The following is a 128,431-nucleotide window of genomic DNA, read 5'->3' on the forward strand; positions in this document are numbered from 1 at the left end:
AAAAGCATTTATTGCTTTTAGCACACTTAGGAGTTTAAATAAAAACAAATATATCTATATTGACTGTAGTTATTATGCTTGGTTTCATACAGCGTAAGTGGTTCAAATAAAAATAGATTGGTTGGAGTGAACGTGCATCAGTTCCAATAATAACACAGGCAGCTTCAAGAAGCATAGAAGTTTCATTTAATGTGCACTGGGCTTACAAAGAAGAGAGAAGAAACATCAGTTTAGAGCAGCTTTTAGTCTACATTTTCTGTCTAAAGGCTTCTGTATTTACCAGATTTCTGGAACTGAATGGAGTCCATAAACAAGTGGCGAGAGAGGTTTATTAGGAAGCCCAGAGGGGTATTACAAAGGGAGAAAGTGATCTACAGTAAAACATGGCTCTGAGGTAAAAATTCCCAACTACATTACCTCTCAACAGTTAGTCCCCTATCTGTGGTATTATCTCCCCACTGGAAGGCTGGGCTTCAAGCTGGAGCAAACAACTCAGCACCACAAAGGATTGCAGTTTTTGAGAAAACCACACTAGCCGAGGGCTACTGTTCAAAGGGAGAATGAAGAACAAATAGGAACAGGGAACGTAACAGTCTTGTTGGGTCTAGGCCATATACTTCAAGAAAAGGCTACAGGAAACTAGCGTAGAGGAGGAGAGGGGGTGCCTTGGGTAGGATGCAGCCAGAAACTTTCTGTCCTAGCTGTTAGGAATCCAGCAGCTACTATGATCATAATAGCTCCAGAAACAGAAAAGACATCTCTTTGAGATATCAGATGTTCTATGGAAGGCATCTAGGAGACCATCTCAGAGGCAGTGATTCATTTCCAGGAATGTGTGCTGATGGTGAAAGAATCAGTTCAACCCTGCACCTCTGTTCCCCAAGATGATAAGAGAGCAAAGCTGGGACTGTAACTTAAGGGCAAATATTGAAAAGAAGCTTGTTCAGATCAGAGTTGACTCACAACAGTCTCTTCAAGCCATGGATTTACACCCCAGTCTCCAGTCATGATGGAGATCTGCAATGGTCTTATCCTGGGTAGTGCAGGAGGCATATTTGGGGGCAAGAAACAGTTTGGGAGGTACCAAAGGAAAAAGCCCTCATTTCATGGTCTTCGAGTCTTTGTATTTTACCTATTTCCCTCTTCACTCTTCAGATTTCTTGTATGTCCAGCAGAAAGGAGGACACTGCCTGTATGTTGGACCCCCCTACTTCAGCATGGGCTATGGCGGTGACCTACGCGCTCACACCTGATAGCAATGAAGAGGGATTTTTCATGCAGTTAGAAATGTACTAGAGGAGAATGCTCTCACTGTGCCTTTAGGATGGGCCTTTGAGGTAAAGGATGGGATCCCATCTCCCTCCAAAAGCCCTTGGAAGTTCCCAACTCTGGGGCCATCTGTCCTCCATGGGACCATCTGTTCCCAGTGAGCAACACCCCAGAAGAGCGTGTTTATTAAGAGTAGCAGATTGAAGCTTGGCAGGGTCTGCAAGAAAGCAATAGGAGGCCTTTAAGTGCAGACTTTCTATTTGCAGTATGTGAAGCGTGCATGTGTGTGTTTCCTTCAACCACCCATATTCCACAGGGGAAAGCATTCAAAAACAGGACCCAAAAATAGAAGAAACTGTGTGACTCACAGCCCTGCCACCCTGAGTTGTACACTCACCAGAAATCCCAAGCAAAGCAGTGTTAGGTGTTACACATCCTCCACGCTCATAGCTGCAAGTGACCCCAAAGGAAAACCTACACTATATACATATAACGAGTCATCATGTGCTAAAGCATCTTGCCTCCAAAGGGGCGCTGCTCCAACACCACACCAAGAAGGTTTGGTTTCGGCTGGCTTCACAGGTCTGGTAAGAAATTGCTGAGAGAACCAGCCCCCCCTGTGCAAAGCGCAGGCCTGGCTGCCTCCAAGGATTAAGGCACGACACATAAATATAGAAATATTAATACCACTGTCCTTGGCCACATTTCTATTTCCCTGGGATTTTCAACTAAGAAAGTTATTCTTTGCTTCTTTTTTTAAAACATGTTGTGTTCAATAGTCACCATAGCCCTTCCACAGATGTTCACATTTCAGAGGTAACTGAAGTGGGTTTTTGTCTAGAGACAAAAAGGTACATGAGAACTACCAGGTTTTGCCTGGGTTATATCCACTTCCCCATGAGATTAACAGCAGCCAGCTGAAAATTTTCTCTAGAAATATATTACTAATAAAAATATTTTTTTTTAAGTTCCTTGATTTTTTTGGTAAGACTGTCCAAAATTCGAATATATTTTGGCTTCTACTGAAAGAACTATAAACAATAGAACAATATTTTTTTAAAGCAAGAATGAGAAAAATGAGGATTTTTCTTTGTCAAAACAAGAAAGTCTTGAAGACAAGCATCCGTCTGAAAAGAGAAGTAAAAATTTTAGTATGGGGAAAAAGCTCATCTCATGGTCAGCTCCAGCCATTCCCTTTTGCACCATGTTGGCCAGGTGGGCTGTGTGGTACAAATAGCAAACAGGTTCTCTGTGTGTACTCATGTCTCTCTCTAGTGGAAAGCCCTCATCACTACACAAATACAGATAAGAGACACGGGATCTTCGGTTCAAGCGTGGGAGACCTGCTCCCCACCGATGCCCTGCATCTCGGGGGCTGATCCTGCCCTGTGGCTGGGGCAGAGCTTTCCTGCCCTGCACAGCAACCCATTGCCCCCAGGCAGGGCTATGCTAAGGTTTAACATAACCACAGTATTTTGGAGAAGGGGAGATTTTAGCATTGCACCCGGAGCTAAATTAGTACCCAAAAAGTGTTGGCATTTAGGGATTTAAGCCATATCCATTTGCACTGTGAAGAAGGACAATAATTAAGAAATCTTCAAATGCCTCATTAAATGCATTTCCAGGTAGGAGCTACCCCACAGAAAGAGAGAGGCATCATCCAGATTTTCGTGGCATGCCCTTGGAAATATAGCCAAACACCCTGCCAGCTACCAGCCCACTCTGCCCAACTCCTCCTAATCCCTAGGGACAGGGAGGAGACATGTCCCAGGAGGGCCCACTGGCCTCAGTTTGCCAGTCCCTACTCACATTCCTCCACAGCCACCTGGAGGCTTTGCTCTAGGCTTGGTTGCAGCAGTTCGGAGCCCACTGGTGGGAGGCACATGCACCCCTGACTCTTATTGCACTGCAGCCAGCGCTGCAGCAGAGCACTCAGGGCAAGTGGTGCAGGGTCCAGCAAACAGCGTTGTGCTATATGCTGGCAAGTGCCAAGCAGAGGCAGCCCGCTGAGCAGATGTCACACTTGGACATGGCTGGGTTTTCCTTTCCGTGGTGACAAATAAGCACCATTAGACTGGTGGAGATGAGAGCTGTACAGCATGGAGAAGGTGGATCCAACTTTGCTTCCTCCCTCCGCAGAGCTGGGGTAAGCCAGGTGCTCTCTTCTTGCCAGGGAATTGCTCCCTGCATTGCTGCCCTCAGCTCAAACATGCTGCCCCCGTTTATTCACAAAGGGGCCAGCAGCTGCATTTGCACAGGATGATTGTAGAGCACTATTGATCTGGAAGCCATAGAGCCAGCAGAAGGCATCCAGGGGCCCTATGGGCAGCCTGCATTTGGACTGGCCACAGATTGCTTTTTGACACCTAAGGATTTTCTCGACGGCAGCCCTGGGGTCCATCCCTGTGTTGTGCTGGGATGGAGAGCACTGTTCCAGAGAAACCAGGGGGTGGCCAGAGGCTGCAGGAAGCAGCAAGGGCTTAGCCACACAGCTGGGGTGAGCAGATGTCCTGATGACCCAGGTTTCCTTAGGAGTACCAAGTCACCCAAGGTTTCCCTGCTGCCACGTAGTGCAAACAGGCTATTCTGTCCTGGAGGCTTCCAAAAAGCTGTACATCTCCTGCAGCATTGCCTTTGTTTCACAGAGGTGGAAGCTGAGAGGTGCTGAATGCAGAAAACCTCCATTATAACTGCGAGATGCCTAACTCAAGCTGACTTGATGAGCAGTTGTGCAGAGCCTTGCTAGATCCTGCTGAGGGAGGGACATTTGCAGGTACTCCACACTTGGGTTGTCACTAATGAGGCACTCCAAATGGCTGGGCAGTTTTGAAAAATCTGGCCTAAATGATGTGCCTGGGGTGGCAAGGCATGTGCGAGGTATAGCTGGGAGCAGCAGCAGCCTTCAGGCAGTTTCCCAGGTCTAACCCCTTTTCCTTTAGCCTTCTTTTCCTGTGAATCCACCTTTGACTGAAGACCCTGTTATCAGTGGTTTCCATGCTTACACTAATCTCCATTTTAATTCTATATAAATATATTAACACAGATTTCACGATAGAGATCAGTATTATGTTCCCAAGTAACTGTACGGATTTCTAAGTATTTGATATATGTTGGGAAGAGGGCAGTGGGTGCAAATGGGTAGTACAGGCACCAAGGCCCTTGAACAAAGCAGCACCCATAACGCCCTCTGCTTACACCCAGCAAAGCTGAAGACTGATATGTTTTACATGGAAGAGATGGCTGTCACAAATCAAACATGAGCTTTGCATCAGGGAGTAACAGGCATAAAGCTATTTTACTTATTTCATTTGAGATATAACATCAAGGGGCTACTCAAAACAAAAATATTTCAGAGAAGTCTTGAAACTCCTCTTGCCTCATCTGTCAAAAATTGGCAGAAAATCTAAGCAGTGCCTTTGATTGCTTAATTTGTAATATGCCCCTAACATAGGATGACAGCAGTGACTATCAAGGTAAGTGCCTCTTTTTTTTTGAATGCAATATTTGTCTTTTACTAATAAGCTAATTGAGCTTGGCTGTTGGAAGCCCTGAGTTTTGTCCACAAGGAACCCTGTATGTATTCAATACCTGTCAGCTAGAGGTCAAAAATGAAAGGTATTTTGTCTCCTCTTTTCCTTCCCAGTCAGAACAATTTTGAAGTGATGGGTTTAAAGGCCCACATCAATTTTATTCGCTAAACAATGTTTTCCCCACATTCTTTCAGTTACACTTTCCTATCTCCAGCAGGATCTAAGAGCCTGACTTTAAATCTCACCCAGCCCTAGCTTTCCCTGTGGCCACAGAAGGAAATCTTTTGTGCCAGCCGCTCTGCTGCTCCACCTCCTGACACAATATTGTTTCATCATAACCTGTCCACCGAGCAAATTGCCTCTTTGGCCCCCTCGCCGTCTCTGCACGGGGCTGGGCTATTGATTGTGACAGTGTGCCGGTGTGCACGGGGCGATTCCTGGAGAGGAGGGGTCGATGGCAGCATAATTGCTACCTCACCGGCAGTGATCAGGACAGGGGGCTGAAGCACAGCTCAGCGGCAGAAAAAAGCTGACGCTGCTGCTGGAGCATCTTCCTTCTGGCTGTGGGGTGTTGGAGTACCTGCCACGGGGCAGGAGACACAGCTACGCTGCTGCCAAGGGAACAGGCAGCGGTTATTCCCACAGCAGTGGTTTTGCAGCCACTTATTGAGAAGCAGAGAACGGCAGGCAAGGGGAGAGAATGGATGAGGGCTTTGCATCCAGAAAGAAGGGAAAGGGTTGGTGGAGAATGACGTGAAGCTGCAGGTTGGTTATTCCCCTAAGGTGCATTGCACTGTCACTACAGAAATTAGGTCTGGAAGGGAGACTTCAAGCATTATCCATCCCCCTGCCCCAAGGCATGACTGACTATACTTACACCATTGCAAGGTGGCAATCCTGGCTTAGGACAGCACAGAATATAAAATGGACCAGAAACCAGCACTCTCACTTTTAAGAAAAGACCGTAAGCTTCAAAGACTGTAGCATACAGTGACCAAAATCATGACAACATACTACATGTTGGAGCAATTCATTTTATAGGCAGCACCTCTGCATTAAAGAACACACAGGAATCTTCATATCTAATGGGTCCATTGGTTCATGTTATTCATACCTTCTATGTTTGTAAATATCAGATGCTTCAGAGGAAACTTCATCAAGTAAAGAATAACTGTTTAACAAGGTGCCTATCAAGAAATTCTTAACACTAAACAACAGCTAACCAATGAATATTTTTAATATACTGTGACTGCAAATATTTCCATTATCCAGATAGGCGACTAGCACCTTTCAGTATTCTGCTAAAATCTTGCTCAGACCTTTCAGAGCAAAGCAGCTGAATGTCACCAACACAAAACTGGCCTGGAGTATAAAATAAGGAATAATTTTCTGATGACTTGGAAGATGAGGAATCCATAGTGCTGATCAGAGCAGTGACAGTGACTCAGTGGGTAATGCCAGGGGCCTCATTTCTCCACTCTGTGCCTCAGTTTCTCCACCAAGTAAAGAGGAAAACCAGCACTTATCAGTTAAAAGGAAATACCCCGAATGGTTAAGTTCTAATAAACACAAAAGGCTCATACTTTCTGATTTTACTATCCAAATTAATATAGATGACCATAGATTTTTCTAGAACGGCCTGACATGTGACATCAGCCAAAGAAGGAGCTGATTTAATCCTGGATATGGCTGTATTACAACACACCAGAAAGAAATTCTACTCAAGGGGAAGCGAGCAGCCTTTGGAAAAGACTACTTTTCCTTGTGTAGTAGGTATCACAAGCTAGTTAAGAGAAAATGTTGGCTGGGTTTTAATTTTTCTCATATCTTGTCATATCTATCCTCTTAATTTTCATTCCTGCCTATCAACAGAAGACTCTCACTCAATAAATAACAATAACATTAAACATTTACTATAGAACTGTCAAAGTCCATCATATTAATAGACAGTGTCTTATTCTCGCCATCGGCCAAATAGGGAAACTAAGACATGTACAGAGGGGAAATATCCATTTGACGGCAGGGGCAAGCATGGAGTTCAACAATGCAGGGAGATTTATTTGAACAATACTTCTGAACTGGTATGAAGATGAAAAGTCCTAGATGCTATCTTTTTTTGTTTGATGCTTGGATCACTGGCTTCAGTTTCAAAGGCTTTTGAGAAGGCAGGCTTGCAAGCACTGGTTCCTGCACTCTGCACCACCGCCACCTCTGCTGAGCTTTCCAAACACAGACACAAACTCAGACCTGCCAAACACATCAAACTCTGGACAAACTTAGCTACAGCCAACTCCAGCATATCCCCTACCTCAGAGACACTGGCTGTGGCAGCCACGACTGATAGCTTCTCCTCCCCATTTAACATCTTTCCACATGTTGGCTTGGACGTTACTAAAGCTTAAGAAGAAAATCTGACATGGTGCTCTCATTGTATCCATATTTGTGGGTGACTCTCCATCACTGACAGAGCCTGCTGTTCCAATTCCAGCTTTACAGACTCATCCAGGGAGTAAATGCAGGTGATTTATTGTCTGAACACCTGGTGACAGCTGGGTGCCCTCATGCACTAACGCAGCCAGGGATGGAGTATTTTGCCTCACCTCCAATCAATCAACAAAAATCTCTGCTGCAGGCTTGCACCAGTGATGCCCAGACAGGAGCAATGGTGGTGCAGAACAGGGCAGCCAGGTACGAGTAGGATTATGAAAATCACCTCTCGCTCAGTGTAGTCCTGCAGCAAGGAGTGATTGAGGCACAGTGTGGACTCAAAGGCATCCTGAAAATTAGGTTTCCTGAGACCAAAATAAAGCTAAATTCAAACTTCTTCAGCATACAGTGTTAGATTTGGGAATCCAAACTTGGCCTGTTTTTGTCAGCGCTTACAGTCATTAGATTTTTGATTGCAAACACCAGGGCATTTCCACATCAGGAAGTCCCCTCTCAAGCTGCTGCTATTTTCAGAGCCTGAGTGGAATACCTTAAAGACTTTGCCTCAGAGATAGGTGTAAGCCCAGGAGAGCTTCCACTGGAAGCAGAGCCTTGCAGAATCGAAGCCTGTTTTCAGAACTTGGGCACATTGGGCTAGTCCACTTCCTTTGTTTTCAATTCCATTGCAACGTCACAAATTCATTTCTGCCACACTGATGATGTAAAATCGTGGTATTAGTGGCACAATGCCAAAACTCTGAGGCCAGACCATTGTAGCAGCTCTCAAATCTGTGTGGAAAACCATGTCTTCAAAACTCAACAGTGACCTCATGCCAGCAAGCAGACATCCAGCTGGCCAAGGGCCTGAGGTGACAGCCTCTTCCAGTTCACATTACTGCTTTTCTCACGAGTACTATCCCAACTTTTCAAAGCGCCACGTATTGCAAAAGCCAACATTTGCTCTAAGTGCTGCCTCTGTTTCCCTGGCAGGGACTGGGTGGGAAAGAGCCAACACACTGCTGGTACCTCCAGCTCCACCTGGAAGTGGCAGCACCAGCAGTCCTGCCATGGAGTGTCAGGCTTGGCAGAGAGCAGGAAAGCAGTGTTGGGCTCTAACCACCCATGGCAGGAGACACAGAAGAAGCTAAGCCAGGAAGGCCAGTACTGAAACAGCAGCAGGGGGCTGAAGGAAAGCACCAAAGCCCAGCTTTTTTCCAACATAATGTGCAGCAAGCACTGAAAAAAACAGGACCCAGCTGAACCTGAGCTCTGCCATTCCTCTGCTGGAGAGCCTGTCTGCAGTACAGCTCGCTCCACATACACTGGGAAAGAAAGACAGAAATTGCACATGGTCTCTTGTGTGAGGTTTAGAGATCTTTTGTCTCATCACTTGTCACGTGATGTATCCCCATACATGGAGATGCAAAGTCACTTGCTAAAAAAGAATTCTTAACTCCACAACTTCCCCAAGCTTCATCTACGTCTGGCAGCAGGGAGGGGAAGGAGGCAGGCATGCCAGTTCATGTTTTGATCAAAGATTTGAATTTGTTATTGCTTCATCCAAGCCCATTTACGTCCTCCTACCCCTGAACTCTTCCCAGCATCACTGACTGTCTCCAGTAGTTAAAACATCAAGCTAAAGAAATTCCTCCTCAAAACTCTGTGCTGTGAGAAAGCAAAAGCAATGTATCACTCTGAGAAGCTCCATCTTTTCCATCACACACTGGCCTTCTGCCTTCAGGCTCAGCTTGCAGCAGAGAACAACTTTGTCATCACTTGTAAACGAAGTGCTTTAATGTAGATATCACCGAGGGAGAATAAACACAAACCACAGTGCTGTTTCACAGTTACATCTCTGATGTTCCCAACAGAATGTAGCACTTACGTGGTGCTTTGTCTCCTAAGATCTCAAGGCAGCAGACTTGCTGTCAACTTGATGGTAAAAAGGGCTTCTCCCCGCACCTCAGTCCCAGAATGAGATTAACAGCTTAGAATGGGCTTCGGAAAAGAGCAATCAGTGATGATGGGACTAAAGCAGCTGATTTCTAAGTTGAAATAAAATGAGCTTGAAATAGCTATAAAGCTCATTTGGTGTACCCATGCTACAAGATATTTGTGATAGCAGTTAATAATATTACCATTAGCTAACCATACATTATAACCATATGATAGAAGAATGGAAAGACAATCTTCTTCAAATCTTGGCAGACTCTCTGAAGAGATAAGTTGTTATAAGAGGGTAAATCTAAATGGAAAATAACAAAAAGGTCATAAAATAAACCTAGGATGAATATTACCATATATTTATTAGAAATTAATCTAGTCCAGTAATCAGAACTGGAGCACTTATTTCCTTTATCTGCTACAAATTCTTGTAGTTTCTGAAGCTAAATCCAGAGGAAGATGCCCATGGTGAAACAACTGCCCATGCTGGAGGGGACTGTATGCTTCACCTATTAATGGGGTGACCAAGCTGCATCGGTCTTCTAGAGAAACCAAGCATAATTCTTCATGGACATTTGGAAGTGATCTCATACTCAATATCACATCAAGTTTAGAGAAAAAAATCCAAATTGATTGCTATTCATATATCAGATGGGCAAACAGACACCAGCTGCAGTGTCGCCCACTTACTCTGAATTAGCAACGACTGTATTGCAATTCAGCCTTTGAGCTTTTCTAAAATATAAGCAGGGAGAGACCATCATAATGTCTGTGATAATGACTGGGTGTGTGGATCATGGAGCTGAAAATTATTTCTCCTAAACTCCTTTCTTAGAAGAGGACATGTGTTCAGATTTGGCTGGTTGGTCTGAAACCGTGCGTGTGTTCATTCATCTCTGCTACATATCCAGTTTGTTCACTGGGACATATCACAATGCTGATTTCAGTTTGACAATATCGCATCAAAGAGATAAAAATCACACCATAACCTTAAACTAACCTTCCACTGCTACATTATTTAATAATTATTATAATCTTGAAGTTACAATTATACCACATAGAAGCCTGGATAAGAATGCCAATATGATTGCACACTCAAAATATCTCCGCTTTTCAGGAACAGAAGTTTCTACTATGGATTAACGTTATAGGCCAGATCCTCACCTAGCATAAACTGGCAGCACCACTGTGCTGCACCAGTTGATATCTGCTGCAGAAGTTGTAGCCCAGTGACTTTTAAATAATCAGATCAGCAATCCCATCCACAGTGCTTAGCAGAACCATACACAGGTATATATTACACATGCCCGCTCACTGTGGGTTATATATTTATAGAGCAAGCTAACTGAAAGGAGTTAAGACTGTGCACTGTGATGCATTCAGCCCTTTGATGTGAGCAACAGGGGTTATGGCATTGTTATATTGGAATTGAATACGAAGGCATGAACACGCAGACGTGGGTAAGCATGACAGCTGTGCTAATACTCTGTGATCTGCGTAGTGCAGGATGTATGAGAATTTGTAGGTTTCTTGCACTGAGAAGACTTTCATCAGTCTCAGCTGAAGGCTATAGGGGTCTGAGGGTAAGGTGGAACATATGCCTGTTCATATAACACCCTTCTTTGCAGACTGCACCTGGATTTAGTATAAAGGCTGGTATGTCCCCTATGGGCCAAAGCAGCAGTTTTAATGGATGCTGAGTCAGATGAAAAGGAGTACCCTGGTCTTCCACATTCAGGATCAACATCCTAGCCTCATGGGAAAAAGCTACAGACACAGCAGGAACTAGATTTTTCCTTGTGCAGTTAAACAAGCTGAACAAGAGAAGACCAAGCCTGCATCAGCAGACCACACATCGGCTCCAGCTCTTAGCCAGCCTCCCACTCTCCCTTCCCATCCCACACAAGCAGTCTAGCACCTACAAATAACTACACGAGGCAAAACCACAGCTTGTAGCATTTGTGCAAGCTGCCCAATCCAGTCAAACACTCAGCTGCTCCAAGAGTATGAGCAGGTACAATCGGGAGTGCTGAGCATTGAGAGTATAGCTTTGCCTTCACATCTGATTAGCAATGCAAAGTTGCACCCACAGCAGAGTCTGCCTAACATACAAAAAAAAAAAAAAAAAAAAAGTGGCTTATTTTTTAATGCTCTTATTAGCACTGAATGCCTTCCCTCCCTACCCAGACACATAGCTGGGAGAGCAAAAGACAAGGGCTCTAGCCTTTGTGCATAATCAGGCCGGGCAAGCTATCTGACCCACGTGTGCCTCTGCCCTTCCAGTTAGTGCTTTCGTCATGCTGAGCTCCTGTGCTGTGGTTTCCAGGCGAATTTCTACTCGGTGCTCAGAGAGCTGAAACCTTTAGATTAATCCCAGATCTGTCAGCCTCCATCATTTTCAAGCAGGGCTGTGAGCTCCAGGGCACTCTGTTACTTTCTCTAGCACTGAGGAGCCTTAAGCTTCTTGCTCTCACTCTCCTGGAGAGTGGGCAGCCCCATTCCTCTCCCTCACCAACCTGAGATGACCCTGAGTCTGTGCCCAGTCTGGTTGCAGCAGGATTCTCCGTGAATCAGGTGATTAGTTGGTTTCCTTTCCCTTAATGAATGTCAACTTGATCTGCAAAGTTCAAGCCAAGTAGGAGCCAGATGCTGCCAGCCATCCCCTTTCTCCCTTACACATGGCTGCCCCAGCCCCTGAGCTGCAGCCACTCTGGCTGGTACCGTAATCCTGCTTGTTTGCTGCAGGTGTGGAAATGAGCCCCAGTACCCCACACAGAAACTCTTCAGCCATTTCAGTGACAGCTCAGCACTACTCCTAGGCTAAACTTGAGATTTTGTTCAGCTCTGGCTTTGGTTAGACTGAACCTCTCTGATTTGTCTGCTGGTGATCAACTGCTGGGGAAATTTCTTTCCCCTGCTCTAGCAGACCATCATTGCCAGTTATCTGGCCCCCATCTCTAAAACAGTGTTCCCCAGTCATGCAGGGACTTTGCATCCTTCTCTCCTGCTTACCTGTCTTGTTCATTTTGCTCTGCTGCAGGCAGCAGCAGCGATTGCTGACCTGAGGCTGCAGTGTCCATGACTGATGCCTAAGACCATATAGCATTGTCCTCAAGATCTTTGTGCTCACAAATCATGTATGAACCATGGGGACCATGGAGAACACCTCCACCAAGCTCTTACCCTGCTGGAGATGCTGTATAGTTAATCCAGCACCAGCAGGACCCTTGTTAAGTGGCAGGCATGGCCATCTGGAGCAAGCAGAAAGGAAAGAAGATTTGTAAAATTACTCACTAATAACTACATTCTGGGCTTGTTGCTGTACAAAGCACAGGCCAGGAACTGGTCTTTACCCCACTGACCTATAATCTACCACATTTCTTTTCAGCCTGGCCCAGTCTATGGAAGTGGGCTATGCTTACTCAACCTGCAGCTGGCTCTGCTGGATTTCCTCCCTTACTCTCGAGTGCGGCATGGGGATGGAAACATTCTGCAAGAGGCCGAGCCCTGCAGAAGTCACCACTGGTAGAGTGAAACTGTCCTGGTCCTAGCTGCTAGGTGTTCGCTGTGACCCACCATCATTCTGGGAGCTGGGAGGCCAGTGTGAGGAGCTGACTTGAACCAGAGTACGTGCACCCCCATATGAGCTTCACAAAAGTGTCTCAGTCCCAAGGGCCAAGGCCTCCCATATCTGTGATACACCTGTGCTTTGACCCTGCAATGATAGGGAAGTGCTGGGCAAAGAGAAGAGCACGATGCTGAAGCCCATTGAGGAGGCAGGAAATGAAGCAGAAATAAAACACAGTGAAGAGCTGAAAAGTCTGTCCCTAAGAAAAATTCTTGCAGATGCTAAGAAAGCCAGATAGTGTGAGCAGAGCAGTGCTGGTAGCCACTGCCCAGGACTCCAGGACTTTTAGTGAACTCCTTCCCTCCACACAGGTGCTCTGAGATGGGCTAAGGAAAGCTGGGAGAGGCCCCATGTGCTGGACCAGGCCATGTCCCCGCCATCCAGCACCCCTAGGAAGAAGAGCAATCCCAGCCAAGGGCTTTGACAGGGAATATTTGAAGCTCCAGGTACAATGCAGGAAGCAAAGCCCCAGGTACAATGCAGGAAGCAAAGCCCCATGCATGCTATCTGGATGCTGCCAGTCTGCAGCCCCTACAAGCCAGCCATGGGCAGCTGTGATCCTGCCCTCCGCAGTACTGCCAAGCAGGGACAGGAGAGCTCCTTGAGGTACCAGGCTCACTGCTTAAGCAATTATCCTTCCTGTGAATACCTCTTTGTGTGTGGAAAGGGGAGATACTTGGTGCTGGGTGCTATGAAAAGAGTTTAACTCTTCACCACGTAACAAATAAATCCCATTGTTCCAGCTCCCTGGCTAGCACTCCCTCCAGGCTGTGCTCCCCGAATCCCTTTCAAGAGCAGCTGAATCAATGTTTGACTTGTACAAACAGCCGCCTGCCTGCAATTTGGAAGGGATTCAGATGGGGATTACGGCAAGGCAGTGGATAAAAATCTATTACATGGCAGTATTTATTCTAGATCCCTGTGGCACTCAGTGTGAACTCTGGCAGCATCTCCTGTTCCTTATTCAGTGGCACATGTGCAGGGGATTGAGAAGAACCACTATCAGGAGAGCGTGCTACAGAGCAGTCAGAGGAGAGGACCAGAATCTGGACTGAGTACACATTTTCAAGTCAGACTGACTTGGCTCTGTAGTGCAACCCCCCAGGGGGTGGGAACATCTTTAGTTTTGAGGAGAATTTGATATTGCTGAAATTGTATTGTTTTGATAGCCGTAAGGACCTGCTTCAGCTCCGGTTTACCAAAGACCAATGGTTCTGGCTCAGTGCAGCTGTACCTGAGATCAAAATCCAATCCTGCCTTCTCCCTTTGGGCACAGAAAAGCTCCAAGCCCTGAGCCAGCAGCAGGAGCTCCTTGGGTGCCGGGAGGCTGCCTGATGTCAAACCACAAGAGTGATGTTGCAGCAAGCCCCACACTGCTGCTCCCCACTAGTAGGCTAGCAATCAGGGGAGCAGTTCAGGCAAGGGTTGAGGGGGGGCTATAGGTGGCAGTCTCTGAGATGAGGGGACCCAGGAACAGGACTGCAAACAGCCTGCTCATTGCCCCCAGGGCTCACCACCAAACCACTGCTGCTGGCCCAGACTGGCCAAGCTAGACAGGGATAGTCTCCCAGGACGGGCATCTGGCCTGAGTACCCTCAGTCCTTTTCCAGCACACACACACACATATTCCGCCGGCATGAGGGAGCACGAGGAGCACCAGGGCATTACTGTGAGATGCTGCTGACTTAACAGGCTTTGACAGGGCTGTCCAGCAGCAAAGGGAGGCAGAGAAGCCACCACTCTCAAAAAAGAGAGCTAGGGGAAGGGTCCGAAGGGACTGAATTACCCATCCCCAGCTTCGCCTTTTCTTGTGTTGAAAGTACCAAATTTTCATCTGCCGGAAGCACATCACATGTCGAGGGAGACAGACCTCTCTACATCAGCGCAGCAATATTTTCTCTGCCAAGTGATAGCGCTAAGAGCAAAATAAGCGCTGGCCAAGGCCCCCTTGCCTTGCTGCCACCGACAAGACAGTGTGTGCAAGCACCCCACTCCCTGGCAGCAGCGTTTCTGGGCTGAGCAACGCGGAGATGACAGGAACAAATGGACTGGAGAAGGGCTGGAGGAGCCAGAGCCAGTTCGGGCAGCCCCAGCTATGAGGGACCAGCCCTAAGCACAGCCACAGACTTCAAAGCCCAAATTGGCCATGTCCTAAACACTTAACAGCTCCCTCTGGGGACTGCTCACGTGGCTGGATCTGCACTGGAGTCAGCCCCATGCCAGTGAATGAAGCTCTCCCACAAGGTGCTGACACAAATACAAGGTAGGGGCGCTTGCTAGCAGGGAGCACCACGAGCCTCCTCTTCCACAGCTCTTCCCTGGGCTCTGAACAAGTCACTGTCCCTCCTGTACAGCGGTACGGGTGACTACCTCGATGGACAGGCTTCAAGTTAACCAGCATTGCTGTGGCCTGAAATAACGGGTCATTTCCTCAGCTTCGCCATTTGCATTTTTAGTTGAAATTTTGCTATATGTAAACCAGAGATAAGCCTGACCTACAGAGGTGCTGGGAAATTTAATGAATGGAAAGCTTGCAATGTGCTTTAAGATCGCCAGGGAGAAGATACAAGAGACATGCAAAATGTTGCAGTACATGTAACATTTTATCAGATTAGAACAAATTTTAAGGTACTTCATGCACCAATCTCATATGAAGATGTGCTTTATCATACATAACTTCTTACAGGACCCACGCTGCATCCAAAAGATCTAAACTTCTGGAGGGAAACTAGGAAGAGGTCATAACTCGCAGATTTCTGTCCCCCTGACTTACCCTGTCCACATGGTCGTCTTTTTCCCCTCACTTCCTCTTTCACTACAATACACACTTTTGTTATCCCCCATTTCACCCTGTCTTCCTCTGTCTGCCGTTGTGAAGTTATTGCTCACTGGGTTTTGTTTTCATGCAGAAGACAAAAAGCATCAGAAGTAACATGGAGCCCCAGAGGCAAACACACCGGGGCCGCAGCATTCACATCTCCTCCTATGGCCGCCCCGCCTGCCCCCAGCAGTTGCACCAGGGCTGTGGATCTGAGACTCTCCCACCTTTGTGTGTTATTTCTGCGGCCACGTAGGTTTTCTGCAGGGACCAGGCTGAAGCCCCCCTCAAGAAGAGCTTCGCTTTCATGCCGCAGGAGAGCCTCCTTCCTCGTGAGTGTAATTTGGTTCATCCCACTCCCCAGAGACCCTGGCTTACCTGAACAAGCCCAGGTCATCTGCCCAAAGGGATACACGCAGGCATTATGTTATATATTACTGTTAATGAAGTTGCTTTGTTTGTTCTGTCGCTTAGGGGAGTAAGTTAATGTCTCAGAATGCCCTTTAACAGTATTTGGCTTTGTTTATCAAATATTTATTTTGCAAGATAAATGTGGATAAGCAGCTCCTATCAGGATTCCTTCTGGGAGGAGAGAGCGTCAAGAGTCTTAGAGGATAAAACGGTTATAAAGAACCAGGTTGGGTTCTTATTCAGAACAGCATACATACAGCACCCACCCTTTCTAACAGTATAGAAGATAAACTGTTTTGTCTTCCGAATTCTCAGAGTTTATCCCCAGCAGCCAAAAGAAAGTGGATCTGACATGCTTAGGGGTCTTGTGCTCTTCTCTGCCTGGGGCCTGACACTCCTTCCCGCCTACGGGTGTAAAATGACTACACTTCCCAAAACAGTGAGAGGGAATCCTACCGGTTGCCATATAGTTGCTGCTGCTACAGGAAGGGTTTGGCGGGACAGGAGGGGAAAGCAGGTATAGGAAGCCTTCAGCAGCAGTACAGGGAGAAGGGGAGAGGGGAAAATCGCACGGATGGAGCACAGCTAGGATTAGCCTGTTCACTGGTGAGCCTGTGGGCTGCATACACACCTGCTGAGCCTTTCTTTGAGTAAGCAAATGGCAGAGGAAATACAAATAAATGCAACATGTTAAGCAGTTATGACAAGAAGTGAGCACTGTGAGCTATCCTGAAACTTTGCAAGACAGCCTCAAAACTCTTCCCTAGCAATGCCAGCAGAGTTTGGCGGGTCCCTGTAGTCACAGTCTCACAGGATCTGACTGAAAGGGGTTTTAGAAGAGACCTCTCGATGCATCCCAATTCCCCCTTTCTGCCCCTAACACCCAGAGAAGAGTAGGCAGGTGGGAAGTGGTGCTGCTCTCTTGCACAGCCGTGAAGATGCCATCCTCCCTCTGCCCATGCACATGGCTGGCATTTGAATCTGGCCTTTCTGGTCAGATCCCACTGTGGCTGTTTGCAGAGAGATTCACCCCCGTGGCATCCTTCTGCTGGGAGAGTGACTCCCCTGGCTTCTCTCAGCTGGAAAAGAGGAATAGCCATCTCTTCCTGATGTGCACGGGAGTAGGGCTGAGAGGGAATGGTGTGGATTCAGCCTCCAGCCACCTGCTGTACAGAACGGGCAGATCATTACCCAGAGAGCTCTGTAATTTTGCTTTGCAAATGCTTGCCCGCTGGCGCAGAGCCTGAGGAGGCTGCTTGCAGCTCTGCATGCCAAAAAGGCACTTTACCACACATGAGGCCACCAACGCTTCTGCAGCCAGCGACCTTGCAGACTTAACCCTCTCTGCTGCTTCCCAAGCCAGCTTTTTGTGACAGGGGAAGGAGTGGCAAGAGGGGGTAGAGAGGGAAAGGGGCTATTGGAAGGAAAGAAATAAAGAGCAGTGCAGGGAAGGGAAGAAGCCATAATAGCTAGGGAAAGAGGGGTGTGGAGGCCATGGAGGTATGTTGAGACAGGAGTCCCTGTAAGAAGTGACAGCACAAAAGGGAGAAGACTCCATTCCCAAGGTCTCCCAAGCAGGCAAACTGCGAGTACCCTCTGGGAACCAACAGCGAGAGTGAGGAAGAGCCTGCTTGGGACTTTCTGCTAAGCACAGGAAAGCTTTGCAAAGCCTGCTGCCTGGGGAAGCCTGGCTCATGTGCATATACTGCTTGCAACTGCAGCAGCCTGCCATTCCTCCTGCTTCCCCCACCTCCCCACAGCTTTTAAATTTGTGGGCAAATTTCAGCTAAATCTTTGACACGGCTACATCTCCATCTGGTACTGTATTTTCACAAGTTTCATGAAAACAGGCAAATGGATAGCAGAGAGAAGCCAAGTTTCTAGGAAGGGCCATGTGAAATGTGAATTCAACAGTATTATCACTCAGCAGAGAACCAAAACAGGTCAGGGCTTCAATGAGTAAGTATCACAACAAAGTTCAAACTCCAACTCTCTAAGAACTATTTTTCAGCCAGCAACTGTGCAAAACCATCACGATTTGAGTAAGCTGAACGCCCAGGCTCTGTTCCACACTGAAACCTTCTCTTCTGATTTGGCTTGAGCCCATTCCCCAGTGACGTCCCCCCTGACATGCACATCAGAGATGGCAGCAAGCTGAACCCGCTGAGAACAAGCATGAACCCAAGTGCTCAGCGATCACCCCTTTGAAGAAGCTCTCCCTGCTCTGCAACCACTGAGCCCTCCCCCCCCCCCAGCCGCCCAGAACCAGAGGATGGCTGCATCCTGTGGAGGATCTCTGCAGAGATCTGTGCGGTTTCCCAGGCAGCAGGGCCTTTACTGCCTTGCATCGCACCAAGGATCTGCTGCAGCTTTGACAGAGGTGCAGCCCAAGAGGTCATGTGCGGTGCTGCACAGACAGGGACTCTACTGCTTCCCACATGCCCCAGTTAATCTTCTGTTTTCTGCTTCTAGGCCTATGCCCAACTGGGAAGAGGGTTTCAGTACAGAAGGGAAATAAGGCTCGATTGCTCACACGCGCATCCAGCTCCCACTTTCCTAGTGATCTGAGAAAGCCTGTCCTGCTAAAGCACCTCTAGATGTTCCTTCTACGTTCAGGTAGGTCCAAAAAGGGCAACCTTTGTGCTTTTCAAATGCCATTCCCCAGCCTTGCCTTAAAGGCTCTGCTAAACTAAGCAATGCACCAACATCAGAAACATCTAAGAAAAAAATTGTACGTCACAAACAAGCAGGCATTTGGAATCCATGGCCAGATGCTCTCCTTTTTATAGCAGAACACCTGTTCTCTACTTCAGAAATACTCTCATTTTCTAATAATACAAGCCACAAGAAAACTAGACCCGCTATGCCCACCTGATCTATTGTAGCAGCAAACACAAATCCCAGTTCTGCTGGCACTATTACATGCTCCAGTAGCACCCATGGCTTGCAGGATATTTACTTGGCTTAAAGTTACTTTAAGAAACAATAGGATAACATTTTTAATGTAATTTCATGACATTTTGATGACTCACACCATTTTATGACAACTTTGCATCAGCCCTTATTTTTCTAATTATTCCTAAAAGTGTGCTAGGAATTTTTCAAGCATCTAATTAGGGAATCATTGCCCTGAAAAGCTCCAATCTGACCCCTTGATCCTACACGTATACATGGAGGTTTGCCTTCAGCATCAGGGCTTCAGATGTGAAAATGGACAAGGGACAGGCAGGAAGAGGAAAAAAAGTGAGGATGACTAAAAGAGCATTCTACATGTTGGTCATTCTGATTTTTCTCTTTTCCTCCCTTTCTCCTGATTTTCCAGCCAGCTCTCACCCACTTTCAACATGGTGCAGTGACAGATGAGTCTTTTCTTGGCAGAACTGAGAAACTAAAAACCTGAACTTTAGAAAGAGTCCCTTCAGTCACACTAATGCTATCCTGTATGATGCTGGAATACAGCTGGGAATTAATGGGTCAGAACAAAAAATTTTCCCCAAACTGGACAAAATTATATATTGCTGTTGATTGCTTCATTTCTTTCCTAAGTACATGAGGCAGAGTTCTCGTCAATAAGATTTCAAGAAAAGAAAAGGATAAGAAAAACCCTGAGACTTTCTATATTTAGTAGCTTCTGCATTTTGGCAGATTTGCTTGCTAAAAATACTTAAATGCATTTATTGGTGGGGTGGGGGAATCAGTACTTTCTGCCTTTTACCATCCAATTATCCCAGCAACAAGAGAGGTAGACAACTGCAATTTGAGATTTCCTAACAGCTGCCTGCTGAATGTATAGCACTTAAATGCCCGCGTTTGCAGAAGACAGCGAGGAACCCAATCAAGCAGGCTGCCATTGGGGTTAGCATGTAGCTGAAGCGCTCAGCAGCACACCCAGGTGTGCCGATGCCCAGCCCAGAGAGCCAGCACTCTGGAAATAAGTACCACTCCTCACCTGAGGGAGAGGGATGGTGCCCACATCCCCCTCGGGCAAGGCAGAGTGGATGGGGCCATAGGCCACCAAAGCCAGCAGCAGGGATGCACAGGGCAGGAGGGCATGGCTGGAGCAATGTGCCTGCCCAAACCTCGGCCCAGGACACCCCTGAGCAACCAGGATGTACAACCTGATCCTCATTCCTGGATTAGGATGTAAGTTAATTCTTTGGGGAATGTGGGGCTATGCTTACTCTGTTTCTTTTAAGCACTGCCCCTACATGGTGTCTGTTTGGTAGCCCAGGGTCCGGCACAGTTGGCTGAAGAGCCAAGAACCCAAGCCGTGAGCCTTTTCAGCCTGAGGAGGTTTGGTTGTCACAACCAGACCCATTTGGTGGCTGCATGTCTGAAGAAAGCTACTGATGCTGCCGACATGCATTAGGGCTTGTAACCTGTCTCACTCAAGCTAGTTACATTTTTGAACCAGGACCTAAAGACAAGTTTCCTTAGGTCTGTTCTTAGGTTTTACCTTCTTTGTGTGTGACTGATCAGCAGGGTTTCCTTGGACTCAGTCTTCCCTTCAGTATAAATAAAATTATTAGTAAGTAACTACTTCCAAGCATGAAGTGGATTTTATGAGCAAACATGAAGCTGCTGAAAGCTATTGGTTTGAAGTCTTTTCAATGGGAGAGCCCTGAATCTAAAGTAGAAAATATTCTTAAAGAAAAACATAACAAACAATATGGATTTGCAGCTCTAGTCACAGTGATCTAGTTTCCTTTTCCAACAATTACTCCAACAGAGTAACAGGTCTTGGGAGGCAGCAGGTGCCATGTCTCGACTCTAGTGAAGCTTTTGACACTTTGACATGTGACTCACGATATTCAAGGAAAGATTGTCTAGGTGAACCTACTGTGGGATAATAATATTTGGTTAGAAAAACATTTCTTGAAAATAGTTATTATTATTTCATTGCCAGATGAAAGATGTATTGAGTGGTGTTCATTGGAGGGTCCAGCACTAGTCAATGTTTCCATTAATGATTTGGATAATGGAATAAAGAATATACTTATTAAATCTGCAGATGACATCAAGCTGGGAGGGACTGAATATGCTGGAGGACAGAAATAGAATACAAGACAATCAGAGCAAATTGGACAAATGATCTGAGAACACAAGGTGAAATTCAACCAGGACATATTCGTGTAATTAGACTTAAGCAGGAATAATCAACTTCATAAATACAGAAAAAGGAACAGCTGTCTAGGTGGCAATTCTACAAAAAGGACTCTGGAAGTTACTGTATAGCACAAGCTGAAAACCAGTAAAAACCACCACAGAACAAGCAACTATCAGACTGGGACACTGAGGTTAGTCTGAGAGACCTGTGATGGAGGTTTTTCCCTAGAAGATTGTGTCCAGTGTTGTGTCCCCCACTCTGAGACAGAGACCCATTGGGGAGAGCTGAGGAGACAAGAAGGGGAAGAGTCAAAGGTTTAGGATCCACGGCCCACAAGAGCAGACAGAACACACAGAGGATGTCTAGATAAAGAGAAGATGACTGGGGTAGGACACAGTAACAGTTTTCAAATATCTGAGCAGCTGCTACAAGGAAAAGAATAATCTGTTTTCCATGCCCATGGTGAATAAGAGGCAATAAATTCAACTTCAGCATGGAAGATTTGGGTTAATCTCTTAAGAATAGGGAAGCACTGGAAAAGATTGCCCACAACTCAGTCAAAATATTGTCAAGGGTAAGGGAGGTGCAGCTGAATATGCCTGGGGCAAGGCGATGGACTAGATGATTTCTCAAAGACCTTCCAATCCTATTTCCTATAGCTTTTTTGATCAGTAGTAGCAAGTTTAAACAGAAACTGTTCACAGAACTCTGCATTCCCCCTCCTTCTTATCAAAATATATTCCACAATGAAAGGGGAGAATTTTGAAGCTTTTACAGTACAGCAAAACACACCCACCCCAGTCCCCACCCGGCTTCAGCAAATCTATTTCCTAAATACGCCAGGCACATATTTAGGTGTTCTCAACCCTATGTGGAACAGAGCTTGACACATTAATCTTTCAGCAACAAAACCACAGTCCTTTTCTAACAAGCCTGTGTAACTATTCCTAGGGGTGACTACAGAACCTCAGAACCCTGCGGCTCACTGCACACGCCTTCGTCATCAGTAGCCACAGCTAAGAAAAGTGTTTACATCCCAGGCTTACTGGTCTGTGCAGTCACAAAAATAAAGGGTTTTCGGGATTTATTTTGATTTTTTAATATTTTCCTGTGGAAACTTCTCAGATGTTAAATCTTATGCACCCACTCAACAAACTGAGGTCAAGTCTAAAAAAGATTAGAAAACCCTAAAACCAGTGTCAGTCTCAGACTCTGAGCACAAGACCGATGGCAACTAATGTTTGCAGGACCTGTATTTGAAATCAGCCACCCTTCTCTTTACAGTAAGAGGAGAAGCCCTTCTGCCAAGAGCTAGAGCTGTTGTGGACCCGTTGCACAGGCAGCTGCCGCACTGTTGTGCTGAGGGCAGATGCAAATGGTCAGGGAGCGTGTGCAGGGAACGCTGCGTCCTGCGGCGCTCCTGCATGAACATGATGCGGGCTACAGACGTGTGTATTACCCAGAGGAGGAAAAGCGACTACAGGACTGTAACTAGCAGAATGAAGGCAGAAAAAGACGTATCGATTCCATCTTAAGTGATCGTAAAACTTTTCTGGTATGAAGACGACCGGGAGTGCATGAAACACTCCCTCACAACCCATAGATGTGCGTCTGTATGGACCCATGGCAACTCCAAATCGAGGTGGTCATGCTCCCTATTCAGTCTGCCAGCGATGAGGATAATTAATACCATTTCTCAGATCAACCATAAAGTTGCAGACCAGCAGCTAGCAAAGTCAACGAGTGACGTATTTTGACACTAAAGAGCTTCTGAGAGAAGCTGTTGGCTGGCCCCAGTTGTCCCAGCTCCTTCTGCGAGGCCTCAGCTGCTGCAGGGTTTCCCCCCCTGCACTGGCACTCTGACTGCCCAGCAAGGGGCTAGTGCTGCCACATGTCAGGTGCCCCCCACTCCCAGGGATTTACGGGAAACGAGAGCTTGGGGAGACCCCTTAGGGGCTGCCCAAACACAGCGTGGAGTAATTTTGATGCGAGACAAAACTCCTGCTGCACCTCATGTGGGGAGATGCTTTCCTTGTCGATGCACTCAGGCAGGGAACAGGGACCCGTGGGGCCGAGGATGATCTCCCAGGCTGGCCATCCTTCCTCTCCCATCTCTCGCCCCCAGCATCTCTGAGCGATGCTCCCAAGGCTGGCTGTGCCCCTGCTGCTCGAGTTAATTACAGTAATTATACCTGCACTCCTCAGCTCCAGCTCCCTTTTGTTGTCACTTGCCTGCCCATTCATTTGCAAATCTAATGGCTCAGTGGGGTTTTTTAAAGAAAAAAGGGATAGGGAGGGCAAAGATACAAATGAAGAAAGAAAGTATGATTCCTGCAACAACAACACGAGGGGGAACTGAGGACCCATTGAGCAGCACCAGGTGTTTTATGTAGTGCCCCTGCAAGGGTTGCGTGATGCTCCCGGCTGACAGGCCAGCCTTGCCTTGGCTACAGCACTAAACCAGAGTGAGGAAAAAAGAAAGCATTGCATCAGCCTCCCCCACTGCCTGCCAAATTACCTCAATCAAGGTTCATAGCAGAGCTCAAGATGCTGCCCGGTGGGTCAGAGCTCGCTGGCCCAAGGGCAGGAGAGCTTCCTGGGCACCCAGCATTCCCAGCACCGCACGATGCCCACGCAGCCACCGTCAACCTCCAGCAACTGCTCTTCTCAGCGCTTGGTCCTACCCATTTCTCCAGCAGGTTTCCCGTGGGCAAGGGGTGCTGCAGCATCAGCTGTGGAAATCCAAGTCTCTTTTCATGCCTGGGAGCAGGGGCTCTCCAGCGGTGACCCCACAAGAGCCATTGCGAGAGGTGAGTGCGCAGTTCAGGTCACCAGTCTGGTAAGGATAGATTTGAGGTGAATCCTTAGAACAACGAGGGGAAAACAGCATAACCAGGAAAAAAATGGGCAGAACTGGCTTCCTAACTGTTTTCAGGTGCTCTGAAGAGGAAGCCTGTGATGTCCTCTGCCAGCTAACACTGGGACCGGTGTTATATCACTGCCGCAGCAGCAAAGTAGAGCAGTGGGTTTTGTTCACCCAGTACTGTATACAGTTTCCAAGAGAAAAGTACAAAACTGGTTGGGGTTTTTTTTGTCTTTTACTGCCAGTAAGATAGAGGCAGTGAAAGAGAGCAAGGGGCAAAGAGATAGCCTGGTTCCTTTGCACTAAACGCAGCAGTTTAATTACACTGAACTGAAACACTTCCACACCAGCCATTAGACCAGTTCATCAGTGTAGCCACACACTTTTGAGCTCATTCCCAGTATCATCCCAGACACCAGGATTTCCCACTGTGTGATGTTGCACATAAGGCCGATTTCTCTCATTGCCCAAGCTGGAAAGGCAGCCCAGCTGGCTGCAGAAGTCCAGGAGTCTGAGAAGGTGAGGGTTAAACTAACTCCTCTGATAAAGTATTAGAAGAACAGACTTTTTTTTTTTTTTTTGTAAGGCAGCTGAAAATAAGTGATGTTTCTCATAATCGAAGTAGATGTTTCTTGCCATCGTATGCACTGTACAGAAAACATTTATAGTCTTGCATATCTGCATAGGCAAAAAAACCACTTCTAGAGAGCGGACAGGAGCAGGAGGTAGAGAGCCTTCTGAATCATGGGCAGGCAGAGAGGTAGTCAGGGAAACAGGTCAGAACTGCACAGCATTTGTATTTGCAGGTAATATCCAACTGGAAATTTTTAACTGAAGTGAAAGCAACAAATTCATTTTAGTATAACGGGAAAAAATGCAGACCCACTAAAGTAACGCCCTGTTTCCAGGCAAGAAAAATGAAACACAAGCACTGCACAGATCTGAGCAACATGTAACCGCAGCATGGCAAACCAGAGAGTCTCCAAGTCCTGCGGATGACATGCTCAAAAGGGTTTTCCATCTCCCAGGAGGCTGATTGCTGGGGGAGGAGAGAAAGGACCTGCAATTAGGTTGATTAAAATAGTGGTCCCAGTATGGTCTTTTCTTCACCGTTGCCAGGAGACTAGAAGGCTGGGATGAACTGTTCAAACTTTTTGTAACAAAAATAGGTGTTTACTTCCCCACCGTATGATCTTGGCCCTCTCCAAGGCTGCGCATTCTCCATTAGTTCTCCAGAAAAAAATCTCAACCCAACCTCACTTTCGTAGACTTGAGTTAAGATGGATTTACCACATCCAGACCCACATGGATTCTTCTCTGCCTCTGTCTTCCCGACCCAGTGCCCAACTCCAGGCTCTCTGCCAACCATTTGGTGGGTTTCTTTCACATTTTATAATACTAATCCTGTCTTTCCTTCTTGATCCAGAGCCTAGGCCCACACAGGCAGGTCAATGCCAGGTTACTCGCCCCCATCACAGGATATACATCTGGAGCAAAGGCTGCCTGCGCAGCTCAGCTGGCAGGAGAGGACACCAAGATGAGCAGACACTCACAGGTTATTAAGTGGACACGCACTACCCGCAGTCAGTGACCTACAGAGGATCTTGATACAGAAACCAAGCCAGGCTATCTTAACAACTCACTCCATTTTTTCCCCTCCCTCTTCCCAGCTGATATGGAAGTAAATGATGGTTATAGTCCAAAGTGAAACCCTACTTTTTCCTTCCAGTCCCTTTTGGGGACCATCAAAAGCATACTGAAAAACAAACCAAACCTAAAGTCAGCAGAAGTAGCTATTCTAAAGTTAAAAGCCTGAAGATCTCCATGCATTTGAAGTGCCTCTATAGCCTGATTTAGGCCATTTGCTTCAAGATAAGTTTCATCTTTCCTAAAGCCAAGTGTATTAATGAAACTGAGCCAATGTGCCTTTTCTGTGACTTTCTCTTGTATCTGCTGCTACAAAGACTGTGCGTGCCAAGCAGCGTGCTTTTTTTTTAATGCCCCAATGCCAACATCCTGAGCAGGAGACAAGGGGCTGCAATAGATGGATGGATAGCAGGCACGTTTTGGAAACGAAGGATAGAGATGACAGTGAAGATAGAAGATTGCAAAAATTGCAGCAAAATTAGCTCAAAGCTTAAGTCTCTGCTACAAATCTGGTAGCATGCATGTGGGGGAAGGGCGCTTGAATTCCAAGAGAGAGGATCCTTGCTCCTGTTAACACAGCAGTAATCAGGCAATAGCTGGAAAGAGCCATTTAAACCTCCCTGTGTCGCTGTGTTGTAACACACCACACAATTACTCATCTCGCTCCTTTCCACAGCCTGCGCAGGCTGCCTGCTGGAAAAGCCATACTGTGCATCCATCTCAGCACGGCTCGGCCGCATGACTCCTTGGGTACCCTCCGGATTAGGCAGAGGGGAATTCACATGAGTACCTGAAAGTTTCCCAGCTAAATCCCATAACATGCACGAGGCTTCCATAGTCACCACACCCAGCTCTCTGCCTCCTCGCATCTGGGTGGAGAAATGGCACCGTTCACGTGGAGAGGTACCTTGACCATAAGGGCAAAGCACAGGAGCGCTACCAGAAAGCCTGGTTCTGTCCTTAAGTCTTCAGAAACTTCCCCAGACTCAGGCTGGACACCAGCCCTGTTAGTAGTGGCCCTTCCCTGCATTTGCTCCAGCGCACGCATTGCTAACAAGGGTCTCTGAAGAGGGCAGCAGGCGCATCCAGAGATGGGGAACAGGCTCGGGTGGGAGCATGAAGGCACAGCTACATTAGCGGAGGATACAGGGAGCCTCAGGTTTCTCACCGGCATTTTAATAGAAGCATTTCTGCTTCAAAACCACCTTGACTGGATGTCAAGGACACATTATAAAGGCAGGTCAATCTAGGTGTGAAGCAATGTAGCATAGCCATAGCAGTTGGAAGACTGCCAGAAGCAAAAAAATTTAAGAACACACCCAAGAAGCCTAAACCCAGCAAGCTCACTGTGTAATTACTAAATGAATTGCTTCCTGCAACCTCAGATGCTAATTACTTGTGTGTTTTAATTTTTGTACTTAACATTCTTCTGTCCAAATTGAAGTAAATCTAATTTAATGCCCCAACACAAGCAGACTCCAAGTGTCTTTTCCCTTGAAGGCTTTTGCTGCTAGCCGGTACCTAGACACCATATCAGGAATAGCATTATTTTAACTTCTAAGTGGCTTTTGTCTTGGGTGTTGTGAACTGGGAAGACAGAAAAATTGTGCAAGAGGTAGAGAAGGTGCCTTCACTCCTGTCTGTCTACTAGCTGTAGCTATCCAGCCTTCAACAAAGGCTACTGGGAGGGTAACACAGCCCAGAGAGACACACAGCTGTATGTTCACAGCATCCAACAGACGCTTCCCAGGTTCATTTCCTGGTTCTGCTGGAAGGGAGAGCCAGCCACAGAGCCCAAGGCTGCTTTCCTAGCCTATCTTCCACAATTCCTTTCTATTTACAATCCTTCTTGGATAGCAGTCTCCTAGCCTTGCTTAAACTCCTTCCGTCTTGGATATCACCCCTCTGACATTGTTCGCTCCTCAAGCTTCTAGAGAGGGTCCTTGCCGCTAAGAGAAACACCCATCCCCTTTGTTGCAGCATCCCCAGCCCCAGCAGCCACACCAGCCGCACGGCGTCAGGCACGGAGGAACCCAGGGAGGGTGCAGAATGGGTTTTCTACAGAACCTGAAAAAAGTCAGAGACTGCTTTGAAAGGTCTGCACAAGCAAAAGCTGTTACTTAGCTTCTTGACAGCAAAGCAGGTGGTGAATTTACAGAACGCCATCTCCCTCCCAAACAGTTTTGCCACAAATTTCTGGCACTTCACGAAAGCTCTTCCCTTCCAACTTGATGATGACCTTTGCCGCTGATGGTAGGAGAGGAACCTGTTTGTCTCAGCAGAGAGCTGGCTTTGCAGCCCCAGAGGAATCAGTGAGGCTAGTGAGTAGCTGATGGGGTGGAGGGCGGATAGCTTAACAAGAGCATGGGTTATCTTCATAAAAAATACAGCCTGCCACAGATCTCCATATTTAAGAACATCCTCTCAGAGTCATTAGGCCTGGTAGCTTTGGTCACAACCTAGTATTAGCCCCAACAAAAGTGTCAATTCCTGCTTAATAAAACACGGTTTGTGTTTTGAGTCTCCCAGAGACTTTTCTACCTCAAGCTTCTCCGCACATGGCCAAAGCCTTTCAAAGCCCAGGGAGCAAAACAGAGGTGCTGGTGAGCCAACGGGCAGCAATGTTTTGAGCTTGTGTGTGCCACATGTTGGTGCACAAAGTCAAAATTCCCCTCAGTGACATGGGTTGAGGAGGAAAACAGGCAGATAGGGGCCTCCACAGAACACAGCAGCCCCCAAAAGCCTCAGCACTGCTTTGCTTTTCTCATACCTTCTCCCACCTGTCCTCAGCTGCCATCACACACCGTCCCAGGCCCACAACCTACATAAAAGACATGATGAAAGAGGACCTCTTACGTACTCATTGTCAGGCTTCCAAAGAAGTCTGAGGAGATAGACACTGTCATGCATTCAAAAGACACCACCATCTCCAGGAATGGGACTTTCCCCAGCCACCCTTCCCTCAACTTTTTCCGCAGACAGAGAAGCAGGGAAATACTTGCCTTCTCCAGATCACCAGGCAAAACAACCCTGCTCCCTGGGACAGCCTCACTGCTCCTGGCTCTGTCCCCTTCTCCCCTTCCTTCTCCACATCACCCACATGTCACACCCAATGAGCTACCAAAGCCTTCAGCAGGTGCACTCGTTACCTCCAGCAAGAGAAAAAAGTAGCCATGACCCAGAGTTGCAACCTCGTTAGAGTTTGTAATGAGCTAACGGGAAAACATTTCTCCCTGATTAGAATCCTTAACAAGCTCCTGATTATTATGAGTGGAAGTTGGCTGGCTTCCTGCTTTGTCCCATCTGTAATGGCAGGATGGCTTCTAGCATCCCCCATGGATGTCTTCCCCTCAGCCCAGCAGGAAGAAATACAGTCACTCTTTACCGATCTGTACCACACCCTGACAACAGCAAAAGAGAAATACTGCCAGTACTAACATGTCAGCCCTTGCTGTAAAACAAGGGTTAAGCTTTCTGCTGCTTGGGAAAAACCTTTAGTCACCAGTGATGTCACCGAAGAAGCCAGCCAAAGGCACTGAGTCATGTTGCACCCCAGAGAGTGCTGTGGTTGGGGGCTCTAAGACCCTTTAACAAGTGCTTGGAACCAGGATGCTCTTTATCCATTGCATTTTATCTATTTAAAAAATTTCCACACACACCCCCCCTCGAGCAATGAGTACTGCCAGGTGATCTGCTAGTGGCAGGAAAACTGCAAAAGATGTATTTCCAAAAGAGGATGCGGTCAGTACTGCACAGTGAGCGCAGGGCTGGGGTCTCCCAAGGCAGACGCGTACAGCAGGTGCTGCCACGCTTCCTCCAGACCTCCTCCCTGCTGGCAGCCTCAGGATGCCAGGACAGGGAATGTCCTGTCGGCCCAGGGGGATCCCTGCAGGGTGGGCTTGTGGTGCATCTGCAAGGCTGCTCTCTGAATCACATTGAGAGTTTTCTTGTCTTCTTTCTGCTTGGGACCATGGACATCCCCAGGAGACCCTGCCCCCTGGCAGCCTCCACGTTACCCCAGCCCTGCAGGCCCACCAGGCAGTGGTGATCAATACAAGGAGCCAGCCCCTCTCCACCCCACATACAAAGCCTGGTACATGATACTATGGGAAGATCCTCCACCTTCATATCCCATCCATTTGTCTCTGTCTCATGGCCCTCCCTGCTTGCCTCCTCCAAATTCTTCTGCCAAAACCCCTGCAGCCCTCATTCTTGACTCCTTCTCCAAAAGCCACGGCAGCCAGCAGGTCCATCAAGCTACTCCTTTTTCCACAGTGACAGCAATGTCCTTTCTGTAGCTTCCCAACAGTCCTTTCTGCAGCCCAAAAAGCAGGCCAACAAGTAGTAGGGGACAGGAGAGGTGCTCCAAGCCCAGCTTACTTTATAACACAACCGATACAATGGTCACAGGCAGCATCAGTTTGAGTGGAAGAAAACAAACCCAAACACTAATTGTTCTGATTAAATACAAAAGATGGAGTCTTTACTGTATTTTTTTAAGACTGTCTTTGGAGTTTACTGGAGCAACAGAACTGGGATGCCTCATGTGTTCTTGGTGATTCAACTCCAGCCCACATAAGTACCCAGGATGATCTGGTGATGTGATGGAGCCAGGGGATCCACGTGACTGGGAGGGCTTGCAGAGGACACTCCGGTGACCACTGTGACTCAGTCTTTGCCACTTGTGTCACAAAGAATGGTTGGGCTCAGATAGACATAGCCAACTGGCCAGCCACCGTGCCTTGCACTGGTTACAAAGGTTTCAAGGTCCTAATTACTGGAAACAGGCACAGCTGCATTATATGTAAATACATACATACATGTTTATAAATGTTAAGAGGTATAAACTTCCTTGTTAGAAGTTTAGACCTGCTATAAACAGAAGTACGGAGTAGGAAGAAACTTTTCCAGTTGGCAAGTCTTAAGTGTTGTCCCTTTGTGTGGCTTTTCCACCCCCCTCTGGGCCAGCCAGGATGAACTGCTCTTGGAGGCTGCAGACTGGGCTAGATGGAGCATTGGTCTAACGCGGCCTTTAAGGTTCCAGTTTCATGTTGGAAATGGTGGCTTTTAATTGTGACTAGTGTTAATATTTTAATGACTTCTTTCTATTCAGACATCACCGTTGCCCTTCAGCCTGTACAATGCTAGATGTTCGGATCTTTTTCCCTGATTCTCCTCCCCATCACACTGGGAGCAGGGGAGGAAGAGTGAGCGAGCGGTTGCGTGGTAATTAGTCGCTGGTTGGGGTTAAACCGTGACATGGGGCATGTGGTTTGCCCTTCCAGCAAAGCAGAACTAGAAGATTTGTGCCTGGGAATGTTCTACGTGTTTTCTTTCTACACGCAGCCCTAGAACAGAGATGGCGAAGAGCCTGCAAGGGCTCTCTTGGGGACCTCAGCCCAGGACTGGCATGGGTTTCCCCTTGAGCTGACATTAATAAAAGACCAAAGCAGAGGAGTGGTGCTTACAAGGCTCTCTCTTTAGGGCCCCTGGCTCTGCCCCAAACCTTGCAAAACCCCTGTGCCATACCACATCCAATTCCATGGCCAAGCATAAGAAAAACAACTTGAAAGACTGTGTGTGGTGGGAGCATCCATTGGCACATGCCTTAACGATATAAACATATCGTGTCTCCTGACACTGGCTATACATTTTTTAACTGGGGCATTAACACTCAGCACTTGTAACACTTTTAATCCATACATATCAAAGCCCTTCTGTGGCAAGAGAGATGCTGCACAGGCTGTTGGGAGCCTAGAGATAACCCATTAAGATTTGGTAATAGTGGCTAATATACTCATTGACCCAGTTGAAGATGTACAGAAAAGTAACAAAACCCTCCGCCCAACATGCAGCTGGTTTGGTGTGAAGCCCAGAATGGCTTCCCTGGAGTAATATAGTGCGGAGTTCAAAAACATCTTTATGTGAATCCTGTAGTAACACAGAGCTGCCTTTTTAAGCTAAATTCTCCCACTTCAAAGTATGGTCTCAAGCAGAATCTGTTGGTCGAATCCATAAGGCATAGAATACCTTGCCTGGGCACTTCCTATCCCCGGCCCAATACAGGCAATGGAGACAGAGATTAAAGGGCGCTCTCTCTGCTCTCCCCACTTCTCCCATTTGTAACCACGTGGCATGTGTTTCTGGGCAGAGCCTGCAGTGTCCCACTGTGGAGAGATCCTGGGCAGCTGTTTTCCATCAAACACATGAGAAACCAATGACAAAATGAGGGTGCTGCTGGAGGCTGAGTCCCACCCTGCTGCAACACAACTCAGTCCTCTTCTGTCCCTCCCAGCCAGGCGAGAGCCCTTGACTTTTTGCTCTATGCTGTTATTTTCCCTTTTGCTTCTTCTTCCCCTCCAAACCACGCTGTTTGCTCTTAGAGTTGCCCACCCTCTCCCTCTCCAACCACTGCCCATGCTCAAAGCAATTAACTCTGCCACTTTCTCTGCGTCTGCTCCTCTGAAGTTTACTGTCTCATGTTCGGAGGGGATAATCCATCGGCCACATGGCCAGGGGTCTGACGCAGTCCTTTGGCACTCGTGCTGGGAGGTCTCTCCGGATGTATGGTTGTGGAGCATGGAGACGGCGGTGCGCTGGGAGCAAAACCAGCATGGCCTGGAGTTTAGTGTTCCAGCCAGCATGTGCACACATAAGCATAACCACATGTAAGCACGCTCATATGAGCAGCTCCACAGCCTGAAATCTCAGGAAACAGCTGGAAAAAGAGCCTGAGAATCTATTAGCTGTCAGGAGACAACTCGCCTGCTCTCACACTGCAGAGGCCTCTCTTTAAATCAGAAAGGAGAACCCTCCTTGCCAAGAGCTGCGAAGGGTTTCCAGATGACTTATGGAACCTGCATAGCGTTATTATCTGAAGGAAACGTGAACGTGAACAGGAGCTGAACACCGTGCCCGTGCTGAGCCCACAGCCGGTGAGCACACAGGGTGCCTTGGGCCCAGGCTGAGCTGAGGTCTGAGTTGCACCACTAGGACCAAACCGCTGATCTTTGGAGCGATCTAAAACACACCCAACTTCCCCGCACAACAAGGGCCATTGATAAGCAACATCAGCATCTTCACAATATGGCCTACACCACAGCCAGGCCTCCTTCAGCCTGCCAAGACACCCTGGAGAGGCAAACCAAGAGTGAGAGAAACATCACTGCAGAGGGGGCTCAGAAGGCAGGGTCCAGCCAGCAAAGCGAGAGGAAAATGCCTCTGCACACGGGTGCACCACGCCGTCTGCTCTGGGCAGCTGGGCACGGCCCCAACAGCTTCATGCAGCTGAGATGGGGCAGCATCTGCCTTGCGGCTAAAGCACAGACCCCCAGGAAGCTGCGTGCCCCGTGCCAGCCGGCGGTCCCCCCCTGCGCCCCCTTCGCCGTGCCTGCAGCAGCAGCCAGCCGTGCTGCCGGGTGATGGCACGTGGGCTGTCAGCGCCGCAGAAACTGGGGAGGCACCAGGCTGAGAAAACCGGTCGCAAGTGGGACAAATACGCGAGAAGAGAGGCTGAACAGCTAGATGGAAGCTCCTTGCTGGGAGCGGGGCTAAGCTGGCCAGGCTGCTGGCAGAGTGAACGGACAGCTGGCTGGTGTGACAAGCCATTTAGGAAGTCCCGTTTCCTCTGCTTTTCACTATCTTTTCTTCCCCCTCTTTCCTTTATGTTTCTGATGTTGGTCATTTTTTTAAGGGCAGACGGCTCATCCCATCAAGCTGCCCTGAGAGGAGGGACCAGGCTGTCCGACCCTCTACCAGTTCCCTGCTGATCAAGCATTTATTCAAAACCTTCTCCAGTTCCAACCAAGAGAGAGGCACAGTGATCCCACAGATAATGAAAGTCTCTTAGATCTAATGAAAATAGGTAGGCGGATAGAGGAAAGAGGACTGCCTGACTGTCCCCGCTGTGGCAGAGATTGCAGTATGAGCTAAAATACCAAGCACCAGGAAACCTTCATGGGAGAAACCATGCAAATATCCCAGGCTGCACGAAACACATTTAATCCGCCTCTGTGCTCAGAAGGGCACTTGCAGCTGGGCACGGCGCAGGGAGTCAGCAGGCGATGGAGGCAGGCACAGCCTGTCACGGCTGGATCAGCAGCAGGTCTCCGTTCCGTGGCCTCTGCGCAGAGGGCACGGCTGTCTGGGAGCAGATGCATCCATGGCACCCCGTCTGCTATCGTGCGGGGTGTGGGTTCCCCTCCCAGCACCATTGGCCAGTGCTATGCATTAATGTCCGTGACTACCAAGAGTGTTTAAAAGTCCTCTCCATCTCTCACAAAGGGATGAGCATCCTTATCCCTCTTTACACCGGTCCCAAGGAGACTGTATCCTCTATGCTAACAATGCTGGGCCAGCTCTTTAATGAAGCCACATTGTGCCGCTAATGCTCCTGCATCCTCTAGGCAGAGCGAGGCCAACGAGCCTGCTCTCCGTGCAAGTCTTCCCACACCCTCTCCGCAAATAAGTTCATGCCAGGTCATAGCCTGACTCCACCGCTGACTCGGCTGGCATGTGAGTGCCCGCCAGTTCCTTCAGAAGCTGCTGAACAATGTGAACCAGGCTTAATGATGGATGTGACTCTTGCCTGCTCCCTGCAGATTTTCTGTACTCTGCTTGGGAGCTCCCATTTCCCTGCTGAAGGCACAAGGCAGCAAATGGAAGGGCATTATCCCTCCTATTTGCACTGAAACATTGGTGGTGCCAGCACATAAAAAGTGGAAGGAACCACACACCTTCCCCTTTCAAAAACCAAAGGGCCAGGATGCTTTCCAAGCCTAGAAACGAACTTAAGGCAAAGGCTGACATTTCAGGGATCATTGCCGATTAACTTAATGAATAAAATTCTCCTCTTCAGCCATGCTTTGTGCATGCAGGAGAGGAGCTGGATTGTTTTCCTGCCCCAGTTCTGGATAATAATTTTCGCTGCATTCACTCGGAGACATCTGTCTGTTTTCATGCCTGCAGTGTAAGCTGGTGTTGAAGTTGCATCTGCTAAGGAGCCTCTCTGCTCCCTATCCTGGGGGCTATTTCAGGGCAAAAATATCCATTAACCGCTCAGACTGAAGCACACACTCAACAAAAGCATGAGCAAATAACATAATGATGCATCAAGCTCCGTACATAACCCATCAGCTGTGGCCGTGCCTGGAGAGATGAGGGAGCGGTGGCCCCGAGCAGGGTGGCTGCCCAGGCCCCCCGGCACTCGCCGGAACCCAGCCCGGCTGCCACGGCTCGCTCCCGGGGCATCGTGGTGCGACTGAAGCCCCCAGCAGCTGCCGGGGTGGCTGGGCTGGCGAGGTGGCTCTCCCCGCCTGGGCCGGCGGCGGGCAGGGGGACACGCACCGCTGCCAGCCCCGTGGTCCCACTCCTTCCCAGCGGACCCGAAGCCACGTCACCTCCACGCTCCTCCCGCCACCGCCGAGGCCCTTCCCAGCCTCGCAAGCGGCTCCTTCACCCACCGCAGCTCAGAGACGCTGGGCAAACCAGCGGCGGCTTCCCAAACCCACCATGAAAAGCGAAAAGGAGCTAGACACGCGGCCGGGTGCGGTGTGTGTTTCAGGGTGTACGAGTGACTGGAAACCAACCCCAAATCCCTGAAAACTCAAGAGAAAACAGGAACAAAAGGTGGGAGAAAACCACACAAGCAAGGGGGAGGCGGTGAGGAGAGGGGTATTGATGTTTGAAACGGGCTCTTTAAAATGGGAGATAATGACACTGAAAATTATTCTGAGCTTTTCAAAGGCATAAATGACCAAACTGCCTCCTGACTCCTGACTTACATTATCCAGAAAGAACTTAATAGCATGTTATTATCGCTTCTCCTCGCTGACAGGATTTCGGCACTGAAAAGACAAACAAGCAGCGCATTCATAATTGCAGCCACGTTCACCCCTGCGATGCGCTGGCCGCAGCTCATTTCAGGTAAGTGTCTCAGCGGCCGGCCAGGGGAGCCTGGCGGGGCTCCGTCACCTCTGTCACTGCCCGAGGGGGACCGGCTGGGTGTCCCCAGGGATGGCCAGTGCCCAAAAGCTGCTGTCTAGGGGAGAAAGGCATGGCCTGAGCTGGCTGGTGGCAGCTGATGGGGACTGAACCCAGTGGGTCACGGTGCCCCCCTGTCCCCACAGGTGCCTGCGAGGGGTGGGGGGCTGTGCGGTGGGTCCCCATGTCTGCTGCCACCACGGCTCTGCGGGCCGGCTGGGGGCTTACAGGAATGGGAGCAAGACAGGAGGACACAGAGATGCACACAAGACAGGAGGACATGTGCGAGGGCTGGGGAGTGTGAGCAAACAACCCAGCCCGAGGTGTGCAGTGACAGCCCCAGCCTTTGGCAGTTGCCACGTACGATGACTTTTTGTGACCGGCAGCCCCAGAAGTAGCAGTGCCGCTGATCCCCACAGCTGGGCGGCCTGGCAAGCCCCTTCCCACTGCCCCTGCCACCCCGTCGCCACGTCCTGGTTCGGGGGTTGGAAGGCAGCTCAGCCACACTGTGCTCCTGCCCGAGCCCCGGCCATGCCCTGGGACAGGCACCGTCTCAGTGTAAGCTGGGCACAACCCTGGCGTCACGCAGCACCACTGTGCCACCGCGCCACCACCTGAGGGGCACCACAACGCAGCAGCTGGCTTTGCACCCATTCCTGAGGCACCTTTCTTTACATTTCCCTTGTGTTGTATCAACATGTGCCACTGCTGTCAAAACACCTCTCTCACAGCAGGTGCCCCATCTCCTCCTGAACCCCCCAGCGCTCCGAGACGGGGCCAGCTGCAGCCCCAGCAGGGTGGCACAGGAGCTCAGCCTGGAGGGAAAGGGACGGGGAAGGGAAAGATGCAGAGAGCCGTTTCGTGGGCTCTGCTTGGCTGCCACTGCCTCGGGATGCATCTGCACAGGCCCACCCGGGATGCAGAGCGTGACCCAGCCCCACGGGCTCCCCGGGCAGAAGACCATCACTACTACCATGCCGGCGTGATGAGGCTGAGCTAAACCCCAGGGGCAGCCTCGGCACAGCGCTCTGTGGCCTGCCCATGATTTACGACCCAGGTTTAACAACATTTCGTTTTAGCAGCCATGCGCTGATGTCCAACGTGTAGTCGTGATTTTTTTCCCCTGGTAGCACAATATGGCAAATAAATAATCCTTCTCCACTCCACTACAGAGGACAGGCTGTAGAGAGAGCTTAGGCAGCGTGCCCAGAGCCATCCACATCACCAGGGTGGGACCCCCCAGCCTCAGCCTGAGTGGGAGGCTCTGGGAGAGGGGCCATAGAGGAGCACCCACTCCCTTAGGAAAACTCAGGTGCTGCCAGGGAAGGGCACATGGCACAGGAGCACCCAAGCAGCTTTGCTGCCCTGTATCCTCCTGCAGAGGCTCCTCCAAGGTCTGTCTCTTGCCTGGACACTGCTTGGCAGAAAGCGCAAATGCAGCAACCAAAGAAAACCATGGGGAGAAGACCTGGGACAAAACTCCCGAGAGTGAGGTAAGACCATGGAGCAGTTTCCAAAATAAAGGAGTTGCAAGAACCGCGTAACCTGGGCAGGGTGAGGACTGAGGGACAGACTGCTGGGAACAGCCCCTTGGCCAGCGAGGGCTGCGAGGACAACCTTGCACAGCCTGCACAGCTCTCCGTCCTGCTCCCTGGCTTCAGTCTCCCATTCTCGGGGTGCACAATTGAACAGGCAAGTATAATCGCTCCAGGCCGAGACTCTTCTCCCATAAAACTGACTGCTCGGCCTGCCCTGCAAAGTCAGCAGCGGTACCATGATTTTAGCCGCCGGCCCACACCCCATCAATCTGCATTCTTCCCTCTGACATCCTCTGGGGCTCTGTCCAGCTCACGCCAACGGGATTTAGGTGCGCTGATACCCTAAAGTAAATCCCCAGCCCACATCACCTCATTGCTCAGGTCTCCACGCTGGCTGTTGCAGAACAGCTGTTTCCTCGCTGACCTCCCGCTCCCGGTGGCTACGCTGGTGGGGTCACCCTGCTCCGGTTTATCCGATAGTCCCACGACGCAGAGGAGCAGCCGCAGTCCCAGCGCAGACTGGGCGCAGCACAGGCGGCCGAGGGACTGGCTGCCCTGTGATATATGCATCTTATATTGCCGAGTTTTCCTTTCAGCCTTATCAGCATGATGGATAGTTTAGCCATGGTGAAGTACAAGACAGTAATAACAACGGCCACGATTACTATTTTTCACGGGTTTTTTTAAGAGCGATATGATATTCCCAGGTTTTGTGCATGTCTCTGTTTATTAGCTACCATTTGGTTATCTCTTCCATCTAAATCTTTGCTTTATTGAAGTTAGAGGCACCGTTGGGCTGAGGGGAGAGCAGGGGCTCCCGGGGCAGCCACCCTGGGGGGACGCTCGCTGACATCCCCACTGAGCCCAGAGCTGCAGCCTGCAAGCCACCAGCAGCCAACGGGCATTTCACATGCAGACACATCCTGCTGGGTCAGACCGAAGTCTTGTTCCTTTCTTTGCAGCGCTCCAGTTATAGGAAGAGGCTTTATGGGTGTTATTTATGCTTATACATATCAGAGCAAGGAAAAGTAGCCTCAGCAAAAAGAATCCGAATCAAATGAAAATAACAATGAAGTAAAATAAAATATAGTAGACTACCAGAGCTCCTCTCTACTCCACACTGCTTGTGTGGTCTGGGCGAGCAGTTTTTACCAGACCACAAGAAATCAAAGCACCTGGGCTGCAGCGAGCAGCTCACGAGAAGCTGTGCAAGGTGCAGCCAGTGAGCAGAGCCTGTGGCCCACCTGGACTGCCGCGGAGGATGGCAAGCACAGCGGTGCTCTCTGGGTCACACAAGCCATCCCAGAAAGGCCGTTACCCTTTGACAAGGTCACCCTGAGCTGCACAGGCTCTGCGGGATGCAGGCGGGTAAGTGTGTGAGGAGAGCAGGATTCTCAGGGGCAGCAGGTCTCCTGCAGCAATGGAACCTTCAGAGCTGGAACGGAAGCTGCAGAGATGGCTGCTGGATGCGGAGCAGAGCACAGCCCTTCTGCTGCTGTGCTGCTGACATTAAGAAGGTGAAGAGCAAACTCAGGCTCCGGTTGCTCCTTCCCTACACCCCCTGCTCCACCTTAGGCACCTCTATTCGAGTGGTCAGAGGATCAGCAGCCTCAAGCAGACCCAGATCTGCCCTGAGGGCTGGCATTCCGCCTCCCAGCACAGGGCAGGGCACCAGCCTGCACCCCCTTATCTCGGTGCCGCTGTTTGCTCCGTGCCATTTGAAAGCCGTCATGCAGACTTGTCACCATCGCCCAAGACAAGCACGTCCCCTGGCTGAGATGGGGATGGCCAGAGCTTGGGCTGCAGGGGCAGGAGCCAGCCACAGCCTCCTGCTTCTAGAGAGGAGCCAAGGAGGAAGAAATGTCTGTTCCCTGCTTCCTAGCCATCCAGGTGTCGCGGGATGAAGGGGGAAGGCACTGGCTACCCTGAGGGCTGCACCCCTCCAGGCACCCCCCTCTCTGCTCCTGCCTGCATCCCGGGTGTCCTGGCACAGCCCGCCGCGTGTGACAGCTCCTTGCACGCTCCAGGACCCCGCAGCCTGCCCACACGCCTTTGGACTCAGGGTACAGGGTGGGAGAACGGTGCCGGGGGCACAGAGATACGCAGGGGTGGGGGTGGGGGGAAGAGCCGGGCCAAGTGATGCATTGGAACGTAGCCCCAGTGACCCACCGGGAGTCGTTTGTGAGGGGAATGACTTTGGCGCTGGCCAGGCTGCGTGCCGGTCACGGTTCATTTGCTCTGGGAAGCAGGGAGTGATTCATTTGGAAAGCTTCTTTGCCGTGACTGCACGAGGTTCATCCGCCCCTGCGAGATGGCAGAGGGCACCATGCAGCCTTGATCTGCAAATCTATATGCCACCCACTTATCATCGTTAAAGTTCACTGGATGTGCTACGTAAAGGCTGTGATGTTTAGCCTGGACTCACGCTCTCTCTGGCTCTTTCTTCAGCTGGATGTAAATAAGCCTGTTTACTTCATACCCTGAATTCTCGCAGTTTTGCATGGCAACATCATTTACCCCAACTGCCCCATTTTCTACCTCCAGCCAACCTAAAGATGGCACATTTAGATGCTAGATGAGATGACTGCTGGCTCCCCAACACTTCCAAGAGCACTGAGAACCTTTAGGATGGGAGATGCTCCGAGGCCGCAATGTATTCATATTACAGGAGCTGAAAGTTGCCTACCGGTTTTGCACCCCTGGCCCCAGCTCTTATCCCCTACTTGTCAGCCCTGAGAAAGTCGGGGGGTTCAGCAGCCTGCTGGGCGGCCAGCGTTTACTGCCTGCGCCAAACTTCGGTTCACTCACAGCCAAAGCTGGGCAGACAGCAGCCCCGGTGCTGCCGGCAAGGAGAGCAGCAGAGGCTGTGTTTGCTGGTGATGAAAATACCAATAAATGCAGGTTGGAAGGAGAGGCCAAGTGCACAGAGCTGATCCAGGTTACCCATGTTTGACAACCACAAATTGGGATGAGAAAGTGTCTTTTCAAAACCCTTTTAACACATTCACCTTCGAGAGCTTTCAGCAAAAAGACAAGGCAGGAATGTTAAAGGGTCAAACTCCGGGTGTTTGCTCGTTCTTTCCTCAGGCAAACCCTCATCGATTGGCTGTGGGAAGGGTGAAAGCTGAGCACAGCTGACGGAGGAGTCCCACTGCTTTACACCGAAGCACGCAGCCTGCCAGCAGAGACTAATGACAACAGACAAAGCTCTTCTAAATACACCTCACTCTCTGCCTGCTGCACGCCGCCAAAAAATGACAGTCTGAGAGGCTGCTGGTTCCCTACCACTTCTGGAGCCAGAACCTTCCCCAGGCAGCGGGACTAGCAGTCACAGGGGGGGATTTTGGAGGGTGAAAGACCAGGCAAGGCTGAGAGTGGGCTGGGGGCTCACCAGTCAATGCAAACACCTGCTGCAGGGAGCCTCTCTGTAAGACAGAAGCCTCTGGAAATAAGGGATAGGTCCAGCGTCTCACTGCGGGATGAGCTTTCATGCACAGATGTTCGTGAGACCCAGGCAGTGCTCTGGCCAGTATATCCAGACATGAATGGGCAAAGGCATTTGCAGGGGCAGCTACAAGATGAGGGATGAGCAGCCAGGGACCATTACTAGAGGGTCTCCTGGACTTTACTGGGTACACCAGGCCAATTCCGTGAGTGAAGCTCTACTTGTGAGGCAACCAAGAGAAGCCCACCCACACTGGCCAGCCTACGAGCCGTGTCTCAAGACAGGCACTGATTCAGCCAGACTGCTCACGTGAGCAACGATTACTCATGCAGAGGCTGCAGGACAATACTCCAGGGCCCCTACAATTCCTTGCCAGCTCAGGAGTCTCGTCACTGCAATTACCATTATTCTGTTCTCTGACGCCACCACACAACCCAGAAGTCAGAGGAATCTCTCTGACGTGTCATTGCACAGGTTGGGGACAAGCTTTGCAAGGACAGTCAGTCTTACTGGGGTTGTTTTTTTTTTTGCTCTTAGCAAGTATGGGAGACCACAGGACTCCTGCGCTGCTGCCCCCATAGCAGGAAGGGCTCAGAGATCGAACACCAGGGTCAGGCGATTGACTGCACCAGAGACCAAACCCCACATTCAGTAACTCCCCACCTACAACTCTGTCGCTCACCACTTCTTGACAGCCCTGAGCCAGCCAGCCGTGCGCCTACACTCTTGCACGTGTACGCAGTCGCTGTTAAAAGCCACGCATCCGCAGTCACCAACCCATCACGCTCAAGCACACCTGCACTCCGGTACCTTTTCTGGATTACATCCCTTCCCTCTCCCACACAGCCAGCAGGAGGATCAGTTCCTCAGGGACTCACACACACTCACACTCTGCTCCCTGCTTCCCTTGCCATGCAAAGGGACTCACTGCGAGGTGGAGTCTCGCACTCGTACAAGCTGGGAAACTGCACACAAACTGAGAGAGCGCACGGTCTTCTTCTGGCTTACTCTCAGGCACAGGCTGGTGCCCGAGTAACGACCCTCAGCTTAGCAAGCTTGCTGGCAGTAGAGGGATGTTCCCATCCTGTCCTTCGTGTTCCCTTCCACCAAGACCGTTTATGAGAAAGCTGAAATGATCTTAGCAGTCACCTCCATCCATCCACCCTTCCCGGCTGCAGGAATCCTCACAAGCAAGCAGGGATGTCTCCCAGGATCCCAAAGACGTCTCACATAAAGGAGGCCTCTGGGTGAGGCTTCCTGGTAACTATCCCACAGCTGCAGAATCAGAGCCATCAGACCTGTCACTTGCACCACCGAGCAAGTGGCAGGTTTTCGTCTGAGGCAAGAGCAGCAAAACCCCACAGGCAGTGACAAGGTGAAACGCTCAGTGTGTGGCACGGGGATGGTGACATCTCACAGATGAGCTGCAGCGCGCAGCCACTGGCAGGGAGGAGGCAGGCTCAGCATGGATCTGGGTGGCAAGGAGTGGTGCGTCCTCCGAGCAGAACGACGCCCACTCCTCCATCCCACCCCAACACGCATCTGATGCAGCAGCACCAGAGGACTCAGATGTGGAACAAACCTCCTGGGAAGAGGAAAGACCAAACGGCCATTTCATTTGGCTTGCAAGGAGTTAACAGTGCTGCCTGGCATCACTCCGTGGAGAAATGGAAACAGGACTGAGGTTAGAGGCCCCAGCATCACCCTGAGCAACGCAGCCAGGCATCCCTCCCCTGAAGGTCTTTGATACAACACATTTATTTTGCTGTGTGGCAGTACTGTACAGTATACATACATTACCAGCAGTTTCAGAGCCCTGAGTTGTCATTCCGCCTGCCTTCCCTGAATTTCAGAAAAGAGACAGGACCATTGTCCCTTTCCCCTATTTCACTTGCAAGGGAACAGGCCAGGAAAAGTCCAAAAACAGAGGCACTTGCTGACAGGACTGGAGACAAACCTCAGAAAGCCACACTCCCAGTCCACCACTCTCACCGTTACGGTCCCCTCTCTGCACCAGGTGCCAGCTAGTTTATGAGCCAGCCCTAGTGCCAGCTCTCCACGAGATCCCACTCCTCTGAGAAACTCTCTACACACCTGAACAGAAATCAGACTAAGGAGACTGCAAAAACTAACATAAACCTCATTGGATTTTAAAGGGACTTTACCACCTCCCTCTGAGGGTCTGAGAAACGTTTTGGGCAGGGTTGGGATTCTCTTAAATTCTCTATGATTGTTTAAGAAAAAGCCAAGGAGAGGCTTTTGCTTCCAGTGCAGTCCCACTGGAATCTGAGTGGAATTTCCTCTGCTCAGATGGGGAAAGAAAGTACCCTGCCCTTCCAGACGCACGGTATCCCACACCTCCTTTTCCTCACCCCTGAAACGGCAGAGCTCCCGTGCAGACTCCACCTCTCCGTGCCACAGAGAAAGCTAATGCTGTAACAGGCAAGGACAGTGCAGCACGTAACGTGGAACAAGACCCAAAAATAGCCCACAGAATAGACAGAAATAGTCAGAAAGGCAAATGTGCCATGGAGAGTGGAAGGGAGGGAGCGACGGAGGGAGGGAGCACCCGGGCCTCTCCCACTAGTTCATGTCAGTACGTGGAATGGTGCGTCCGGCTCAGGAGAGCAATGACCCAGCTCCCCAGCTGCGACCCCTTCAGCCACAGGAAGAGTTCATACAAGTTGATCTGCCACAGGCTCAGGGCTTCTGTGAATGAGATCTGGACTTTCCTGTAAAACGAGTGACTCTTGCTCCTCTGGTACCTAGAATGAGAGAAACAGCTGCATTAGATCCAGCAGGATGCAGCCTGGTGGGAAGGAGCTCTGTCCTATGTCTTCAGTACAAGTGACCCTCCCCAGCAGAGGGGAACATCCCACATGTGGATAAACACCAGCAGTGCAGACCCCTGGGAGCAAAGTTCCTGAGGAGCTGGGAACTGCCTTCCTCGCATGAATCCAGACAGCCTGCTCCCCTGTGAGCCCTGTTCTCTCCCCACTGCATGTAGTAACCCTGGGCCACGGCATCCTCTGCTTCTATGCCCAGCTTCCCTTCAGCTAACAGGGACAGATGAATACCCCTATAGCCTTTCCTGGTAGCCCATTCGTAAGAGTCTAGCAATCCTGACGCACTGATTCCAGGAAAAGTAATTCTCTACCTTTCTTTAGAAGCAAAGGTTAACTGTGCTTCATAGGTCCCTCATCAGCCAGAGAAATAACTGTTATTTCTTCTGCAAGGAGAAGGAAAAGGAGTGCAGAAGAATGCAGACGTACATTGACTCATAAGACTCACAGATGGAAATCACTTGCGTGACTCCTGTTCCTGGCTTTTAAACATCAGCCCGATCTTCACAGTCAGCCCTAACCCCTCTATCAGGCTACAGAAACTGGCAACAGTGAACTTTCAGATCTTTCCTACCCACAAATACTTCCTAGAGGTGATGCCTATAATGGGCAGGAAGCCCCTTGCCCTCCTCTGGAGGGGCCAGACCCTAAACCCTTACCCTAAGGCTTCCAACTCCATCCCTGTCCCCACCCCCAGGGTGACAGACCTGTCCTCTGAAGAGGCTGATGGGCATGAGAACAGGACAGACAGTGGCTTAGACATGTAACTGAGCAGGGGTAGGACCACAGCAGATGTGCTAATCAGGGGGAGAGGTCCACAGCTAAGAGTAAGAGGTCAAGCTATGCCTTGTCAGGGCCCTGAGTGGGGGGCTCTAATAAGCTTTAATGGCCCTGACTAACCTGGGACTTCCCCCAGTGCTCTGCTCATAGGCCCAGGAGCTCTGGTTAATCTTAGGCCTGCACTTTGAGTCCCTGCCTGAGCTACGCTGGAGGAGTAATGGTCCCCAGCTCATGTCCTGCTGTGAAAGCCCTTGACCTGGACCTCAACTCATGTACTGACCTCTTGGCTTGACCTCAGCCCTGTCTTGTCACCATGGACCTGCTGACAACCACTGGACCTGATCTACAGATTGACTTTCTGGTTTGACCTTGGACCTGCCCTGCCACCACGATGTTACGTTATGATACAGACTTTTGACTGGGTCTGTCCTGCCCGCCTTGCTTAGCTACTGTGGGACTGGGTCCTGGCTGGCCAGTTGGCCCTGGGATTCCCACCTGCCCCTCTGCTGCTCCATGCCTGCCTCTGGTGCGTGGAGAAGAGACTCACGTGGAAACAGCTCTGATGCAGCAGCGAGACATGTTGAGAAAGGAGCTGGCACTGGCCCGTGTGTGCAGGGCTGACTCAATCCCCCTTAACAGGTCATTGGTCTTCAGCAGCAGCAGCATCTGGCGGGGGACATTGTTGAGGAGCTGGGTGATCTGGGGTAGGTAAGCAGCAGCGTTGGACCGGATCTCCACGTCCTGCGGCCAGCCGGGTCATGTCAGGGAGAAAAGAGAGAGAAGATGAGGGTGTGTGGGAAACCCAGGTGCAGATGCCGTTGAGCTTTGGCAGGAGGAGACAGTTCTTCCAGATCGTGACTCTAGCCCAGAAGCTAAAGAGCTCTTTGTCCTGCTTTCCTGAAGACCCCTGGCTGCCCCAAGCCCTCACAACCCAGTCACAGATCACTCTTGCCATATCCCACCTGCCCCTCCGTGGGATAAGGCCCTGTCCGCTCACTGGCAGGACCAGCAGCCTCTCAGGAGCGCAGGGCACCCGCTGCTATCTCAGTTCTTGGCCCCAGGCAGCCCACAGCAACCACGTCTCATTACTGCCCCTGCAGCCTTCCGAGCCTCACCTCAGCACCCCCAAGGCTGGCAGAGCTGCAGGGGGCACAGGGCTGCTCAGAAGGTGGAGGCATGCCGCAGGGACAACCGGGCTGCTCCTTGGTTTGCTGTCCCGTGCAACTGCTGGCTTTATGTTACACCGAAGAAGCTGTTTTCAAGGCCTGGTTTAGTCCTCTGTTCTCAACACAACCCAGCAGCGGAGGGAAAGCATTATGCAGTGAAGCATCATGATAACCCAAAAGATCAAAAACTGTCATCTGCCAGATTAAGGGACTGTTTAGACCCATATCCCGTCTGGCAACCGCCAGTAGCAAACACTTGAGGAACGAGTATAAGACCAAGGCAGGCTGTCGTGGTTTAACCCCAGCCAGTGGCCAAGCACCACGCAGCCGCTTGCTCACTGCCCCCAACCCAGAGGGGTAGGGAGGAGAATTGGAAAGGAATGTAAAACCCAAGGGCTGCGATAAGAATGATTTAATAATTTAAATAGAATTTAAAAAGATAAGAACAACAACAATAATAATAGTAATAATAATAGCAGTTACAATGAAAAGGTGGGGGAAAGGATAAAATCCAAAGGAAAATGGAGAAAGGAAACCAAGTGATGCACAGTACAACTGCTCACCACCCGCTGACCGATGCCCAGCCAGTCCCCGAGCAGTGATCCCACCCCGCCAGCTAACCCTCCAAGTTTATACACCAAGCATGACGTCCCGTGGTATGGAATACCTCTTTGGCTGGTTGAGGTCACCTGTCCTGGCTGTGTCCCTTCCCAGCCCCTTGTGCCCCTCCAGCATTCTGGCTGGCAAGGCCCAAGAAACCAAAAAATCCTTGACTTAGCATAAATATTACCCAGCAACAACTACAACCATCGGTGCGTTATCAACGTTGTTCTCACATCAGAGCCAAAACACAGCACTGTACTAGCTACTTTCTTCAAGTTAACTCCATCCCAGCCAAAACCAGGACACAGGCACAGGGTGATCCTTCATGTTCCTTGGTTCCCCAGCTTCCAACAAATACACAGGCCATGGTAAGATCCCAGTGACAACTGACGGGCTACAGCCTGAGCCACTTCAGATGGGCTCCCCTACAACATGAGCACCATGCAAGACAGCCAGCTCCCACTCTTCTGCCTCTTCTTAGACCTGAGTGTGGTGTGGAGCCGATTCCACATGCATACCGTGTCCCTACCTCTTCCTGCAGAGGACATGACACGAATCAGCCCCTGGAACATTTGAAATCTCCAGAATCCAGCGGAACAGATGCAGAGGGCAGCAAATGACTCCTGACAGGAAGGAGGCTCCTCTGTGGGAAAGGACAGTTCTAAAACCTCTCCTCTGGAATGAGGGCTGGCTGGCCTGTATTTCATGATCTCACACTCACTGTGAATTTCAGTCTTATTATAAAGGAACAGACCTGCACAAATCAAGTGTGCAGGCCATGATGGTCAGAGATGTAGACAGCTCACCCACCACCATGGTTGCTTTGCTGCTGACAAATAAATCTTTGTGTCCTGCCTCTGTCACTGACAAAATACACAAAGCTTCAGCAAGAAGACGCTTAGCTCTCCTAAATGTTAAATGTTTTGTTCCATTATTTGGTGGCAGAAAATTCCTCCCTGATTATCTCTTATCGCAGGCAGCATCACTGCACAGCCTACTTTATTTTCCACACATAGGTTTTCTTTTCTATTTCTTTTCTTTTTATTTTTAGCTCCAGCTGCTTGTCCACATCACAAAACAACCACATGATCTGTCATCAGAACTGTCATTTTCTGTCAAGGGCAAAGCCTGTGTGCAGGGAAAGAAATGAGCTATGCCACAGGACCTGAGAAAAGCCCCTTGGCTGCCGCTGCTGAGGCTGCTGCAGGATGCAGCAAAACACAGTCATAAAATCAGATGAGATGAGGCTAGCAGCCGCCCTGAGCGGTCAGCTGCCTGGCCCTTGGCTTAAGGCAGGAACAACTACACCTATGGCAATCCTCAAAATTTGCATAGCCTGCTCCTAAAACTCTACAGTGATGTGACTCAAAGTTTCCCCAGACCATCCACACCAGCGTTTTACTGGTCTTACCATTAGATCTGGCTTTCCTTGTTTAAGCCCAATCTCCTTAGCTGAATTTAAACCCGGTTACTTCTTGTCCTGTTGGCAGCACTTTAACAGATTCGAAAATCACTACCGTAAGACTTCTTGACCTGTGCTTTATTCTGGACTTTTTCTGCCCTAACTTGCTCAGACTTACCTCATGGGCTGCATCTGCTTGACCGCTAGTCCTTGTAGCTTCCTACTGGACTTGCCCCATCAAACCCCAGTCTTGAGATGCAGTGCCCCAGGCTGGACACAGCACTACAGGTAAGATTTTGGTCCAGGAGCGTGCTGCCTTGTCTCACAAGCCACCCTCACGTCAATACATCCTCAAGCACACTCTCTGGAGCTCTGTGCTGATGGTACCTGCCTACACAGCGCTTGGCTCTTGCTGCTGATACAATCTTTCAAATTCACCTCTAAACAAGGGCAGGCAGCAGCTCATTTCCTAATGCCATAGCAAATCTGCTCAGCTCCCCATTATCTGCAGCAGGATTATCCAGTTTCAGCATTAATTGTGTCATGTAGGCAAAGACAACAGAGCTAGTTCCACACACGCAATTCAACCCAATGACAAAGTTCATTAGCCCACACAAGGCACCATGCGGCTGCAGCTACACCTCTGGCATAACCTTTGCAAGCCAGCTGAGGATGAGCAGTGCTTATTAGCTCAGATTCAACACTGGTCTTGTAGTATTGGAGCCAGCTCTGTGTCGATTTGTCTCGGTGCCTCTGAATTCTTTTATGGAGCTATGAGCTCCAGAACTCACCAGATCAAGCCTCTCTCTGCTAGACAGCCACTATATGTTATTTCCAATATGCAGAAAATTAACTGACATAGGAAGCAATCAAATTACTGGGCAATGGGATCTGTTACCCAAGGTATCTGACCTGCTCATTGCCATGGGTGATGGCAATCCAGTGCAGCAAATTCTGCCACTTCCATCAAAATGAAACACCAACCCAAAAGAATTTCCAGAAGAGAATTTCACAGGACAATGCCATAACACTACCTAAATGAGTTTCATCCTCTCTACTACAAATGCGTGCAGAAAAAAACAAACCATAGGATACCACACGTTCCTACCTACAGGCACTAGTCCGTTGGCTGAAATCACATCACTATATGCTCACCTCTACAAACACGACAGTTGTAGGGGCTGCTGCTATTCTCAAGGTGGTGTGTGCACGTCAGGAGTGCAAGGAGGCACAAGAAGGATCCCAGCATGTGTGGACAGGAAAGGGTGGAAAACGTAAGTGACAATTTCCTAGATTTGCAGTGATTGAGTTGACAGGATCTGCAGTTAAGCAACCTTGACTCCAAGTTAATAGGGTTTCTGATTGGGAGGTAATTTCCAAGGGTTTTTAGGAGTTTGTATCAGTGCTGATAGTCATTTACATGCATAGTGATAATGCATTATCCTTCTCGTGTCTTCCCACCAAGCCTTTATGTCTCCTCTACCTTAACCTATCCTCCTTGATGGTTCCCTGCACAGCTGCATTCAACACTTTTTTAAGAAAAGGCTGATCTACAAATGTTTCCCCTGCCAGAACTGGTGAACACTTAGCCATTAAAATATTATACAAAATTTAAGCAGCCCATGACAAGTGAAACTGGGAAATTAAGTTCAGCCACTATAAAACGCGTTGCAGAAGGAGTCCTGGCTTTTTCTAGCTCAGCTGTTAATGCAGAATTTGCTACAGAGCTGCTAGGGGTTGCCCAGCATTGTTGCAGTATCAGTGGTGCAAGTGATTACGAAAAAAGAGAGGTGCCCCAGGAGAAGGAAGGGCCTGTGATAGGGAAGGGCACGCAGGACCTACCTCGCTGGCTGAGACTGGCGACCGGTCAATGCCCCTGTTGACAGACTCCCAGGATCTGGCCGTCAGCATGCAGGCAAAGAGGGGGTACAAATTCCCTGCCCCAAGCCGCTGGCTGTACTTCTGCACCCTTTTCATATCGGCCTTGATGAGGGCCTGCCAAAGGCGGCAGTAGTCCATGCGGAATGACTCGCTCAGCACCTGGGGAGGGAGACATGGTCCTCAGAAGTCCACAGAAGACAGGGAACCGGGGGAAAAGCTTTGTGCCCCCAAGCTGTGCCCTATCCCCCATTTCAGAGCCAGGAAACATCCTTGGAGAGTTATGGGAGTAATAGGAAAAATGTATCCATATGGGTTTAGGAGGGTGAAAGGCTGCAGCTGGCTGTACTCCTTCAGCCTGACGCCCACAGGCAGCCTCACAAGGCCCTGGAAGCCCCCCATAGCTACGTACCTGGTAGAGCCCGTGGTCCAGGAGGATAATGTGGGCCTTGCCAGAGGCTGGGCACTTCTTCACGAGCACGTTGCCCGGGTGCGGGTCACAGTGCACAAAGCCGTTCACAAAGATCATTTCGCTGTAGAGCTTCCCCAGGTTGCGAGAGATCTGTGAGAAGACAGGAGACGGTCACACACTGTGACCCACAGCAGGGCGCCTGCCAGGGAGGGGACACAGCCCCCGCACACCAGCACTGCAGGGAGCAAGGGCCTGGCACGTGCCCATGTCCCCGTGCAGAGCTCTTGCAGCTCCCCGCACTAACAAACGCACAGCGTGGCTGCTGGCATCTGCCATGGGGTGATCCGGGGCATTCCGGGAAGGATCCATACAGGAGGCACTATGAAGCTGTTTGAGGAGTCAGGGGTTATTTAATGACACTTCCCTGGCACAAAAAAGAGAAAAGACCTGTGGGTAGGAATGGGGTTTCTGGTAATGAGGATGAAAGCAAGGCAGCAGATAGGGGCAGGCAGGCATTCACAGGGAAGGCACGGGAAGAGCTGCTGGGGTGGGTGAGGGGCTGCTCAGAGGAAGACTCGGGTATTTCCATTCGTGGATGGCAGCAGAACCCAGTGAAGGAGGGGGGGAGGTGACTGAGCCTGTCCATCTGCTTACCAGAATGAACACGGGTTCCCTCTCCTCTCCAACACATTGTCCCCCACTCTCCCTCTTTCTTCCTTCAGACCCACTCTAATCTGATCTGTGATGTCTATGAAGATGAAGCAGAACAGAAAGGCTCTTTAAATCATCCCGTCACTGCTGTGTCCCTCCATGCCGCTGCTCCTTATCATCAAGAGATGTTATTAAAGTTAAAAACCTCCTAGGAGCAAGCACACATCTGCAGGGCCCGGGATCAATCCCTTGCCATGCACTAACACCGCACCCTCGCCCTGACATCCCACCGCCAGCCCTCCCCACCATCCGAGAGCAGCATGGTGCTCCACAGTTGACTGCTGAATAAGCAACTCCAAGACAACAGTTATGCATGATTCCAAGCATGTCCCCAGGACAGAGTGTAAGCAGCAAACAGGCAGCTGTTCCCATAAGCAGAGGTGGCAGAAGAGGTAACAGGAATACCAACAACAGCTCATCCTGCAGAAAACCCAACAGCCAGGGAAGGGTTTGCCTTACCCCCCTCTGAAATGCAGCCACCTCTGAGAACAGTCTTCATTACAAAAAGTGCCCAAGTAACTACAAATAAGGAGTTAGGATGGGAACTCTGCAGCACACCAACAGGCACAGCTTTAGGACCAGGTGGGACAACCCTCCATCCCTCAAGTGGGACTTGGAGCCACTCCTGAATCACAGAAAATGCTGCCCCCATGCCAAACCACCCACACAGGTGGCACAGCCCAGCCCTGTGGTCTCCTGTAGTGCAGTTCCCCTAATGCTACACTGATGCTACTGGAAGTACTGGCCGAGAGGAATGATGTTTCCCTTCTGAATCACCAGCAGACATCCCTGGAGCAATGAAGTGACTCTTACAGGTCTCCTAGATTAACAAGCTCTAGAATTGAATAGGACCAAAGTACCAGGTGCGGTGACCTAGAACAGCTGAGCAGCACTTGCTGACAGTCCAAGGACGTGCCAGCTAGTCCCTCATTCACACAGCCTTCCACGCACCTGCACACCAGGGGGAATGGACTTGGACATCATGACTGACCACAGCATCAACCACAACACCCATGCACACACACTGAGCGAACTGCATTTTGCCCTCTCTGCCCCTGCTGTTTGTCCTCCAGGGACCTGGAAGAGCACAGAATTGAAGGTGAGGACTTGGGGACAACCTGGGGTGGCAATATAATGCTTCACACCCGTTAAACACAAGTCCAGACAAAGAGCTGGCAGTTCTGTGAACCTGTTGGTTGGTCGTGGCTAAAGCCTGGAAAGCTGTTCATTTGGGGCACGGGAGTATGGGCTGCTTCAAAGAGCCCGGATTCTCCTTCTGTGCTACGGTAATAGCACAGGCTAGGAAAATCAGGCAGTGGAGCAAGTTGCCCAGAGAGGTTGTGCAACCTCCATCCTTGGAAGTTTTAAAGACCTGACTGGGTAACACCCTGAGTAAACTGGTCTGACCTCACAGCTGGCCCTGCCTTAGCAGGAGGTTTGATAGCAGACCTCCTAAAGCCCCTTCCGATTTCAATATATCCTAGGATCCTACAAAAACACCTCTCACCAAGTTATCCATGCCACCCTCATTACAGGTTCTTATGGTATGGCTGTAGGCTCCTCCAGGTATGGGGAAGGTCTCCCCTCTTGAGTCACCATCAGCAGACAGGTCACTGAACAGATCTGTGGTCATAGCCTTTCGCAGCCCACAATGCAACACAAAAAAACCAGCTCAGGATTCATCTTCCCATGAAAACAGAGGGCTTCACAGCCCTGTTCGGACCCACAGGCTGGGCCATGGGTATAAGATAATCCTCACTGCAAGATCCCCATCCTCTCTCCCTTCCCTGCTGTACTTACATTTACCTCTTCCTCAGAAGAAGAACCTTCACTCCTTAATTCACCGAGACTAGACTTTATCACTTTTTTAAGAAAGAGGAACACATTCTGTATAATTTAGTTAGCATACAGAAGACATGTTACAGGGATTTATGATATAAGCATATAAACAGTCTTTACTTTTGGGAAAAAAAATTACCCAGTGTTAAGAGATGGAGCTGTGCTGCACATTAAAGTAGTTTCGCATATTTTTGTCTGTTGACATGCCTCTAAAATAGGGTAAAAAGCACCAATATTGTTGAATTCTAAACAAAAAAGGAAGGTTATGTTTCTAGGGCTTGGAGTGTAATATGTGAATAGTGACCTAGCATTATAATTTAGACAAAAGGAGTTCATGTTTCTAGAGAAAAAGTTTAGGAAAAAACCATGAAACCTTTATATACATTAACTGTCCGGTACTGTGCCCCATCACTATGGTCCTTTATTCCACCCTTATTGAGAAGGCCACTGGATAAATAACATATACAGAAATCACTTTGGAAGAATGCAGTTAGGTGAAACGAGAAAACAAATGCGTGAAAACCTCCACCCAGGAGAAGGGAGGAATTCAGCGTGCATTTCAGCTGTGGAAGACCTCGGGGTGAAGGTGCACCACAAATTAGACAAAAGGTTGCAATTGTTTACGGAAGCAAAGACAAAAGTAAACACACAGGCATTTTGTCATGACACGGAGAGGTCATCATTCCTTTCCCTGTTTATCATCCAACACAACAAAGCCCTTATCATTACCAGGGTTCCCCAGCATCGTTCTGCGGCACACCATAAAAAAATAATAATCACCCTTGGAATCCTGCACTCACTTCCAGACATCTCATTAACCGACAGTAGCAGACTACACAGAGTGAGTCCAGAGAAAGCAAATAAATGAGCAGGATGCAGGAGGAATTTACTTGGGAAAAAGATAAAAAGAGCTGAAGATTCCAAAGTTGACTAGGGAATGGCAGAGGAGAGGCAGTCTGCCAATGTTAGGAGGTTTGAATATCAAGAATGCAGAAGCACCTTCTGCATTTCTGTCACATAATTCAGAGGATCCCAAGCTGCAGTATAGGTAGCACCAGTGATATTTTTCTTCTTGTATAAGTACACAGCTGCAAACTGTTGCTGCCATCAATTTTGAAAGCCTGGACAACCTGTTACCCTCGTATGATCTACTAGGAGCTACTTTTGATGAACCCGTATTATACCCCCTTGTACACAGTACCACAGCTGCAAACTCCTGGGCACACACCAGCCCTAGTACACAACTCTCCTCTTAACAAATCAGCACACCCAGCTGACAGAGCAACCCGACTGGGAAGTCCATCACAAATGAGTATCTTTACAAACACCAATACACAACAGTTAGCAAGAATCCTCTCAGAAAGGAAAGAATGCATGTAAATTTGAGCCTATGAATACTGCCACAGTAAAAGATGGCACGTATGTTCATGAATAGCTGCACTGTAACAAACCAGCCTGGGTTATCCAGGGAAAGTCCCTGATACTTTCCTGGCCTTGTGAGCAAGCTGGAGTAGTCCTGGCTCCGTGCCTCCAACTGCCATGAAGAAAAAAGGCAAAGAAAAAAAATCCTGTGACACGGTCCTGCAGAGCTGATCTCACAGCCTGCCCCTGATAAGTCCCAGATGAAACTGCCTGATAGGGCATCATCCCTTCCTGTCCCACCTCCATCTGTGACTGTCTCTTTAGATCAGGAGCAGATACGAGTCTCTGGCCTTAATTTGGCTGTAATATTTGCCAATTATTTTAAGAGATGGCGACACTAACTTCTATTGATCTTATTAAAAGTAAAGGTCGTTGTGCAGCTCATTTCTCAGGACTCAATATTACCTCCTCAGGCCAAAATAATAGCATTGATTTTGGAATCTTAATCGAAGGTTAATTGGATTGAAGAGTGCATTGGGTTTTTGCTTTCTTTCGTCGTTGTTATTACAGCCACCATCTAAGGGTTTGCTTAATCCTGCTAGGGCAATCCTGCCCAATTAAACTGGTGTCAAATTAGCAAAAGGTGCAGATGGAGAATAGCCACAATTTGGAGCCTGCTCTGTCTGTGCTCTGAAATGGCTCTTCTTCATAGCAGATTAGGATGGTCACGCCCAAGAGATGGGATTTCACGCTCTGTCCTCTGTGATACAGTTGTGAGGATCAAAACACAGAGCTCTGTAAAGCTGTACTATCACTATGCACTGATCTAGCATCACAGCAAGGTGATGTCTGGACACACATGGTGTCATTAAGATACAGGAATAGTTTTTAGGACTCCTGGAGTGTAGTCCTAGCATGCCCCATACTCTCTGTTGGGGACTGAGGAAATTATTTTCCTGCTCAATGCCCCATCTTCCACAGCATTTAAGTGGGGAGAAATATTCTGACTCATCCACCCAGGGAACTTGAGGGACTAACTTGATAAGTTTCTACAGATTCTCAAAAGGACACAGGTAGAGAATACCAGCCATTGTTTATTTAATTGTTTCTTGCATCTCTGTCAGACCCAAAATGGCCATGGGGATCATTTTCCCTCGGCTTTAAATGTAGTCATATTTCCTTGGATTTAATGTAAAGCATCTTGATGAGACTTAAGCAATTGATTGACACCGATGTTTAAGACTGACTTTCAGTAAGAAAGGGGTTAGTGTGTAATTTAACTCTTTTACCTGGTGTCTTTGCACAGTTCAGAAGCTGGAAATGCTGGAGGTCACTATTCTTGCTTACCAGTGCCTTGTGAATTTTCATCAAGCTTCAGACAAGAGGAAATGTATGGGAATCTGCAAGGAAACCTCTCCCCGGACCAAACTGGCAGGTGCAAAGAGCAAGAATAGCCTTTTTCCTCAGAAAGAGTGTTCTTCTCCATGCTCAATTTCATCGAGCACTTGAGTGTTATAAGCACAAATACTTGAGACGTGAAAGGTTTCCACACTTGTGCTGACAAAGGGATCCCATCCTGGGAAATCCCACTTAAATTTTAGCAGTTACAAGGCAGCAGCTACCAACCCTTGGCAGAAGGGTAAATCCCATACTGAAAGCATATTTCAAGTTGCAAAGCTGTCAACCATGAGAAGGTAGCCAGGTTCTTTATTGAGCTAAGAGATACCATTCCAGTGCAGAACCCATTTAGTAACAGAAGGAAGCAAAAAGCCACAGTAGGCTGGAGTGACAGATGGCAATAATTGCGCACAGTAGCTCATCTTAAGTACCTTAGCTGTTTGCTTTCACTTCTCAGCTGGACAAAACACTTTCCTGACTTCTGAATCATCCATGGCTCATGACCAGCCTTTTAGTGAGCTGAAGTACACGGCATCATTTTCTTTCCCTGACTCAAGTCCAAGTCAGGGCGATCATGGGGGACTCTCCACTTGGCTACCCGAGCTGGCTGGTTAGCTGGAGGTGATACAGCAAATGCCACAAGTGCATCTGTAAACTCCACAGCTCCCACAGCCTGCTGATCCAGCAGCCTCTGTGGAGACAGGCAGAGCATCCACAAGGAGGGACAGGGAGGACCCATGCAGCAGATCAGAGATAATGTTAGGATTTGTATACAGACACGGTCTCTCTAAATGAAACAGGTAAAATCAGGATGGGCGCAAAAGGAACACTTGTGCCATTTGAGATCTTCTTTTAAAAGTCCATGCTCTAGGTAGCCTTCCTATCCTTTCTTCCCTCCTGCATACAAACGTCTTGAGAACTCCTCAGTCTGTTTTTCCTCCCTTCCCTGCTCTACCCACCTCTTCCAAATGTATCTTCCCAATCAAGCTCTTGTGTCTGGAAACAGGCACAGCCCAGTTTCCAGGTGCTCCCCCCTTCTTAACCCTGCCATGGCCTGGTCTTCCCTCAGAATTCACGCCAGCTCATTTCTCGGTAACTCCCCTCTCCAGGCTTCCCTCCCACCATCAATATCCTAGCTGCATGCTCATCCTCAGCTACACTTGCACATGAATAAGTAACTGTTCCACAGCCAGATATTTCAGCGTTTGCACTTGTCTTTAGAAATCAAAGCCTTCTCTGATTAAATGCCATTACAATCCAGCACTTGGACGGATCCAGAGAGATTAATGTGCTTTTGGGCAGCTTTAATGATAATCCTGCTACAGACGGTATTAAGTAAATGTCAGTAACCTGGTTTGAAGGGAGCTTTCACCTCAGGGATCCTCTCCATTTAGAGAGGAGAGGCTCAGCTTGCTTTTCAAGGCTGCATTGTCACACAAGAGAAATCCTGCTTAGTGAAGACTCCTCTTCCTCCACCCAGTAAAACAAACTGGAATAAGATGATAGAGGGGTTGATAGATAAATAGATTGGGACGACTTATAGGGAGCTAATGCATCTCTTGAAAGCCAGAACTGGTGTATATAATAAGTCATGCCATGGCTTTGAAACCTGGCTGGCCACCCCCTCCTCGTGCTCCTTTCAGTATCCGCTGCCTTTTGCTCACCTCACCATCACAATACGCAGCTCTTTACCCAGGGCAGCAGCAGCAGCAGCTAATAAGGGACCTTGGTCATATCTGTCCCCATCTGCTGCACCTTGCCAGGGAGAAGTCTGCTCCTACCTCATCTTACTGTGGCCATAGTAACAGTCCTTATTCCCCATCACATGATTCTGACAGGCTCAGTATTCCTTCCGTTCTGTTGTTGCTTTATGGGCAACAAGTAAAAGTTAATAATTTCAGAAGGTGGGGAGAGAAAAGGAAGAAAGAATAGCTTATCACAGGCACTGAGAGAGTTTGCAGAAATTCAGTCCTACTATGGAGCTGACAGATTGCCAGAACCCTCTGAGACTTATATACAACTTTTTTAAAACTACGTCTTCGCCATCATTCAGAGACCAGCTCAGAATCAGCAAAATGCATGGTCGCATTGCTGCGTGGAACCTATTTTGCCAAGACGTCACAAAATGACCTTCCCAAAGGCATGCATGATCAAAAAAAGTGAGCTAAATTTTCATCCTAAATCTCTCCTATCACAAGCAAAAGCCTTTGCAAGTTAGGAAAATGGAAATTAGCTGCTTCCGTACTTTATTTTGGCACACACTGGCAGCAAAATATCCCACTGAAAGGCTAAAGTCATTGAATTTTCCACTCTGGAAAATTGCAAACAGTGTTTTTGCCTGGGCTTCTCCAGACAACTTTGCTATGTCCAGCCGTTTGAGAAAATTCAAAGCAGCAACCAAAGTCCCGGGTGAACTACACTATGCTAGCTACCTCAATCTCGGAATGGATCTGTTTTCCAAGAACTGCGAGGAAGCCCTGCTCCGCATCTGAATGTACATATTGCTCAAGAGTCCTCCTGCTAATGCATCCAAACAAGCCTTTCTGACTATTTCAAGACTTGAGGAATATTTACCGTTGTATCTGAGCACTGTGGGCTAGACTTGAACTTTGCCTTTATAGCAGAAAAGAAGGATAGAATAAACTCACTCAAAGAAACTACTCTTGCTTTTGACCAGCTGATTTGTCCAGGTGAATGGAGCTGTGTGTTCTGCCACAGACAAGGCTTTTAAAATCTCTCTTGATAGCAAAGTCCATGAGCTACCATGTTCTCAAGAGTCACACTGTGGTGCTCTTTGCAGACCAGATGCATCATTGAGGCACTTACCTTGGTAAACACAAAGAAAGATCATTGGCATAAAATAAACACAGAGAAGGAATTGTGTCTACCTCTGACAATGACCTCTGTGATGCCCTGATGAGAGGGAGGAGGAGGAGAAGTAGTATTCCCAAATGCTCCAAATTCTTCCTGATAGGAGACATGAAAGCAGAGAGTCTGCACTATCTGTGGGTGAGGTTGTATTCATTTAAGAAGTCACTTGAATGAAAATGGACCAGGCATCTTGCAGGGAAGAGAGAGCATTGTTCGCTGTTACCAATTGACTTTGGCTTGTTTGTCACAATTACAATAGAAAGACAGTCTCAAAATCTACTTCAACCTTAGACCTTCCTTTCCTGTATTTCAGTGGAGAAACATGAAAAGGTGCCCACCTTTCTGCCTGCAGGGGTTACTAGAAAATATCTCGTTGACTTCTGTGGGGTGCAAGAGCAGAGGAAGGGGCAAAGAGAAACAGGCGGAGAAACAGACAGGTTACTCAGTCCTCCTGTAATTTGGCTGAGCTCTTTAGGCAGAGCTGCATGCTGACGTAGGGAGGCAGCTGAGAAGATACACTTAACGTTCTCTCCTTGTGTGGCATACCAAACTCACATTTCCCCTCCCTTGAGAGGTCTTTGACATGTCTCTAATTGATGCCACACGAACTTTGCCATGGATAGAAAGGGAGCAGAGAGGAGGAAGAGCAGAGAGAGGACACGTTCAGATTTCAAAGGTAAGTGGATGGACAGATTAAGTACAATTGATTTTATGCCATAGCTCTCTGATAGCCAGTCAACCAAATGCAGCTTCCAGGCCCATCAACAGGGCATAAGGCGAAAGGCAAGCAGAGGTACCTCAGTCAGCACTCACTGTCTGGGAGGGCTAGCTTGACACACTGTCCAATGGCTCAAAACCCTTTCCCCAGCATCTTCTCAGCCCTTCCGGGAAGTAATACCTTCTTTCCCTCAAGAATCTCTTGGCCACCGAGAATCCAAATCTCCCAACTTCATGCCACGTATACAAACTGCTTCGCTCCTCAGGGAAATGTAGCCTCTCCGTAGGGATGAAATCTGGCAGCCGTTTAATGAAGGACTGCAAAACTACACAGTAATGTAGGGCCAGGAAGCAAAGAAGAAAACTGTTGCATCCAGAAGAAAAAGGGAGATTTTGGAAAGCAGAAGAAAACAACCCATGTCAGAATATTACACAGAGCACCATGGCTGAGGCTCCAGCACTCTAGTAACTGTGATCATATAAGATCTATGATTTATATCTCCTGGGTAAGGTGGTAGCTGTTGGGATATAAAAGCTACATCCAATGCATTTATCCAGGAGAAAGTCAATGCGGGAGAAAAAGAGGGAAAGAACAGAAACAGAAAGAGTCAGAAGCTGAAGTTGTTCATTTAGGGTAACAGGATTGCCTTCTTGGCACAAACCACGGGTGTATGTAATATAAAAGCATGGTCATCTTTCACTACCTGTCTGCGTGAAGATCCCTCCAGCTGTGCAGCCTACAGGAGTGTTCCTCACAAGGTGTTATGTACTTTTCCCAGAAGCACAAGAACTGAGATCTCTCAGACTGATTGCTCTGTTCACACCTGCATGTACTCCCTTTTCTGCCGCATCCTGTCCGTTTTGCATCAACATCAGTTGATGTCAACATCAGTTTTGCATTGCCCACCATGCCCAATTCAGAGACGACTGAGAAACTACCTCATTGACATTGATGCCATTCCTCTCCATGTAGGCCCTGTCGTTCACCTGTCCCCCTTCCATAAACTCCATGAGAAGGACACGCCTTGTTGAGAGCTCCCAGTAGATCCTGGGGACCTGAAACAGGAACAGATGGGTAGGGTCAAACAACAGGCTGGGAAAGCAAGGAGAATATATCACACACAACCCAGAAAAGGAGCAAAAATGGAAGAGGCTGAAGCAAGGGCTTGTTTTTTTCTGGAGCACAAGGGAGGCAAATCCATCTACCAGCCTCTTCCGCAGGACAGCAGTGATGTGTGCAAGGACAACACACCAATTCAACGGCAGCAGGATCTGTACTCATGCGGCATTTCTGGCCATGTTCTACACGACTTTGACCATCCCACTCCCACTGATGTCTGAGAGCTTTCTTATCTGCTCTGCAGCTCCTGTAGCTGGACTGTTTAACTAGCACCTATTGCAAGTTTCTGAATCACCTACTAAGCTCCTTTAGACAGGAACAGCACCTCGTTCGCTACGCACAGGGCCCACTTATGCAGCTCTAAAAATGATAAGCCATCATCATAAATTGTTTCTCCGCAGCACCCCTTGGAACACAAACACCTTTAGGCTGACAAAACCTGCGTACTTAGGCCATCTGCAATTGAACTGGGAGAAAAATCAAGTGTCACAAATAAGGGGCTTGTCACAGAAACTGTGGGAGACCCTAACTATCTTGTTTTCAATGTGACACAGTAACAAGCGTAAAATGTCAAAGCACTTTTCATTCAATCTGCAGTAAATCAAGCTGAGTGAGGTACCAGTAAGAGACCCTGTGTCACCCGGGGAGGCAGTGACGCAGGCATTGCTCAGGCTGGCTCCCGCTTTCCAGCCTCTCTCTCCAGCCAAATTCTTTTCATGATGAAGTCCCTACTGTCAAGAATCCTTCTGAAGTTCCCTTTGGATATTCCTCACATCACTGTGCTGACCAATCTCCCAAGCTGTCCAGATTTGCCTTTGCGCATGGGTGCAGCCACACAGGTACATTTTACCAAAGATACAAGGGAGCTCCACCATTCCCATTACTACGCCCCAGTACAGAGACACACATTTTGGACCCTGTAAAGAGAAAGCCGGTTGTGCAGCCTCCTCTCCTCACCTGCCTGACTCAGCTGCGGACTGCAAGGTTCCAGGACCTCGGGGCAGGCAGGAAGAGGTGGGAGGTGAAGTCCATCTAGTGCCACCAAAGCCAGGGGAAGCAGTCAGGACACCATAGCTCACCTGAACCACTGAACAAGCAGCATTTGTTTCATACTTTGCTTGTAACTACTGACAGTGTCTCAGTTCCACGCAAACTATCTGCTCCCCCCCACTCCTGTCCTAGAGAGACCATTTTCCCAATGTCACCCACTTCTACCTTACCGTGTGTGTGACTCCTTCGCTGAGCAATTCCAATGTCCCTCAGCCCCACCGTTCAACACTCCTGCCATACTTTGCATGTTAACCTTGCCCAGGCTTTGACACCGGAGACCCACTGTGGGCACAGGGGATTCAGTTACTCGCAGCCTTCCCTGCTTACCTGGACGTCCATTCTTTGCAGTTAGATTGGTGAGAAAGCCAACCACCTCCAAAACTACGGTTCCCCAGCTCAATTAGCTCACCGATCCCTGCTGCCTTAGATCATTTCAGATGACACTCACTCTTGTCTCAATATTTACAGAGGTAAGTCAGTGGGCTTTAAAGCACTATCCGTGTTGTCAGAGATGCCCCTCTCACTCACAGCCAAATTCTTCAGTGATTTTTTTTAAATACTCACAGATATTAGGCTGCAATGCTACTGCATGGAAACAATTTATCTCCGGCTTTAAAAGCTCAAACAAGTTCGCAGCACAAAATCTACTTCTCAGCTTTCTAGCTTGTTTAGGAAAATTAATGATACAGGAGCCCAATTCTTCCGTTGCCTCTGGGTGATGAACGTGTCTCTGAATTGGCAGGTCAGACAAGAGGATCCATTATTTAGCCATCTCAAGCCATTTGTTATTGTTACACATATTGATATCATGATAGCTCCTTAACCCAGCCAGGAGGTGATTGGCCGTCTCCATGGGGATTTACTTCACAGTATCCTAGTTACAGCTGCAACGGATACAGCTCTCCAAGGTGCATCACTTCTGATAAGCGCCCACTCAGCAAAATCATTGGCCTTTGGCCTTCTGTAGCCCTGGTTGCTTTTAGCTATCTGTGTCTGAGGAAAGGCCACTGCTGCCACGGGGCTCCAAAAGGACTTCCTCAAACCTGGAGTCGGGTGACAAGGAATTATAGCCCTTGCGTGGAGGAAGCAAGGAAAAAATGGATGCATCAGCCTGTAAAGCCTAACAAAACTCACCTCGTTTCAGACATCTGTCACTTTCATCTTGGGACTTCTGCATAAACGGGAAGTGAAAACCTCATTTTGATGTGTGTATGCAGGAGGGTTCAAAGGGTGCATTTTTTGCTGCCTTTGTGTACGTGCAAATGCAGTTATGTCAGTGACTGCGTCACAGCACCATGTGTGCTTGACCATGCTTGTGTATTTCCAGAACGCACACAGTGGAGGCTTGCACCTCTTGTATGTCAGCAAAAGATTTGTGGGTGTGCGAGTCTGAAGATGTGAGCTTATGTCTTTCCAAGAATGCGATGTGTACATGTCTGATCGTACTTAAGACATTTGTCAGTGACCTTAGTTGGTTTGTAGCAGTGGAGGTGGGGTAGGAGTGCTGGTGAGGAACAGCACAATATGGGTGCAGTTGAGCTTGTGTATGATGGTAACACAAATGCACTAGCCATGGATATGTATGAAGGATGTGTGCTCAACTCCAGAGTGAGAATGTGCTTTTTTGCAGGAGGAAGGATTCATACAAACATGCTTCCTCCTGAGATACAGTGTCCCCAGTCTACTTGACATCATCAGCTTCAGTCTAGCTTCTCTGGTTTATGTCCATTTCTTGGCCTCAGTTGTGAAAAAGCCCAGGAAAAGGTACCATCAGATGGCTCAGCAAAGAGTGGCAAATTCACAGGTCTCTGGACAAGTTCAGAAACAGTGTTCAGGAAAATGAGTAACAGGCTCCAGAGACTGCTGGCCCCAAGCCACCACTCCTCATCCACTATATGATGCCTACAGTAGGAAACGGACAAGGAGGAAGCATGTCTCAAAGCAGTTTCTGGTCCATATCATTAGAGCAGTCTATGATGAACAACACGGAGGGACCGAACTTCATTCTCCCTCTGTACGGGTTCCTCCAGGTGGTGAATGAGGTGCACAAAACACATAAAGTGAGACTATCGATGCACATACATACACAGAAACATGTGTTCCCTCACCTTCAGGAAGTCAAAGTTCTTGAGCATATGAGCAACCTTCTCAGCATTCCTGCCTTCATTGAGGAAATCCAGCTCCAAGGGCAGATTCTTCTTAGCTTCTTCCACCAGCCACATGAACTCAAAATCTGGAAAGATCTGCTTCACAACCAAGAGGAGGACCTGAGAACAAAGAATCAAAGAATCAGCTGTACCCTGGCTCCAAAGCCACACAGCTACACACAGTGCTGTATTGATAGGATTGTTCCAAGTAACTTACAGATAAAAAACCCCAACCTGCATCCCAAGCGCTCAAAGGGTTCCTGCAGTATCATAACACAACACATGGTGTTATGTCTTGGTTCTGCAACACAACTTTTGGCTTGCCCTTCCACACAAGCACATCTAGGAGTTACATGATGGCACAGAAACCAAAGGGAGACTATCTGCCTGCTGCCTAGAAGTAAGAGAACAAAGCCCTGGAAAAAGAGACCACATGGCCAGATCTCACCAAGGGCATGGCCCAGGACTCTCTTCTGAGTCCTATAATTGTACAAGTCACTGTTCGGCTTCACTCGAACAGCCCTCAGATAATGCAGAAGAAAAAGATCTAAAGACTTGTCACCTCTATGTTACTTCTTCCACTGCTGAGCAAGAATTTTGCTAGCACAGAAAATGGACTGAGCAGTTCAAAGAAGACAGTGGATTTTGGATACAGCGAGTAGGCTAGAGATCTTTAAAGGACACTTCTGGTGGGGCTCAGAGGACAAGGTGCTCCCCAATGTCAGTCACAGCTTCCTCGCCAATGCTGAGGTGGTGTTTTCTAAATATCATCTATCCACCACCTGGCATCCCCTTCTTCTTAAAGGGATTACGTATTCAGCTGCACAGGGCCTTGCAAAGGCCAACCGAAAAGTTCCTGGAAATGTTCGCTTGAAGCAACATTAAAGGGGCAAGAGACGGGCAGTCATTCCTGAAGAAAATCAAGATTATGTGATTGGATAGTATAATCAAAACTGCACAGTAGCCAAGCATGCCTTCTGTTCAAATGAAAGGCCAGTTTCTCAACCAATGCCACAAATTTACACAAGCTGACAATCTGGACCACATCTTAAGGAAAATAATTCGTTTGGCTTTTTTTAACTACTTGAGTCACAGAACAAAAATAAAGCATAAAAATGCAATCCACTTTGCTGTCTTTATCCGATGATGTTCTGTACATCCATCTGAAAATGAAAACAGACTTGTCAGTGTGTGTTCCTGGACAGTTTCCCTTTCTAGATCTCCACCACTTAGGTGGGAATTCCTGCACTGCAGGAGGAACATTTAAAGCACACACCAGAAAGCTGCTATCACTGAAATGTATGACAAAAAAATAAGTTTATGAACCATCACTACTCCTGTTCAGCTGTGTAAAAACGTTTCTTCTCCACCCCTGTCTCTACTTCTCTTATCTACGTGTCAGTTCCAAACTCAATGTTCCTTTAAAAATGTAATCACCAGGTTCCAGACACTATTGAATGATTTTTCTACTGTTATATCTAAAGGCATAAATCCTTTCAAATTTATGTCACCCAAATGAAATGTAACCAGCGATCTTCCTGAATGTGTACATAAACTTTATAGGGGCTGCAGGATTACTTCGTTGGTGCCTGATGTGAGAAAATTCATGCATTGTTTTTTCCTTGCTTTAAATACTCTTTTGAATCAATTTGCCAACTTGACGATCAGCAGGGACATACTTAACAAGTATTTGGCCTGTCCCTTTTCTGACATCTGTCTAACATATTGTCTGGAAATAAGTATTGATAAGAGAAGAGCAGTGAGGTATCTCTCTCTGGATTTATCAGATGCTGTACTGATTTTTAAAGAGTCAGCACTGATGCTATGAAACCTCAAGTGAATTTAGGAATTTTCCATCTAGCTTTTCCCATTCAGATTCCTTCCCATCAGTCTCTAAATAAGCCATCAATATTTAAATCAACCTCCTATTTAGCTGCAACGCCTGTCTGATTCTTAAAGGACCAGAACTTCAGTGCACATAGACCAGCCTTCAGTGCAGCTTACACAAAATCAGTCCCACACAAGGATGTGATGATGCATGTAAGACAGCACTCCGTAAGAGACCCTTGAAAACCAAGACGGCATGTGTCCTGTTGTGAGCTGCTTTCCCCTGGCTGTGTGTACACAACAGATCTCGGGGATGCAAACTAGACTGTCTGTAGAAGATGGACAATACTAAATTGCCAAAAGGAAAAGCACTGGTTTAGTTTCAAGTTTCCCAGGAAAGTTAGTCTAAAAACTGAAGACAGTGATCATTCTAAAATTGTCTTTTACCAGTATAACCAGCAATCATGCCAACACAGTATGAGGGGAGATATTTTTGGCAACAGCCACTGTTAAAAGGGAAAATGTCCCAAGGTGGATCTAACCTTGTTCATACACCATCCTCTTATGGCCCTGGTCTCACCGCCTTTCATTACCTGCTCAGACTTCTTCCTTGATTACTTAGTTTCTGCCATCCTGCCCTGGGCAGGAGTGAAGGATGCCATAAGCCCCCTAAGAACTGCTGTGCATGTGATGACTCGCAAAAGCAAACTCATCAAGCAGACCACTGCAGGCAGTCCTGGAGAGGACCCAAACCAAATCCAAATCTACAGATGGACCCAAAGCCAATTCAAACAGTTCTGTGTTCTCAAACCAGCACTGAACCAGACATATCCCATCTTCCTGGGATATCTTTATTGAACCCAAAAATTTCTTTCACTACGAGTTCAAAATAAATATTCAGCTGCAAGCTAATGTGCTTCAGCTAGAACCAGCTGTGCTTCTTTGCAGACTAGCCAGGATTGCTCAAAGCAGGGTGTTTTAGCTGCCTAAAGGAGCTTTAGTTATGTGCTTCTCTGAGAGGGTGCTGGCAGGATCTTTGATTCCTGATCTCCTTTAATGGCTAACTGTGTGTCATTGCATCAGCAGCACCCTCTAAACACTTATCAAACCTCCTCAGCTTAATCTCCCCCTCTTTAGTCCCATGGACATGCCTGTCTGCCAATGGATGTGCACATTACTGTACTGTACATAGATATATGCTTATTAGAAGAGCTAAAAGCTTTACTGCTACCATTTACAGACCTAATCCTTCCCCTCTCCTCCACCTCAGCCCTGTCTCCATCTCCTGTTCCCCACTACACCACTGGCACCTTTGACTATTGCAACGCAGTGCAGTGCCACAGCTTTTCTCCCTTCAATGGGCTAGACTGAACTTTGGGAGATGTTACAGCATTGCACTGGGAACACAAGTGGTACCCACCATTCAGGAGAGGAACAGGAGACAGGCACTGAAACTTTTTTCCTAACTGAATCCCTCATTTGTGCAACTGCCCCTGTTAGGTGACCCTCTCCATATTTCACTGTTTTTGTTTCCAGCATGAATCAGTTCAGTATTAAGGAACTGATCAAGAAACACAACTGAATTACAGCAACCTCAGCCACTGTTGAATCCACATTGGAATTTAACTGAAAAAACACACACTTATGATGGAGAATGATTTTTTTTCTTGGTTACACAGACCTGACTGCCAGGTGAACTGAGAACAGTTTAATCAACCAGTTAATGGGCACACAAGTTGAAGAGAGACATCAGGACTCTACTTCTTAAATCTCACGTGGACTTACTCTGATGTCATTTACATTTACTTGTCTTCTCCTTCTGCCCTCCTTCACTGCTACCCTCTTTTCAGTCTCTCTGTTCACACAATCACCCGCACTGCAACCTTCACCAACCCTGTATTATTCCTGGTTTCAAAGCTACAGGATGGTGGTGTTATACCTGCTTACACCATGGGTCCCCACTCATTTCAATGGCAATCACTCTGTAAGTCAAAGTCAACGAGTATTTTTACCTCCATAAGCAAAATATCCTTGGAGCTCTGAGCTTGAACCTTTGGGTGCTGGACTTTCACTGCCACTGTTCTTCCATCCTGCAGCACTGCCTTGTGCACCTGGGCTAGCGATGCTGCTCCCAAGGGAGTGTCCTCAAAACTCAGGAAGAGCTCTTTTATCTGCCGGGAGAAGAGAAAGAGGTATCAGCTTGGGATGCCAGAAACTATCCCACAGGCCAGAGATAGCATATGCCAAAGATGGACAGCCTTTCATCCTTCCTCTGTCGCTTGCCTGAGCCTTTTCACTGCTTGGCCTCCCAGTGAAGGAGAATATCAGCACAGTTAATTAGCTCAGAGCCAGTGCCAACATGGTTATGTGGCTTCAGGCACAGAGCTAGTTCATGTAATGCTAGCAGAGGGGGTTTGTCCTGCTCTGTAGAGTAAGGTGCAGACAAGCTCTGAGGTATCCAGAAGTCAGCAAAGGGAACCTGTCCCACTCCTCCCGCAGGTTGAGCTGATTTCGGGTGAACAGTTGAGAAGCCGTTAATTTATGCAGTAACAAAAAAGAAAGAATGTCACTGCATTTTTATAACCTGCTTTTTAAAAAGTAATTAAAGATGGGAGCTGCAGTGAGCTAGTAATTAAATATGAATAAAGACCTTCTAAGCAAAGTCTTCATGCAAAGTGTTAAACGAATATTCTTTTTGCTGACAAGGAAGAAAAATACTACACAAGGAGCAGCCTGTTCCCTCCTGCAGCTGCCAGGGAATGAGCCCCCTCCCACACCACCCTACCCTTTCTCTCCCAGCCCCTTCCACGGAAAACTATTGCTAGCAACAAACCCGAGCATTTGCTGCAATTAGATCCAACAGAGACTCAGCTGCCTCCAGTAATTCACAAGGAACGTGCATTTTATTTATTTAATTAATTCCCTTTGGTCCTAGCAGCAAAATCAATTAAGTAGAACAACTGCATTTAAAAACAAGTAGTTATGTGTTTTTTAATTACAGCAAGTCCATAATTCAAACCTATTGACATTCACGTCTCAAGAGAAAAAAAGTTTTTTCCCCTCTTTCCCCTCCATCCTTTCTTTTCTCTCTCACTTTTAGATTTTGAGATTCTCATTTCAGATTAATATATAGACAAAAGCACCTACAGGATGACAGATGGCTCAGGGGACATGCATTCAAGACACAGACTTCTATCTATATGTGAAGTTTGTCTATCAGCTGAAGAGAAGACCTGTTAAAGGGAAGACACTTCAGCCGGCCAGGAGCATGCTGGGCTACGAGACCCCATAAGGAAGGAAAAAATGCAAACAGAGAATTTGCCACATGAAGTTGAGCTGCGGCTTTCTTCAACTCTCTGACTACCCTATACACATCCTCATATTAAAAGGATGTACCCTTTACAGAGCAGCAGCCGATATTACTAGTCTAACTCTCATAAAGGTGGTAACATCCTCCAAAAGTTAAAGCACGGGAGTTCACTGGCCTGAATCCAGTAAGGTACATTTATAGTAAGACCATATATAAAATGAAATTCCATCTGCTTCGGATTTCTAAAGCTCTTAATTGCCTACACTGTCAATCCAACTATTTTCACTGGTATTGAATGCATGCAGGGGAAAAAAAAAGCTGCACACATTGCCTGTGGCAGGAATAATATATACAATATCCTTGTGTGACTAAGTTTTCTACAGCAACACCATTTGAAGAAAGCTGTGTCTAGGAGTTCTTTTGGGCAGAAGGATTTCATTAAAAAAACCTGTTACTTAGAACATGAAAGCCAGGTTAGCGGTCATGTCCATAAGAGCCAGCCGAGTGGCCCTGCTGCAATTCAAGGGGGAATTTGTGTGCACCCACAGGCTGCAGGCAAGGGCAGCAAGGTGAGGGACTGCAACGGGGCCAGAGAATTGATGGCTTCTCCCGGAGCAGAAGGGGAGAGCATGCACATGGGGGAGGGAGCATATCACAGCCAGGCCATTACATGAGCAGGTGTGAGGCTGAGATAAAGAAGTAGCAGCACAATTACAGCTGGGCTCCAGGACCCCCCACTTAACAAATCACCCTCATTCATTATGAAATTGTCCTTTCGCAGCTTGATGGAGGCAGCTAGCACCTCTGATGCAGGCTGTGTGTCCCAGGCAGGCAATAGCAAGAGAGAGGCTGCATGACATGAAAGCAGAGAAGAGGTGAGCCAGGGAGCGGGGTACTTCCCAAGGGAAGGTGGCTGCACCCATTTCCTGCAGGCAGGGAGCTCTTGGAGCAGGCTGCAGGCTCTTATTGTTCACAAGCACCCAGCTAATAAGTACCCTTAACAAAACCCCTAACCATCATTTCCAGGATGGATAATTAGCAAGCAAAGGTCTAGTACAGTCTTAGAGCCCACCTGACATGGTATTTAAGGAACCTTCAAGCTTCTTTCAGGCCACAGCTAGCCTCAAAGGGCCTTCTCAAGCTGGCTGTTGCCATCCATAATCCTGGCATGAGATGAAACATACATAGTTTCCAGACAGGTTTAATAAAGGTTTAAAAGAAAGAAAAGGAACTTTAGGGCTGCTCTTTCAAAGGACAGCCAGCTGCAGGTTTACAGCTGTACAGGTGAGCGGTGTCCCTGCAGGCAGCAGTTTGCCTCACTAGCCTTCCGCACACCCATCGGGCATGTGCTCAACAGCAAATGAACTTATGGATCACTGTACTTCACCTGCTGGAAACACAGTCCTGACTGTTTAATTCTAAAGAATGAAGCTCATTTGATTTTAAATATGCACAATCTTTTCATGACTGTTGTTATTAGTATTCACACCTCAGGGAGCCGATATAAAAGCTTTTACAGGATCTACCTACTTAGACACTTCTTATGTATTTGTGCTGAGGTTGCACCTAGAGACCACCATTAAGCCCAGAGTGCCACCGCACAAGGTGCACAGCCACTCTGGGCCCTGCACAAACTCCTGCTTTCCAGGAGTCCCCAGTTGTCACCTACGCGACTCCTCATGCTGAAGCGCCCTCCCAAAGCACATACAGCTCTGCCAGAGGTGCATGGCACACGCCGCGATGCTGAGCATCAGCATGCCTCAGTACTTGCTGTGAATCCTGTCCTTAAACACTTAGGAAGTTACTGGAAGTCAATTGGATTTAAGGTCCCAAATCCTGAGTCCTTTCTGAAAGTATTACCTTACACGACCTACCCAGCATGTTCTGAGAAGTCTTTGACAGAGCTGGGATTTAACCCAGACATCCCAAGTTCCAGCCTGATGTCTTAATCTCCAAACCATAAACGTTTAACATGCATGTCTCGCTAGCTAATTTCTTTTGAAATATACTGCCTCTTAATCCCAACCTTTTTATATCCATGTGCTGCATAAAATGATCAAATATTACCGCCTGGTTTCAATCTGCCCTCTCCACAGAGAGGTATGTTCCCTTCCCTCTCCGGAAAAGCCGCTAACAAGGTGCCCTTGGAGCAGGAGGCCAAGTCAGGGAGCCCCTTCCTGGCCCAGCACTACATAACATCATCCCGAGTGGGATGTGGTGGCTCTGCTCTGTCACAGTGACCAAGCAGATCAATGGTGGCCATGTGTCAGCAGTGTGCTCAGGACAAAATTAGAGTGTAGTGGGATGCAGGATCACTAATGGAAAGTGTCTCAACAGCCCAGCCCTGTACAGCTGGCAGGCTGAACCCCTTTCAGCATGGTGCTCCAGTGTGTGTGGTGTGGCCAGAATGGGGCCACTATGGGGGTCTCAGTAAGAATATTTCGCATTACAAGTCCTATCCAGGCACTTTCCAGCAGAGTCCAGGACAGTTTGGAAAATTCTGGTTTTCCACAACCACTTACAAAGAACTTTTTCTCAACTCTGCCCGAGCTGCACCAGTCCAGTACAGGTGTCAGTGAGGAGACTTTCAAATGCTCAGCATTTCCCAGGGGAAGAGTCCTTCACCAAAGCATTTCAAAACTGCCTTCAAAAATTTCCCAAGACTTCAAAGGACTCTTCAGCCTGGAAAGAGAGACAATGGGGAGGGAATGTCACAGAACTCTATAAAATCACTTTTGTCACAGAGAACAGGATTGGGAATGCTCGTCTCGTTCACTCCACAGAAGAACTCAAGAGCAGCAAATTGTGGATTAGCACACAAGATTACCAGACAGCAGGATTAAAACAAGCAAAAAGAAATATTTTTTCCCCACACCAATTAAGCTGCGGAACTCATGGCCACAGGACATTATGAATATCAGAAGTCCAGGTGGGTAGATAGATCGATGAAGAAAATCCATCACCAGGTGGTGTTATTAAACACCAAGATCCAATCTCTGGCCCAGGAAACCTCCAATATTCAGATTATTGGAATTGGGAAGATCATAGAAAGTAAAGCTTAACTGTACGCCTGCCACGCCTTCATAGCCTTTGCCTCTCAGCCAACATTGGCTACAGCTGGAGGCAGAGTGGCGGGCTTCAGCTTTTGGTCTGATCTGTGCAGTCACCCCCTATGTTCTTCAGAAGCTCTTCCTACCAGGCTGAGCGGTCTCAATGCCAGCAGGATGGACAATGCAGGAATTGTTTCACCTGCTGCCAGCCTGGGACTCGGTCGCTGTTTCACAGCCTAGAAAGTTACTGATAGACCCTGTAAGTTTCTGAGTGCAAAAGGTATGGGGGAACCGCAGCTGGAAGTGACCCCGTCTCCAGGGTAAGCCCTGAGCTCTGGTAACAATGCATCTTCATGAAATGTCTGTCATGTAACATTCAGACAATACAGTTGTTTCTGTTACCAAAAGTATGGTAAATATGCCAGAACCAAGTGTAAATATGTCCACGTCAAGAGACTCTGGCACATCTGGGGAACATGCAGCAGGAGCTAAGACCACCTCAGACAGAGGCCATCTCCAGACATTTCACTGTGCTTTGATTTGACAATCACAGCCTCTCAAAAATTATTCACAAAAAGGGGCCCAACAAGTATGATGCTATTCTATTACCACCAAAAAAGCAATGCAAACTGAAAGATTCAAAACCTCAACCACAATTTCACAGCAGATCTCCTCTTCTGATCACAGTATCCTATAATTGTTCCTGAGTCTTGTATTTTGTATTTGGAGATAGCAATCTATGAGGTGACCTGCTATTTCGGAAGGGGCTGACTAGGCAACACAGGTTTAACTTGAACTTCTTGCCTCCAAGATCCTCATCACAGGCCATGATACAACCAAGCTCCATTAACAACAGTATTGTGCCGCGATGGCTGGGAGCAGCTTGCAGTCTCCTAGCATTTTGATGCCATGCAGCAGCACAGGAAGATGCACATGGGGAAGCTGGAATCAATCCATTCAAGACAAAGCAAATCGCTCAGTTGGGAGACACATCCATGGAGGAAGCCGACAGCCAGAAAGTGATTAAGGGAGGTAAATTTTGCACATCTCCTTGTGCTATGATTCTCCAAGCCGGAATTCCCTTGACAAGGTGACTCAATTCATCTGTTTTTTCCATTCCTGATAGAGACAGCACCAAACAGCCCCTTCTTAATCATGGCTCTATGGATGGCAATTTGCTAAGGTGAGCTCCGTCTGCAGGAGCTTTCAGAGATTTACACAGGGATCATGCTGTCTGGAGCCTCCCAGCCAAGACTGCGTGACACTGTGATAATGGGATTTGTGAGTGTGCTGGAAAACAGACCAACACAACACCACTCTGGAAAGAGAGCAGGTTTCCCAGGGAAGTTTTGGGGGCTGCAGTGGCCATCTTAACACTGCCAAGTACAATGTCCCCTCTATTTCATGTGGCAGAATGGCTGAAGAGTTACACAGTTCTATGTCTGATACAGCATTTCTAAGGCTTGTGGCTCACAGAACTTCTAGAATTCACTTTATTGACACTAGGACCATATTGCTCTCAATTCTGAATGCCTTTCCTGGACTAGGTTTAAGGGATGTGAACCTCATCCTAGGCTGGTTATCTTTTCAAGAACATACACATAACTGTCCGTGGCACCAAGGACTCACTGATCCCCGCAAGTCTGCAAGACCAGAGTTCTAGGTGTGAGAAAATATTACCTCGGAGTAGAGCGACCTACTTCCCAGACAGCAAATGGAGGGTTTTTTCCATTGTCTCAGCCCTTCTATCCCCTCTACGAAAACAAAATGTCACAGTGTTGCTCCAAGAATTATTAAGACAGCAAAAACTGAAAGATTAGATTTATCGCAGCAGACAGTGGATTATGAAGAATAATTCATCAAACGTCAGAACAAACAGCCTACAATTTATAGGCGGCTTTGTTGAGTCAGTGAAATCTGATTGGACTTCTCCCCACCTAATGAATGCCAAGCCTAATTGATGGTTCCTAAATGTATCTGTCAAGAACATGTATTTATTAACTCAATATTTTTAATAATATTGTAGATATACACAGAATAGTGGTTTTCTTCTAAATGGATTCCGTGGTGTTCATATTACATATACATGTAAGTGTGCATGTACACAGAGGTATCTACGGCATCCAAATTAATACAGGTAAAAGGTACGTGTGTATTCTGATGCACTGAAACAATTACGTATGGCTTATTGCACAAAATCCCTGCATCTTTCAGTGCACAGGATGGCAAAGCAATGAGGTCCATTTCAAGGGGAGATGTGTGCTAAGATGCCTGCCGAGAAATTGGAAGAGCTGAGCTCTAACATTGTCTCTACCTGATATCCCATGCAATGTTGGGCCACACCATGTCACAGCTCATGCATGGAGGAGCAGAATTAGGACTGTCCAGTCAGCTATAAACCCGCCCCTATTTCATTTTTCAGGACCAAATATGTAACTTTAATATCTTTTGAAAAATCTATCTGTATAATACATACAGAGCAGTTATTACATCCACAGCCACACAACTTCATCTGCCAATGGTACCCATTTGCTTGGGGCATGCAAATCACTGCTAACTTGGTTAATCACTGCTAACATTGCACCGCAATAGCGCAAACCAGAGCTGTCCATCAACCACCAGCCTTTCTTCTGGGAAAAGGCTGTGAGCCAGCTGGGGTATGAAGGCTATCTTTTCCTGTTATTTCTACCTGGTATCACCTTGGTACTCTGCAGCCCACTACCAGCTTCTCTGGGATCCTTCCAACAGCATTTCCCAGTCACAAAGCTATGAATGTTACAGAAAATGAACTCTGCTAAAGGAAAAGTCTTTGATACCATCATCTGGGCACCAAAGCTGGCTCCCTCATTCACTGTCTGATACCTAGGGTCCTGGCTATTCCCTGTTCTGCTCACTTACCAACTTCTGTAGTCTCTTCTGACTAGAAAAGCAGTGGGAAAGCCTACATGAAGCCACCATTGCTGTCATCTCATCCATCCAATAAGCAGTACAACAACTGTATCAGGCTACTTGATATAGTACCTTTAATTGTTACAGAGCCATACTTTTGAGAAAAGGTGCCTTTTGTTCCATCCCTGATGACTCCTGCTTAATAGTCTGCGCTCAGACACACATATGGTAGCTTCATTTATTTTCCTGAGTAAAGTCAGATCCTTAAGACAAGGCAAAACTATCTGAGAATATCACTCATCCTGGATCGAAACCAATCTCAATGGTGACAGCTACAACAAGCATTAACAGCAAGGAGCAGACAGAGCTGACGTACATCTCCTGAGACCCTACCTGTGAGGCAGATCTCATCTCCCACCTCTCCAAAAGGTGTGCCACTTACCTATGGCTCCCACAAACAAACAATATTCAGTCCAATAAAAGCGAGGATTGTTGTGGACAGACGGGAGCCTAACTGGCTCAGGAACATCCTCCTGATTGGCACAAGGAGATAAATGTTTTTCATCAATTAAGTTATTGGGTGTCCTACTACCTTTCCAGAGGCACAGGGTGCCAAGATTAACAGACTGGCTCAGTACCCCAAGACTCAATGCTTTCAACAGTTAAGAGTTCTGCAAGTTTTCATCATCACAGCCTCTTCCATGCTTAGCTTCATTCAGCTGTTTCTCTGTCCAGGTGCTGGCTTCACTAAGCACTCTGAAAGCAGACAGACTGCACATCAGGCTTCTGACATAAGGCAGGTATCAAGCTGGATAGTAGGAAAGCAGAGTGCAGTCATTACCTGCAGGGCTAGCACAACGCCTTCGGTATACTGCAAGCACACAGGACAAACCAAAGAGAGGAAACAGCAAAGCTGGGATCTCTCAAAATGAACCTCTAACCCATCCATTCAGTGTACTGAATGTACAGTGTACACTCGTATCAAGTGCTCCAGACAACGCAGATAGCTTTTCCCCCTTGCCTGTAATCCCATGCTCAGAATTAAATTCCAGGCTATTTCCTTCCAAATTGTCCATTACCAAAGGAAAGATTTTGCTGTTCAAAGCTACATGCCCAGTTCACTTCCCTGTAGAGAAGCTGGAAGGTGGAAGAATGTTGCACCACTGAAATCGATGATTTCCTCAGGATCTCCCTGAGTGATAACAAAGTACCAGTCCCTCTAACCCTGATGTGACCATTGGGAAAATGCTCATTTCCTGTTTCCAGATGCAGTTAATCAGCACAGTGACTTGGCTTGTTCAGTATCCCATTTCTTTCTACCTCAGAATAAACATCTTGTACAGATCACCGCCTTCCCACAGTCCCGAACCACTTCCACAGCCCAGTCTGTCTGTGACTGGCCTCCAACAGCAGCCAGTCACAGACTGATCCAGAGAGTCAAGCCAGAGTCCGCACCAGCAATGGTGCTTGTGTGGAGATAAATGTCTCAAAGCACACACTAAACAGTGTCACTGTGCACTCTATTTTGCATGATATAAACATCTTATAGTCTATGCAAAATGCACAGACCAAAACAATAAAGCTGAGGCATGTATATACATATATATTCCTGTTCCCTTCTTCCCATTCCATCATGCTGAAAAAGAAAGTAGTGACTTATTCCCCCCAGTAGTGCAGGCTATGGAGGAGATGCTCCAACCTGCCACATGTTCCCTTGCCCTCCCCTTGCACATACCAATGTTTCCCTTTATTTGCTCTTTCACCTTGAGCTGTCCCCCACTTGAAAAATGCTCATTAAATTCACTCTTTTCTCTCTGTCTTTTTAGAGAGATATTACTTCACCTGCATCTCTCTTGTCTGTGAGGATGGAGCCACACTTGTCAGTCGTTCAGACTGGAATCACAGTCCTTCAAGACCACACAACTTCTCCACTCCCAGCCATTTTTTGTGTTTTAATTGAAAGCACACTTTCTCTTTCTTTCTTCCCCTGCTAATAAACAAGGCTTTCACTTGTTTCACAGTGTGCAGCGAGAGCAGCGCAGAAGACAACTCTTTGCTGCCAGTAAAATTCTTTCTACACCCCGTCTGTCCAAAGGGACTCCTATTCCATTGTTCAGTAGGAGCAGTGGCTGCTTCTACTGAGATCTTTGAAACTTACCGTGCTCTCTGCAGCTCTTCAGCTCCCAAGCAATAGAGCTGAAAATGCTAACATAGCAGGAACACCCCTGTAGTTCCTAGGGAAGGGAGCCATTTCCTCAGCCTTCTGCTCTTCTAATGGTTCTGTTAGCATGTCTGAGCAGCTTCCTTACCCCATTCCCAGCTTTCTGAAGATGTTCCACAAAGCTCTGCTCACAGCCCCTACCCCCACCACTGCACTTGGATAATTGCTCACATAAAATTTCCACCCTCTTTCTGGTGGCTCCTAGTTCTACCTCTCTACTCTAGTTCAGCCTGCCTCTAGCCAAACTAAAATTTCAGCCTGTCTTTCAGGTAGTCACCTCTCTGTTCACATTCAACAAATCTAAAGCATGGTTTCTAGTCTTCTCACTCAAACCATCCCTCCTGTCTCCTTTCTCCTCACAACTGACAATGTCACCACCCTTCTGTCACACGTGCCTGCAGCCTTGGCTGCCTCATCAACATTGACCTCCTCGAGATATCATTTCCAGGCCAGGTCTGAATCTAGTAGTAGACATGGAGTACTAATGCTCACAAGTGACAGGTGACAAAAAGCCAGCTGTTGTCGTCGTCCCCCCCCCCAGGTTCTCATTTCTCTTGAGCTACACACAAACTAAGACACATGGGAGTCCCTGAACATACTCAGAACCCCTGGGTCAATTCCTGCAGGCATATTCCTAAATAACATATCACGCCTACAGATGCCAGCAGCCTGCTGCAAAGACAGCACACTTGGAAAGAATCACCAAATCATACAACAGCTCAGACTGAAGAGACCTCAAACGATAATCTGGTCCAACTTTTCATGGGAAAGGGAACCTAGATGAGATTATCATGTCCTGAAAACCTACAGAGGTGAGGACTCTACCACATCCCTGAGGAAAGTTGTTCCCATTATTGACAGTTATCTACATAAAAAATTTCATTCTTATATCAAGATAAAACCTATCCCAAAATGCCACAGAGACTGGGCCAGTTGGCACATTTAGGAAGAAGGTAAGACTTAAGGAAGTACCCCACGCAAATGAATTTTCAAGACAATTTTGGCTTCAGGCATAAACACATCCCTGCCACGCACTGGCTGAAACCCAAGTAGGAAAGGGTCAACAAACCCACAACAAACAGGCTCCACATTAGTCACAGCCAGGCAGAGGGAGGCTCTGTTGAGGACTGCAGAGATGCCCCAAGGGCCCTGTCAGCAGCAAGCCTGCACAACAGCAGCAGCCCTGTGAGAAATAACCAGCTACCAGAGCCTGAGGATATATAGGGACCTTCGGGAACACACATCACCTGTGCCTCATCTCAAATGCTTCTGATTCAGCTTTGAAAAGTGTATGAGAGAAGGGGTAGTGGTGGAGAAATGTCTATGGGCAGGTTTATGTGACTATATGGAGTGTAGTGGGGAGATGTCTGGGGGTATGTGTTTAGAAGAGGTGGGCTACAAGCATCTGCTTGACAAGCAAAGCTGTGCTAGGGCTTGCACAGTAAGTTATGGAGGGGGAACGGGGCTGTGCATTTGTGTGTACAGCTTGTGTGGAGAATGATAGGCAAAATCCTCCATCCACAGAGAGGCAGGAGAAGAACAGGGTCAGGACAGGTGTTTGCATGTGAGTGTAGAGGCAGCATGTAGATATATATCGAGCAGGACAGCACTGCATACACGTAAGTATATGCTACATTGACAGACCCTTCTACTTCAGCTCCTAAAATGGAGAGAGAGGCATACTCCCGTGAGTATTATGTGGAATGCTTTGATGTGTCTCCTCTGAAAGGGATCAGGACCTAGGACAAAGAACAGGAACAATCTAGCAGTCTGTCACCAAGGTGGACAGAGGCACAGTACAATGAAAACATGCAGAGGGCAAACCCCAGTCCCAGACAGATTCTGCCCAGTTACGTTCCTTCCTCAGGCTTCAGTCATAATTACATTGATGTAAGCGTGATAAAGTTCTATTGAAGCATAGCATTGTCCCAGGGAAGCAGGAGTGAGGATCTGAGGTAGACATGGAAGTACATGTAGCCTAGCAGACGTGGGCAGCTCTGCCTGAATTGAATTCGTATCAAGAAAGGGATATAATGAAGTCACTACATTAGAAGAAAGATGCTAAAAAGGTAGGAAAAGCCCTGCTGAAGATGTAAAGCTCATAAGCCAGTTACTGGTGATGACTGTACCATGATGAGATCTTGAAACATCAGCACACCTAGCAGGCCAGTCGATGCAAAGAGGTGCAGCTGTACAGCAGTCCACACCACAGAGAACAAGATGCAGGGACTGAAGAGAAGTCAAGGGAGAATAACTTACAAAAACATCTGGACGGGACCCTGGAGTTCCCACTGTTTGCAGCCTGCTCTCAGAAAAAATGTGTAGAGATCCAGAGAAGTCATTTGAGGGAGACAACTGCATGGCAAATTAAATCCACAACCAACTGCCAACAGCATCATTGGCACCATGCTGGGGAAGGGGTTCTGTATACTCCCTAACAACCAGTCCTATAAGCCCTGGAGCCCAGAGCTCTCTGCATCAATCCAGAGAGGAAAGTCCCGTGCTAGGCCAGCCACATCATTACCTGCTTCTTTCTTGTTAATCTCTCCTCTGAGTATCAACCTCTCCTTTCTCCTCCTGCCCATATTTCCTTTATTTTTCATGTCTCTGTTCTGATCCATCTGCTCCTTCTATGGTTTATTATTTATTTATTTTTAATTATTATTATGGTTATTTATTATCTGTCTCTTCGTCCTCTGCCTCCCATGTTTTTTTTTTCCTTGCCCCCAGATCTTCTTGGTGGGCTGCCAGGTCCCTGGTTCAGTGGTGTAACTCAGCTGATTTACTCTCCTTAGAGCAGTATCTGCTCTCATGTAAATCACACTCCAAATCCAGCCTGTGAAATGGGCTTGTTCACTAAACTCTATGAATAGGAAAGTAGGCACAGCTGGCCTATTCATAATCAACATAAAAAATAGATTAGCACTTTACAGATTAAACATTATCGTTTCAACAGTTAACATAAATCAACTACACTTACAGGCCCAGCGTTGCTGCTGCCACTGCAGGGTGACAAGCGTTGCAAAAGGAAGGGCTGCCAGTCCGAGCTGCAGTGGGAAACAGCTTGTTTGAACGTAAGTTACCCTCTGGCACCCCCAGGGTGTGCCGCTAGAGGTTGTTACAAGGAGAAAAGTGAGCTAAGGAAACAAAGGTAGGGGGTTAATTTTGATTAATTCACATGCATTTCCATGCAATACAGCAACCTACTATTCTAAAGCCAGAATCCAATTGCCCTGCTTCCCTCCCTATGGCTGATGCAGCTCAAAAACAGATGGAGCAACAGAGTCAGTCTCTGGAATAGGAACAGGACAGGGAGCCTCTAAACACTCACTGGTATTTAGCTCTGTCTCCTACAGTTTAAAATCACTGGGCTCCTGTGGATGAGGTAAAGCAGTTTGGTGGATTCTATCAAATGTAAGCAGGGGCACCTATCCCAAAAAGCATCTCATCATAATCCAGGGAGCCACCTTACCAAAGAAGGGCTGAGGACTGGGATCCACTCCAGACATACCCCACAGAGAGCAAAGTCAGGAGAGAGTAGCCCAGAGCCTGCTACTGGTCAGCCTGCACCTCCTTTTTCATTGGGTACAGGACACTAAGACACCGCAGAAGCTCAACCCAACACACTGTCATCAGTGTGCTACAGTTGTGTAGTCAACAGAGAGGTAAGACCCACAGAACCAGCACAGTCCATACCCTTCCCTTCCTTCCTGCTCACTCACTGAGAACCATCCAGTGTCTCAAATGTTTAGCTTGGAGCAGCCGATTTATAATTCCTGAGCTGGTCCTTATAACTGCAAGGGAATGGCAAAGGCCTTTGACAGGATATCCCATTAAAAACCAGCCTCACAGCTCTTTCAAACAAAAAGAAGAAAAAAAAAAAAAAAAGAGGAAGAGGCTAGGTTACAGTCCAAAGGACAAAAGACAGCCTGGGACAGGAGGAGTGGGTTTAGGGGTTTTCTTGGCAGCCAGGGCAAAGATACTAGCAGTTGACAAAGGAAAAGGCAACAGAAGTTACATGAAGAGACTTCTTTAGTATAACCCCTCTTAACAAGCCCTGGTAATTTTAATTGCTCTAGCCTCCTTCTAGCCTTTCTTGATAAATGGGAATAAAAGTCAATAGACCTGAACCAATAAGTTACATCCAATAAGGTGTTTGGCAAAATTAGCTTTGCTCCCCGCTCACAACTGATACCACCTCAGTTTCATTCATTATCTCAGATGAGCCAACTAATGTATATATTCTACTAATCATTTGAAGTTTGGAAGGGTTGGTGCTGAACAGACTCTTCCAAGAACTTGCCAATTTCAGATGGAGTGGTTATGGGAGCTTTGTAAGGGAGAAACTCACGGGTTTGCTTCAGCTGAGCTCTCCTGGCACAAGCAATATATCACGTGAGTTTATTGCTTCAGTTGTCACAGACAGCTTCACAGGTTTGGCTCTGAACCATGCATCCTGTAAAACCAAAGCACTGCAAAGCTTACAGAAGATAAGTGCAAAATGCGCTTAATGTTCACAAACATAACTTGATTTCCAAAGGGAACATGAGAAAACTTCCTCTCTCTCAGACTGGCCTGCCTACTAGGGACTGATGCCCTTTCTTTACTAATGGTGGAAAGACCTTTGAGACCTCTTAGGTCCCAATTTTTGCTTCAGTTCTCAAAACATAAAAGCATGTTGAGTGTGAGGCTTCCCATGAGGAGAATTTCCAATGTTCTCACCCACAGCAGCTTTTTCACAGGGAAGAAAGCCTAGATTTTTTCCTCTAGGAAACCTAGGCAGGGTTGAAGTGCTTTCTATGGTTCAGCAACCGTACATGGAACCAGGAGTTGTCTCAGACAGATCCCAGAAGTGCCATAAAGCAGAGCTTATTAGATCACTGTATATCTTAAAAATCCATAAAAACACTGTGTCTATTCTGCATGTTAGGAAAATGCAGATATATCAAGGTCAGACCCTATAACTCATTTCACCTTATGTCATCTGTTTCATCTACAAATAACATTCTGCCATGCCGAAAGTCGCCAGACTCACTGCATCATGTGTTCATGTTCCTGATGGGTCAAGAGCCAACTGGGTAGATGTAAAATTCTGAAAGCAAACAGGAGATGCTAACCAGGCAGGATCAAGTAGGATATTAAAAGATCAGTGAGCAAGCAGATGACAGGATTCCCTGCTCTCTCAGAGAAAAATCGGGCATACTAAACTCAGCCTGAGTCTAGATCAGAGCATCAAGTGAGAGTATTCCTGAGTGTATCAGCAGCAGGCTTTGAAACAGAAGCCAGTCCCGCTACATGGCAGCTCAGTGTTTCTGCCCCTGCCCAGATCCTGCTGTGTCATAAACACACAGACACTGCTGAACAAACGAGACACACACTATGTTTGAAAAAAAAAAAGTCTCCATATGCAAGAAGGCTACATAAGGACTATTAATCCCAGTTACAGATAGTGATTTCCAGTGATTTGTTTGGAACTGGAAGGGTTACCCATGCGCTGAGAGGTGGTTCCTGCCGATGGCTAGAGCACTGTTACGCAGCACATCCACCACCTCTGCAAAACGTGGACACTGAACACAGCCTGACACAGCTGAGGTGTGCATTGCCAGCCAAGATTTATTTGCATCAGAGCAACACTTCAGGTGTCATCAAAACTCTGAGATAAACCATACCGAAGAGAGCGTACCATCTGCACACAAGACCCTGTGAGCCAACGAATTCCATGCAGGTATGTCATACACTAACCCTCAGGCACCTAAAGAATTTGTAAATTAAAGAAAAAAATGTCACTAAGCATGCAGATGGGAACTACTCACTAGGCCATTCCCCATCGCATCTTCTGATCTCAAATCTTCCACTTCCTTGCAGAAGGCCCTCCAAGAAATCCTTCAGAAAATCCACCATCCAACCTCCTGTATCGTAAATCTTATTAACTTGAAGGAAGCCAAAGGAGATTATCCCCTAATCTAGCCACAAAACCTTCCCTCTCTTAGGCAACGGGGCTTTGAGCACCCAGGAAGAGGCTGCCATGAGCAGGGCTCAGCCAGATTCTCTCCCAGCAGCTGTGAGCGCAGAGAAAACACATGGAACGAGGGAACAGCCTGTCCCAAAGCTCCCGGGGCAATAAAGACACCAGCTTGTCCTTGGCATGACTCTAAGGGTCAGTAACACCAGAGCTTGCAAATGGAGCGAGCAAGAGGACACAAGGAACCAAGCAAGGTGGACCACCCAAGCCACACAAAGCTCCCCACTTTCCCCACCTGCCCTTGACAGTGGAGCAGCGGTGCTGGGCAGCTACTGCCCGCACACGGGCTGGGTGTGGGGGCAGCCACGCTGTGGTCTGTCAGCAGCTGGGGCCTTTCACCCGAGGCAGGGTAAGGCAGAGCACGGCGGAGGCTGTAGCAGCAGCGGGACCCGCACAGGCAGCTGCTCTTGCCTTTCAGTTGAGTAATGCAGGCCCATTTGTTCTGGGTGACATTAATGCTATTCACCATCCATCTCAGACTCTTTAAATTACCTTTTTATGGCCAAAATCCTTTTCGTAATTGATAAAAATCTCTTTTTTATATCCCGAGTTATTGAAAAAAAATGTGAACTTTTTTTATTCCTCATTATAGTTTTAATACAAATGTGTTTTTTATTGACGGCTGCTTGGAAGCCCTGACGGGCCTACTGAGAGAGGCTTAGGGGGCGGGAGAAGGGCCAAATCCTGCTGTCCCACTTCCCAGCCCCTCACACTGTCAGACTAACGGCCACCATAGCCCAGCCTCCCCTCTGGTGGGTAATGTCATGCAGGAAGAGATTTCCTGTGATGGCCATACCACCCACAGCAGGCAGAAGAAGCTCTTGCTGACCTAAATCTACTTTCCCCATGTCTGTTAACGATGTATGAGAGATCCAACTTCACAGAGCACCCCAGCACAGCATTGCTGGAGTGGACAAGCTACATGAGACCCTCGTGTTCAGCAGAGCCACGTAGCATCAGTCCCACAGCCCCCCAAGCAACCACGAGAGCAGCCGTGCACTGACTGTGCCACACATCAGCGCTTTTGGGAAGAACACTTGACCACAAGTTTGTGCAACACTGGAGGGAGTAGGCATATGTCCTGGCATCCTGCATGGGTTAAGACAACACTGCAAGCTTGGGAAGAGGCCTTCTGGGGCCATAACAGGATCTGCAGCATCGTGACCTGAAGACCTTGTGATCTAGCCGGGTAAATGAATCTTCTATAGGGCAACATATGGAGCCAGCTACAGAAAGTGGCTCCTACTCCCTTGGGAACAACTTGGATGCTGTAGGACATGCACTGTAATACCCAACAGCCTACTGAAGGCCTAGCTGCTTTCCCACAGGGCTCAGCGCTGCTTCAATAGTTCTGCAAATCAGAAGTAAGCATATGTCTTGCCAGAGCTTAAAATGCTAATTAACAGTTCCAGAAGGAAAGAAATCAGTCCGTCCTTCTCCCGTCTCTGACACAGCAGAGGCTGCCATGCTGTACCAAGAATACATACAGAAATAGGAGTAAAAAGAGGAGCCTTTTCTATTCCGTCTGTCTTTTCCCATACTCCAACAGTTCCAGGGCAGGGAAGTCTCTTGCTGTGGGGATTAGCACCTTGCTGCGGTCTCATTCTAAATCTTTCCCATGGCAGGTTCACATGGGCATGTGATTTTTGTCCCTCCCTGTCAAACGACCGCATGGCATTGCTGCACATCACTGCAGTGACCATGCTCCCAGGTGTACCATCAACAGTGGATGAATAATGTGTACCCGACCTAGAAGACACTTTGGGAAACTTGGGAGCAATTTAAAATAGAGGGACAAAGGGCAGTAACCTTATTAGCCACAGTTTTGCTGCAGGGACAATGGCTTCTCAGACAAGGAGTATCTGTTTCTTACTGCATAGCACTGGTGCCATGCCAGGTACAATGGTAGGAATCCAAGGAGAGCAAAGCCCTTTAACCTAAGGCTGAGTCCTCCAAACATCTCTGTGAAAATGCATCTTGCCTCACAAACCTTAGCACAGGAGGTTCCTCTACCACACGTGCTTTGCTTACAAATCACAGTCAAACCGTTGACATACCCTGCCCTGCTCAATCAGCAAGCTCCATTACTGTATGGCTGCAGGAGGTTTCTTGCAAATGGCAAAATAGTCCTTGAAAAACAGGTAAAAGCTGCAATTAAATGTGGATGAAAAGGATGGTCTCCTTGGAGGTGCTGGCTAATAAAGCAATTAGACACTACTTCCCGTTACCTGCACTCCCACAAAGCAGAGCTAGACTGACATCCTTCCAAATGACTGTCTTTCCAACTATTTAAGCCCTTTATACAATTTGGCTTCAGCAAAGACAAGCCTTGACCTCTGGGGTCTCCCCAGCCCTTTCTCCCAGCTTTGAACACAGCAAGCACTGGAACCAACACACTCAATCACTGCTGGATTCTCCCTACGGGACCCTGTTTTGCCTCTCAGCCTTCCTGAAGCACAGCAGACTGGTGGTATAAGTATGTATGCAGATGTGGATACCTGAGGTCAGCATTTCTTGGGGTCCCTCAACAGCATCTGAGACTACTCAGCTTCAGCAGTTTCCATTCATCTCTGTGACAGCTTCAACAACTGTTAGCAAGAGGCCAGAGATGTGAGGATAAATCAAGGGGCAAGGAGGAAGGAGAGACCCTCACTCCCATGGCAGGCGAGACAGGCCCAATGCCCTGTACCAGCCCCTCGCCCCCCAGGCAAAGACACAACCTGGACACAGAGCACCTGGGCAGCCGTGCCACACAGGTGCCCTACCAGCATGGGAAAGACCCTACCTGGGACCACACTGGCCTCAAGGAGATGCTAATTTTATCCTGGTCCTAATCCCCAGCTGCACAACCTCAGACCAGACACAGGAGCAGAAACCCGAGAACCAGCCTGATGGGAACCAGCCAGAAAGGAGCACAGGTGGGGGAACTGAGGTATTTCTAAAAGGACAGTGCTGAGAGATGTGTAGGGAAGGAGTGTCTCCCCTCAGGAAAAATTACCTTCAACGTGAGTTAAAGCCTGGGTAGAGTATGGAGTACACAAACACACCAAGAGGGACAATAAGGAGTCTTGGGGGGGGAAAGTCATAAAGTTGATTACAAGATGCCAATGTGTGAGGATGGGCTGGAAGGTGATGAGCAATGGGCTCTGGAAAATGATGTCTTGCTGTATACAACAGAGGGATTACAGTGGTGATGAGGGGGTAGAGCTATGCTGTAGCCTACTGGGATGTGCAATATGACTGCAAACAAGGAGGTATTTTAGGACTAGAAAGAGGTAAAAGAGCATGTTGGCATAGATAGGAGTATACAATGAAGTGAGGAGATGTCACAGTATCTAAACTCATTATCATTGCATAGCAGCAGAGAAGCAAGACCCACAGAGCCATATGAGGGACTGCACTGGACAGTACCAGAGCCAGACAACAGAAAGGCACCAACAATATTTAGAAAACCAGGGCTGTAAAAGCTGCCAAGTCATTCTGCAGCTATTCAGTCCTATGAGGAGGGATGCTCTGGAATAGCCTTGATCAGAGCAGAGAGAAGCAGATTTACTTTTGAAAGGGGAGAGTTTCACAACAGTCTGACCAGTCTTTAGCAATGAGCAATTAGCTCCTCTGGGCACCCTGTCCATGGAAATTACATACAGAAAGACCTACAGGAAGCCTTTCTGACAGACACCAAAGGGCTGTCAGCTGGAACTGGCTTGGCCAAACTCAGAGATGCCCTGGGTTCTGCATCTCTGCTCTGGGACTGAACTGGCATCGCCTCCCCAGTATCCCTGTATCCCATAGCCACAAACCAGTCCCTTCCAACAGACCTGCCAGAGGGAGGAAATGCCCTTAATCCCAGTGCTGGTAAAACATTACTTCCATCATTTCTAGTTTCTAAACACAATGATTTTGTGCTTGTAAGGTGCAGCCACTCTGAAAGATTTATCTTCCAGAGCCCCTCATCAGTCTTTCTCCCTGAATGTCTGGTGTCCACATTTCACCAGAAGTTGCCTGGCTCTGCTCGCAATGCACTTTGTTGAGTTAGAGAGCTCAGCTGAGCCAGCCATCTTTATCTGTGTCATTAATAGCTCTGCAGAGAAAAATACAGTTGTGGGGTAGGGAACATACACATTTCACTTTCATTTTCCACACTTGACACCTTTTCATTTTCAGAACCTTGTTCAAGCAAGGAAGATGAAAATAGAGTAGGAAAGACTCTTTTATTCATATCTCATCACCCATTTTATGCACCCATATGCTTTTCCCAATTGCTTCAAGGAATCCAGAACGAGCCCAACCTGCGGTATCTCCACTGTCTCCCCAGAAGATTCTTACTCTATGATCTTGCTAGTGATCCAGAAGTCATTGTAAAAATTTCTTTCTGCAGCCTCTCCCACTGCTGCTACTCATGTTGCCCTCAGAATCCCACCCTCCATCTCAACCTCTTGCATACAACACTCAAGAGAATGATCACTGCCCATCACCACTTAGCCAAACCACTGTGGCCAAGATCAGAAAGACAGCATCTGCTCACTACTGATTATTTTTATCCCAAAGATCCCTGATAGCTACACGGATTCCCCCTAGACTTAAAACAGGGTTTGACAGGTTGCCCTAGTCAGCATATATGATGCACCTTCTACGTCAGATCAGCACACCTGCCATTTGCCTTTAAATCAGTCCATTAGCTCATATGGCAGAGCTCCACACTGCAGCTCCCAGTCTCCAGCCATGATGCTGGCCAAGAATGGGAGATCCACGATCACTAGGGTGTCACGCAAGTCTGCAGGGTGACAACAACCGCATTGAACTGCTGTAAATCTACCTCACAAGCCTTCTGTCTTTGCTCAAAGATCAGTCCCATTGGCATGATCTCCAGTTATGCCAGTTTTCCCACAAAACCGCTTCATTTGTCAAATATCCAAGCCTCTGATAAGATTCTCCGGCATAGGTCACATCAGAAGACAGACTGCTCCTAATTGACTGAAGACACAATGCTTCTACACATAAAATTGGCTTTTTTTGATCTTCAAGCCCTTTTGGAAGCTCTTGCCTAATTTGTCGGCTTGTCACATTCCTCCCTAGGTATCTCTGTATTTCCAGTTGCAATTTCTTCCATTTGTTCTGCATGGATCCAAACCATATGTAATTACTTCTTGCCTACACTTGAGATTCATGTGAGGAGCCAGCTCTTGCACCTGATGGGGGAACTGGAAGTCTTACCACTGAATTCGAGAGCAGCAGGGTTAGGCCTAAGTGCCCTGGGAAGCTTCCCTCACTGTTATTTTCTCTTCTATTTTAATTCATCTGCAAGCTCCCAGGTGAGATGCTGGCCCCAAGGGGGAAGATTTCAGGATCCATCTTTCCACTCTCCTCTACCCTGACACTCCACCTTGCCCTTCTGCCATTTATATTTCAGCTAAGTACATCATATTTAAAATGTACTGAGGATGTAGCTACGTGGGAATTAAATTTGTTCCTGAAGTCACCCTATTAAATCCTCTGGGCTCCAGCAAAGACAACTTTGGTGCATTAGATTCCCCCAATCCTTTTTGTTTTTTAAATACCTTGCAACTGATGAACATGGGCATTTACCTCAGCTTTTAATACTGCCCAGTTTCAACAGCTCCTTTATGTCTATACATGTCATTCTCTTCATTTGTGTCTTTTATCATCACTCTCTCTCTCTCATTAGCGTTTCCCCTCTATCTCCTTCTTCCCATTTCTACCTTTTTTTCTCCCCCTCTTTGTCTCTTCAAAATTAAATATTGCCCAGCACTGCCCATGTGGGTGAAATGAATGCTAAGAGGGAAGGCTGCTGTGGAGACTGATTTCGAGCTGCCTCGCTGGGAATCAATGAGGCATGGAGGGTTCATCTAGCTCCCAAAAAGCTGAAAGAAACCAGGGCGTATCAGTGGCAGCTGAACACGCACTTCAGAGAAAAGAAAAGGGCCCGTCTCCGAGCACCTGCCTCAGCCTCTGAGAGATGCCACACAAACTGAGCCATAGGTGGCTGCTCTGGTAATTTAATGGGGTCTAATCCTGGGGTGGCTTTCCACAGCTCCTGCAGAGGAGAGGCTGCCGGATGGAGGCTCACAGAGCAGCAGGGAGCCTGCAGGGAGCAGCTAGCCTGCCCTGCTCCATCTATCCACTGAGCTATGAAACACAGCTGGTACCGGCCAGGCTACAAGGCTGCAGTGCAGAGAGAGGGAGCATCTTGCAGGTCAGGGGCTGACATTAACCCTGCCGTTAAACTTCAGGGGAATATTAATTGTCATTGCTGACTGGACAATACCTAGACCCTTAAACTACACATGGGCAGACCCACCCCATCCAAATCTGCCCATAATATACCCACTAGGTGCAAATACTTCAGTTACCCCCTCACATTCCCCACATACCTCCTTACCACACAGTCAGACAGACCAGAACAACCCAAAACAGCCCCACAAACCTCTACATATGAGCAATAACAGATGTACACACTGCTTGCCTTCTTCAGCCCCCTGTCTTCCTCCCACTCACACGCACCTTCTCTACCATTGCCTTCACACACTGTTGCCTCCTGCCTCTCTCTTACCATGTCAGTTGTGATCCTTGAAATATCTCTCCTCAACATGGGCTGGAGTGAGGGGATATCTTCTTGTAAAGGGCAAGATGCAAAATATCGGAACATCCTCTCTACTGCAGTTACTTCCCTTACATCTAATGAACACAGGCACCTACATCTGATATCAGTGCTATGGGTTGCTGAGGGTTAATGGTGACATAGACTTCTGGGCTACTGTGTTACCTGACTGTAAGCACCAAAAGTGATTTATGCTATTATTTTCTTTGGGGGTTAATTAGGGGCTTGAGAAAGTAAAGGGCTGTCACTGTTAGATGGAATTGGTCCAGTGCAGCCAGAGGAGAGCAGTCCCTCACAGAGCTCTGCTAACATATCTTCGCCCTGAACACGAATACCTCCAGCTCCCACCCCTCAGTGTGGCAGATGGCCCTCCACCCTGAACTCCAGCAGCCCTGTGAGTCTCGGCATAACCTCGGGGTACGCTGCTCTGCTGAGTCCCGCCATTTCCACCTGCAGCTTTCACATCCTTAATCCACTCTTACCTTCTCCTTTCCTAAACTTGCTAATAATGCCCAGCAATGGACAAGGAAAATTCACATGGCCTTCTCCCAGGGGCAAGGAAGAGATACCTCCTGCTTGGTACCTCTTGCCACTGAGAACTACCAGGGACTTCCTTGCTCCTGTTTTCCTTCCTCTAGCTGCCCAGGGCTCGCTGAGGCCTGAGAGCCAACACAGGCTGTGGCTGCCCCTACCTCTTTGCCCAGATCCTCACGAATAACTTGCTCAATCTCCTGCCTGGTGCTCTGCGGGGCCTGGCTGTGCAGCACTTTGAGGGTGCGAGTGTACTCCTCAGGTAGCAGGTAATCAAGTGCTCCCAGGTGCTGTCCCACTTTGATGAAGGTGCCTCTGTTGGTGCAGCACAGGTCCCGGAGGCGCTCAGCAGAGCGCAGATGCACCTGCGGAGAGACCAGAACATCAGCTAAGCCCTTTTACTGTCTGTTACATGCACACATCCATATATATATACCTTTATATGTCCAGTATTCACACAGCCCAGGAATTTCCTTTCTTGATTTTGGGCATCATCATCTAATGTGTCAGCTAAATATTAGGACTCTGGCTTGATTTAGAGGGGCTGAACCAGACCAGGACAAGATGCTCCAGAGTATAAGGGGCTTCAACACTTGTTTGCACAGGCACCACGATCAGTGACAGCACATTACTTTCTGGCTCTGTCCACACTACCTCCTTACACAGAATAAGATGTCTAACCATGGGACAGCATTGGTTTGTCACTGTGCTCCACCGCTATGATGCACAGATTGGGAACCCTTGTCAACAGGCAAAAGTCAGGACCAAAACCATGTATGTTAGACTCTTAGTATGAGTGCCGTGAATTAAAGCAAGAAAATGAGATACCATTCCAGAAACTTCCAGGAACTTGGAAGCAGAATCTGTTAAAAATCAAAACTACAGGTGTCTATTTGGCAGTGAGGACGACAGCACGCAGGCAGTCCTTCATCCTTCTCAGCTCACTGACACACCACAAGGGGAAATCACATCCCTTCAGTCCACCCAGGTCTTGGTCTTACTGTTTACATTGCCAGCAAAGTCTGCAGTGACAGTGGTTTTAGAAACTAAGAATTAGAAGACTTCCCAGCTTTGCTCACATTGGCCAAAATGCAGCCATCAAATTACAAAACCTATCACCAACCATTTGCCTGGCCTGGATTTCAGCTCCTGAGGTTCATTCCGCCTTTCAAGAACAGGCCAGCCACCACATCCTTCAGTGACAATGATTTATTCTGCCTTTATTACTCTCACTAGACAAACCTCCTGCCAAGGACACAGCTACACTCAATATTCTTTAATAAACTTCAGATAAGTTAACTCTGATACATTAATAAAATCTAAGCACATCAATGATGAAAAATAACTCCGCACCCATCTCCCATTAATGCCTGACACCTATCTGCATGGAGGCTCCTAAGTCCTCTCGCTTCTGTGTCAGAAGTCATTGAAGGTCAAATCCTGTATCTGCAGACCTCATCTGCCCAAGACCCTGTGGTGTGGGACTCCACCAAAAGCCTCAAAATATACGGCAGAAAGGAACACCACCACAAAGGTGGGAACACCACACACACCCCATTCCGTGGCTATCTTTGACTTCTGTGCAAAGCAGTGCTGTGTCACATCATGGACAGGGCGAGTGTCTTGCACTGGGGAACATATCAGGGGAAAGACTGGGTGCTGAGCTGCAAGTGCATGAAACACAGGCCTAGGGGAGTGTGAGGAGAAAGCCTAATGTGCAAGTCTCACACTTAGCATGTGAGACTTGACAGCTTGATGCACACATACGCACGCGTGCACACACACTTTCCTAGGTGGGCACGCACGGGCAAGCATAACTTGTGCTAGGTGCGTGAGTTTCCCCCAGCGTATTGCCTGCTCAAAAGCACTCACGAATACATAGGCAGAAAATAACATCCACGAGCATACCTGAAGTCTCCCACATTATTGTGCTGCATTTTACACACCAACTCTAAAGCTCCTGCTGTAACAAGCAAGCCTCTGACCCGGCTGTTTCCCTGCTCCCCTCCCCTGTTGTGTGGCAGAGGCAAAAGCAGGCCAGAAGGGGACATGGAAAGGAAGCTGTGAAAGAGGATGAGAGAGCAACAAAAGCAGGGAGGGAGTATTGGGATGAAAGAGAAAGGCAGCAGGAAGGAGGGAGCCAGAGCAGCTGGGTATTTTGTCACAGCATCAGGAGTGCAGCCCATTACAGGGAAACAGCTTTTATGCAGCTTCAGTACTCACACTCTGCCCGCTGCCTCCAGCCATGGGGGAACTCCTCCAGCAGCAGCAATGGGGAAGGGGAGCAGTGGCCGGCCGCGCTCCCCCAGGATAGCCCGGGATACTGGCAGGACACAGTGGCAAGGCTCCTTGCAGATTCGTTCCAAAAACCCCAGCACTGAGCATGAGCCAGCACAGCACCCTGCAATCTCCTGCAGGCACAGCAGGAGCCCCTCAAATGACTCCAGGCTGCAGCACGGCCCAGGGCAGAGCGACAGCAACCCTGAGGCTGCAGCGCAGTGCTGGGCATGAGGCTGGGCAGCCAGCTCGGCATAGAGGTGCTGCCTCCAATGTACCTACCCATCCCACACAGATTGCCAAGGGAGATGGAAGAAACAGGATGGAAAACTCATAGCTGACAATGCAACTGGTTGTAGACACACTTGGATGCAGGGTACATCTCCATGTCGGTCACTGCTGAGAAGGAGGGAGAAATAGTCTCTCCTCTAGCACCAAGCGAGAGGAAATTTTGGCTCTTCCAAACATATCTACCCTGCAGAGAACCTGGTTGGCCTCATAGACACAGCAGTCCCAGCCAGGAGAGACAAGAGCATCCTTACAGAGAGTTCCAGGAACAAAACAGGACAAAACTCCCATGCACAGCATAGGGGGTCTCATGTTCTCACAACTGGCTTGGCTAAAACTCCCAAGAGACAGCTGCCCTGGCTGGCTGTCCAGACCAGGGAATGCCAGCTCCTGCCCCTGCTAGACAGACAGAAGATGACCAGACAACTTGTCTCAGAAGAAGGAAATCTGTCTGTAGCCCTACATTTTACAAAACTCCAGTCCACGTTAGAGGCAGAAGTACAGTGAGAATGAGGCAGGACTGTGAATGCAGCTACCAAGGTCTCTTTTCTTACCAACCAGGTCAGGATTTTTAGCAGAAACATCTATAATTAATATCTATTAATTGCCTGGATCTCCCCAAGCTAGGTCATGGTCCAGATGCAGCACTTGTTTCTCTGATAGATGACCTCTCCTAATCATAGGCAAAGCAAGAGTGTCACTTTCCTACAACTGTGTCCAATACTGCTGACAGGTTTCTGTCCTACCTTGGAGAAACTGCAGGGTAAATGGAAACCCATAGAATGGCTCAGAGCTTTTCTCTGAGGAATCTCACAAGATATTGCTCTTCGTTGCACAAGCAATACCTTGAAGACTCTTCTTATCAGGAAAAAGAGCTGGGAACAACAGCTGGTTAGACATGGACCTGCTTGTATCCATCATGCCTAGAAGCACACTGCAGAGAAAGGAAGCATTTCACGTACCAAGGATTACCAAGAATAAGCCTCCCTTGGGAAACACTTCAGATCACAAATGCTGTCTGAGTGTGTATATGGTTCTTCCCTCAGTCCACCTGGGCATCTCCTTCTGTCTCAAATCCCCTCCCCAAATTTCAGCAGGACAAATTCTCCGTTGTCCCACAGGATGGCCAACAGACTCCTGTAGTCTACCTAAGCCCTGCGTAGACTGGGATTAACATAGATTATTAAAATTGTTCCATACGGGCCACAGTGAAAGTTTAACAACTGTCAGGTATGGAGAGGAGGCACCTCTGGAATGAAGCACACACTCAGCAAGCAGAGCTTTAATTTTTCCTTGATGTACAAGCAGAGCTGGCTTCTCAAGACATATTGATGCTTTTGAAGGAGCCTTTATTCACAAAGACCTTGGCAAAGAACTGCTCTTCAGAGCACCAGACATGCAGGTGTCACAAATTGGCAGATACTAATCTCGTCTTAAAAACAAAGGAATTAATTTAGAAGAAAATAAATACCAAAGTTAAAATAGTCTCGTGAAAGCTTGAGTATCTGCTGTCTGGTGACAGACCTGGTGACAAAAGGGCTCAGAAGAAAGGCCACTAAAGACAGTAAGGTATGTGGTGGAAGCCACTCGTATCAAAAATCCTTCAGAAAAGTCATTCCAGCCCTGAAGGGCATACTCATAGCTGGCAAAATGTGAAATGAGGATTAGGAATGCAGAGAGAAAATTTGAAATTCAATTAGTCAAAGACATAACAAACAAGTCACCACAAATTCCTGGTGATGAGTGCTGCCTCCAGGAACACTGCAAACATAGACATCTCACAAAGGACATCAGGCTGGATTTCACCCAGAGGACAGGGCTAGAAGGGCTGCTCCTCTTCCCACCTCCATACTGGACAGCACTCTTGTACAGGGGAGCAGGAACAGCTCCACACCACGTGGTGCCTGCTCGCATCCCACCTACTTCCAAACTGAGCAAGGGAAAGGAGGCGCATTCTCCTTCTGCAAGCAATTCCCTGAACAGAGCAGGATGCTGAAAAGAAGCCTGGCCATCACTGCTTACAATGGAGTTACACTCTCCTAGACAGTATTTCAAGGAAGATGTCTTCAGAAAATACCTTGAAAACTTCAATCATATAACAATTACAGATTAATTCAAAAAGTAGCTGAGATGCTAATAATCATAATAAAATGGTCGCACATTAAAACCATTAGCTTCCAGAGGACTGAAGGGGAACAAAAGTTACCCTGTTTTTAAGAAAAATCCAGAGTAATCTGGGGAATTATAGTCCTGCAAGCTTTTATTCTGTATCAATTAAATTAGTTGAGATAATAATTATAGAGTCCTAAAAATCATCTAGCGAAATGTGATATGACTGAAAACAGCCAACAGGAATTTTAAGAGGAAAAAAATCATTCTTCACCAGTCCGCTAAAATACTCTAAGCATGTTAATGCAATGGTCAATAGAAGAGAAAAGGGGGATATCTACTGGGACTTTCAAGTGGCTTTCAACAAACTCCCACACAAAGAGTGGAAAGAAAACTGAGTAATTATCAGAGAAGATGTGACATCGCTTGCTCATTTTATCCCATTCCCAGCTCAGCATTCCCTCTCTGCAACACCAAGCCCAGCTCTACAGACGTCAGCAGTGGGGGACTCTAGTTAGGACAAGGCTGCAACATTTAGTGATGTTTTTACCACAGCTTGATTTCAACCTGCTCTGAGCTCTTTTAGACAAGGTGATACTGTGGAAGCCTTGCCTACCTTAGCACTTGCAATGTTGTTACATCCAGTGAGGCTGAACCAGCACTGGAAACACTGAGAAATGTGATGGAAAGGCAAACAGGTCTGGGTAGCACCCACAAGGCAGAAGGGTGCTAAATGAGGTGATACTGCAGAAGCCCTGTCCATGTTAGCACCTGCAATGTTGTTACTTCCAGGGAGGCTGGACTAGCGCTGGAAATACTGAGAAATGCGATGAGAAGGCAAACAGGTCCAGGTAGCACCCACAAGGCAGCAGGGGCTCTCTACTACAAATAGACTGACCCACATCACTGTCAAGAATAAAGAGCAGTGTCCCATTAAAACCTTTCTTACACCAAGATTTAATTTCCCTGCTAGTGATCTGGCAAAGGAGACAGTGGTGCAGTGACAAAAATTCCATGAGATGCAACAGAAATTATTCACCGCTATGGAAAAATAAGCCCTGCCAAGTCCCTACCAAAGATAAGTGAACAATCAATAGACTGGCAGCTCACCCTCAGCATAGATGGCTGCAAGGTTACACATATTGGAAGGTGCGATTTATCCTCCCTGCACACACTGATGGGCGCTCTAAATTAACTGTAGCCACCCAACACTTGCATCACATTGTTGTGGATGGCTCAGTGAAGGTACATGCTCAATGCACAGTGGGGGTCAGGAAAACCACGACAAGCTGTTTGACTGTGTAAAGAAAGGAAAAGAGAAAAACATTAAAAATATTAAAATGTCATTATTTAAACTGAAAGCACAACCTCACCTTGGATTCTGGACATCCCATCACAAAAAGAGGTACAGAAGAAAAAGAAGAGGGCAGAGAAGAACAAGGAAAAAATTAGCATGAACTTGAAAAGAGTCTATGAAAAAAAGAGATCTGAAATGCTAGAGGACTGTTTAGATTAAAGGGAGCTGATGCATAGGAAAGAAGAGTTCTATGAAATAATAAAATATCCCATTCCTATTTCCAGCTCTCACAAAATGGCCAATAGTCGGGCATTCCACAAAGCAACAACCTTTTCAAAGTTTTTTTTACATGCCATTTTACACAGTACAGCATTAACCAGTGGCACTCACTGTCAGAGGACAAAGAAGCCAAGAGCTTAATGGACTTCAGAAAGACTTTAGACATTTATGATAAAACAACCATACCTGACTTTATATGGAGCGCTTTTCATCTCTACAAGTGCTTTTACAAAGCTCTTTACAAAACTCAGGATTGCTATCCCCCATTTTACAGACCCGTAAGAACATTACATGTAATAAAATGTCTAAAGGGCTTTAAACACTCTTGCTCAAGGCATCAAGAAAAAAAATTACCCTATTGATTGGCCACAGCGAGAGGCAGAATGCAAACAGGGTGCACCATCAAAATCTTTAAAGAACTTATTTGGTGTATCCAGCTCCTACATTGCAGTTAAATTGGCCACCCCTGCTGCTGCAGTTCAACCTGCTTCCAGGGGTCTTCTGTATTTACTGAATTACCTGCCATTGCAAGGACTTGGGACATTGGTGATGGACTCTTGCCTTCTTTCCATGGCACTGCAGAACTGCTGCTTATGGTCTTTCATATTAAGCCTTTGCGATGCTGGGAAGTATCTTGTGGCACACAGTCTGTGAGAGCGTCCCAGGCATATATGCTGTCAGCCATCCTGGATGAGACAGCTCTTCCAGGAATACCTGCAGCCACAAGAGACTGGACTGGAAAAGCATGGCTGTCCCTCGGACTCCATACAGAAGGAAGAGAGGATGTCATTATACCTCTGTAGCGGGTATCCCCAAAACACAGTAAGTCAGGGAGGGAGAAAAGACATGTCAGAGAAGATAGGAAAGGAATCTGGTCCTTTTCCATCCCAAATCATGACAGGGCCATATGCACACGACTGGTAAAACTACAGAACAGTTTTAGATGACCCAGGACAGCACAAACCAGAGAGGAACAAAAGGATGCCCATCTCATTTTAACACAGTGAGAGCCTGAAATCGAGTGTCAAGCCAAAAAATCTGTGAAGATGTTTAGGGAGGATGCAGGCTGGTGAAGTGACTAGGGTACTCGGGTGCTTTAAGAACAGCAATAGAAAACCTAGAACCTGTTACAATGACAGTGTACTTGTGTCTAAGGGGCCGTTATCTCCTCTTTCAACAAATTTGAATAAGCATACAGTTAATATAAACTACTATAGCCTTCATTACCACTATCAGCCTGGTAATCAAACTGACTGACAGCAGGGATGCTGCAGGGAGACACACAAATCTATGGAATTGTTATTGCCTCCTTTTTGTATTATCCTTCCTGCCTACCTTTTACAACAGCTCGTTCCTAGGCACACCAGGTATTTCCCATTCAAATGCTTCCTTATACCAATACCATGGGATCATACTGCCGATCATGGACAGATCCCTGTCTTTGGAACTGGGATAACTCCTGGTGCAATGTACCCCACTAGGTAATAATTAATTATTTGTGTAAGTTATATATAACATTCCTAAAGATCTTCCTACGGGTCTCTGCCTGCCCACATGAGAGTAGGGCATTCCATATGTTCCCACATTATCTTTTCAGATCTTTTTAGTTAGTTCCCCTTGGTGTAAATGCTGTCAAAAAGGCATCTCCCTAATTCTGTTGACTTCCGTAGCTCAAAATAGTCCAAGCAGAGATTGATATTCTTCAGAAATTCTGGCACAACAGTTGGTTGCCAGTGGGACAGGCAGACGTGAGAAAAACAGCTTTACAGCTTGCAAAGGATAAAAGACAGAGATGATCCCCTAGACTAAAGCAATGTTTCTTAGCTTCAAAGTTTCACAAACATGGCAACAAGGAGTCACACAACTAGCAAGATAGCCAGTGAACCCTGGATAAATGGAAGGATATACATAAGGACCCTGCATAAGGCAGCTGAAATCTGGTGTTGGTGCTGTGGCATTGTATCACCAGTGCTAAAGGCAGCTGAAATTAAAGCAAACACATTTCACGATTTGTGCAAAATTTCCCTGGAGATCACAAGGGACTTTTCCAAACCTAGGTCAGCCCATTTCACACCAAACAGACACACAAGCTTCCACCCTCCAAGCCATCAGGACTCTGAATTTCAACACACAAGCACACACAGATATTGACCTCCCCCCCATGATCTTCCCACTAATACCCTGATTCACAACATGGTTCCTCACAATCCGTACAGGTGACTAAGGGGTAGCCTAGCAACAAACCCTTAGCTTGAGATGTCACTTGGTTCAGGAAATATTTACGCTGGGCTGAGGTCCATCTCTTCAGCCAGTCACTTCCCAAGCTGCTCTGAAAAGCAGGGAGCAGCATTGCTCAACCACAGCACAGAGCACCAGCAGTCACCTTGCTGAACCCTGCACTTGCTGGCTGGTGTATGCACAACCAGCACCGATTGCCTGCTCCGTGTTCCATCTTCATTTTGCTCCAAGCTCGGTCATTTGTGCTCTGATTATCTCTCATTACTGACGACCTTGCTGTAATGAGTTTTAATCTGCCTCGTATTAATTAGAAACATTTTCATTAGCCAGCTCAATTTTAGGTAAATAGCTAATAGAACCAACTGAGCTGCAATTAGTTATCTGTGGGGCAGTTCAGGAGAAAAATCAGAAGGGAGCAGCTGTTTCCCCTCTAGACACCTCTGTGATATAATGCACTATTCTGTCTAAGTCTCCTGAGTACAGAGACGAAGGAGCACAGGGAAGGGATGGTCGGAGACAAGGGGAAAATAACATGCTAAAATAACTGGGGTGTAGCACTTCTATAGCTACAGCATTACCTGTCTATTCTCCCCATTAACAGTTCCACATCCAACTGTTGAATATAGGAATTTGAGAGTCAAGCTGAGAGCTTTACACTTACAGACAGCACCTCCAGTGAACAAGGTTCTGCTCTTGAAGCTGCTTTGCCCTGTTACTCTACAACAGGTCCTTGACAGGCTCTAATTTGGGGTGTGTACACTTACATGAATGGTACTTACACGTGAGGATAAGATCAGACCAGAATCAGACCAGATTTGCATGAGAAGGAAGGACCAGACCTATGTATACACAGATGTATAACACCTGCAAAGTCAGCAGGTTCTCAAAAGTGCCCTCAGTGTCTTGTTGTCCTGATAGGGCTACTATACAAAGAGATCTGTCCTGCGCTTCATTGCAGAGCACCCACAGAGGACAGGATTCAACAGCATGGCTGCAGAAGGCACAGGGTTACAGAAGCTGCAGTGAAATTAGGCACGTGTCTCGATCCATTGATCACAGTGCCTGCAGCTCCTGTTCAGAGGCAGGTGAAATGATAATAAATTTGACACGACATCTCTCAAAATCTTGCTAACAAAATTAATTCAGCTCAGCTTGGATCAGACTATGTGGGATGACAATGAAAAAAAAACCTGAGGGCTGAAAGACACCATCTTATATGGCCTTGTCTTTAGCTGTAGTGGGGGACTCCCAACCATCAGTCCTATTAAGCCCTATTTTATTTGCTATTTCCAGTAGCTATAAAGAATAAGATCACCCAAGATGTGTGTTACATTCAGCAGCGTTCCCTAAACAGAAGCTGCTGACAGACCCTACAGAAACTGCACAGGCGATGATGCTGTGCAGTAAAAATGACCTTAAGGGAGAACACCCCCCCAGACAGCTATGTCTAGGTAAGGAGAGCCTGGGAAGACAGTAGCATGTGAGGGAATAGCATCAGTAGGAAATGAGGGCTGGTCCTGGGCCATGAGGAGGGTGGGGGGAAGAGCTCAAACAAGGCCACATTAGGAATTAGCTCTCACTGAAGCTCATGCAGTTATGGCTATGCATAGGGAGGCTTCACACTAGGGAGAGAGGTGTAGGGATGGCCTCTTCACTTAAAGAAAGGTCTGAAGTTCCAGATAGAGAAAGCAAAACAAACAAGGAAGAGTACATCAGGAGCCACTGCAAGACAGATGAACTGGTATGGTATGAAAGAGAAAAATTTTTGTGGTGTGTCCTCAATAATAAAATGTGATTCTGCCAAGAAGGCTGACCTGGTAACATTTTCTAATTAAACAAGAGGTCAGACACTGTAAACAGGAAAGGAAACATACAGGGTGTTACTAGGGTTAGTGAAGAGGTGGAAGACGAGATGAAACGAGTACCAAAGGAATCTGTTCAATACTGAATATTCTTGGACTTCAAAGCAAAGTGAAGGATCCTAGCAGCACAGATGAGGATGGACATCTGACAGCCTGATCCCTTAGTCCCCACACCCCACCCTGCAATAAAATGGAGCTGGAAAAGTCACGGACCCCACAGGAAACACCGACAGACAGAAGATACACTGAAAGACATACTGAAAGATGAAGTTTATCAGGATCGATGGCCCAAGAACTGAAGGAAAGATGGAGAAAGCTCAGCTAAGTCTCATCTGCTTCAACAGCTGAGGGTCAAGACAGGGTAGCTTCACACAGTCTGCTCTCCTAGTGTGGGTGTGCAGGGAAGAAGGAAGCACAAAGGCAGCCGTTGCAGCTGGAGGGGAGAAATCATCACATCCACTTTGTCAACGCCGAAGAATTTGGGCTGACATTTTTCTCTTCCCCAACAGTCAAATCCCACCCTACCAGCTGCACGTCACAGCTGACCTCCAGTCAGGACCTATCTGAGTCAACGTCAGACTATTAAACCATGCAACAGCAGCTTCTCCCTCCTTGTACATATGCAACTTCTCCCCTGGCAGGTTACTCCAATGGCCAGGGAAGCAGAGTAAGTGGGCTCCCTCTCTTACAGCCACACAGACAAGCACCAGCATTGAGCTTGGTTACAGAATCCAGAAGGAAGGGTTTCCATTGCAATCTCTCTAGAGATCTCAATACAGCCCCTTACCAAACTGAGAGGCAGATTCCTTTCCCCTTCTTTAATCTGAGAAGCTCTGACCTTTAAAGAACTGACCCTTCCCACAGGGACAGGATGCCTGAAGAGGAGAGACACAGTAACACATGAAATACCTAGAAGTGATTAAATTAGATCGACAAAGAAGTCAGGAAAGATAACAACCATGGATTATGCTGTCAATTCCAAAAACCTGCAGTGACTGTCATAGCCCCATATCCAACAGATAGAGAGAGGCTGTGGTGCCAGTAAGTCACCATCAATGGCAAAGTGCAGTTCTACTTCTAAAAGTGCCTATGTTGAAAAAGAACCCAAAACTCAAGAAATGTCCCCTTGTCACTCAGCAGGTCTGTTCCCTTCTAAGTACCAGAGTTGCTGACCTCAGTGAAAAAAATATATATATAAATTACTGCAGCTTTTTCATCCAGTTAACATCACACAGCTCCACACCAAGAAAGGCAGCCAGTGTCTATTAGCATCCCAGCAATGTCACCACTGTGGGAGAGTGAGCTGGTGTCTCTTTTGATTCATACACAATCAATAGACTTGTTAAACTGCAATTAGAAGGTCAGATCCTTCCTTGCAGCCACTCTTGTGCTTCCTCATTGAAAACAGTAGTTTTATGCAGGTGCCAATGGAAGCATAAGCAATGGGCTTATGGGGATGTCCGTGAAGGTAGCATTTGGTCTACTGAATCCTTACAGGTGCTAGGAACACAAGCAACAGATATAACCTATATTAGCTTTGAGTGTGTCACTTTAAAATAGCATGAGATAGCAGTTTAATAAAGAAAAACGTGAATATTTGACATGGCACTAAACTGAGATGAACAAAAGGAGAGCCCAGGTGAAGCCATGTGTTGGTTATTCATTATCCAGAGTAGATTACTTTTGTTCCCACAATAAGCAGAAAGAATTACCCCCAGCAGTACCAGAGGCAATTTTCATTATTGCAGCTGGTATCACAATGAACAATATTGTATATGTCTCTCCTGCACTTGGCTGTGGCTCACCAAGGTTGTGAAGGGAATAAAACTGAGATCATCTTTATATACAATTACGTGTTCAACATTTTGCCCTTTCCATTGCCAGTTGTTGAGTCTTCCCTCTCATCTAAGAGATGAATGAGCATCCACGAGGCAGGGGTGCTGCATTTGTAAATGTCAAACATATTGTAAGAACCTAGAGTAAAACAGTCAGTTAAGCTGTTGGATGTCTGGTCTCATTCTAATTTTAAGAAAACGGAGTGTCCCTCCACCTACAGACTCACTGTCAGCCATTACTTTATTTACGAAGAAGTGGGTGCAACAGGAAACATTATCAATGTATGGAGAGCTGGGCACACAGCCAAGAAGAAAAGGAGCAGAAAGCCTCCACCACCAGGTTACCTGTTCCATCCAGGATCAACGTAGCTAGTCAATATTTAAGAGTGGTTCAGCCTAGGACATTATAAAATAGATTTCTGTACAATTGCCTGTGAAGGAATATCCCTACCCTTATCCCCCATCCTTCCAAAGAAGCAATTACAAATAGCAGGAAATGGGCTTTATCAAGCAGAAATCTGGGGTGGATTTTATCTTCATTTAAAAGACACTGATTACCATAAATCACCTATGCACATATCTCAAGGGGCAGGGTAAGGGAAGCCTGGTCCATCATTACCCAGTTACAACCTCCCTGTGGAGAAAACTGCAAATCAGGCAGCACTTGCCACAATTTGAAAAAGAATGTACCATATAGGAGGCCAGGTTTCAGTCTGAAACTCTCATAAACAAAAGTCCAGGCTCCTTTGTCAAAAGGGGGAGAATCTGGTATAAGAGGCTAACATGGGACAAGAAAAAACGAAGATGACGCTGCACTGGAGATAATAGGCAAGAGGCAATCTCCATCAACAGGCTAGTCAAAGACAAATGATTTCTAACCTTGGCTAGAAGGTAAATAGTAAACTCAAGACAAAAGGCTTATCACAAAGGCAATCAGCACAAAACCTGACAGAAAAAATCATACTGACAAAGATCCTCCAAACAATCAGACCTTGCTGGCAAAATACAGTCACTGCGGATAGTCCCAAAGACAAAATTTGCATGCCAAAAAGGCCCATAGAGAATCAACACTACACAAGATGGACATGAAGCAAAGCAATGAAATCAGATGCTATTAATTCAAAAGTAATGCTATCTGTGACTTCTAGCCTCAAATATTTAATATTAAAGCACTTACACACTCCATACAGAGATACAGAGATCCCATGAAGAAGGATGAAGTCACAGTGAAACTGGGAGTTGACATTAGCAGGCAGGAGAAGATGGAAAATGGGATAAATGTGGTCTTGATTCAGTTTCGCTTCACTGTTCTCCCATTATGGAGATCAAGGCACGAAGCGGGGTTGTGCGTTGATCACCACTGAAGATTTGTTCCTTTCCTGGGCAGGGACAGAGTGCTGCATGTACAAGCACTTGGCTGGAGGTGGTAAGACGGGACTCCAGTCCCAACTAAACAGATCCTTTACCAAGACTCTACTGCCTGACGACTTGAGTGAGACAGCAAAGAAGGCAAAGCAGAGAATGTGAACAGGTCTCCTCCAGGAGCTTCTTTAAATCTAGGCCTTCTCCAGGAATTTCTTTAAATCTGTATTATGCCTATTCTGAAGACTAAAATAGGCTCCTTTTTAACCATGTGCTCATCAGCACCTGGGATGCATAGCATCCAATAGTAGCCAGTCAACTATGAGATAGACATCTAACTGCCTCTTTAGGAGCACAATTGCCAAGACTACATGAATTGCTGTCCTGACAACACATAAATTGGGTGAGCTTCTAAACACAGCCATGAGTAATCCAGATATTTCAAACTCCTCCTCCCCTGGACTTTGACAGAACACTTCAGGCACAGGGAGGCAGGGTGCCTTAATCACCTCCACAACAGGAAGGCAGTCATCTATGGGCCAAATCACAACAGTCCCCAGAGAGCACTCCACAAGAATAATTTTGGGCAGGTAGTCTGCAAATTCCAGGGGGACACAGAGAGAGAGAACATCATTGGCCACTTAAAACTCCACCAGCACATCAGATCTGACCTCCCTGACACAGGGAATCCTTAGTGGCAATAAAGTAGTCCAGATAATGATTTTGTGTCTTGTTCTAAAATCCATCAAAGCCACAAGTCCAGCATTCCTCACTTCCAAGCCTTCATGATGCTGCTCAACCATGACACAAACAGAAGACATTGGTCCAACACCAACCATGAAGACCTCCCCTCCATATGGCAATGCCCAGATTCAAGCTCATTTTGGCATATGGTACTGGGAAACCAAAAGCTCAGGAAAAGCAAGCTTGGAAACCCACTCTATACTCTAGTTCTGGTTTTGCAAATCCCCCATCTCCAACTAAATATGTGTTGGCTTACAGAGAAGCACATGTTTCTAGCAGTTATACGGAGCTGTTAGATTTTACTATTCAGTTGCCTGGAAGAAGAAAAAGAAATCTCCTCTGTTGCCCTATTAATCTGTCATAACAGGATTCTTCATAATTAATTTGTCCCTAACAGTTGCTTTGTAATGGTAGCGAGAGAATATTTCAGGAATGGCAATTACCTCTGGTGTCAAAATGATGAGGAAAACAAATGTTCAACCATCAACAAAATGCAGTGCCTTTTCCACTCCCACCCGATGGTGGGTGACAGCACTGCACATCAGAATTACAGTGCAGTTAATTACTAGGCATGTTGCAATTGAGAATTCATTTCCCCTCTTGAGATTAAATTTGTTGAGCAACGCAGGTGGAAGGAGAGGCACCTGCCATTGGGACAGGGGTTGTGTGGGGAAGTGGTCTTACCTACACATTGCTGCTGCTTTAATTTACTACACTTATCTCCAAAAATTATAAGCAATGAACACTGTTTAAAGGAACTTTTCTTCATTAGCTACACACACATCCCACCATTTCAAAGACGTTGCAAAGGGACAGAGCTTGACTTCTTTGTTGTTGCTTTATTTAAATTTAGTATCCTTCAAATAAAAATCACATTTTTCAATACTAATATGAAATATAATGGGCTTCTAGGCTGTTTGTAAATGGAAGAGTTCCCTGGGCTGTGAGCTCATTTGATTTCAGCCTGCTACAGAATCTAACATCTCACTGTTTCTGGAGTGAGATTTCCAGGAATGAAGCTAAGATACACACAGCGTGGAGCTCATCTTTCCAGATGAGGACCAAGCTCTGCCAAAGCTGGGAATCATACTCCAGAAAGGAACTGGGAAGGGCAAACCTGCTGGCTTGGCTGCTATCAACACAGGTGTGCAAAGCCGCAGGCTGGGAGAGCTGTCCTGTCTGGGGCTGGCAATGAATCCACCCAGCACTTGCTACCCTAGAATCGAAACCATGGTTTAAAAGAATCAAACATCACCCTCACTCCTGGTACAAACTCGGCCCCTAACCTGTGGCTTTTGGGGCCAGTGGAGGTTGAGGAAAGTTGCGGTGGGTCTATCCCTGCTGGTCAGGGAGGCAGGAGGTGGTATAGCTCTTGGCAACCCTTCACATGCATCAGGTTGCAGAAACCCCTTGTCTTCAAGCACACAACCTAGTACAAGCACCAGCTCAGAGTGAGGAAAGCACAGTTCCAGCTAACAGCCTTGCTGTTTCTCACCTTCCATCACTCAGGAGCCATCATTTCATTATAAAAATGTTCCCCAGTCAAGGATCACCATCCCATATATTGGCAGCAAGTAACTCCCAATTCAGACTGCCACACCAAAACCTCAGCTTACTGCAAAAAATAGAAGCAGGGAAGCTGTCCAGGAGAGAAAGAGGAGAGACAGAACAGGTGATACCAGGGCATTGCAGACATCAAACATCTCCTGCTGGGCTCTGGAAATGCCCAACTGTGCTGCCTGACTATGAATACAAAGGAAAGGGCCCAAGAAAGGAAAGGGTATCTTCCCTACTTCTCTTCACACAACAGTTCTACGATAACCAAATGGAAGCGCAAAGCCTGCTGCCCTTCAGCAACCCTACAAAAACCAACTTGTGTTCAGAGTAACCCTACAATAACAAACAGGCTGTACCATTACAGAGTTCACAGGCAACTGAAAACAAGTACATTTTCAAACAGAGACTGCAGGGGCAGTAAAGACATTTTAGGAGCTAGCTGTTTTCAAAAAGCAACTCTGCTAGTGACCTTTTCAGTGAATTTACCTCTAAACTCAGCAAAACTGGCAAGACAGTAAAGGGATCCAGGCTTAGCAAGAGGCATTTCACAAAGCACTGTGCATGTGTGTATATGTGCAGGCTCACACGCAAATTCATCATTAAAGTGGAGCTAGGAACAGAATGGAGGCTGTATAAAGATGACCCTTGTCACTATGTTTATCTGCTCCCTGTGGGCCCCTTCCAAGTCACATCAGCTCAGTACACTGACAAAAACAAGTTGTTACTGGTGTCAGACCTGCCAAGATGATGCTGCTGCAGAGAAAGGAACAGCAAGCTGCTCTGAATGGTGCACCATCAGCAGAATTTGCAGCTACTGACACGGGACTCTCAAGTCAAAAAAGAAACAAGAAAAAAAAAAAAGGAGGGGAAAAAAAAAAAGCAATCCCAAACCAGTTCTATGGGACCAAAAGCAGGCTTAACTAGGTTAGCAGTGAATGGGATTACCATCTTGGATTCACTCCTCCAAAGCCATCTTTGAACTTCTGACTCTGTCTTGGAAGTGGTTACTTCAACAGAAGCACTCATATCTGAACACACAGGCACAGGTCTGCAGGCAGACAGATGTGCCTGTCCAGATGTGCAAAAATGCAGAATATGCTCACATCAGCAGATTCCTAGTCAGGGCACCTGAACACCCTAGTACATAAAGGGGTAGCTTCCAAACTTGGCATTGAACTTCACATTTTGTTTTGTTCCTAGACTAAATCAGCAACTGCTCCAACTGAAGAGAAACAGCTTCCTTTCTTCCTAATTCCCAGGGCTTCCTCAGCCTGGCTGAGTCCTGCCTTATCCTGGGGCACCAGATGGAGCAAGACAGACACCTTTCCCTCAAGTATGCAAATGACCCCCCCCACATAAGTAAAAGGGTTTGCCTGGAACCCACTAAGATGCCTTCAACATTGCCAAGAATTCCAGAAAAGGGTTTGCAAGACACCACTCACCACAGCAATTCCCTCAACGCTGCCTTAACAGACTAAATGAAGACACTGGCTTGACAGGTAAGATAATTGTGTGCTACCCTCCAGCACATTCTTTTATCAGTTACACTTTGGGGAGAATGTGATAAGGTCACTGGTTTAGCAGAGCAAATCTACAGTATTCAGTCCTACTCTGAAATTCCAGCTCGGCCTGATACATGAAATACTCTCTGCACGCCATGCTAGTCTTCTCACTCCTGTTTTTACATCTCTGTACTCCTAATTTGGGGTCCTTCACTTTTGTGTTTTGGTGTTTCACTGCAAGCTGACTATAACAAACTTAGGAAGGGGAACAGAATCCACACTATGGGTCTTGTTAAGGACTCAAAGGACAAACAAAACATTTGAGCAGCCCAGTTTGCCATAACAAGTACTGATATGTCCCTATCCCCAAATGAATATTATTTTCCTAGTGTCAGATAAGATTATTTCAATTCTCAAGCCAGTTGTCTTCCTATTCTTAAAACAGGGAAAGCATCAGCTACCTGTCAGCTCTATTGATTTTACAGGTGGCCTCCAACAACCAAGCCATATAAACTGGCCAGTAGTTCAAGGCTACATAGTCCTTCATTAAGAAAATATCCTTGATTAGAGCCTGATCCAAAGTCAATTGGACCAGGCTTAAGTTACTTACAGAGGTATCATAAGCAATTCCCACTTTTTGTTTCCCCTTCTCTCTTTACAGAGACATTCAACCCTCTAAGAAATCCTACGTTCGTATCTATTTCCACCGCTCGCATCCAGGGTGAAAATTCAGGCAAATAAATAAATCTCAACCATGAGCTCTGCAGAGAAGATACCATCTCTTGCCATATGTCTTGACTTTGCACTGCTGAGTGTTCATTTCACACTGAGACTCAAGGCGTAGTCCAAACACTAAATAAAAGATTATTTCTTCACTTTCCATTTGCTCTTTTTATAGTGCTCCTCATGGTGCAGGCTCCTTGTAGCCTACATCCTTCAAGGGCTTCCTAATGGTTTCCTCACTGTACCGGTTGAGATGTTCTTCAGATACTCCTCTGGCTATTATACCTCCTCCGCAGCTCTAAAGAAGCAAAGTAATGAGGTCTTCAGGGATTCAAATTAAAAGGGATAGCCCCACCTGGAGGAGAGAAGGCTGAACGTTCCCAAGGCACACGGTTTCACTTCTGCTGGAGAGGTGCAAGAAAGATGCAGCACTCCATCAGAGTGCTGTGCCTGGCACCTCACGCCCTTGCTCCTGGAGTGAAGCACTTCAGGGACAAAGGTGCACAGTCAGGGAAGAAGGCGCAATAAATGAGACGCTGCCTCTCTCCCCTCACTTCTCTCCTTCTTCCTCTTCAAAAAATGCCACAGTGAGATGGCTTGTTTCTCTGAATATATCACTGCAGAGGACTGAAGAACATCTTGTTTTATAGGCACACATTCCCAAAAAAATGGACCTTCCTGATGCTCCAAAATTAAAACCTAGAGATGCTATGGCCACAACGTTCAGCTGACACCACTCTAGAAAGCAGGAGGAAAAGGAAGTGTCTTATAATTACAAGATTTATTTTACAGCTTGTTACGTGTTTTCAGTGCAAAGCTTTCATGCTTTATGTGTTGGCAGGAAGTTTGCTAGACAGCAGCGCTCAAATGTAGAGTCATCAAGCCACCAGCTGGCCCTGCTAGTAGCTTTTTTAGACTGCATTAGTGTCGACCATGCCTTTTAGATGAAGAGATATCCTGGGGAGTACATAATAGGGCAACCAAACATGATCAGCTCAGGGACTGTAGATGGGCTGTGAAGCTCTTCACCTCTGTATTACTGGTTCCCATTTAGCTTGGTGACAGAAAGTCACTGCCACCTAATGGCTATTCCATGTCTCATAGACAAGTTAATTTGCTTCTCTAGTTCACCACAGGCTGAAGCACAAGCAAAAAGAGCCACCACCACACGCACTGGCTGTGGTGCAGAACAGCCTACCATTCCCCATATACAGGTACCTTTTTGAAGGAACTCAATGGAGAGCCCCTAGGGATTTCTCTCTGCAGCTGCAGTCCATTTCCATCATGAAAAAGCTGGTTTAGGACATCACTTCCTATTATTTAAGGCACATAGTGTTACTGAATCATGAGAAAAGTCCAAAGACATGGGCTATTTCGTTGGTCTGAACTATCCAGAAACTGTGGGTTATTTTTTAAAAACACACGTACACATACACCCGCTCATTTTCTTTCCAGGATCCTTCAGCTGGGCAACTTCACTGTGAGATGCAGCTCATTTTGAAAACACCCACCCCACCATGAGAAGCAAACACAACAACCGCCAGGAAAAGCCTCCAAGGACCAAGAAACCATATCTGTGTAATGATGGCACAAGGTTACACCTTCCAAATATTTGCCCAGATACTGACAGCCCAATAACCAGGAGTTTGAATGAGGAGAACATCCTCATTCTGCTCTCAAAAGGAGGAAAGTTAATTAACCTCCCCAAATGGCTTCTCCCTGACAAAGCAATTCTGTAGCCAACAAAGTTAATTCAAGAATGGATTCCCACTGTCTCCGGAGACACCTTGAGCACAGATCCCTTCTCTCCTTGCTGTCTCCTATCCATTAAAAAACCAAACCTGTATCCACATTCACAGCAGTAACCTTTTGTCTTACAGAGGAAAATGACAAAAAAATGCCCTGCTCAGGATTTTCAAGAGTGGCCACTTGTGTGGAAATCTGCAAGATGACCAACCCATTGCAATCTTCTTACTACACTGACAACAACTCAGAAACCCATTGATGCCAGCCCTTAAACAAATTGCATGTTGTGCAATACCTCCTGACTGACAGCAGGATCAACAGAATGCCAGCAATAAGGAAGTGTCAACCAAAACATCCAGGTGCTACGATGAGAGGCACACGGGAAATGTCACAGGGTAGGCTGACTGGAGACTGAGCAGACAAATACTCAAGGAGGCAGAAGAATGTCAGAGAAATGCAACTCTCTACAGAATAAAATGGTTTGCTGAGAAAGCAATAGATAAGGAAATGGCACTGAGCAGGCTGCCTGCCTTCCTCCTCTGACCCAGTACAAGCAGGGGCAGAAATGGGAAGAAATACCCAAGTTTACATGTGCAAAGATGGCCAGAATAATCGAATGCAACAGACGTGAAATGAAGAAAGCTATCTCCCCTAATGTGCCTGACACCAGCCCTACAGACATCTGATGTCTTGGGGCTAACCATGACTACCACTAGCCTTGACATCAGTACACTGGCATTATCATCACAGGCAGAAAAAGGGCAGACATCCCAGGAAAGGGTCCTTCACTCAGGAGAAAGATCAAGTTACCCACCTGGTCCAGCCACCAGTGGTGAGATGAAGCAACCACTGGGATGGACATAAAGCCTGACCATAAGCAGTTTTATCCCCGTTACAGGCAGGGGCAGGAATGGAAAACTTAAGACATTTCTTTCTCGTGCCTGTTGCTGAGGAAGTTGTGTGTTGCTGTGAGTGCCATCAGGAAGGTGGGATTTTCATATCTCCTGGCTGAGGCGAGAATCAGAGAGAAGCAAACCGAATTCCCAGCTACTGCTTCCGGCCTCATGGGAAGTAGTAAAACACCCCCAATCTTCTGGCCATAAAAAGGTGCTGAGAAGTGAGGGACTGAGAGCATTAGCATCAAAAGTGGTCCATGAGGGACAGAAAAACAGAGTAAGATTGAAGAGAATTCCTTGGAGCTAAGCAGGAACCTGGCTAAAAGCCCCTGGGAACCCATTTCCTTCTCAATCTGCTTTGCATTTAATTGTTTCCTAATGACTATGTTCCTGTTTGGCCCCAACAGGCTCAGTGACTGGCGCTGCCACTGAGACTTCCCATCTCTCATCTGAGGCCATGAGTAATTTAGAGGCTCCAGTTTAATGGCTAATTGTGACTCCATGGAGAGCGAGTTAAGCATTATTTGCACTGGAGTAGCACCCACCAGTATGCTGAGTACAAGGAGGAGATGAACAGAAAAAGTGTTTTTCCACTCCCAGCTGCAAGTCTGTCCCAGACACACATGCAGTTACACCTCCCCACCAGGGACAGAGGCACAGCAGCTGCACCCAGACCCGCTGGCACTGACTGCAGTCCCAGGGTCACCAAATCCCTGCCTCACAAAATCTCTCCTCTAGGCACAGTACCAAAAGTGAGGCTGGAAATCAGTAACAAACTCATATACATGCTTAAAAGAAAATTCCAGACTCTCAGCATACAAAGAGGAGGTTAAGCTGGCCTCACTAGAAGGACAGAAAGCAAAGAAAGCACAATGCATGGCTAAGAGCACCAGAGATCTCTCCAGGACCGAGGCTAGCAGAAGCAACATCTGGTTAAGTATCCTTCACACACAACACTTACTTGGAAGGAGCATTCACATCCTCTTGGCCCCATCCAGTGACTAATCTTTAGTAACAACTCCAATGGGGCAACTTTTTACAGGTCATTCTGAGTTAGTTCAAGACCAGCAAAATGAGCTCCCACAGTGTTAAAAGACCTGCAAGATGGTAAAGACTTGGTTGCCATCCACTTAGAGCTGCACCAAGATAAAGAGTATATGGCATCTAACTGCCCAGGCCCAAAAAATTGCCCCATGCCAAACTGACGCTTTGCTAGCACAAGCTCCACAGGGATATTGCTGAGGAAGCCACAAGTGCTGTCCCAGGCTCACTGGTGGCCCTCCATAACACCTTCCAACAGCAGGACTGGTCTCCAGAGGCCAACAAGTTTTACAGACTCATGCTATACCCATACCTACTTCCTCCTGTCTCCCAGTCTCCCAGTTCATTCCCCTTCATACAGCCAAAGGCTTGTGCTGGCCATGCCACAGAGTCCTTGTGTCACGCTGACATGCTGTGCTTGCCACTGGCTCTGCCATGCGCAGAGGCTGACTCAGCTAGTCTTAGACGCCAAGCAGGGAGACCACAGCTCTGTGCAGCGCCAGCAAACAGGGCCCTTTCTGGCTGCTTGGGGCATGAATTGACAAACCATCAAAACCTGCATGACAGAGGTTAATGAAGCCACAAAAAGACATGGCAAAAGGTCAAGAATTTGCAAGGGCTGCTGCAAACTGCTGCCAAATGACAAGCTGTCCACAGCACTGATAACTCCATAACTTGGGTGTCGCTCAAGAAAGCTACAAGCAGCCCTTCTGCAAACGAGGTCTCAAAGGCATGTGGCAGAGACATGGGCAGATGGAAGGTGAAGCTCCAGACTCCGACACATCTATCTCCATTTATGCCAGGGCATCAGTGCCCCTCACCTGGGATGAGATGTTACAGCATAACAGCTTGGCATCTTTAGACAGGAAAGGACGAGAACAAGCCCAAGGAAGCCACTCTGCAAACTATGCCAAATACTCTAAGACTGTACTGATGATGTGGATTTTCTGCCAGGGCAATACTAAAGCATGCTGGAGTCCAATGCCACCGATTTCTACCTGGCTCACCACTGTTTCCAGCTTTAAAGACCCTCCAGTTTGAGAGTTCCTTGAGAGTACCACCCCATGCATTACAATCATATCAGTGGCCTAAATCCTACATGCACTAAGAAGAAAATTTAGGTTAAAGACCTTACTTCAAACATACTATGCAGACTGGCCTAATTTGGCACAAGCCGTTACTTCCCACTCCAAAGAGGCCTTCAGCTGGAATAGCTGGAGAGACCCTGCCTACATACACCACACACACACTAAAACTCAAGGTATTGCACCCACAGCTCAAAGTATTGTAGGGCTGTAGGCTAGAAAGGTGCACCACAAGACTGAGAGGAGCAATAGGGGTGCCTTAGCTTCCTTCTCACTATAAATGCTTTTTCTATTAATGTTCATTACTGATATCAAAACACAACAATGTGTTTTGCAATGAGATGTATATTTCTTTGCCCAATTCTTACTTCTTGAGAGATCTACAAGCTTGATTCATCCCTATCACTTCCCCTCCAACACACTTCTTTTACTTAAATCCATCAGCCTTCATGTCATGGCCATTACCAACCAATAAGCAGGGTAAAAAAACACTGCCAGGCCCCTCTCAGCAGCTGACCTCCACACAACCAGTCTGGACAGCACAGAACCAGTGACAGAGCCCAAATGCATCTTATCCCATACACCAAGCCCTTGAATCTCTAATGGACACACATGAGTACTGGTTGCATGTAGCTGCTCTTGACAAGGGACCTTCTCCACTGGGCCACACATGTCCTGCAAGAATCTTATCTAACATGCAGCACAGTTTGCTGTTAATGAATTGGTAGAAGGCATATTGAATTATTAATGGTTTGCTTTACAGCAATGGCTTTTTCAACACACCTGTGCCTTGCAGAGTTTCAAAGGAACACAGTCCAGTGCTATCACCTACCTGTGATTTGAGGAAGTCATACTCCTCTGATCCATATGGGACACTCCGAAGAGAGGTGAGGTAGTCATAAGTGATAACTGCCGTCTGCAAATGAAACCAGAAACATTTAGCAAGCTCTACAGTTATCAAAACAACAAAACTTCTGTTAAGGAGAACGTGTTAGCTTAGGCTCCAAAGTTTAGGCTCCACAGTGAAGTTAATGGTAACAGACTCATACGAAATTAAATGAAAAGTTTTTAATTTCAATGAACATTTATAGAAAGCAGTGCAGGGACCTCATTGACACGGAGCTATTAAAAATAAGCAACACTTGGCACCACTCCTATACTACCTTCTATTTGAGAAGCTCAAAGCATTTTCATCATCTCTGTACAGCGCCTTGCACAGCAGATTCCCATTCTCAGTCAGCCATCTGGGGCTTCCACAATAAGGGCTGCTGCTAGTAACAGCGATCGTGCAGACCCTGTTTGTGCCCCGAGAGTCATCCCACACTTCATCTTCACACCTCCAACCTGCCTAACCACATCAGTGCACACTGAGCTCAGTCTGGGTAGATGGCTCAGCAGGGAGCAGAGTGACTGAAGGCAAGCTCACCAATTAGCACAAGCAGCAGTATTTTTGGGGATATTCAACTGCACAAAGGACTAGAGGGCCAAAGGGTCAGATAGCCAATTTCAAAACAACAATATGGGTTATCCAGCTAAAGCTTGTTAGCTAGACATAGCCACAAACAATAGCTAAGTGCCTTAATGATTTCTGAAAATGGATCTAGGGTACTTTACAATTTTATCCTGTGACTGAAGTTCCTCTCTTTCCACAGTCAGAACACCAGCAAATGGAACAGAAACATACAGGTCATGTTTATTAATTTTACTTGGAAGGAGAGAAGGGAACATACATCTAAATGAGCCTGTTCACTAACTTGCTGTTTGAATTTCAACTGATAATTCGGATCTGAAGTCAGATTTCCTAAAATCCCTCTACTGAAGGGGTAGCATCCCATGCTGGGACAGGATACTAGCCCCACCTTTCACCGCAAGCATGCCTAGGAAGGGCATAAAGCAGAGCTGATGTATCGCGAAAGCCAGGGAGGCAAGGGGATCAAATCTGGTTTGAGACAAGGTCACTGGAACTGACAACAGGGAAAAAATCAAACGCTCAGAGTTGCATCCAAGAGGGAACCAAGCTGGGAATCAGTTACAGATACAGTCCTTCTTTGTGGAGGTTATGTTTCTCATGTTTCCCATCTTGCACATCAAATTTTTTTTCTCGCTTTTCAGGCTCTCTTGCCCCTGGTGAACTCAGGAACTGCACAGCTACACAGAGACCCATTCAGAAGAAAAATTTTTCAAAGCATCTTCACAACCTCAAAGAACAACTTTGAAATGGAGGGAGGTTTGAATCGGCCTTGCATGAAGGCTTGAGCTGGTTCTTATTTTATCTCTGGTCCATGAGGGTAATTATCACCTCCAACTTGAAAAGAAGCAGCTAACAGATTGGCCTGTATTACAGAGGAAGAGGGAATTAATTAAGCGGTTGCTAATTACATCGTAATCTTAAACACTAAATTAGTGTTATGATGATCCTGATAGGCAACTCTGACATTGCCAAATCCCTGCTAGTGTCTGAGATGTATTGTAGCTACTGCACAGAATGTTCCTTCCACATACCCAAAACAACTGGGATACCCTCAAAGAAACACAGCAAACGCACAACTGCTCTGCCAGGTTCCTAATTCTACCAGAACACAGAAACTGTCTGAAACATGATGCTGTCCATGCCACTGGCTTTGTTCTCATCCAAGACTAGTGCTGTCATTCACATTACAGTGTGAGACTGAATCTTGGAGACATAAAAAGACCTACAAGATTAACTAGTCCCCTCCCTTACAAATGCCAGATTACTTCTTTCACAGATCTTGTGCCAGTCCAGTGTTAAATGTCCCGAAGACTTGAGCTACACTTCGTATCAATGAATTCTCAATATTTTACACTCTTCCACCACTCCTAAAACTATCCTTAGATCTTACCAAGTCATGGAACAATGCTCCCTCTGAATACTTGTCTACCCACACATAAGCGAGAGACAGTTCCCTAAACTGAGGCTCAAGAAGAAATCTTCTGCTGGTGCACGTCAAAGTCTGCAAAGGACTACCAAACCAGTATGCTTAAAATACAAGCAGACTCAAATCCTTCTAATCAAACTCAGATGAAATCTGTCCAGAGCCATGTAGTTCTTGACCTCCATGTGTTCTTTTCTCTGGGCTTTTGTTTTGTTTTGCTCGCTACACCATAAGTTGTCTTAATTTCTTGTGTGTGCTGCTGCTGAACTTAGCTTTTAAGAATTACAGCCTCTTCATTACAGCATGCTCTTTCCTGGCTATGGTCCAATGATTGAATCAAGCATCCAGGTAAAAAGCCTGGGCAAGGCTAGATTGAAGGACAGACACTTTAGGTCCACCTAGATGCCACCAATATCCAAAGTTGCTTGTTTGCCACAGCATCAGCTTTCATTTACAAAAACAGCAAGTCTGAGAAGCTCAGCTTCTTAGAAATGAACATGTCTAATTGCTCTATTGGCTTCATCTGGTTCATAGCTAAGGAATAAGAGCAGTCTGGGCTGCCAGTGCTCAGATGAGAGCTGGCCTCTGACCTTCCAACAAGGAGCAGACCCCAATCTGGGAAGGCAGAGGTCACTGCTGCAGCAGGACTAAAGAATCTCTCAGAAGCAACCTAACCATACACAGTCCTATGTATTAGAGGGAACACAGAATTCAAAAAGAGACAGAAAATTCTTGTTTGAAAAGTACACAGACACACAGAGATAAACAAGTGCTGCCATCACCTACAGGAGACCAAGCATTGGTAGCTTGGTTTTGGAGGTCACTGCTTGCAACTATGGGTGCAGAACCCTCTAATGCATTTAAGAGCAGGGCTAGTGAAGTGCTTTACAGCCCACAACTTGTGACTTCCCTGAAGGCAGAGGATGCGAAAGTCAAGCATGTCTTCAGATTTGCCAGCATCTAGAGCAAGGAAAATCTCCTTTCCCCTACTTCCTATTCATCAGGAAAGTAATCTCTCACTGTCACTCAAAGCACAGCTTTGTCACTGCACTTCTCACTTATTGTCTTAAAACAGAAGATAGCCACAAAAACACTGGCTTCAAGAAAGACTGAGAAACACTGGTCAAGCAGGCAGAACTCAAGGGCAGACTGGAGAGCCCAAACACCCCGAATAGCAGATTCCCCTCCAGCCACAATAAGCTGTGCTCCCTCTCCATGCTTCAGTTTCCTGTGCAGCAAGAGGGAAACAGCTGCTCCCTGCCACCAGGCAGCACTGCCTTATGGTCAGTGACAGAGCTCGAAGCTTAGCACTTACTAGGTAAGAAAGAAAGACTAGAGTTTGTATTTCTGCCCTTACCCTTTCAAAATGAACACTCATTTTTCACAATAGTTCATGGTGTAGCTTGCACATATAAACAGCACGGCACCTGAGCCAGCCCACAGAGCTTGTTTCTTATTGCATCTGCCCTCAGGAGCTGACTCCCTGTAAAACCCATTAATGAAGTGCTTAGAAGTCATAGAATATGCAGACAGACAGCTGCTTACCACTGGGGGTCTGTAAATGATGGAGATTGTGGCCTGAAGTGACAGATGTATAATGCAAGTGAGGTATAGAGAGACTGATACCCCCTCCAGAGCCTCTGTCCTCCTTGTTCCTGGCTGTTTATGGATTCATCAGTGAATATCCTCAAGGATAAGGCAGAAACCTGTTTGGCTGGCAGTCTCGATTCTCAGGTTTTCTGGAGCAGTGATCAACGCAAGGGTGAATGATGCTAGGCAGATGAAGCATTTATTTTACGATTCTGGAAACTAATCCAATCTCAGAAGTACATCATCTCCCATCCTCACTTTATTCTTGCTTTGAGAATGGTCCTCAAAACACCTTCCCTCCTCCTCCCAAATCTCACATACTAAGGGTTACAGGGCAATGGCTACTGTAGCATATCAATACAACCATGATCCTTAAAACAAAATGTTCCAATGTAAAAAACGGTATATGTAGACAAGACAATTTGAACTAGGTCACTGTTAAAGGCAGCAGGACAGTGTACCTGGGTGACTGGTGGCTGATGATGTGGGCCCAGAGTGAGCCCTTGCTCTTAAAGGTCCTACCCTATTCAGGGAAGCAGTGACAGTTATCTGCAGCCCAGTATTTCTGGGTCTTTCCAAAATGTGCAAACGACAGCTCTGTTCCTTATATGCTTTCACCTCTTTTCTCCCCACTGTCAGAAACTTGAAGAGCTCCCTATTGACCTTCTGACTTCCAGAGCCAGCTGCCAACTGGAAATGCTGAGAGGGAATGCAAGAAATCCAAAGTTCTGGTGAAGTCCGGTTCCCTTACCCACCTAGAAATCTTCCTGCACATTACTAGGGTGACACTTACTGTGGCAATGGCTCGGCCCACACGAACAACTCCAAAATCATTGGGATCCACGAACTTGTTTCCATACAGATAGATGCCAGAAGCAGCTGCTGCCAATGAGGCCAGTTTCAAGGCCCTCCGTGCCATGGCTGATGAACCCTGCCGAGACACAAAACAGCAACTGTAACATCTGAGAAGGACGTAGTGATCTGATGCCTACAGCCCCAAGGGACCTGACAATCCAAGTTTTAATTGCTCCTTTGCTAATGATGTATCACTAGCACTGCCCCCAGCCAAGAGCTCAAGCAATCACACAGCAAACAAACATAAGCTGTTCTGCTGTGGTTCCATTGCTGTTCCTAATTCAACAGTGTCTATGGGTCACAAACCCAATAGTAACTCACCACTAGACCTTGTGCCCCCACAATATTTGTTTGTGGTCCCAAAGGCTTTACAAGGAAGTACAGGTGGACAGAAAGAAGGGAGTACAAGCTCACCAAAAGTCAATTCTGATCAGAGCAATAGGCCACCCCTTCAATGCAAATGTTTTGAAGACATCACAGGATAGGCAGATTGCAGGGGGATAACAGAAGATATAAAAAAGCAGGGTTTACAAAGAGCTCCTGCAACATCAAGAGCACCCAAAACTTGTTGGAAACTCTGCCAGACTAGTGAAAGTGTCTCACTGCTGATGAGTGGTAGGAGAAAAGGGGATGCATCCCTGGAGGCTGCATGCGACACCAGCATCTGGTGGCAGACAGCCACACACAGTGCAGGGGATGGGGGACCAGATCAGAGTGACCAAGCAAGGCTTGTTTTCTCATCATCACCATCCTGTCCAAGGGCCAAGCAGGGATTGCACTGGTAGAATGGACATCTGCAGGAATCAGCCGCCTAATCCTGGCTCTGTCACAGGACAAGCACAGGCCTGGGGTGAGACACTTCTCAGTTTTTCTCTGGGAGACAAGAGTGGGGAACAAATGCATTTCCCACACTAAGCACTCTGAGGCACTGCATTCCTTGCTTACCGTACATATAGTGTAAACATATAATTCAATACATGTGACATATATATATTACAATTCTTTATGTCACTTCAGAGGATTCAGACCTGAAAAAAAATACAATTTAGGTATATTTTTCTTTCCTTTCCCTTTGGCTGGTATTGTATAGAAAATATGATTGACCTTTTTTTCTGCTTACACCACAAATCAAGAGGCATGGTTCACCTACTCTGCAAGGTCTCAAAACCACCCTTGACAGTGTGGGCTTTTACCCCATCAAGATGGAGTCCACTAATCCTCCCACTCTTAGACATGATTGAGAAACTTTCCTACTTCTCACTGTGAAGCTTTAGCAGGGTCAGCCTTTTCTCTCGGAAGCCTTGTAACCAAAAAACACATGGAGTGACACAGGTCAAGCCTTTCCAAGTAGTTCACAAGAACACAATCGGCAAAATAGGCTAATATAACACAAGAGACCTCTGCACACGAACCTTAGCAAAACTTTATTATTTCCTTTTATTCCCTTATAAGCCCTTGGTAATTCTGAGGCAGAAAAGCTGAGACATTCAGTCAGCACCTGTCAGAGCTGCCTGCAGCATCCCAGCTCCTTTCCCTGTTGGAAGGGGTAGCTGACTGATCAGGACTCCTCTGAATCTGATATGATCAAACACAAGAGAAAATAAACCTGGCCCCCTGACTGCAGCCATATGAGCACACATTTCCCCAAAGCAAAGCTGCCCTCCTCCCCCTGCCTCAATGAAATTCTAGAAATTTGGGGGCTTCTTTCTGGAAGACTGATGTCTTTTGTACAGAAAACTCTTGTATCCTCTCTCACCTTCAAAAGACATTTTCTGCAACGCGTTTTAATTAAACCATTCCTGCTCCTTGTACATTTCTGTAAAATTTCATTTATTCGAAAGCGAAAGGTGCAGGCAGTGACTTTTTTTTAACACAGAAAATATGCCTCTCTCTTTCATTATTTTTTCCTTCACTTTCTTTATTACTAAAAGAACATTTGCTTGAAAGCAGGATGCAAGTCCATCTGTTCTTGCATCTTATTCCTACCTGCAGCTATAATCTGCAGTTCATGACATCACATCTATTGCCATACCCGCCAGCTGTACGTCACGAACAGAAGATGGGAACTTTAGGTAGCAAATAACCAGGCAGAGCAGTTGAGCTCTTTTAGCAACAAAGTTTTTTCACGCTTAATGTGTTGTACCAATAAAAAGGGGAAAATTAAAACCCCTTCAATATAAGGTGCAGAAATGGAATTGTCAGAAATCAATTGTATTACGAAGTTTTGCATAAGGTGTCAAGGAGCCTTTTCCATGTAAATGAGCCACCCTAGGGGTATCTTAAAGACCCTGTCAGCTGTGACACACAGCTCAGGATGTCACCGCCTCTCCTTAAGGCCTGCGTTGATGAATCACCTCCAGCTCTTCTTTGGCCGAGCTGAGCCGGCTGTTTCGCCTTTCACACGGCTTCGCACACGCAGGGCTCCCTCTCCTCCCGCCGGGCTGCTCCCACTCCTGCTCGGGGGAGCCGGGCCGGGCGCTCACCGGCTCCTCCCGGCGCCCAGGTGTGACAGCCTGGGGACCCAGGGCCGTCCCCGCAGCGAGCGCTGCCCACCCCCGCGGGCGGCGGGGACGACGCGGCCGGGGCCGCCACCAAGCCCCAGCTGGGCCGATCCGCCCCTCAGCGCCGCGGCCCGAGGGCTCCCCGTCAAGGACGCGAGAGGCCGGCTCCGGCTGCCTGCGATTCCCCCTCAGCCGTGCCGTAACGTGCCGTGCCCCCCGGCACAGCGCCCGCCCCCCCGGCTGCAGAGACACCCCCGAGCCCGCCGAGCCCTACGGCAACCAAGTCCCCGAGCCCGCGGCCTGCAACAGCTGCCTGGGCCCTGACCCCTCTGCCCGGCGGCGCCGAGGGGCCGCACCGGGCCGCGGCGCCCGAGGCCGCGGCGAGGGGTGAGAGGGCAGCGAGGGGCCGGGTCCCCGCCCGCCGGACCCTGCGGCACCACGCCGAGCCCGCAGCCGGCGCATGGAGCCGGCACTTACCGCCTCGCCGGCGCGGCGGCGCTTCAACTCCCGCGCCCCAGCCGCCTCCCCCCGCTTCGCCGCGCACGTGGTACTGCCCTGCCCGCGTGGCGTGCTGGGACATGGAGTTTCCGGCCGCGGGCGCTGGGAGCGGCGGGGGCGCGGCGGGACTGCAAGGGGCGGCCCTTGGGCGAGCCCACCGGGGAGCGGCGGGGGGGCTGTCACCCCGCGCTGCCCTCACACCCCGGCGCCTGCCGCAGGGGTGCGCCCAGCTGCGAGGGAGGGGGTGCATGGGCAGCACCCCCCGGCCCGGGGTGCAACGGGGTCACACAATCTCCGCTTTAGCAGCGGGGCTTCCGACCTGGCCCCGGCTGCTGAGAAAAGCCATCTCCTGCACTCTTAAAAAAATCTCCAAAAAATACTTCAGTAGGCTTTTGGTGTTTTGTCACTGGAAGTCCTGCAGCTGGGAGAAGGGATGTATATATGTATCCGTATATACATAGATATGTACCAAAAACCATGGGAGAAGGTAGAAACACCACACGCGGATGCCAGGGTGCTCCTTTCCTACATCTATGCAGGTGCTGGACGGGCACTGATGCGCTTTCATTGACTAAAAATCAGAACCGCTCCTTAGCGAAGGGTGCGGATTTGCCCAGGGTGCTGTGCGAGTCTGGCTGTCGTGACACATCAGGGTCAGGTGTGAGCACCGGCACCTACAGCTGTAGCACGTGGGCTGGCAACGCCGTGTCTGCTCTCACCGCTTGTCCTGCTGCTGTTAAACACAAAACAATGTCGTCCATCGAGCGGTCAGATCCTTAAGCAGCATAAATTGATAGCGTAAACTATGCAGCTATACTTAGCTTTTGTCATTCAGGGAAATGCACACATGGCTGCCTAACATCAGCTTACATTTAAGGGTATAATTCCAAAGGCCAAAGAGATGTGCATCATAAATATCTCAGAAACTGCTGTTCTCTGTCCAAGAGAGTGAACCAGCAAAACAACTGTGTTCATCAAGAATAAAAGAGCTGTTGGCGACAAGAAAAATAATTGCAGAATGAAACAAAAAAACACCTTCTCTGCAGCTAACCTTTAGCTCCTTACTATAAGAAATGAAAACGGTAATAAATTTTATTGTATTCAAGGTTCAATGCAAAACCAATCTTTTCACCAAAGTCTTCTGACAATAAAGATTACAATAAGAGAGAAAGAACCAAGCAGAGAATGAAAAACTATTGCTGAATTGTCATAAATAGTGTAAGAGAGACATATTCCCTGAGGCAAATACCTAGGTTGATAGTCACCCACTTAAAACCCAGCATTCCTGATTGAACTTTTCTCCCATTGTGAAAAGAAAGCAGCTCAACATTGTTTCCTGTCAATATCTTTCTGATAAAGAAAACATGCAATTCAATAACACCTAGGAACCTATCATGGAAAACTGGAAGTACTTGGGACAGAATTAAGGACACAGCCACCACAGTTAATCCTGAATACTATAAAAGGATGCCAGAGACCAAAACCAGAATGAGACCAAAAGGAACTTAGTAATTCTTTGAGAGTTACTGTTTCCAGCAGGATGCTGGAAAGACTGAAACAAATCCAGGAAAACATCACCACAAGAAATATCCATTCACATTTGCAGGGATACAGTTGCACGGAAAAAGGTAGAGATGGGGGGAAAAAGGGATCTAGAAACACTTGAAGCAAAAGGTCTCAGCTGCTAGAAGTAATAAACCAGGACATGGGGCTCAGGGAAAGGTCCTGATGACCAGACTGTCTTCCAGGATGAACAGGTTTTTCATCCAAACTCCTGTGGAAAATGTTGGACAGGTAACCTGTCCACCTTCTCCCCAACTGTGGGACAATAGTATATTAAAGATTTTCCTAAAAGATCAACATAATATTGGGAAACTTTGCTGGGTACCCCTTTTGTTTCCATCTGGCTTCGCTTCACTTTTGTTTTCCTCCCTTGTCCCCTGCAGCAGATATTAACATAAATACCTGCATAATGTGGGCTTCCTGCTAAATATTATCTCCAAGAAACAAAGCAGCTACAAATTATGAAGGGCAGAGTTAAGGGCGATTACCCTGCCAGCACACTGAGGGTACAGGGCTCACATGGCCAGTTGCTGCATCAGCCATATGATGGCAAAACTGCCTACAATCCCGTAAGTTTCTTTCTCTTCTTGGACAGATGGGAGCTTTTGAACTGATGGGGGGCAGTGAAGCATCCCAGCTCAGTCCTGGACCATTACCAGTTGTGTAGGAAAGACTATTTTTGGAAGGAAGCTTTACAGTTTAGAGGGTGATGTTAAAAGAGGAAGAAAATAAAAACTCAGGGAGATATGCACATGAAGTACTACTGAGAAAATGAGAGAGAAATGCGTGCAGTTTGCGTGAACGTGAAGTAACCGCTCTGAACCACAGAATAAATAAGAAATACAGGAAAAAGATCTACTACTCCTGTATTTACTACAGACTGTGGAAGTTTTGCTGTAGATTTTTGTGTTTGCAAATTCATGACCTCCACAGCTCAGGCTGATACTGAGCATAATAGCAGGGCATCCATTTAAAGCTACTGTGCTACTGCATATAATAATCCAAAATAGAGAATGTAACCTCAGCACAGCCACTGATTCCTGATCACAGCTCGCTGCTTCTACCCGGGATACTTAAGACTGCGGCCCAGGCTATCAATCCCCTGCTTTAATCTCTAGACAGCACATGTTGGCAAAGCTCCCAGCAAAGGGAGCAGGTCAGTATCTGATTTTTGCTGGCCTCTCCTGGAAAAGCTATGGGAGGTTGCATCACATTAATTCTGTTCCTCGCAGCTCTAAGTTAAACAGGCTGATGCTGGGTCTGCTGCGGAAGGGGGGGGAAGGAGGGGGGGAAAGAGGCTTTTGTAGTATAACAATGCCGTGTGCCTATGTGCAGTGGGCAATTATGTAACCAACGCTAGATCTTTCTATAATTGGAACAAGCACCTAGTTAGAGTGATCAGAGCTCTTTTGTGTGAGGCTGCACCGGGGTAGGCAAGAAAAAACTTGGCTCAAAAGAAAGATGCTGGCTTGATTTCCCTTTCCCTTTCAACTGGTGAATAAATTCAATCTCAGATTGCCCCAAATTGCTGTGAAAGACGAAAATCGGAAAGTGTTTCCTTTTCATTCTTGTTGAAGACATTTGCATCCCAGGTGTGAATCTCACGAAATGCAGAAACAAACCCAAAGACTCAGGCCTCTCTGGCCCAAGCACCAGCGCGGGAAGAGCAGCCTGACTGCCTGAACAGAGGACAGAAGGTCAGTATCAGCCCTCCCCAATGAGAATCAAACTCTTTTAGGTTCACTTAGAAGAACATGGCAAGATATCTGGTGGGTCTCACTTATACCGGATATTCCTCATGTATGGGAGGAGACATGGGAAAAAGAGATCAAAACAGTCCCAGAAAGCAGGTCATCCTATGATTTTGTGGACTCAGGGAACCCAGTTTAACAAGGAAATATGAAAATATATAGGGAGAAAATGCTACCAGTGCAGCAGGAAGAACAGCTTGACCCAGCAGGTCCTTCACTTTTCTGTTCTGTCCAGCCATTCTGTGGATGGTCGGCAACACAAATATTGAAGCAGATCCATCTTCTGCAGCTATAAACTAGTTCAACTATAAAAGTCACTGTAGCAATGCCAGTTCATACAAGTTGAAGGTCTGGCGGGTGGGATCTCTGCTGCTAGAGGTCTGTACTTCTGAAATTACTTCTGGTTAGTTCAGGTCACCAGAAGAAATATTACAAATACCTGTGTATAAGGATTGACAGTTGTGCAAATCAACATGGAAGACAGGAGGCAAAACAACCTACTTGGAGCTAATTCCAGAAGATAGCTTAACATCCTCCCACAGGTCTTCTGCTAGGCCAAACCCACCCAAGTTCTTGGTCCAACTTCAAACGGAGATTGGCAGGTTTTGCCTCTCAGCAATGGAAAGCTCAGAGTTGACTCTGGGAGCCATCAAATTTTAGAATAAGATCTTCTGACCAATCCTACTGTACAGAGCCAATATTTGGATAAGACATCTCTTGAAAGAAACATGCCCATTGCCCCAGGTCATTCAGTCTCTTCCAGTCAGTAGTGACCAATGTTTGAATGTGACAACAAAAAGTGATGTGCTGCTTGGAAAGCTGTGCTTTAGGTGAGCTGCAAAGTCCATTTCTACTAGTATTTTGTTCCTTTAAGGCCTCTGCTCAACCTTGTTGCCCAATATCAGTTTGGACAAATGCACACTGCCTCCATAGTGCTCTCTTGTAATTTCTGTTGGCAAAAAAATTCCCCTTTGCTAAAGCTGTTGGTGACTACAGGATACTCCACTTCTTCTTGCAGGTCACGGAGAAGTGTCAGTAGGCCACCACATCCTGCGTGAAAATAAGTTTATCAAGCAGGAGTGGAATGTATCCAAAACCATGGCAAAACACCCTGGAATATGGAAAGTGTTACAGAAGTACAAAAGACCATTTTTGCCTATCTGAGAAAGTTGACTTCTCTACAAAGTACAACAAATAATAGAAATTAAACCAGCCTCCCTTTCAGTCTTTCCAGAGAATACAGATAGGGCTTGAAAAATTTAAAGATTTTTACAAAAGCATTAATAGACTTCCTGATCTTTTTTCCCCCAGCTATAATTATTCCTCCTTAATGTCGCCTGTAACCCGTAAGAGAATATGAAGTGCAGGGGTTGCTGATGTGGCTGAACCTTTCCATCAAGGTAAATCTCTTCTTTTTCACTGTTTAGCATCTTACCTGTGGCATAATTTATCCCCTGAGTTGAGAAGTGTCATTTATTTTGAACATTTTTTATTCCGCAATGTGCAGTGACTGTTAGGCATGCAGATATCTGATATTAACAATAGCTTATTCCATTACTTTATATTGTCATCTTCATTTCTTACAAGATATTTCATGAACCATTTAATTCTGCCTTTGCAAATGTGAAAAGTGCTGAAGCAGATTAAAAAGGTGCAGAGGATTTAACAGCCTAAATCTACCCCAAAAGACTCCTTGGAATGCATCAGAAATATGCTCTCAAAACCAGCTGTGGTATCCGCATCAAACTAAAAATGTCCCTGCTGGCAGCCATGCCAAGGATTAAGTCCTCCACAGAGCCTGAACTCCTTACTCACCATACAGAGGACCATTTTGGCGTGATCATTTTGTGAAAAAGAGATGTATGTGGAAACCTGATAGCATTATTGTCCAGAAATGTTCAGAAAAAAATATTATGGTAAGAACAAAAAGGAATTCATCCTTCTTTCTTTGAGACAGATTTCTTTTGGGGGAAAATGTGTTTAAGGATCTCAAAACCATTCCTTGCCTAATGTTTCTTTTTATCAAGGCTCTGCCAGAGCTGGCATCTTTGAAACATTACCAGGTCTGTTCAGAAAAAGTCCCAAACTGGGAGAAACATGAAGATGCACAAAGGTATAAATTCAGAAGAGAATATTATCTTTTCTTGTCTGATGCTGTATATACTGTGGGTCATTAAGTTTCAACTGGCTATGGGCCCTGTTTGCTTGGGCTTGCCCAAAGCAGATCTTCAATAATGAAACCATTTCTTCCTGAGACTTCAGCTTTGATTAGAAGATAACAAGGGATTGACAAGTGAGCACCTCCCACGGTCTCCACAGGTTAATCACTCTCATTGTTAAATATTTCTGCCTAATTTCTCATTTGAATTTCCCTAATTTCTACTTCCAGTCACTGGTTCTTGTTTTATCTTCCTCTAAGAGACTAAAGCATACTTCCAGATTTCGCATTTTTAACTTGTACCAGTACACATACAGGATGGTCAAATTCTTCTTAATCTTTTGGTAATGAGAAAAATATACTAAATGTTTTACTTTGCTCGCTCAGATCATTTATATTTGTAATGCAATTGACAATAAGGATAGATAAATAGAGTTCACCTCATTCTAATCTAGCGATGTAACATTTACCTCTTAACATTTCACCACAAAACAAGTTTTCTTATTTTATTTCCCCTATACTTGCAATTAACACTAGCCTTATATTATCTTTGTAGTCTTCTAACTCTATCTTCCAGTATTGTTTTAGAAACCTGAACACCAGGACAACACAGAGTCCCTCTGGAGTTCACCATATCCCTACTTCTACATCCATAGGCTGCATGAGAATTTTTGTTACTTCACAGCACAAGAAACTCATGTTAGGCTGCTTCTTTCTCATAAACCTCCTGGATCCTTTTCAGAGTCACTGTTGGCCAGGACAGTCTGTACTTAACCCCCCCACTTCTTACTTCCAGATATAGAAGTTTGCACAATGTGATATTAGAACACGTCTCATTTAAATGGGCTCTACTTACCAAGTAATCTAGCTCACTCTGGATGACTTTCCTCTCAGTATTACTGAACATTTTGCCATTCATTTTTAAATCTATGAATTTTATGAATAGCAATTTCATATTGATTGGGAACTGATGAAAATGGTGACTAGTATAAGTGTCCCTTCCTCTGTAACTTCGTCAGAAATACCTTTATGTAGCACTGATCCACCACTGGTGATTGCTTTTTGAGATGCCAGCCAGTTCTCCATCCAGGTAGCATAAGTCTTCAGGTGTTGCATAGTGCTAATTTGTTAAGCAAAACAACATGAGAAGTAGAAGCAGAAGTAATGGGTGGTGTACCAGGTCAGGTTTGAGGACAACTATGTGAATAAATTATTTCTTTGGCCTGGTGGCTAACCTAACATAAAAAATAAATTGTTTTCTCACTTCAAGAAGAAAATGGAAAAAAAACAAAAAAAAAAAACCCAACAACCCCAAACCAAAAAATGGTTCTATGTTGGGGAAAAAAATTATTAGCTCAGAAATTAAACACGTTCTGGTTTTAAAAATTTTACCACTTTCAAAAAAAGTAAGCTCATTTGGACTATACTTGGCCAACAAACATTGCTTTCTACCAAAGCTCGAGTAGTTCACTTTGCAAATGTTTAAAAAGGTTTAAACTTTCTAAACTCCCCAGTTTTTGAGTTCAGAACTTCTCAAAAAAACCACCCTTTTTTTACGCCAGCAAATATTTTTGACCAGTTAAACCATACATGTAAACATTTTCTACATTTGATACATGATAGGTAATGCAGAGCAGGGACAAGAAGTTATTCACAGCTGGATTAGCAGCATGTGCATAAAATAAAAGCTGCGATATGTTTCCAGAGCCATATGGTATTGAATAAGCTTGTACAGTCCCTTTGTACCATATGGTCCACTGTACCCATATTCACAAACTCAAGATTAGCCACCTCAGACATAAAAATTAAACCACAAAAAGAAAGACGTTCAAGAGAAAGAAAAAAGTATTAAAAAGAACCAGTTTTTCTTATAGCCAGGCAGCCATAAACATCTGCAATCACGAACAGCTTACTGTCTGCAAAGAGGAAGCAACTGCACAGTTCTCAGAACAAGCCATGAGACTGAGGAAACCAAAGGAGTATCTCCCTAGTGCAGGAGCTGAAGGAGATTGTTTACCTACAACTTTACCTGCTTATCAAGAATTTTGTATCATGGCTGTCATATGAACTGTGTTGCAAAATAGTTCACAAAGTTGTATATTCGCCATACAGCATTAAATATTGCATCACAGCAAAGGAAGAAGGAGAAATGTCAAGGTAGGAGGGAGAAAAGATAATTTTTCAGCTGAGACCAGTATAAAAGCTGGAGATAAGTGACCCTGGCAACTTCTGATGGTGAGAGGAGGCTCCTGAATCAGGAGGCAATATTGCCAGACGTGACAACAGCAATTCTGTTGCTAAATGACTGACAGAAATGGGTAGGAGAGATGACTGATGAGTTTTGCTTAGGAAAATTATTGATAAATGATATATGTCAAAGTCTTATATCTTTAGCTTTGTCTAA

General features: G+C 47.1%; 1 protein-coding gene across 2 annotated transcripts; it reads right to left on the bottom strand.

Annotated features, from left to right (window-relative positions):
* Positions 1-42,348: 42,348 nt before the first annotated feature.
* ADCK1 (aarF domain containing kinase 1) lies at positions 42,349-120,620 on the bottom strand. 2 transcript variants are annotated; one of them, XM_056346758.1, is made up of 11 exons: positions 120,535-120,620; positions 117,495-117,632; positions 113,050-113,133; positions 89,538-89,741; positions 66,747-66,905; positions 62,869-63,027; positions 59,530-59,646; positions 49,693-49,842; positions 49,245-49,442; positions 44,779-44,972; positions 42,349-43,373 (listed from the first exon to the last, which is right to left on the bottom strand). In XM_056346758.1, exons 2-11 carry the CDS (start codon positions 117,618-117,620, stop codon positions 43,202-43,204), a joined length of 1,563 nt encoding a protein of 520 aa, XP_056202733.1. In that variant the 5' UTR covers positions 117,621-117,632; positions 120,535-120,620; the 3' UTR covers positions 42,349-43,201. The 2 variants fall into 2 exon arrangements, with proteins under 2 accessions (XP_056202733.1, XP_056202734.1); XM_056346759.1 differs by lacking the exon at positions 89,538-89,741.
* Positions 120,621-128,431: the final 7,811 nt, after the last annotated feature.

This window comes from Falco biarmicus, chromosome 7, assembly GCF_023638135.1.
Source record: "Falco biarmicus isolate bFalBia1 chromosome 7, bFalBia1.pri, whole genome shotgun sequence".
Lineage (NCBI taxonomy): Eukaryota > Metazoa > Chordata > Aves > Falconiformes > Falconidae > Falco > Falco biarmicus.

Excerpts from the sequence above, each read along its gene's own strand:
- ADCK1 (XM_056346758.1), bottom strand. The coding sequence starts at position 117,620 with ATGGCACGGAGGGCCTTGAAACTGGCCTCATTGGCAGCAGCTGCTTCT. Across the intron at positions 66,906-89,537 it reads GTGAGGATCTGGGCAAAGAG|ATAAAAGAGCTCTTCCTGAG; the intron begins GTAGGGGCAGCC and ends TTCTCCCGGCAG. Across the intron at positions 63,028-66,746 it reads AGGATATTTTGCTTATGGAG|GTCCTCCTCTTGGTTGTGAA; the intron begins GTAAAAATACTC and ends CTTTGTTCTCAG.